This window comes from Tyto alba, unplaced genomic scaffold (assembly GCF_018691265.1).
Source record: "Tyto alba isolate M040663 unplaced genomic scaffold, T.alba_DEE_v4.0 Super-Scaffold_13, whole genome shotgun sequence".
Taxonomy (NCBI): Eukaryota; Metazoa; Chordata; class Aves; order Strigiformes; family Tytonidae; genus Tyto; species Tyto alba.
The window spans coordinates 21,833,958-21,978,136 of record NW_024881275.1 but is presented as its reverse complement, the minus strand read 5'-3'; the positions used below and the strand labels follow the sequence as shown (position 1 = coordinate 21,978,136).

Here is a 144,179-nt window from a genome sequence, read left to right as displayed (position 1 = left end):
CTGTGTCACCAGTTCTACCTTCATGTTATCATTTTCATAAATTAATGGAGGACTTGCTTGAAAACAGTAAGATTTTTTCCTCTTGCCTTTTCCACGGATTTTCCAGAATTTCACTGTGCTGACAAATAGCAATCTCTTTAATTCCAGAATAAGTGTATTTGTGAATAGTATACACCCCATTTTTCATGCACCTACATATCCTTCAGTTTATCTTTCTTATCTGCGATCAGTAATCCAGAATACATATTCTCCCCACCATAGGTCCAAATCCAGCTTGGATCTAATAGTGGTATCTATTCCTATAACTGGAATCATTGGGAAAAGGAGGGGGCCACCAGGAGCAGACTCATGGTTAAATGTGTCCTCACTGAGTGAGCTCAGACCACTAGCTTAAGAACATCATCCTGCTGGGTCTGAGCCAACCTGAAACTCCTGCTTTTGCATGACTGTCACAGGATATCTGGGTTTATGAATTGTCCTTATAACAGAGTTTGTTCAAATCTTCTGCTGTTCCTTCACCAGACAGGATTCCACTGATCTGGTTCAGAACAGGATAGTGGAGACGGGAAGGGCACTGCCAGATGGGACCATAAAGTGTGTGTTTGGTGCTGTTGAAGATCTGCTCATGCACAGGTCTGGTGAGTTACCCTGACACTCTAATCCATCACAGCTCATGGTAGCAACTCTTGGTCATTAGCAGTGCTATGTGGCTTTGAACCAGAGTTCTCCCCATGTGGAGAAACTCCCATCTCTCATTGGTTATCCAGTCCCTTGTCTGTGTTTTACAGCACTAGAAGTCAGCTTTACAGCTTTGTTTATGTACTTTTAAAGAAAAAAAAAATGCTACTATGCATGAGGCCTAAAGTACCTGAGGTAATTAAGGCTACTGTAATTTTCAGATTTTTCTTGTATTGAAAGCTAACATGTTAACAAGATTTTGGAGGGCTAATGGGGTGGAGATAAGGTCAAGCCCAGTGTTAATGTAGTATTTATTTGTTCTGGTCTCATTTTTAACCATTACTATGGCATGGACCAAAGTACTTTAAAAGAATTGCATTCTCACTGCTGAATACTATAGAAGTAACAGACAAAAAGAGTTAGATAGTATGGAAATGGAAAATGATGGTCTAACAATTTCTCTTTACCTTTCTAGACACTGAATAGTATACTACTCCATGTCCAGGGTGCATGGGGGTACGAGCACTTAAAACAATGAACTGTGTACCCATTTAATGTCCTGACGTTCAGAGTAAATGCTTGAGTTATCATGAGGTTCGGATCTGCAAATCTGTGGTAGTGTTTCAACTGACCAAAACTCTCCTTTGTCATCCTCTATATGTCTAAGACACTCACCTAATAGGTTAGAGCTACTCTGCATGCATGGTGAGTGCCTCACTATGCTTGCCTTGGTAGGATGGGTTTTTTTGTAGTCCTTAATCACCTACTTTGTAGGTTTGATGCATCCTATTACGGTAGGCTGACTATGAATATCCTCTAAACCACAAATGTATGCATTCCTGCAATCCACAAGTTCTGGGCAGTGTCCCACATCACCTGCTACAGTCCTGGCTGTCTCAGTCCCATTTTCCTCTCCTGATTTGGACTGTAGCTATATTTGCCTAGGAACCATACTTAACTGGTTTGCCATACTGAATAGTTTGTAAACTATAGGTTGCACAACTCTGGCATAATTTTTGACATGATACACACATTATTACTCTCATTTTTTTCTGTGCGGGTATGGAACCTTGACTTGTCTGGGAATGTAAATTAAATACAACCAGTATTATTGCATGTACCTTTCATTTTACAGGCTTGATCTCTGATACATGGGTGTACCTATGTCACAGGTACTATATTTTTGCTTGTGTCCATAATCCTCTCTAGCAATTACACAAGATATCTGTAATAGAACTGTCAATCAAAAAGGTGTCAAAGTAAAACACTGTCTCAGAGCAAAAGGTGGCCTTGGAACACTTTCAACAGTGTTAATTCTCTGTCCTAATGGCAACTGCAAAGCTGCTGAAACAGCTGGCGACAGGGCTTACCAGGAATTCAGTTGCCATCACTAAAAATATGTTTTCTACAGTCTCATAGGTAGGTCCTGAGAAAAACAGAAGAGTTACAGCTTCTCATATCAAGTGGCACCAAAGTATCAAGGATCTTGTTTAAATTTTGGGTACAAATCTTCATTTTAGAATGTCTGTTTAAAATTATATCTTTATGCTTAAGTAGTCTCAAAATCTTTTTCACTGAGGTCAAAAAAAATCTGCTGCATAACCTATCCAGTTGAGACCATTTGATCACAGAAGAATTGCATAGGAATTTCAGCAGTATGAATATCTGCAAAGGAACATACAGTCTTGATACATTTGTTCTACTTTTCCATTTTGATATATTCCTAAAATTAAAGGCCTTATGATTAAATAAATATCATGTCTGTAGATATGGATATCGATGTATAAATATATATATCATGTTTCTGTATATATATACATATGCGTACCCATACCCATAATTTATATGCATAAATAGATACGTAGCTTCTTTTTGTTATCTAGCTATCCTGTATGTAACAAAAGACCCTCAGAAAGAGACTACAAGAATCAGTTTCCTAAAAAAATGACACATAGATTATTTCATCATGAAACCCAGGAAACATTTCTTCCCTTTTTTCTTGAGAGTAAGAGCTCTGTGAATCTGTAAATGATGTGGAGCTCTTACTCTTATCTATCCATGCTACTAGTATTATTTCAAGGATAAAAAATATGCACTTTTATTCAGTTTTATGCAATATCATTGAAGGTAACAGTTGGCTTGAAAGTTAAGGAGAATAGAAAACATTTTATAAGCTCAATTCCTTCCAATATGGAATACACTTTTATACCCAAACACGGTCAATGGACAATTCAAGAACAGTTAGTAATAAAAGCTGATTACCATAGAGTTTGCATCACATCTCTATATGTTTTGAATCTATTAACTGGGTAGCAGCTCTGGGGAAAGAGGCCTGGGGGGTCTGGTGGACAACAGGCTCAATATGAGTGAACAGTGTGCTGCAGCGGCAAAGAACGCCAAGAGCAGTGCTGGCTTGCATCAAGAAGGGCATCACCACCAGAGATAAAGGAGTCATTATCCCACTCTACTCAGTGCTTGCCAGGCCACACCTGGAATGCTGTGCTCAGTTTTGGTCCCCGCTATACAAAAAAGGTGTGGACAGGCTGGAGAGGGTCCAGAGGAGGGCCACAAAGATGCCCAAAGGACTGGGAAACCTGCCAGGTGTGGAAAGGCTGAGAGAATTGGGTTTGTTCAGCCTTGAGAAGAGAAGGTTTAGGGGAGACCTCATCACCATGTTCTAGTATTTAAAGGGTGGCTACAAAGAAGAGATGGAGACTCTCTTTGTACAAGAAGTCACATGGAAAAGATGAGGGGTAATGTGTACAAGTTACTTCTGGGGACATTCCAATTGGATACAAGAGGAAAATTTGTCACAATGAGAACAATCAGCCACTGGAATAATCTTCCCAGGGGAGTGGTGGATTCCCCAACCTTGGACACTTTTAAGATTCTGCTGGACATGGTGCTGGGTCATCTTGTCTAGACTGTGATTTTGCCAAGGAAGGTTGGACCAGATGATCCTTGAGGTCCCTCCCAAACTATTATTCTATGATTCTATGATAACTTCTTTCAGTAAGATCAATCTTCGGGGTTAATCTCTCCCACATGAGTAATGTTAGAAGATTGCCTTCACTACAGAGCAAAAGAGAAATTGTTTAAGTAAAGGTAGAGACTGTGTAAATCATAAACCACTTTCTCAGATAAAGGCCATTAGGTAAGTCTGTGTACAAATTTGACACTTTGTTTCCTTGCCTTTGACAGCCATTTAGACAGGCTGAAATGTACAGGATCTGACTAAAGCTTTCAAAAATTAATCATGGAATATTTGTTAACCTTGTTCTCTGTGATAGCTGTAGAACAAAGATAATACTCTCCAAATGGAGATAAATTACTATCTTTCAAAAGATTATCACCCATCTTAATCGAGTTTGCTCCTACAGCTGAACAGTCAGTGACCTTGTTACTTGCACAACAAACATATCTGCTACTTTACGTTTAGAGGGAGCATGTTTAAGTCTAACCAGCCTGCTGAGAAGAGCTCCACAGGTTTGTTATGGTTCTAACTTCTGTAGATAAACTAGTGTCGTGGTTTAGGCCTGATTGGCAGCCAACCACAATGCAGCACCTCTCTCTCCCTTCCCCTCCGGCAATGAGAAGGGACAGAGAGCCAGGCTTGGGGTTCAAGATAGGACTGGGATGGGGGAAAATCCCCCTTTTATGATCACAAGCAAAAGGCAGACTCGTTAGGGGAAGGAAAAAAAAGAACATACATTTATTACAGACACTAACAACACATAATAGAGTAGGACGGTGAGAAGCATTGCCACATCTTGAGAACACCTTCCCCCCACCCCTCCCTTCTTCCCGGGCTCAGTTCTGCTCCCGATATCTCTACCTCCTCCGCCAGTGGCGCAGGGGCAGGGAATGGGGGGTGCAGTCAGTGCTGCCACTTCCTTCATGTTCGGTGAGGGGAGTGTCCAAAACTTGTTCCCCCCTGCTCCATCGTGGTCCCCCTCTCACAGGAGACAGTCCTCCACAAACTTTCTCCGACTTGAATTCCTCCCACAGGCCACAGCGTTCCCCACACTGCTCCATCATGGGTCACTAACTTCCTCCGACTGGATTCCCTCCCACGGCTGCAGCCCCTCCCGAGCTGCTCCGGCGTGGGACTCCCCCGCATGCTGCAATCCTCCCAGTGCTGAATTACAGCAGCGGGGCTACCTTTTCCCATGAGACCCCGGCCTTCTTCGGGCACAGAACCTTGATCAGCCGAGCAGGAACAACAGGCTGTAAATCAATGTCTGCTCCACCGTAGATCTTCATGGGTGGCAGGGGGGGCCGCCCTGCCGTCTCACCACAAGATACAGGGGGGGTCTCTGCTCCGGCACACCTCCCCCCTCCTTTCTTCCTCCATTCCTCCACTGACCTTGGTGTTCATGCAGCTGCAGCGACTCCTCCTCACAAGTCCCACTGCCCGTCACCACGTCCCTTCTTAAATACGTTATCGCAGAGGCGCAGCCGATTGGCTCAATTTCCCAAACAGAAGTGGAGCTGACGTGGAGCTGGGGGAGCTTCAAGAAGCTTCTCACAGGGGGCCGCCCCGATAGCCCCCTCCCCTGCCACCAAAAAACTCCACTACTCACTCAACCCAGGACAACTAGGGAATTCAGCTGGCTAGAGGGTAGTTTTTGAATTATTTAAATAGCATAATTTGTGAGACTTCGGTAAATTTCAAATGGAGCTAGTGTATACTGATCAACTGTTCAAAAGACATGCTGAATCATCAGCAGTTGTAAATCAGTGTGGCACTGGAGATTTTCAGGGTGACGTACTGCACCTACTCCTACTCCAACGGAGAGGCTGCCCAGGCACCTGGCTGCCCTTTCCTGCAGCAAAAAAGAAGATCTGAACAGATAGTGAGGGATCTTCCCATGTAACTATTTCTCTTTTCAAATGCCTTTTTTGGTTTGTTTTATTTCAGCTAAGAGTACTCCTACACCTCCTTATTTGATATAAACATTTCAGTATCCATTTTTCATATAATAACATGTTGGCTTGGCATGAACTGCACTGCAGGGACTTGGCATTCAATCCAGTTATGTCCTGGCTCTTGTTCTTTGCAGAGGTGTTGGGGTGAAGATTAGACTGTTATTAATTATCTCCTGATGGCATTAAATCCCCCACTGTATGGAGTTTTGGACTGCCCATGCCAGACCAAGTTCAGCAGAATCAGATTAAACATCATAGGCTTAATACGCAGTTTTTGCAGAGAGCGCACTTTTCTTTTTTTTTTTTTTTTTCTCCCCCATTAACAACATGACCTTTATTGGAATTGGCACCTCTTGATGTTGCACAATGGCACAGCATGGTAAAAGATGAAGCTGGGGTGAAGGAACGGCTCCTTCTTCTCTGAAGCAGCCTGTGCACTGGTGGGCAGAGCTGTCTGAGCACAGTTCAGTCAGTCCTGACATGAAAGTTAAGCCAAGGTGACTCTCAAGATAAAGAGTTTGGCATTACAGCAGGTCTATACATTGTAGCTATGAGACTTTCTCTGCTTTCTTCTCCTGTCTTTTTAGTTTAATAGCTATTGGGTTTACTAAGTATTTCTTTCATACCTTTTGGGGAAAAAAAAGCCCATTGTGAATGTTGGTGAGTACTCATCTGCCTCAATGGGAGTGGAGATCACCCAGCACCACACAGAATCAGGCCATTAGCAATGACATCCTCAGAAGCGGTGGAGGGAATGACCTTTCTTTCACATTTCCCGACATTGCAGCCAGGGAAATAGTAACATTTTGCCCTCATCATGGAATTTAGAAAAAGTTTCAAGGCCAGTAATAATAATAATAGAAAATTACTGTCATATAGCCTAAAGACAAACCTTCATAGAAAACTGCCAAATCATGTTTTGTGTATTTGATGTTCCTCTGCTCTCTTTCATGTCTGATCAGTCTCTCCTTTCTCCTGGTTTCTTATGTTTTTGTGATCGTTGAACTGTCCCTGGAACTGTTCCTTATACACTTCTACAGCAGGCTTTGGATAAAAGAAATAAGAAATCCTTCGAGGCCTTTCACTCATTTATTCACCCTGCTGCTGCATGAGTTGATTATCCCAGGAAATAGTTAATGGTGCTAAGTGTTTCTATATGCTACAGCAAACCCCAGGATTTGACTGTTGTTTCTGTAAGTGAGCTCATGTGATTTTATTTTTTTTAGGAGAGAGGAAAGGGGCTGTTTTAATCATATGGCTATGAACTGAGCTTCATTTTCTAACAAAATAGCACATGAGACTTCCTTCACAAAAGCAACAGTAGATTCAGAGGGGGATTTTTGGGGGTTTGACACAATTATTTTGCATAACCTCAAAATAATGCTTACAAGGCACAAATGTGACAAGCTAAGCAGATACTAGTATTTGTCTTTTTTTTTTTTAGCTATGCCTTTGGGTCAGCTGAGCTCTGCTTTATGGAGAGATAGTTGTGAATTAATCTCTGCATCCTCCTTCCTTTGCTTGATCTGTAAAACAGCCCAAGGCCCTTGGCAGGACTGCTGTGCTTACGGCAGTCACTGTTGCTTGACTTATTCTCGTTTGTAATTACAAGGAAACCCCACTAAATTCTCTGGGTCCGAGGATTAGACTGGATTGCGTGGCACGCACGCAGGCCCAACAGCTTCATGCCATCAAGATAGATGAAGTCATCGCATCAACCATAGGGCCCCTTGTTCAACTGCCTTCCAGAGCTCACAGCCCTATTCCCCAGGGTAGAAATCACTCACCTGCAAAACTCTGCCTCATGAACCTCAGTGGAGTTGTATGCTCAAGCAGTCCACAGCTAGCCTGCCTTTTACTTACCATTTCAGGCCAGTTTTGAGTCTCTGATGTACTACTTGAGGACTACAAAGCTGTCTTAACAGGTTTTCTTAACTTACCTTTGTTGTAGATTTCAGCTAGAAGAGTTAGTCTAGTGAGGCATGTTAACACATATGCCTGTGCAAACAGGAACTTGCAGACTGGCTAGTTAGGCTTACAAATGCAGATTTTGCATGTATCTGCAGGTGTGTACATACTTCTGTTAGGCATCCAAATCAGCTTCTCTGCTTGCTCTTTTAAATTTACACACAAATGTTTTGAGGAACTAGTACAATCTCTTCACAAGGTAAAACAGCTGAACATTTTCAGTTTTCAACTGAAACCCTCAATAGTAGCCAGGGAGAGAGACACCACATTAACAAGGAGTTGCTAAAGAAGAAGTCTTTGTTTTCTTTGCAGAGATCACTGAGAACTTCATCAGAATACCTCTGGGCACCATGACTGCACAGTGTGAATACTAGTGAATAAACTAGCAGTGAGAGCCAAAATAAACTGTGAAATCTTGCCTAGCACTGGGGCTTTTATTATGTTGCATGTCTATTGCTTGTAACACCTGATCTTCTACAATTTCCAACCAATTCATTCTCTTAATCAGTAACAATAACTCTCCCGTTGCTATACATGCCCATTTAAAAAATTCCTTGAAATGGTGGAGACTAGGCATGTCTTTGATCTCCCCCACTCTTTTCCTGTAACTCATTCTCCCTTTGTTGTTCTATATGAAAGACTTGTTAAAGCAAAGTGTTTTGGAGCTGATCATATGCATGGAGGGTGGGACTCAGTGCTCTGCTGTTCCCTGTAATCACAAAGGAGCAGGTGACAGCCCAGGTTTCATGTTCCTGCCACTTGCTGGACAAGCACTTCAGTCACCAAATACAGGCTGAGCACTTTGTTTTAGAGTCAGAAATACACTGCATATGTAAGCACATATGTTCAATAAAAGAGGCTGAGCATGTGAATTTTATATTTGCAGGTGGGGAGTTGTGCAATTGCCAGGAGACAACTGCATGTACCAAGACTGATCCACTCTCAGCTATGGTAACTCAGGAACAGGTCAGGCAAGCTACTGCATGCAAGGTTTTTTTCTGCATGACTCCACATCTGACCTCTCAAATTCAAGCCTGAAATGTCAGTGGTCACCATTTTTGTTTGTTATACGACTCTAGCTGCATAACTGTTTTTACTACTACTCTTTGTTTTTTGTTATTACTCTGTGGTTAACCCCAGGACTCTAGAGGAACTGTTGCTTGCTGTATCACACATGTTAATGTTGCTTATCATGCACATTTTTCCTTTTGCATGACTCAAAAATGGGACACAGTGAATCTGTTGCAAGTAGCCACAGTTAAGAAAGAGCCTGTGACTCTACAGAGTTGTTTGTTCACAGGACAGCCAAGACAAAAATGGTTTGCAAGCTTTTTCTTTTACATGTTTTCAGAAGCATTCTTGAAGCCTGGACTGTAATCTGTCTCATGGAGATTGCTTAGTTTCTTTTCGCTTGTTTGTTTGTTTGTTCTTTTGGCTTCCTTCTTTGCTGCTCCCTCCATCTGTTCGTCTCTTTTCCTTACTGTGTTTCTTCAGCTACTGGTGCAGGAAACACCACCCCTTCTCATTTTTTCCACTGATCCTTTCACACCAGGACATCTGGACAATGCTAGTTTTTGTCTAGCATTAAATGGTTGAATTAATAATGAGCTGGCACTCGAGGGAAGTTATGTAGAATTCTTTTAAATAGTCCCCTAAATTTGGATAATATTTATTGCAGATGTCTGTTGTCACAAGCTATTTTAGGCCTTTCATGGTGCTCCCAAAATTCCAAAATTCTTCTCTCACTAACTTTGTGGCAAAATTTGAATCTTTTTTCAGTTTTCTTCTTGAAGATTTCACCCAAAGAGCACCAAAAATAGAAAATGGTTGCATCATTATCCTCAAGGACAGGTCCTCATCTTCTATAAACATATCTAGCTAGACGCAATTTTATGTGAAAACACACCTTCAACATTGCCTAAATCCTTGCAAATGCAAATGCTAAATCATTCACCTAACCAGACAACAACATGACCGAAACCTCAAATTATATATATAACATAAGATTTCCTGTTTGATTTTCAGCATGAACAATTTATAGCAAATGCATAAATTGCATTTGGGGTAGCCTGATTGGTTATATTATATAAAGCTTCCATATGCTCAGTACAGTGGTTTACACAGTAACAGTTGTTCTTGGGAAATTATTAACATTAGGGCTTCCTTTCTTTCACCAATGTCAGCAGTGTTCATCTCTATTTGGATATGCATATATGCAACTCTTTTAAAAGTTGTAGAAGATAACAGAGTTCTTCTAATACCCAAGAGAACTTGTCTCCTACTTCTGTGCTACTGCATTATCATATTACAGTTGTTTAAGGAAAGTAATATATTACCTAAGAAATACTTTTTCAGATCTATGACTACTACACTAAGATCAACAGGTCACATATCAACAAAGTGACACCGGAAAATCAGTGGAATCTAATCCATCAAACTGGCAGGGTCCAAAGGCAGTATTCCCTATACGCGATGTTACATTTCTACATAAAGTGCCTAAACCAGGATGTGAGACTGGTTAAGTACCTGCCTCCTCAGGCAGAAGCCATTTTTGTTTGCTAATTTGATAAACAATATAGAGAAAATAACCTGCTAAAGGTATGTACTTTAATTGAAGTGGTTTTCCAAATTTTATCGTGACACCTCTGTTCCCACATTACCTAGGGCCAGGTTTTCCAAACGATTCTAGCCACAGCAGACAACTTCAAGTTACCTGGAGTCCCTGAGAGGGGTCCCTGAATGGGATGCATGGTGTCCCTATGGAGGGCTTGGTGGGAGTTAGGCAGGTCCCAACAGAGTGCAGCACAGCCAGCACAGGGAGCACTGAAGTTACCATCCTAGCAGGCCAACAGGCTCTGCAGCCTTTTTCCGAATCTCCAGTCTGAAATCTCCTCCTGCAGAAGGCTATCTGAAATCTTTCCTTTAAGGATTTTTTTCTCTCTTTTAAATACATCCAGAAGGTATAAAACTTGCACAGAAAGTCATCTCATCAGGTGCCTCTCCAGCTAGAGGGAAATAAAACCATCTCCTCCCTCTTCCTTTTCCCCACCAAAATCACCAAATGATAGGGCATTCAGGGTCTGAGGCACTCATGAGCCTTTTTGTTGAAGCTATTTTATTTCAAATAAAATAATACAAGATTATCAGGATCACAGAGAGGGAGCAGATTGTCTAAACTTTGTGCTGATTCCTGCCTCAGGTGCTGTTCATATGGGTGTGGAAAGGGCCAAAGACAGATGTGATGCATCTTATTAATCTGACAGTTCTTGTTGTATTAGTCAACAAAGGCAGAGTTAGAAGACTGTGAGAGTAGGTGAGTGCATGAAATACTGATTTTTAAAAAGATAAACATAAGCAAAGTTAATTGTAAACTGATGAGAGTACCAGGGAGCATCAGAAGGCATTTACTGAGGAAGAAAGGATGACAAGATAAAAGTAGAAAAGTGAAGGGATTACAAAAAAGCTGAAAAAGAGGATGAAATGAGCTAAAGGGAACAGGAAAAGCAATAAAAGGTTTATGAAAAATGATGAGGCCATTAGTGATTCCACTGTTAAAGCAGGATTAACTTTGTCTGGTAAAAAGAGTCTTGCATCCATTTATTAAACAAAAGAGCAAATGTGGATCATAACCAAAATCACACCACCTACTCTGTGGATAATGATTCAATTTTATCAAAAGTTACCAGAAAATTGTTGAAAGAAATTGAACAAATACCTTTGCACTCAATGATTGTTAAAACTCATCTGAAAGAATTATTCTGAAGTTTCTTTACGTCTTTGTGTCCCTTCTATATTGAAAAGGGAGGAAAATTACAACTGCAGGTCCTTAGATTGAATAGTATACATCATAGATTTAATGTACAAGACTGACATTGAAGACAGTAGAAGAAGAAATCATGCCATGAGCTTGCGTTTCTAAATAAACAGGTGAAGCGTCATCGCAAATTGTTGGATGTATTTTCAATTCTACTTTTCCTCATGAGCAAAGCATAAGAAGTTTGAAGATGGCAGATACACACAGTCAGTAATTGCTATTTTAATTGCTTGTTGTTCAAGAAGTTTCAATAACAGTCTTGCGAACAGTAACATGGAACACAGATTCAATTCTGGATGTTTTATTGCAAAAAAAAATGAAACAAATCAGCACAAAAAATCCTACTGAATTATTTGTTATCTCAAGAAATGAATCAAAGAACCACTGAGAATTTAAATGATGTTTCCAGCAGGAAAAAAAAAACACAATTATTTTATTAAATAATTTAATTATTTATAGTTAATGTACTTATATTTAAATATGTAAAATAATGATTAACATAATTAACTAATGAACCTTAAATATAGTCATGGCAATATATTAGCTGCAAATAAACAGTAAAGCAAAATATATTAGTACTTATATCAATTTTGTCTTTGTGTTATTTATTCATTGGCTTAGGGATAAGGTGAATGCCCATTGTACCTGAAAAAATCTGCCCTTCACATTCTGGGAAGCTCAGGATCCAATGGCCAGCAGGATTTTCTTGACTGATATCCAAATCCCACTTTTAAGGAGCTGCACCGAGACCACCGCTGGCCCTTACACATAAAAAATTAGTTTATTTTTCAGCAACCGTATAAGGAGTCACTGGAAAGACTTTAGCATCCTTGCTCACCACCTCTGAAGAATTTTCATACCTAGAATTATAAAAAACTAAAATAATGTCTGTTCTCATGCACATGTGCTGTTCATCTGGATACCCTACTCTTTCACAGCTTTTTCATTTTCCCCAAGACATTGCCAATTCACTGCTCCTATTTCTAATAAGTTAACATCCTCTGTTCTGAAGTATATTTGTGTTAACCACACTTCATGGTGTAAGAACTGGGCCATCATTTATTCCTGTGAACTTCTTAATATCTACAAGAGCTCCCACGGAATTCATAACAATGTTTCATGCTATTCTTTGGGAAAAACATCAATATGTGGAAATCCATTCTTGAAAGGTCATAACTGTTTATTAATTTGGACAATAACACCAGAGAAAATTAATCGCAACTTTCCTTGATGAACCACTTGTGTATTAATTTATTTAAATTGTATATTACTTTTCATGAAACAGCCTTGAATTAATACAAATCTTATGATGTATGCTGGGACACAATGTGCAGTTTTTCCCTATACACAGTTTCTTCTAAATTTACATGGCACTTTTCCTCAGCAGTTCTTCAGGTTCTCCATCCCAGAGGTAAGCATCATTCCTTTTACAACAATGAAGCTGAAGAAAAACTTTCCACATAAATATGAGAGATGTCCTTTAAACGGTAAAGACCAGCTTTTTTTTTTTTTTTTTTACTTTTTTTTTTTTTTTAAATATGTCATTTCATGCTCTAGGGAACAGCATGGCCACCCCAGATTGCTGAATCACCCTGCTGAAGAGCCAATAGCCTTTGGTGTACAAGTAAAAACAAGCAGCCAAGGACAGGTGGAGGGAAGAACTTAAGCTTGACTCACCGTCAAAGAAAACATGTAATTACAAACTGTAGTACAGACACATTACCCTATCTTTCAGTTTCAGTGAAGAAAACGTGAGACGACATGAAGCCATGACATGAAGCCCTGAAAGAAATGTTGTGACAGCAAAAGCTGGACCATTTTCTATTTTAGTCAGTATGGTGTTGATGGCAGTTTGGCCACCAACAATATGCAGGAGAGATGGCAGAGATAGATCAGTGTGAGCATATGCTGTTTATTATAATGCTTCCGGAGGTGTACTCTTAGAAGCTGCAGTTTTTTCTGTGTGATCAGAGGTAGGGAATCGCTTTGAACCACAACAGTGAGAACTAGTGCTGGTGACCAGCTGTGTTAAAGCAGATCTTGTTGGCAGTTTATGGAGATTGAGAGGTTGTTGGAAAGACATCACTGGAGATTTAGGGATTGCTATCATGGAGATTTTTGAGCATGTTTGTGGAGTCATTCTCAAGGGGGATTTTGCATCATAGTTGTTCTACAGGTTGTCATAGTCAGATAACAATCAACCTCAAAGTAATTCAGTTTGGTTTCAAGAGCAGTCTGATGATAAAAGACTTGACTTTGTCCCATGCTGTACATTCATTGCTCTTCAGGGCATGCTGCAAAGTCCTTCTTATCTTTGTAGGTATTTAGGGAGTCTGCAAGTTTGTAAGAGAAGGAGCTAAAGATTATGGGTGATTTATCTGATTTTTTATGGTGTCCTATTGTCAGGCTTCCTTTAGGGTTCTCTGAGAATCTGCTAACTGGAAAATGCATAATGGTCAATTTAATTAATAAAGATTTTTTTACTGGGAAAGGCTACATTTTCTGATTGGGTATCCAGTTTTAGAAGTTTCCAAGAAGTCTGGATAGGTACCAGAAAATAAAGTAAAATTAAATCAAATAAATAATTCCCATCAATAAGAGCTGAAGTTACAAAATGAGGGCAAGTCTGGGTTGAAATATTTAACATTGTTTAAAGAGAATTTAAAGAACTCTATCACTAATTTTTCCCTTGACAGGTTTATTCTTTTAGCAAATATTTTTTTTAAAATATTTCTTTCCATGTGGCATTACCATATGTTTCATATTGCATAGATTTACATAAACAGAGCACATACATACATTTTATAGACTATTGGTCTTTTTCCTGTTCTGAACAATGTTGATGAGAGTTTTTTCCCTGACTTCTATGTGAAAGATTTTATTATTTTTTAGCAGATTGAACTATATCATGTGCTGTTGGGGAGCTTTGTACTTTTCTAAGCTATCCCTTATCGTGACTATATAAAGACTAGGGAGTAAACTAGTATGGTTTCTTGTCTGGAGAAGTACATCCATCAGTCACCCCAAACACTCATTCCAGTAAATGACTCTACCCTGAGCTCTGCTAGAGTCTCTGAGTGGTGTCAGCCAGGACATCTCACCTCTCTGTGGCTCAGCCACATCCAGGCCTTGCTCGTCTTCTCTTCACACACTGAGGCCACCATTCCTGATGCTTTCATTTTTATCATGAGACATTTAGTAGGATGCAATTTTCTAAAAATTACATCTTTTAAGGTATGCAGTTAAGCAACCTGAATCACGGTCACTACTTTAAGAAAAAAATCCAGGTTGAAATATATCTCTGAGCAGTTATGATGCCACTGTCAGACATACTTAGCTAATTAATAGTTGCATTTTGTTTGAAATAATGTTAGTTTTCATTATAAAAAAAAAAAAAAAAGAGCCGAGGGAAGAGATCACAGAAGCATACCAGAATATTAAAGCTGTACTTGGAGGTGCACCTATGCTGTCCCTGCTGCTGGAGAAGTCTCTGTCCCCTTAGCTGCTGGCTGCTCCTTTCCAGGCTGGTGTCACCTTGCAGCCAGAGCCAGCAGAATTGTTTGTGTGCTTGTGTCGTGAGCTGGGATCAGGAAACTGATACAGCTGAAAGACAGCCCAGCACAAACGGTCTCCCTGCATTTCAGATTGATCAGTTCCCTCCGCTGATTTAGTCTCTGCTTTGCAAATGCTGCTGCTGGCATGTCAGAGGTCGGCACAACGGAGGGAAAGGGCATCATTAGCTGTGCATGGGGATGGCTGTGATTTTGGCAGTACTGTCAGATTACAGGTGCCTAAACCTGCAGCCTAAGATTTTCAATAAACGATGAGGCTTCATGGCACAAAGGCTCCATAAATACTTTCATCTTACAAATTAGACATGGCTGAAAAATTCTGTATACTCCTGGTACAGAACTTGTAAATAAACTAGAAATGGAAACAAACTGGTAATACAGACTTAGCAATAATTTACCAGTGTTGTATTTTTCTCCCTTCTGTATAATATCTGTCTCTGCACATAACATTAAGTCATTCAGTTAAATCCCTCTTTAATAAAGTAATCTCTTCTTAGTTCTACAGGATGGCCTTGTCTTATTATCTGTTTTAATGAGGGCAACAGTATGGCAGCAAGATCATTTATTGATGCAGCATCTCCTTTGTTAAGGTTATTCCAGGTAATGCAGAGGCGAGCAAGCAATATATCTGTTTGAAAGAGCAAATTATCAAGGTGTATCATGTATATTTCTAATCATTTGAAAATGTCATTGTGGTAGGGAAACATCTTCAAAAAGGGAAAACTGATGCATCCTGTCATATTCTGAAAGGGTTGTGTGTGATTTTTAGGATAATAATGAGAAAGTTAACATTTGTATTTCTTTAATTCCTCTTTCTCCACACAGACTATCTAGCTGATTATTATTGCAGGATTATTCCCTGTGGAACATTTTAACAAATGCTTTCTTTCCTGTGACCTATCTATATAACAGCAAAGTTCACTTGTATTTAAGGAAAAGGGAAATGAGCAGAATTTTCCAAAATAATACCATTCCAAACCATCCTTTTAAGGCTGTATCTTTCCCGATGATACACACCACAAAACTCCCACTTCAGACTCATTCCTCCAGCAAGTGATAGCCATTGGAAAACAAAAACAAAACAAAAAAAACCAAACCAAACCAAAACCAATTGTCAACCACTTGACTAGCATTTGCCTCCAGCAGATATGACTAAAATGGAAGAGAAAATGGTGCCAACTCTCACAACTTCAATCTTAGCCACCGTTCCCAACAGGTCAAATGTTGACATGTCTCTGGTCATGTCAAACCTGGTAGGCGTACAGCAACACAGTCCACTGAGCTGTGAACAGCTTCCACCAACTAACCAATTCCCTATTTGGTGTTCATTCAGCTTCCCCTGAATCCTCAATTTGGTTTACCTTGTTGAGGTCTAAGTTTTAGGACCTAGCCTAGAACAATGCTCTGTTTACATGTGATTTTTAAGTGTTGGCTACTGGTTGTATTGCACTTGTAGAGATCTGAACTCTATCAAAAGATCTTGAGCAAAATTTTGCATCTCTTTTCCTCTCACCATGCGCCTGTAATGTTGCAAAGAAAAAAAGAAATCTTGTTGCTTGTCACGGTTGATAAAATAAATATGTTTTTCAAGCCGTTAGTGATATAGTGCTTTCAACAGAGGAGTGAATAATACCAGGTGTTCTGTGGGATAGAGACATTGTACTCACATTTCGTTTCATAGGAAACGGTGGAATAAAGCCATGTTTGCATTCTATAGCTGGAAACAAAGAAGTGAATATTCTTTAAGTGGCTGCCTTCAGTGTGAAATGTGGAATGAGGGAGGTTTTGTTTACTGTGAGGAATGTCACTACCAAGTTCCTTAATCCTTTGTCAACACAGAGCTAATTCAGCTTTCATAAAGACAGGGTAGGGCAACGGGTAAATGGATCAGTTACATTCTTCTGCTATCACACTATATTAACGTTAGAGTTTGCAGGTTGCTCTGCTTGAAGTGCTGTCTCAGATTTATGCTTCATGGGGATTTTTTTGGTTAAATCTTTGGCAGACTATGCTTCATGAATATAAGGAAGCAGCAGAAGACGTCTGTGAAACAAACATGACGCATTTCGCAATGATCTCAGCTATGCAGTAATAGCAATTAAAAGCTACAATACCACAATGGTCACTACAATTAATGCCATTAAAGTAATTAGGACCAGCAGCTGTAGGGTCAAATAAAGACACCTCTGTAATGACAATATGGCAGAAGAAAATTACTGACATTTCCATCTAAATTATATTCCCTAAATTGTCATCTTAATACTAAATAAATAAAGTTACGATAATTCAAAGACTGATTACAGATGAAATTACTGCAACTACTTGCTCTTCAGTTGGCTAAGGTTAACATTTTAAATGTAATTAATAGCCTTTATTCACTGTATCTGGTTATACATAGTGTTTCTCATTTGCATTCCTTTGCAATATGCTGACAGCGCTAAATGTCTGAGAAGAAAGATCTCATCCACCAGAGGAAAATGGTTCTTCGTATTATAGTGCTTATAATGGACATGGTTGCTGCACTGTTCTAATAATAATGACCAGGAAAGGAATGTGGGAGAGAGAGGCTCTACGCTGTTTTCTTTTCAGTTTTGTGTTCCAAGCCTTTCCTGGAGTCAACGTGAAATGTAATTGCTCTTTTGACCTCTATCTTCTCTCTCCCCAGGTCTGAGGAAGAGCTACACTGGTTGATTATTGCAGGAATGAAAGGCACTCTGACCTTGTCGACCGAACGCCTTGCTGCTTTCAATGTTGCCCATTATGCTGAAGGCAGGCAACTCCTGGAGAGAGGCTGAAATCTACAGGAGAGCTGCTTGCCGGGCAGGCTGCCAGTAAGGGCTCCGGCAGCCGCTCACTCGGCTGACACCGCCAGGCAGCGAAGGAAGCCAGCTGGGGGAGGGAGAGGAGGGGACTATATCAAAACATTGTTAGCACAGGGTAGAAGGAGCTCTCAGATCCTGATCACAGATTGCTTCTTCATTAATAAGACTTTACATCGTCCCCCTCAAAGGAAAAGTAGCAGAGAAGCAAAGGAGAAAGAAGAGTACAGTGATAATTTTTTTTTCAGTGGAATGTGGCTGTCGTTAAATTTAATTTTTTTTTTTTTTAAAATACCACCCCAAACCCACAGTTTTCACAAGAATAGAGAGACTGTTGCTGTATAAGGATCCATTGAAAATACTCCTCCAAGGAAAACGGGTCAAATATTCAGCTGCTATAATTGTGCTAAATCGGAAAACATTCACCATAAAATCTTCCTTAGAATATTTCTGGAGCTGTAAGAGACTGGAAAACATACCACCTGGCAAACATTCTCTCTCTTTTCATGTGTGTGTGTTTTTTTATATATATATTTCAGAAAACCAAAACCTCAGAATTCACAGTCATAAGAAGACATTATTTGAAATTATTTCCTATTGCTCTGACTGTAACTTTCTTTGCTCTGAGCCAGCCACGATGACTGGCTGAACGAGGTTTCTAATTTGACCTGTGGATAATGTGGAGACTCAGGCAAAGCTGTTGAAGGACATTGATAATGTGAAGCCAGTCCATTTTAAATGAAGCCATCCAAAAAGAGATTCAAATAACATGGGCATTTCATTTAGAAACAGAGCCTATCCCAGCAGGGTCACTAGTGTTTCAATGTCATCATGACTTGAAGGCTGCCTAGTGACTCATACAAATGAATCAGTGCTCTTTATTTTTTTTTCTTTTCTTGGTCGTGTATTCCTATCACAAAAAAAAAAACAAAAAACCAAAAAAAAACAACAAACACCAAAAAAACAAAACAAAACAAAAAAACGAACAAACCACTGCTAGAACAGGGACAAGAAAACAGTTGTTTCCTGAAGCTGAAGCAAGGACTGGATGATTGCTAGTTACTCACACACTCATGGAAGCTAACGCTGCTTGCCACAGTGGGAGAGATGCAGGTTTAGGATGACAAACGTACCATGTATCACGGGTCCAGTGGTCATGTCACACATTCCCCAGCCCTACTCGATGCCCACATGTCCTGCCAGGCTATGGATGGCAATGGTGGTTGCTCTTTATGGCAGCAGGGCCAGAATACGCTGGCAAGTTGCTGCCCTGCATTGCCTCTTGCAGTTCCTCTTCTCCAGGTCTAGCAGAGAAGGCATGTACTGCATTCACAGGTACTTTCTACCCTGAGAGGATGGTTGTATCAGGCCACTGCTGCTCAGAAAGAGAAGCCCTGCCCCACACTGGTGCTGTATTGCTGCCCAAGAGGCCTGGAGCAAGAGAGACAAAGAAATTGGTTGTAGGTCATGGCCAGAATTGGACAGGGATTCCCCTCATTGCTTGGGGCAGCATGTTTGGACCAGCAATGGAGAATCCATCAAAAATCTTTACACGTGGTAAAAATAGTTAATGACCTTTATTGTTAAAAGGAATGCCTCCCATCAAGGTTGTACTGAGATGGTCCGAGTTTGTTTAAGTTTACCACCAATTAATTCTATTCAGTTAAGTCTCTGATGGAGCTCCATATCATAAAATTTCTCCTTCCTTGTAGGAATTTACAACTATGACCAATGCTCCCATTTAATGTCTCTGTGGTAAACAAAACTGACTGCACAGCCCAAAACTTTCATGGGGAGGCTTGTTGTCCTGTCTTTAAATTTCTCTTCTGATTCTTTATTTTGTGTTTTCTCCAGAACATCAATAACATGCTTGAACGCAGTGCTCCTGTACAAACCGTCCCACTGAAAAAAAAAAAAAAAAAAAAAGGCAAACAAAACAAGCAAACAAACAAACAAAAAAACAAACCAAACAAAGCAAAACCATAAAGCTGAGATTTCATCTCCTGAATCTTATTTGAGAGTCACCCAGATTTGTTATTCAGCTCACTGTTCTCAATAAGCCTCAGCTCATTTTCAGAGCTGCTGAAGTCCTCTACCCTGTAAGTAATGGCTTCTATTATTTGTTCCAGGCTGAATTGCTATATGGTATGGCTGGTTCCTTTCTCTTTCCTTTTGTTGGAAAAAGAAAAGCCACAGTGTTATGTCAAAGTGAAAGAAAGCATGTTATAAAATAACATGTGTAAAGAACCTGAGTGTGCTAATGCAGGGGATTCTTCCATGCAGTTACCACACCTCCAAGTTTTTCCATGGAACAAATACAGATTAGAGACAGGAATTGTTATATTTACACTTTACCTTATAGTGAAAGGGCATTCATATTGAATACTATTTTTAATATTATTTTTACTCATGACCTGTATGTTTCAAGAAGAAGTTAACAAGATTGGTGTTGGAAAAGGGAGAATATTGTACAGGCAGAATTGGCATAGTAATAAGAATGAAGCCAGGTGAGCAACACTCTAACACACAAACAAGAGTAAATATATTCTCCAACACACTGCAGGAGCTAAGTGGCTTTTTTCCCCATTCTTTCCAGAGTTCAGATCCCTGGCAAACAGCTTGCTGTAGCTCAAGTTATTTTGTTTGGAGAAATCTAAAAAGGTTAAGCCAACTAACACCATGAAAGAAATGGATCGGAGGTATTTGAGCTCTGGAAAGTCAAAGTATTAAATAAATTGCGAATTCATACTGTGCCAGTTCTTAGTTTTCATTGCCTTAATCTGAAGGATGAAGTAAAATAAAACTGTCGAATAAAAACAAAACAAAATAAAAAGGTATGAATAATGTGACATAACATATATAAAATAGAAAAGAATTGTTTTCACTCAATCTGCTCACATAGAACCTCAGCAAATCAGCGTATTTTTCCTGAAAGCAGTTCAAAGAACACGAGCTGACGTATGTACCATGTTTTTTGCATCTCTCCATGCTTGTTACCTGAACACTTTGTATTGTTGATACAATATAGGAGTTTGATTGTGAACCTGACAATGTATCCAGGTTTTTTGGCAGCCGCGATGGGTGCAGTTCTCTGCAGTACAAGTACTCACTTAACACAAATGGCTTATGAACACATACAACCGCATGCACTTTCAAAAACAAATATTCCTGAATGTTGAATGCACTTTGCATGCATTTGCTTGAGGTACAGATCCTTGTTTTGCCTGCAAATCAGGCCTGGTAGGTATTCAAAGAGCATAGAAATTCATATTACATAATACATTCTCCTGTCCACCTAGAACTTCACTCTATTAAATAGTAATAATAAATGTAATTTTTCTAAAACATGGTGGTATGTTCACCATGAAATCACTGGTAGATAAAGCAAAATGTTTAGAAATTACCCAGTATAGCTCCAAAAACAAGTGTAGGAGGACTTTGTCTTGACCCAAAAATGAAAACTGAATACTAGCAAAGTTGAAAAGATACAAGTAGTTTTCTAGTGGGTGTGTGTGTGCATTTTGGTGTATGGTCTATTTTGAGTTATCTTTAATCCTTATTTGGATTTTTTCTTTGGTTGGTTTGATTGGTGTTATTCTCACACAGATGACACTCCCTACTCTTAAAGCTTGGGGGGAAGGAGTTGCTAGTGAAAGATGACCAGCTAGGAAACCCTGAAAAATACTTTAAAATGTTGGTTCTTTTGCTATCTGTCCAACCCTTCAAGGTGCTGGAGTTTTACTGTTGTCATTTAAGTGACCTAGGAGAGATGATAAGCCTCTGGGAAGATCATGCACCCCTGAGGTTTGGGCTCAAGAGTGTCTATGGGTTCAGCAACTGGGATTGATGCATACATACAATCTACATTTGCTCTTTATTTTAAAGGTTGAAATGTGGCATTTCAAAAAACAGAATGTCAGATAAGTAATAAGTCTGAATGTTAAGGGTTTACTGAATATCTGATTTCACCCAAGAAAATGAGAAAGGCATAATTTCTGCAATGTTTGCTAGATTAGGGCTTTTATTTTTGTAGGAAGAGTAGATTTTGTCAGGGTGGCTGGCAGCTCCTTGTCAGCAGACGGGTAGGAGTACAAGAAGCTTCCTTGTGTTCAGTATCAGCAACTCCTGTTTAATTTGCATTTGAGGGAGTTTTTTCCATAGCGTATTCATTTGCCAGTGAGTTAATGTGTCCTTGCATAATCAGATAAGAATGGAATAGAATTACTAATGATAAGAGGAGGTGGAACAAGGGCATGCCAGTAGAGCAGCCTTTCCTTAGCCCACCTAATCTGAATAGACCATAATTTCAACAGTCTCAAGTTTGTTCATATTTCTTTTCCCAAGGTAGGAGTAGAGGTATTTTTTTCTCTCAAAACTGAGTTTAGAAAATTAAATGCTGTGGATTGCCTATGACAGCTACTACTACATTCTGTGAATCTGGAGTTAAAGAATAAAGCACTCTTGCTTGCAGCTAGGCAAACAAGTCACTTACCTTCTAAATCCAATCCAAGAGCCAATTAATTAAAGCAGAGAAAAAAATATTCTCTGTGAAGCATGAAGGGGAAAAAAAAAAAAAAAAAAAGAAAAGTTTTGCTCCCAGTACAACATACACTAAATGTGTGCAAGTCAACAGTCATAATTGCATCAGAGTAAATGCAAATGTCATAAACCTTTAGGGTTGTAATGTGCCATTCATGAGGCAGGCCTGCACGGTGAAGGAAGGACTTCCAAACAGCTTTGTCAGCTGCTATTGGGTCTCCAGGGCTCAGAAAGGGGGTTGTGAGCAGCAGTGCATGGGCTGCCCTGCCAGACTTGTTGATGCTCCAGAGGTTGGGCCCCAACCTCAGCCTAGAGGTTATGGCTGCGCTGCTGGGGTTTGTGTTGCAGCCAAGGCCCATACTTCAGGCTGTTTAGCGATGGACTTGTGGGCCCTTTTTTAACATTTGGTAAAGGGCACAGTGATGAGCAAAAGGCTGCAACATGAAGCTGCAGCATTTTAATACACTGCACAAAACCCCCATGATTTTACCACTAGTAAATTCATCCCTTCTAGTGTCTCTTGGACAAATCAACAGTACAAACTCCCTGGAGTTTTATGTTGTATTATTACTTCTAAGCTTTTGTAACTGAACATAGATTATTCCTTTTAGCTGAAAGACTTTGTAATGTAGATGAAACAACTTTGAATCAGAGGGACAGATGTTAATGGCCAAGATGCAGGAGGCCCAATTTTAAATTCCTGTATTATGTCATTTCATTTGGCTTCATTCAGCTTCTAATTTGGTTTTGTCTGAGCAAATTCTCACTTAACTCAGTGAGCTACACCCTTTAAGCATGATAGTTAATATAGAAAGTGGACACTTCATATGTTTATTAATTCTGTTTAACAAATTTCAAAGTGATTTTTACCATAAAACTGAGCATATATGCCATGACATACTGAAAGCAAATAAAGAACTATGAATATCCATAGCAGTATATATACAGTTTGAAAGGGAGAGGAGAGGAGAGGAGAGGAGAGGAGAGGAGAGGAGAGGAGAGGAGAGGAGAGGAGAGGAGAGGAGAGGAGAGGAGAGGAGAGGAGAGGAGAGGAGAGGAGAGGAGAGGAGAGGAGAGGAGAGGAGAGGAGAGGAGAGGAGAGGAGAGGAGAGGAGAGGAGAGGAGAGGAGAGGAGAGGAGAGGAGAGGAGAGGAGAGGAGAGGAGAGGAGAGGAGAGGAGAGGAGAGGAGAGGAGAGGAGAGGAGAGGAGAGGAGAGGAGAGGAGAGGAGAGGAGAGGAGAGGAGAGGGGAGGAGAGGAGAGGAGAGGAGAGGAGAGGAGAGGAGAGGAGAGGAGAGGAGAGGAGAGGAGAGGAGAGGAGAGGAGAGGAGAGGAGAGGAGAGGAGAGGAGAGGAGAGGAGAGGAGAGGAGAGGAGAGGAGAGGAGAGGAGAGGAGAGGAGAGGAGAGGAGAAGGAAAAGGGAAAAGGGAAAAGGGAAAAGGGAAAAGAGAGAAAAAAGAGAAAAAAGAGAAAAAAGAGAAAAAAGGAAAGCTCAATATACCTTCAACAGTCTTTCAACTTTTAAGTGTCTAAATATGTATTATGTGGCACATCCTAAACGGTTCCTGCAGCCTAAAGGTTTCCTGTGGATTTTGCTTTGACCCCTTAAGAATGAACATATACATTCCTGTTTGCATATCATCTGCTCAGCAGGACAGATACGACAACTATAAACTATTCTGCTTAAGTAATATAAACTGTATGACCTTGCACTGGCCTTTGCAAATTATTTGGACCAATGATGTGTTTAATTGGGAATTTAATGGGTGAAAGAGATGTTCATGTGCTTTTCCAATCTACAACAATGTTCTTCTGCTTTTACTTCCAGATAACTCTACTGACTTTGAGGAAGGCAAAGTTCTGACAAAAAAAAAAAAAAAAAAAAGTCGCCATGCAACAGTCCCACACCAACTTCACTGCTGAAAACCAACAGAATTTGCACCACCATGGATTAAGCAGATCAAGCTGTTAAAACAAAGCAGGTAACTACAGTGTCCACTGAAATTGCGTCCCCAAAAGAAGCACCAAATCCTTGAGAGATATTTCAGCCACTGTCATTGAAACTAAACTTTGTGACTGTTGAAGAGCATTGAAGAATACTTGATCCTATTGTTGAAATCACAAGCATCTTCTTCAAGCAACATAGTCCAAGAATCACCCTAAAGATTATAACATCCTACTCCTTTCTGAAGAAAGCCTATGCTTGATGCTACCAAGTTCAGCCTTTATAGTTCTCTTTCTTCTAAACTGTCTTAGAAACATGACTGAGAAAAATATATAGCTATCTAATCTGGATAGATGTTTATACTTTCTTCATCACTGTAGTGCTTGAACACTTAGTACTGTCTTGAGAACTGTAGTGGTATCTATCTACATACAAGGTTATGAGATTCCTTGTTTAGATAGGAATATGCTTCAAACGTCACCCTCAGAATTCATATTCTATCCAAAAACTCTAGCTTTGATTATCTCCAAAGTCACCCTATAATTAACAAACTATGGAGAAGATGCAATATGCAAGAAAGATGAAGGTATTGAGATCCAACCTAGCAGCAGAACACAGAGCAAGAGGGCTTCTCCTGTGGAAACTGGAGCACATCTCAGGCATTGTTTGATGCAGAGGTGCCAAGCTAAGGTCATCTAGCACCTGAGGTAGGTACTCATACAGAAGGAACAATCCAAGTAGGATGCTTATTCTTTCTAAAACAGAGAGATTCAAGGTATAGACAGTATATTCAGATCACAGAGACATCAGAAGAAAAAGATTTTTCTTCACTGGTAACCTTCTGTACAGACATTCTAGTTTTCCACTGGTTTCTGTTGGTACCATTGCACCTCACAGAACAACAAAAAAAAAAGTCATGGTCTGACTGTGCCCACACTAGAATGACAATGATTAATTTCTAACTCTTCATCCCTTCGTAGAGTTTATGTATGGTAGGCAACTGATAAAGTGAAAAGAACTACATGGTTCCGATTTTTAAATATCATTTTGTTCCCTCTGTACTGAAGATTCTTTTCAAGCACAATACATCATTCAGTGAGTCACTGAACTTACAAGATTCTCATGCCCACACAAAATTTTCGAAAAAAATAGGTGCAACTAGCTTTCTTACTTCAACTTTCCTCAGTCCTTTAAGGGATTGGTGTTGCCCTTCAGGTATGCAGGGAATGTCTGGGAATGTTTGTGATCTTCAAGATACAAAATTCCAGCTCCACTGTATTTGTATAAAAGCTAATTCTGCATTTTTCCCTAAGCCATAGAAAATGTCAAAATGTGCATGGCATAATGATGGTCAGAATTAGATTCCTTATTGTATTATTTATAGACATTAAGAAATGTCACAGCAGTTGTCCTACATAAAGAGGCCTGAGAAGCATGTATTTTTAAAATGGGTATTTACATAATAATGATTGTGAAGGAGTAGGTGTGTTCTGCTAGGCAAACCTCTGTAAGTCACTTGTTTCTGCAATTGGCAAGAGCTTTTCACAAAATGTTATAGGAATGTCTGCAAAGTTGTTGCCATCTAGCCAGGAAAAGAAAAAAAAAAAATCTGCCTTTTAAGAAGGATTTATTCATTCACATAACTAGACTCTAAAGCCATAAATGTCTGTGCCGTGCTGTATGCTTCCATTGTTCGTAAAGCTGCTGCATACATTTATTGAATTAGCCCTTTCCAGTGGTTAGTGTTGGTCAAATCTGACTTCTTTTAACTAAAAGGGGAACGATTAATTTTCTTTAAGTAGCCCCCTAAGCTACGGTCCTGAGTTCACAGGTATACAAATTTATGTTTAGGATCTATCTTATCAAGTCTCTCCTCTAAAGTCCAGCAACAATGTAAAGGCACTATTCAAGAAAGACACACAGCCTTAAAGAAAGTTATGCTGAAGCCTTTGAACAGCAGGGATTTTGATTCAGCAACCACAAAAATGAATATCCATGCCTGCCTTTTGATAAGCCACCAGAAGATTTCTTAAAAGGGTCACAGACACTAACTTTCATGGAGAAAAGCCACAGACAGACAAACTGGAGCCTCTCTAGAAACAGGATGATCTCAAATAATGGAAAGGCATGGGGTAGGGTTTCTGTGCATGTCGGGTCAGGTGGTAGGATCAGGATTCCAGCACATGGGCTACTCTGCATTGCCTGGTGAAGGTCACTGACCACGGCTGCCCAGGCAGCTTCAGGGACACCTGTGGAGCCGCAGAGCAGATTTGTCGGGAGTGTGCCATGAGCCCAACGTGCCTGGTGTTGAGCTTCCTGCAAGGGCTGTGGGAGCCTCTGTGAATGGAGACCTGCAGCTCCAGGGGCTCCTGCTCTGAGATGGCCGCAGATACTAGCAGTAAGAGTGAGAAGCACTCAGAAACAGATTCATTACCCTTGTTGATTGTTTTGGTCAATTCTCACTGAGTTGTGAAAAACAGACAAGCGATCGCCTTTATGCTTTTGAAATGTGTGTGGCAATGACACAGACATACATCCATTCCGCCAACAAAGTTTGTTTCCCTTTTTCTGCTTTAGTGCTTCACAGAAACCTACAAAAAAGTCCAGTGGGCTATAGGGAAAATAGTGGGCAGAAGAGGGAGATGGTGTTAGCAAACAGGTGTTCAAATATTTGTTCTTTTTTTCTCCAGGTTTTTGTCAAACAACTGCAAACCAAAATCACATTATTTGATTACAATGTCTTGTACATCATTCTGTATAATTGGTCCTATTGCATTCATTTAGCATCATGGAATACGTGTCAATTGCTATTTGCAGGTTTGGAGATGTACGTATTTGTTATATCTTTCCTGAAAGGCTTAAAAATAAAAGCATTTTCATTTAGCTTATTAACATTATGTAAATGGAAACATAACTAGCCTTGATTTGCTGCCACTACCTTGGAAATATTTAAACATTATTATTACTTAGCTCAACATTCCAGTTTTATCTCTGAAATTAATGCTTTTAGGCTCAATTTATGCTTGTCAACAAATAATGATCATAGATGTGAGCTGGTTCATAATCCAGAGGTACTAGGTTACAATGTGTTGCCATGGAAACTGTGTTTTATTGCATTTTCTCTACTTGATTTAAGACATTTGACAATCATAGCAACTGTTTGCCTGTCTTCCCATATCATAAAAAATTCAAAAACACAAACAACCAATAGGGGACATTCACACAGTTCTTGGACCTCACCATAAAAATAAAAAAGAAATGACAACCTTATATTTAATAGGGACCTTTTGTGAATAGTTTATCTCACAGAATGTCTAGGAGTGTTGGAAAATTCAATCAGTGGTTAGTCATCGAATGGACCTGTCTTGCCTGTGGTTCATTTTGTTTATTGCATCATATATCTTTTATGATCACTGGGACTTTAGCCTGAAACAGCATTTTCTTTAACAAGAGCTATGTTTCCTCTAACGTTGTTTATTGCATCTGAAACATTACTCTTTGAAACCACAGTACATTTTCAATTGAGCAAAGGTCTGTAACGGAATACAGCATGTCTGTGTTTATTCAGGATCCTGAGTAAAAAATATCCCAGTTCATGTAACATTAATCACTTTGCCAGTGTTCAGCTGAGGTCATTGCCACATTCCTAGCAGTATTAAGCCGAGTCAAGATTAATCACGTACATTAAACCCTGCAAGGAAAGCACGTGAAGTGGATCTGAAATTAGACATTTGGTGAAGGACTAAGAGAGCACTGTAACAAAATATGTTAGCAGTGCTGGAGCAAGCTTTCAGAATGATATGAGATTTTCCTACTATGTTGTTGTCAGCTCATCTATATTTAAGGCTTTGTTGCTGTCTCCTTCATTCAACCCATTTTTTAGAACTTTTAAATAAAATCACTAAAATCCTTTCCAGATTGTAGGAGTGATTTTGTCCCCTTTCTACTTATTTATAGATTTTAAAAATCCATTAATGTATTCTTATGTAAGTCAAACTAGGCTTCTGGGATTTTTAAAAACCATGTAATAAAATCCTGCACTATTTTAAGACAGAAAAGTTAATAATGAAAGAGTATTTAAGATCAGTTACCCTTTCATACTTTCTCTTCTTTCTGTATGTGCACATACATTAGTACCATAAAGCTTCATGTTTCATGCTGATGTCACCGCAAGTGTAAAAGATGCATTTTACACTATGCCTTTATGTTCTACGTGGTAGACTGCAACAATTCCTTTGTCCATTCTTATAAACTTCCATTAAACCTTTGTTTGTTTTTATTATGTTACTCAGTCATAAAAGGATAATTGGAGCACAAATAATTCCCACTGAAAACCCCAAGGAGAAAAACCTATGGTGACACGAGGTTTACAATCAGTTACCTCTGTCCTGAGAATAAATTGAAGTGTCAAAACCACTAGATTCATGTTTTTAAAAAATTAGGAAACTAGGCAATTCAGCAACAGGAGTGGAAACTAAACTGCTGAACTATAAAATTAAAGCAGGCAGATTAGCATTATTTTGCCATTCTACAATGGCCTAGCGATGGCCTGCAATATCAAATGCTCTCTTCTTCAGTGGTAACAGAAAGTTTTTTCATACAGCCAACATCCAAACTCTTGGCTTGCCCTAACTGTAGCTGTATAAGGTTGCGGCCCTATACTGCAGAGTCACAGAAGTAAATAAAACACTCTGTCACACAGTTGTCTCGTTGGAGCACAAAAAAGGCTCCTGGCTGGGGATGGATGGACTGAGCACTGAAGGCAATCCTTCTCTCCTGGGAAAGTCCCATACTCCCTACCTGAACTGTGTGATGTGCAGGAGGGATTATCACCACCTCAGGCTCCTCAATAGGAAAGGCTGTTTGCTATAGAAAAGGTAAGTGGCATCTCATCTGGGTAAAGACCCTGATCCTGAAAAGGACACATAGCACCAAAAACTCTACAAGCTTTAGGAAAATCATTAAATTTCTGCAAGGGTTCAGACACTATTAAGTTTTTAATTTCATTCCCTATGAACTTTCACTGAGCAAGAGTGGGCTTTCTGTAGCAGACTAGCACAGAAAGCAGTGAGAAAGCCCAATCCTTCTCTGCACTTCAAAAAGTATGTTCTTACGGATCATCAGAGGCACTGGTCACAGCTGAAGGCAGGAGATGCTTCTAGTAGCAATGAAATTTATGAGACATCTGTTTCACGCGTGTTTGCCACAGCTTTATGCCAAACTGGTGTCTGGAAACAATCTTTATTCGTATCCGATTGGCATGTACTCTTGATATTCCCTGATAGAATTAGTCTTTTTCCAGTGGTTGTCTGGGAGGTTTCTCTAACAAGTTCCCCTCTAGTGAAGAGGCTTGCAACATTGGGGCAAAAAAAGAAAGCCTGCTGCCTTCCTGGGACATACTATAGGTGTGGTTTTCGTTGCTTGGATATACATCTCATATTTGCTGTGGGACTTGGGAATGAATTCTGTGGCTTATGATGTTTCAGTAGTGTGTAGAATACATATTAATGTACTTCATAAAATACTTATTGCATGGTTTTCTGCAATGGCAGGGATTTAGACTTCTTCTACAGTGTCCTTTCCAAACCAGTACTCTGATGTTCTCTTACAAAATCGCTAGGAGTCCAGTGATTCCAACTGTACTCCTAGTTCTGCCACAGACACCATGCATGACACTTGAAATTGCACTCATCCGTACTACCTGTCTATCTAGCAGTTTGTCTGCTAGGTACCTCTGTCATATTTGGGCTTCTGCCACACATTTTGAAGGAGGTTTTATGAACACCAGTTTGAGAAATAAACCACATTTTCTTGGGTTTTTTCAACTCTTTGTGGAAAATAAGAGATAACAAAACTTAAAAAAAAAAAAAAAAAAAAAAAAGGTCTGGTCTCTCTTTTCTGTCTTTGAGAATATTTGCTTCCAAAAACTTAATTAATGCACATTTAAAGTCAACTAACAGGGCCTTGCATGCCTGCAGTATATCAAACTGCATGTGGCAACACTGCCCTCAGAAATATGAGTTTACCACTGGCTGAAGCTAAACTGTACCAGTACCTGTCCCACTGGCTTTAGGTGATGCCATAGTATTATGTTGATAGTATTACTACAGTTAAAGTTCCGCCACTGTAACAACCCAACAATGTTTTTCTGAGACCTTTTTTTTTGATTGGTTGACTGATTGGATGACTGATATCCCATGACAGATTTGGAATTAACAGTGAGTCTATGCCAGTCCTAGGAATAGGAATGCCTCTTAGATATATTTATCCATGCTTAACTTCAGAGATGAAGAGACAAAGCAAATGTGTCAAGAATGTCACTGAAAAGTTCTGGTTTTGTTAAATTCACGGTGAAGAATAAGACTGTTGAAATCCTCTGTGAAAAAAATATGAATCTGTGGCTCCATGTGTGCTAGTGAATGCATCCCAGACTGATGTACTGAAGGCCAAGAAAGATACAGCACAAAGTAGCCCCCATGGGTGAGTCTGGAATGTGATGCTTCAACAAATAAGTAGCCTGCCCAGAAGACAGGGAAGAAGCCAGCGGGCAACATGACAAGAAATCAGGTGACTTTGTATTGGGTTCCTTGTATCTGAAGGAAGTCATAAAGAGACTTACTCTGTGCTTCTACAATAGCTCAATGAATTTCAACAGAAAAATACACAGATCAAGACAAGAAACAGTACTTCTTGCAATTATTTCTTTGCTCCCTATTTCTTACCATTTTGGAACATTCTTCTGTAGTCAGTGGCCAAGACCAGAATATTCTGTGTGATTCTTCCAAACCATTTACTGCCTTCAGCCTTCAGCTCAGCTCATCATCTACTACATATGTTGATCTAACAGCCAAACTCCCATGCTCTGCTCTGCAAGCAGGTTTATTATTTCCCTTCATTTGCCTAGGATTTCCCATGCATCTGTGAGTCCCTGTTCCGGCACCTTGATTTTTTTTTTTTTTTTTTTTTCCCTAGTGAGGAAGTTACTGCATAGTATACTGTTGTGAATTTATAGCACAGTCATTCTTCTGCACTGAATCGCTCACAGTGCAGATGTTCTACGGACAGAGGCAGATCATTTCTTTTTACTGCTGCCATGCCAGAGGAAGTGGTTTCTATCCTTAGGTACCAAAAGTTTTTACCTGTTCTTCTGAATGAGGTGCTTTCATGAGTATGTCTTAGTCTGCTCCTGGCAAAATGAATGGAACTGGCTTGTGTTTAATATGTATTTTTTGGCAATTCAGCCAGCAGATCTGGTGATGGCAGCTGGGACAGCAGTCTGAAAAGAGGCAGGTCTCTGTCCTTATGGTATAGTTAGATGAAATGGCACAACCCTATTTCATGGTTTACTGCGACTAAGAGGAGCGGTCCTGCTCTGTTCAGCCCTCAATTTCCTGTCCCTCACTCATGCCTAAACTACATGCTGCCAGTGACCCCCTTAGAGGTGACACAACTGCCCCTCTGACTACAGAGAGGGCTGATTCAGCTCACTGAGCCAGCAGCAGACTAACCCCAGAAAACAGTCAACATTTTCTGTTGGCTTAACAAACTCCACTGACTCACTTAGGGGTCAAATGAGTGCCAGAGCTGTGCAATGGAGAGGATGAGACCACACAGCTTGAAGGGCTGGAGAAAAAGTGGGAAAAACAGGGCCTGAAGAATGGGACTGCCCCTTTTGGCAGCAGCAAGCTGTTAGAGCAGCTCAAGTGTCTGGCTGAGCTGCACCCTTACCACGCACAAAGGATGCCCCTATGAGAAAGAGTGCAGTAGTTAGTGTGCTGTAAAGTCACACCCCTGCATACTTTGCAGTAACTTCACTTGATCCATAAGTCTTTTGTTCTGTGTTTGTTCTCCAAATTCCCTCCCTGCAGGCAGGTAAGGGAAGTAGCTTCAGCTAATCTCCTTAGCATACCTATTGTCTGGCTAAAGTACAGTCATTATGTTCAACAAGCCTCCATTGTAACCAGTCTGGGGGAGAGAAGACACAATCCATGTGAGTTGGATACCCATTTACCAGCGCATTCAGAGGTACAGCAAACCTGCAAGCTCGCCACACCAACCAGAACTCCTAAATTTTATGCATTCACCTCCTTCGCTGCATTATGTCAGAGTTCAAATTACTAGTCGTTGATTAGGTGGGAGAAAGGTTTGCCAGAAAACTTCTGGCTGAATGCATATACATTGCACAGCAGAATATGTCGGGCCCCTTATCTAATTAATTCTGTAATTAACAGACATTGCCCAGTTTTGGAGAGATAAGCCTTTTAGTGAGCACAAGTAATGCCAGTGACTGGGACAGAAAATGTGGGTTTGAATTAAATTTTCAGTGACCAGTTGTGACCTTATTCCCTCTAGTCATTAGCAAGAATATTCTACGAGAATCAATGGCTTAACAACAATAGAGGCAGCTTCAGGATATGACTATTAGGCTGTAAACAACCACTGCAGATGAAATAGAGTTATTTTCTAAGTCTACTGTGACTTGTTTATCACTGTACTCCCATGCCTCTTCCCAGAAGTTACAACTTCACCTCTTCCAGTAACAGCCCCCTCTAACTCACTTCTGTCTAAGTGGGTTCAACTGCTTAATCAGTGGGGAAAATAGTTTTGCTAATTTGTCTCATTTTGGCTGGAATGGTCTATGGAGTCCTCAGGTCAGGGACAAGATTACGTAGTATCCCCAGGAAGATGATGGGCAGTACCTCTGATTTGCAGAGTAAAAGTCTATTTCTACTTCTCCAGTCTCCCAGGGAGATAACCAGTGATGTCTTCAAAGTAAGAAAGTTTTAAGCAGCAATTAGATATATATTGAATAAGCCATTAAAACATCATTTAATTCTAATGATTTGTATCTGCAAGAAGATGTAAATTAGTAATGGCTTATCAAACTTTACAGTTGAAGTTATTAAAAAAGACCTCTGAGTAGTAGATGATTAAAAAAATGATATATATTCATATACATGCATATACACATACTCATGCACATGCACATACTCACACTGCTGCAAGAAGAGCTAAAATCAGGGGGGTTTTGTCTCTCATAAAAGAAATGGCTCACACATGTTGTCCAGCTTGAAAGTTTCCAAGAGAACCGATTGCCAGCAATTATTTTATATTTTATGGTGCATTCTTTCACTCTATATTTGGTCTTGTTCATATGGAGTGCTCAGTGCAATACAAAGATTTGTAGAGGGCTGGAATTCCTAGATTCCTCCTGAAAGCTTGTTATTAACAGAGGCTGCTTAAAAGGACTTTCCATAGCTGCTGGCTGCTCCTGAAATGCATAACAACAAGCTTTCTTGAGGGGAAAAAAAAAAATAAATAAAAAGGAAAATCTTAAAAAGAAAAAAAAATTAGAGGACACTAATTTTCCTCATTCTGAGTAGGAGGTATAATGTCTTTATAAAGTAATAATTAAAAGAAAAACAATTACTGCTGTCTTATCTGGACCTCGCAGCTGTACTTCCTCTTTTTGCATTAGCAGTGTGTGTTCTAAGGTTATGAAAAACCATGAAAATTGCATCTTAAGAGGAGTTTTATTTTTTTTTCCTAGGATTTGATTGAAGCAGACAGCTACATTTTGTGTATATATAATTAGGCAGTAAAATGGGCTTTGAAGGCAGATTTCTGTTTAGTATGTGAGTCACACGCACAACAGTCTTTCATTCAGCAACCAAAGACTGATCTTTTTAATGCCTCAACTCGCTCAACATGTTTTCTGAATGCTACATCTTGCAGGAAAGGAAAGGAAAAAAAAAAAAAAAAAGAAGGAATAAAAAGCCCCAAACAGCTTTTAAGCCATATTTCTCTTTCTTTCTGTTTTTCCTCATTTCCCCAAATGAAAAACAATCTGAAAAGCCAATCTAGCTAGTCTGTGGTGACTTAACCTTATGACAAACTGATTTTTATCGTCTTTCTTTCCAGATTGTTGTCCAGGGCAGAACTGAATGCTGCACCAGCTCTAGGCATATCTAATCCCTCTCATAAAAGGCCATTGTGGTAGTAAAACTGAGACCAATGGCTTTTTCATTCTCCACCTCTCAGCTCTCCAAAGTACTGGCAATGGGGTCTCCTCTTCATGTTTTTCTTTTCAGATGCATAGTTTCTCCTTTTAATAAGGCTAAAATAGAGAGAAATAAAAGGAACACAATCCCATTTTCTTCAAAGCTCTTTCTATAAATACCTTCTGGAGAACTGAATTTAGGAACAATTATCTGAAATCTGAGTTGTTGTGACACTGTGTGTGAATACAGCAATGTATCTGTAGAAGTTTCTGATCACTCTGAAGGATATGAACATGTTAAAATGTTGAGCAGGTAATATCAGGGCTTCATATTTTCTACTCAGGGTCATGCTCTAGCATTCTTCCTCACCCTGAAGCCTGTGGAACTAAGTATGTGATAACACGGTCACAGTTCTCACACCTACTTCTTGCAAAGTAATCATGTAGAAGCCATTGTCCACTTATTTTGTGAACTTGCAATGCATTCTTGTCAACATTTTTTCTCCCAAAATACAAATTACAACCCAATTTTTTTTACAAAGAAGGAGAGTACACATCAAATATTCTCCTGAAAAAGAGCACTTCTTTTTTTTTTTTTTTTTTGAAAAGCCTTGACCTTGTTGCTAAAAGTTTTCATCAATAATATGCTAACATATTATATTTTGGAACTAGTTTACCATTTTGAACAGGAGTACAAGATAAAGTTGTTCTGCATTTGATTACAAATTTTTATTTGACATCAGAGGAACGCTTTTAACACATCAAAATACAGAGTGCTAGATAAAAAGATTTACAGTTAGAAATGGTTTATACAAATTCATTTTTCCAAATAAAAACAATGTGTTTGAGTACTTCTTATTAGAAGTACTTATCAATGTACTTACAGATACCTTCTAATATCACTACTAAAATTAAAACCCAGCAACACTGTTTAAAAGATAGAAAACTTTGCTTTGGACAAAATTTTAACACAAGTGTTTTAATTCAGAAGGCATGACATTTGTGCACTTATAATTACAGAAGTGTAAAATGAAAAAGTGAAATTTTGTAATAAAAAAGCCACAATTTATAAATTGTGAGAGAAAGGGAAGGAGAAGTATGTACTCTGCAAAATACTATTCTGTGGTCCAGAGTATGGAATAATTCATAAGTATCCTTGTCTTTTAAGTACAATTTGGAAATCTTCTGTTGGGCATTCTTGATGATTATGAACTGTAACACTCTCTGTGGAAGCAGTGAACCTCACAACATTTATTCCAGGTTCTCTTATAGTATTTCTGTGGGAAGAAGGTTGAAAAAAATAGCACTTCTGGCTTCAGGATGTCACAGAAAACCTTACGCTCCAGAGAGATCCCTGAGCATCCCCTAAGGATTCAAGTCTTCTCTAAGAAGAATTACAAAATGTGCACCAGGTCTTTTTTCACATCCCTATGGCTGTCCTGGGAATAAGACAAAATGTCTGCTGCCATCCCCACTTAAAGGGTTTGAAAGCATGGCGTTTACATAAGCCAGATAAAGCTGAGACCTGTGTGTGACTCTTTGGACTGTCTTTCTTTTCTCTAGTCCTAAAGAAGATAGCAGTTTCAGTCACTGGAAGGTCTGCTTTAATAGTAGCTATTTGCAATACACATGTCTAAATCTAATGCAGATGTTCTTAATCACATTACACTTGATCTCAGTATGCATAACAAACACAGTCCTCAGGGCACCCTATAAGGTAAGTAATCACTGTTACACGAAATTACAAGTGAGGAAGAAGAAGCATTGTGATGAGAAGACCCACAGGTTTCAAAGTCCAGATTGTGTAGAGGCTCACCAGCTAAAGAGATCACCTCTGCCTTGTGTCAGACACGAACAATGCCAGCTTGAGCATGTGCCACTGCTTTAAAGCAGAGACGTAAGTGATGCACTCAATTTACCTACAACCATAACTTTCTTTCCTAATAAAAAGAATGATCAGCTAGTGATCATCATGTTTGTTATTTTCTTGTATCACAGCTGTGGTGTGTAACACTAGCTAAGCTTCATGGCCCCTGCTGTGGTACAATTCCTAGATGTTGAACCAAGCAGCATAGCAAGACTATTGGAGAGTTGTACACATACCACATATTAACAGAGTAAGACATCACCAAAATTGTTTTGAATGTCATATAAAGTTTTCTGGATTCTCAGGTGATTTATTGCCTCTTATGGGAAATTCTCCCAACATTAAATTTTTCTGTGACTTGATATTCCTTACCACCAGACTTCTAAATCTATGCATTCCTCGGAGTTTTTTCTCTTGCCACTTTCTTCTTTATTTACCAGGCTTTTTCTCTTTTTCAATGAAACTTTTGCAATCATATTTACATAGAAAATGTCTAAAGGCTGGATGGGTCTTCTTCCTAAGAATGCAGTTCTGCAATATCTCAGGTAGCTCCACTGAGAATGTAAGCCCTGAAAGTAAGTAATGTCTCATCTGATCCAAGCTCCCTTTCCACTACAGAAAGATAGCTGCATTATTTTTAATTGAGTAATTAAGGACTCTTTTACATCCACACATTATTTTAGTTACCATTTCAAGGCAAGATGGCCAAGTCACAGAGAGAAGTACCATGAGCTTCCGAAGGTCACCTAATAATTGTGAGACAGCTGAGAACAGACCGTGGCAATTCCCCATCCCATGCGCCGCTGAGATCATTCTTCCCCTTCTGTATTTAAATAGTGTCCTCTTCTTTGTCTCACTCTCTTGGTCTCAGCCCCCCCTCTTCTTTTCTACTATCTCAGTCTCTGACTCCTCACACCTCTTTTCCAGCAAAATCCTTCTTGTCCAGTTGAAGGTACAAAGCCCTCTTTGCGTTTCTCTCCTCCTGCCCCAGTACAGCAGAGGAAGCAACAGGAGTGCAATAAGGACAGTCAGGAAAGCAAGAAGCCACAATTGCCTGCTCTGCTACACGCAGAGAAGTTCTTAGGGATACTCTTCACTTGTAGCTCCAGTGGCCCACATACCTCATTTGTTAAAATGCCTCTCAGCCTGATTATCAAGTTCTCAGGCATTCATCTTGTCCCAGAGCATTTATTTTCTTCTTCCACACCTCTGCAGTTTTAAAATCTACCAGACACCAACTCCCAAACACATTCTGATAATGTCTTTGGTGAGTTTTCAGGGTCATTCCTCTTCAAGCTCCTTTCTGTCAAAAATGCAGTAGCATGTTTCCTCATTCCTCCCCTGAGAATGATATACCTAACCTTGGCTTTGAAAACTTCCACAGATTCATTCCTCACTTCACCAGCCAGTACACACTGCCTCTTAGTCATCTTTATCTTACTCCTAGTATGTACTACCTGATCTTATCTCTGGCCTATTCCTTCCGCTCATCCAGCATTATGCTTCTTGCTCTCCTTTCACATTGAACAACAAATCCCTCTCACTCTCGCTTTTGCTGCAGACTCCTTTTACACCTAACTGTCTACTTCTCTGCAAGTTCCATTTAAAGACTCATCTTCCCTCTCCCTGGCCTGTGACTCCTAGTCTTCTCTCTAATAAAACAATCCCATTCCCCAAACCTCAGTTTTGCTTCCCCATGCTCATTTGTTCTCTCTGAAAATCTGAAGTATGGCAGCCAGCCACTGGCCTTTTGTACATTTTTCACCTTAGAGCTACTCTAATGTGGATGCTGCCCGACTAAAATACTGAATATGCATCCATAATTTCTATTACAAATTACAATCGACTGTGAAACATTAAGGTATTTTGTGTGAAAGTAGATGCAAAAAATACACTGTGTGATGGAGGACTAAGGCTATGACTAAAAGGCTGTAACAGATTTTAACATGTATTGACTGTTTCTCATCACATGCAGTCTATTAAGCAAGAAATACATGTTTTTAATATTATCTGAATGTTTACATAATGCACTACATAATTAATTAAACTGTTGTATAAATTACTTGAGGAGAAATTGAATATCCATACAGTGAACCAAAGGCTATATTCATGTCTGGGTAAAAGGTTTGTAGTTCAGATTCTACTGCAGGACTTCACAGAACTATTAAGTTACAAAATGGAAAAGACTTACCAGATCATTCAGTCCATTCTAATGCCAAAATGGAGTAACTCCCCATAGTATTTATATTTAGTGCTTTTCCCAGCCTAATTTTCAAGTCCTGTACAATGGGACTTAAGAACTTCCTTTGGGACATTATTTATTTCACTGATTAGCACATTTCACTGATACAGTTTTATTTTTTTAAATCTTCAACTGTTTTTTGGTTGGGTTTTTTTTGTGGGTTTTTTTGTTGTTTTCTTGTGTTTTTTTTTTTTTTTTTTTAACCCCCACTGCTCTCAGAAATATAGTTTCTATCCTGTCTACCTTTTACACTCTCTCCCTGCCCCCGAATAAATACACACACAGAGCCTTTCATAAGTCATTCTCTCTCGTTGCCAGTTGCCAGGCCATCTTTGTTACTCTTCAATAGACACCACAGCGGTACTCTGTTTCCATATATAACCTCTATTTGTGTGCTGAAACATCACAGACACTGACCTTTGGATTAGATATCAAACTGAGACTCCTTGTGATTATGCAGATAAATGTAAAAGAGTCTATGAACTCTTCTAAAGAAGAAAAAAAAAACGTTGTTAGCACTGCCTCTTTCAGAAAAAAAAAAAAGAAAAAAAGAAAAAAAAAAAAAGTAGCATCTAACATAAGTATCTGCCAAGTGTATAATGACTCCTCTGTATGTTTGTATCACCAGTTCCCACACTCCGGTCCATGGATCACTGGCAGTCTGAAATGCTGTAATAAATTATCCACAACTAATCCGCAGAGCCAGTAGTTTGTGCACATCAATTAAAAGTTTGTCCTTAAGACTGCGAGGTACGGTGTGATAAATTCGGAGGGTCGTAGGGATGTGCTAATCAATTTTCGGATCAATATGGTAATTGCCAATGTACTGCTTTCAGACCTGCTGTGAGAAACCCTTTACGTGCAGAATGTAGTATACGAGAGAAACGCCGCTCATTGTTTACCTAATTAATCTAGCAAATAAGTCCTCAAGAGCGATAGATTTTTGTCCTCTCTCTAATGCAAAGTTAAAGAAAAAAGGATGGTTTGATCTTTGCAGACCTGCTGTGGGTAACACCGAGATCGCCTGCACACAAACGCACCTCTGCTCCTGCAGCACGGAGCTCGGGAACAAAGGGTGCAGTTGGAAGAGGTCGTCTGAGGGAAGGTAATTAAGGCTCAGCTGCAAATGACGGTAGGAGTACGTGGCATTTTCAGACATTAATAAGTTTAACACCAGTGATCTTAAAGTTCGCGCTATGAGCGGGACAGGGGCACGGGCACGGACTGGAAACAGCCACCCTCCCCTCCCCCCCAACTCGTCCGTGGATCAGTTATTTGTTGTCGTCTCGGTTTTCCCACGGAAGCTCGCCTCCGGACGCAGGTGCCCCGGGCTTTCGGGGAGCGGGGCGGGGGGTGCCCCGGCCGCCCCCCCTCCGGCCCCCCCTCCCCCTCCCCCCCCCCCCCGCGGCGGGCGGGGCCGGGCGCGGGGCCGCCGGCAGCCGCACACCCCCGCCCAGCCCCAGCCAATGGGAGGCCGGGAAAGCGATTTCTGGAGCGGTGATTGGCCGCTGCCCGCTGCGCGCCGGGGGCGCCGCGGGAGGGGGAGGGGAGGGGGTGGGGGAGGGGAGGGGGTGGGGGAGGGAGGGAGGAGGGGAGGGGGAGGGGGGCGGCGGTCTGAGCGCTCGGCCGCCGGCTCCCGCCGGGCTGCTGTGGGGGGGAGGGGGGAAAAAAGAAGCGTTTCCTCATCACAAATGTGGGTTTAAGCTGTTGAGGTAAGAGCCTCGCGCTCCTTTCGCTAAAAACAGACGTTTGCCGGTAATTTTTCTTAGCGTATATGATGCATATGTCTGGCAAGGTTTAAATAAAAAAAAAAAAAAAAAAACCAAAACAACAAAAAACAAACAAAAGGGGAGGTTGGCAGGGAGGTGGGGGTCTCTTTGGGATTATTAGCGGTCTGCAGCTGCATTAATTAAAACCGGATTTCCTATTTTAGCCAAACATCACTAATTTATTGGCCTTCTGTCTGCCTTGTAAAACGTACATGAATACAAAGTTGTAATTTAATTTGGTGAGTAGGCAGGAATTAAGGCGAAAAGGCCACTAAATCACGCAGCAGACACTGGCCTCGTTTTGAAATAGGGACATTTCCAACCTGACAAGACAATGCGAGTTAAGTGGTCTTTTTGCAGCCACTCATGGGAATCGACTGCTGCAGATGCACCCACGGGCCTGAGAGTGGTCTTGCTGTAATTTCTGCACAGAAACAGATAAATAAAACCCTGCTTTGGTAATCGTGCGGTATGTTGGGCAGGCTCCTTCCCTGTATAGTCATGCACAAAAGCCAGGAGGGAGAGGGGCAAGAGGGGGAGGCCCTCCGCTGAATTTTGTGATCTAAGGAGGTTTGTGAGGATGTTTCACCCACCAATTAATTGGCAGCTGCGGTTGGAGAAACGGCTCTTCCAGTGACCGTTGCTTTCAGAAATTAAAAGGATGGTGTAATGCAGATAAAGCAGAGGCATTTTTTGCAATCTCTCCCAGTGACTGTTCCTTGGCTAGTTAACAGACCATCTATTCAGAAGCAATTTTCTTTGGGCTGAAATTATGTGCTGACCGTAGCAGATCACTTCCCATAATAGCCCTTCCCCCACCCAATGCTAAATACAAACTGTCTCCTACTCACTGTATAATAATGTGAAAATGACTGTAATTTTGCAGACGAGAAGCAGCCCAAAGTGAAACGTGTCTCAACAGAGGTCGATATTGAAAAATCAGGGCCATTACCTAAATCTGAAAAATACACACTGTAAAGAAACAGGAACAGTGATCTGCGACTAAGTAGACTGAAAAAAAAGTAGGGGTGGTGTTGCTGATCTTAAAATTTTCACTAACCACTGAGTGAAATCACCCAAAAGTTACCCTGGGGAAGCTGTGATTTTTCAGTACCTTGTGACATTGTGCATCCTCGTTCCCCCTCCCCCAATTGCAAATGCCTGGGTGAAAGTGGGCCACCCCTGGGTGGACCATCTCGGCTGCCACCCCCGTGGGACCGCGGGTGCTCCTCGCCCTCACCCCAGCGCTGCCCCAACGCCAGCGCGGGAGGGCAGGGACACGTCCACGCCGCAGCATTTCTTCTTTGCGCTATACACATGCCATGTTTTTTGTTTTTTTTTTTTTTTTTTTTTTCTCCTTTGTAATCACTTAAAAATTTAATGTGATCAAGGGCCTCATTGGCAATGAACTTATCCCTGCTAATAAACCTTTCATTATCAGCCCCTGAAGGGGAAGTGTTTCTACGCCAGGAGAAACGGAGCGGGATTTCTCAGGGAGGCTTGAAGGCCTCCCAGGGCAGCGTGTGCTGGTGACCCCAGTGCCCTCGGCGTGAGGCCGGAGGGGTGACCGGGACCGGGAGGGCGGCCGTTCCTCCTGGGGGCCCTGCTCACCGTGGCCGAGGCACGGCCGGGCACCCCCATCACAGCCGGCTCGTACCCCCCGCCCCGTCCTGCCGTCACCCTCCGCGATGCCCCCGCAGCAGCAAGCGGGTTTAGGAGGTTTCACTCCTCTGCTACCTTGCCCCTCGTCACCCCTCCGATGGGCAGCGCAGAACACGGGGATGCTGGCACCCGTAATTTGCTCAGCTGGGTGAAGTCCAAGGAGGTGTTTTGTCACCGGGCGACGGGCGCGCAGGACATCGTAAATGCCACGCTTTGACTTCTCGCCGGAAACCTTGACTTGGGCAACGCGTGCGTTTGGCAAGAAAAACATCCCCTATCGATTTTCACAGGGAGATAATTCTCAGTGAGATCAAGGGAAAAAGGAAGAAGAAAAAAAAAAAAAAAGTAAAACCGTGCATGAAGGGTATGAAAAAGGAGACGGTCCGATCCCCCGCCCGGCGGTGCCCACGGGTGACAGTGAGGGGCAGCCCCCCCAACCCCCAATCCCCCCTCCAGTGCCGGCGGGCGGCCCCCGCCCCCACCCCGCCGTCTGCGAAGGGTTAAACGCAATTTAACGCAGTGGTGTAGCATAATGGCTCCCAACCTAAACAAAGGGAATGATTAAGGGGGATATTTTCGAGCTACACAAAGCCCGATAGGGAAGATTTGTGTTACTAATTCCTGTGAAAGGATGTTCACGTGGTAGTTATACGGTTGCTGGCATTCACACTTCAGTGCGTGCAGCAGTAAATCAGCAGCCTGGAAACAAAAGGGTTATTTTCTGCTCCCTCTCCTTCCGAAAAAGAGGGGGGGAATTAAAAAAAAAAAAAAAAAAAAAAAAAAAAAAGAATAAAACCCAACGTGCCTAACTTAAGCCATATTGTAAAAATGAACACGGAATAAAATATGTGAGGAGGGGAAGAGAGTGAAGGCAAGAAAGAGGTCTGGTCCGGCAGCGCAGCAGCGCCTCGGCGTCCCCCCCGAGCAAAAGTGGGGGTGCTGCCCTGCCCCGAACCTCCTTTCAGCCTCTTCCTCCAGACACTGTTTGCTTTTCTCCTCCACTAAGCACGAAAATAATCGCACATGTGTATCAGCAGCCCTCTCTCGCTGGCTTCAAGCTGTTATAATTTTGAATGAGGGGGCATTTAAAAATTATGAGTGAGATTCTAAATTGCCTCTTTGAAACCGGCACAGAAAAATCATTCATCATCGCTTCGAAAACTGCCCTGAAATTAAATTAAAACGAAATGAGGGATTCTTCCTCCCAACGTGTGAGTCTTGGCAGAGCTCCTCTCCACCTTGGTTTTCTATTTTTTCCCCTCCTCCCTCCCTCTTTTTTTTTTTTTTTTTTTTTTTTTTTTTTTTTTTTTTTCCCTAAACCATAAATGTTCTGTAGGATAATTGAAATGGGAAGCACGACGTGGACCGGGCCGCGGCGGGCGGCTGCCGCGAGCGCGGCGCCCGGGGCCGGGCTGCAGGAGCGCGGGGCCGCGCGCCCACGCGTGCGCTCGCCCGCCCGCCCGCACAACGCGCGCGTGGGTGCGCGCGCGCGCGCGCGCGCGCGCGCGTGTGTGTGTGTGCGTGTTTCTGTCTCTCACCCTCGCCGGCAGGCAGGAGGAGCGGCGGGCCAATCAGAGGGCCCGGTTTCATAAAAGCTGGCTTCTGATTGGCCTGGAGGGAAAGGGCCTTGTGAACAAAGAAAAGTGTCTCTCAGGTAGCGCGGCGGAGCGGGCGCCCACTCCCCCGCCGCGGGGCAGCGCGCGCCGTGGGGCAGCGCCCGCCGCCCCCCCACCCCCTCCCCCACGGCGCCGAGGCAGATGCTGCCGCCTCCTCTCTCCCCCCCGTTTTTATTTTCGTTTTGGTTTTGTTTCTGGAGGGGAAGGAAGGTTCATGGTATCTGGTGCTCTCGTCTTCCAAACACAATAAATCTGTTGAAGACATTAGGTTTTTTTTTTTTTTTTTTTCCTAAAATAAAAAGCGGCTGCAACAAAAACACACTCAATGCAGTTAGAAGGAAAAGGTCAACTCGATCCAATACAGACCGTAAGTACGGTTGCGTGGTGTGTCTATAGCACTTGGAGGGGATGATTTTTTTTTTTTTTCTTCTCTACAAAGGGGAGTGTTAAAAGAGTTTTGGGTGTTGAGATAACTTAGGTTTTTTGGGGGTTTTAAAAAGGAAAGAAAAAAAAAAAACAAAATCCCACAAGCAGGGTGAGTTATTTGAGGGAAATAAGGGTGAAAGCACTTGTAGTCACACAAATCATACTTGACGGTGCACTCGGGGGGCGTTGGAGCGTGGTGCCTTTTTGGGGTTGTAACTAACTGAAGGGGAAATATAAAAGTGACAGGATTACAGACCAGCCCGCGCACGCCCCCCCTCCATCCCCGCCTCGGCCGGAGGAGCCACGGGGCGCCGGCAGGTCCCGGCGCCGCGGGAGGCGCGTCCCCGGCCACGCGGGGGGTGCGTGGGGTCGCCCGTTGGTCGCCGGGGCCTCGGTCGCTTTCCCCCCGCCTCGGTCTCCCAGACGGCCGCCGCTCGCCGTCCCCCGGCGACAGGCGGGGAGAAAGCCCCGAGGTAACGGCGCCCCACGCCGTGGGTGGGTGGGGGGTGTGGGGTGCGCGTGTAAGGTGTTTCCTCAGGAGCACCCGCGCGGCCCCGCGCCTCCCTCGGCCGCGGGAGGCCGAGCTGACGGGCTCTCCCCGCCTGCCTGTCGCTGGTGTGGTGGTTTTTTGAGTTTGGGGTTTTGTTTTTGTTTTGTTTTTTTTTTTTTCGGTTGGTTTGTGGTGTTTTTTTTTTTTTGGGTTTTTTTTTTTTTTTTTTTTTTCGTGTTAAAGACCCGACCCGCACTCGCTGGATACGCTTGTCACCCATTTTTGTTCTCACGACGACCAATGGAGCCCGCCGGCCTCACGTGACGCGGGCGGCCTGAACTGTAACGGAACCGCCGCGCTTCGGGGGTTGGCGGTTGCTGGCGCGAGCGCCCCTCCCCCCCGGCCTCCCCCTCCCCAACCCGCCACCGGCAATTCATTACGGCTTTTAGCTTCCCATCGCCGGCTAATTAAAAATACTAAGCTAAAGCTCCGAGACCGTCTGACTCGGGGAGGGGGGGAGGCGGGCGAGGGGAGGAAGGGGGATAGAAGCAGGCTGCGAGGTTTGCCGAGACAATAAGGTGGGAGCGATCTGTCCCGAAAAAAGGGCCGTCTGCTTTATCTCCTCGGACTCTAATTACTGAATTACTTACCGCGTGACTGATTAGCCCAAGCTCCCGGGTTTTTCATCATCATCATCATCATTATTATTATTATTATTATTATTATTATTATTATTATTATTATTATTATTTAATTTTTAATTTTTATTTTTTATTTCCGAGACAGCAATCTGAAATTCTGATCTGTGCCTATGATTTTTTTATTACTGTTTTTCAAAAGCGCTGATTTGAGGCGGGGGGGAGGGGGACAGACACCCCCCTCCCCGAAATCTTATCCCTGGGAAAATTTACTTCGTTTGAGAGCACGCTGCCCTTCATCCACTCCCACAAAATGTTTTGATAACCGGTTTATCAGATCAGTGATTCCCCCCTCCCGCTCCTCCTCCTCTTCCTCGCCGCCCCCCCCCCCCCCCCCCCCCCGCCTCTCCCCATCCCCCCCCCCTCCACCCCCGTTTCCCCTCAAGTTACTTCAAGAAATCAGATCTGTCAGGACGGGCGAAAAAAATGCCACTTCCCAACTAACAGGCGGAATCCAGCCCAGATTTTCAGTCCTTTCTTCTTCTTTTTTTCCTTCCTCCCTTTCACTAATTTATCCCGATGTTAGCACATTCTGTCTTGTAACACCCGGGCGCCTGTAGGTTTGTTTCATGGGATCATTACTTACTGATCAGGACGGCTCCCAGGTCCGGGGCTGAAGACGGAGTGTGAAGTTGGGGAAACATTTTTTTTTTTTTTTTTCTAATTACTGTGATGATTATTACCTCTCGGTGCTTATTCAGGAAAAGCAAACAAACAAAAATCTGGTCCTTGATGCTTCAGTTCTGAATGTGAAATATTACCTACCAGCTGGTAAAGTTGTGAGGCTCAGCATTTTTTTTTTTTTTTGTCTTTAAGCAAGGAGGAAAAAAAAAAACTAAACAAACAAAAAAAGGACTTCTGATCCGTGTGCCAAAGTAGGGGGAGATATGTTATTGACCGATTTATACTGGCTGAGATGATACTTGCTTTCTACTTTTTGATCACTTGCTCTTTAAGTAAAATGAGGCAGAGAGTTGTTGCTGAGACGAGTGGGAACAGCATTTTGATTTGCTGGTTTAATTAAAAAATGATAAAGGATTAAAGGTAAGCATTATGCATATATATGTATAAATATTTCGACAGTCGACTGTAAAAGGGAGAGATCCCTTTAAAAATCGTTTTAACTGAGCTTTGTCAAACACACACTCATTTGCGGTCACTGAGGCCACCTTGGTGCAGATCACTTAAAGTGTATGTCTTAATCAGTTTCCTGTACAGTCAGTAATACTATATTTAACAGACCTAACAATTGTGTGACCTAGGAGTACATTAGAACTGCTTTTAGAACTGTTATCTTGAGAATATTTTTTTAAAGAAAAAAGACCTTTTTATTTTTTTAATAATCTGTGGAGTTTAATATTTTCTAGTAAACATTTGTCTTTCTAGGTTGTTGATTTTTAACAGAAGCTGTATTGTGGCAAGGAAAATGAGGTTTTCCGCTTCCCCTCGTGCTTCTTTCCCCCCCACCCCCCCAAGAGATTAAGTGGAAGGGGGGTAAAAGATAATATAGGAGAGTCACAAAACTTCAAGGGTCTGGTTTAAAGCCACAAAATCCATGGAATGCAGTGGAGAGTGAAACTGTGTCCTTCCTTTTCTCCCTTTCGTGCCTAGGTGGTGGTCCAAGGGGTTAGATTACAACATGTGCTCCAACAGCTAGGCACCACTTCTAAGATTGTATTTCCTGAGCTTTGTGGATTTTAAATCATGTAGTTAATTTTTGTTTTTTTCTTTTTTTGTGGACATGACTTTTTAAGAGAGACTGTGGATGTTGGTATACAACTAGATTAAAGATGCTCACTGATAAAAGCATTACGGCCATTGCCTCCGGTTTAACAAACTTAAGAAAAAAACGTGGCAACGGTGAATGATTTCGGTGCCCCTACCTCACCCCCTTTTTGTTAATCGTATTCTATTCTGGTAACACCCAGAAAAGAAATATTCGACTTTTCCCCTCCTCACAGGACAAGTTGGACGTGGACTGCAGGTTGTGAACCTAGACACACCTGAGGGAGGAAGACAAGAAGAGTTGAATTTAAGAGAGCCCAACGGAGATAAACGAATGTCCCCACATCTTCAAAGGAAAGTTCATCGGATTTTTACTCTAGAGATCTCATCTTCAGGATGTCATTGAACACTTCCACTGCAGGAAAAGGTGTGGATCCAAACGCAGTTGACACTTACGACAGTGGCGATGATTGGGAAATCGGTGTTGGGAATTTAATAATTGATTTGGACGCCGATTTGGAGAAGGACAGACAGAAATTTGAGATGAATAATTCTACTAATACCACCAGCAGCAGCAACACCAGCTCCAAGGATTGTGGGGGTCTGGCTTCCAGTGGGGCTAATGCTACCTCAGCCTTAACTGACGGCCTAAAATTTGCTTCTGTTCAGCCCTCTGCTCCCCAGGGGAATTCCTCTCACAAAGAGACTAGCAAATCAAAAGTGAAAAGGAGTAAAACTTCTAAGGATGCTAATAAATCTCTGCCTTCTGCTGCCTTGTATGGGATTCCTGAGATCAGCAGTGCTGGCAAGAGGCAGGAAGTCCAAGGGCGCCCTGGAGAGGCAACTGGCATGAATTCAGCACTGGGTCAAAGCGTGAGCAGTAACCCAAACGGCAATAATAACAACACCAGCAACACCACCACCATTGCCTCTTGTGGGAAAAACAAAGAGGAGAAACCAGGTAAAGCCTCAGGCAGCAGAGGCTCCAAGCGGGATAAGGATGCGGGAAAATCCAGGAAGGACAAGCAGCATGACCTGCAGCAGGGCCACCCCAACGGCAGTGGGGCTGGCAGCAGCCAAGCTCCCCCTGGGCACCTCTATGGCTTCGGGGCCAAGGGAGGCGGTGGTGGAAGCAGCAGCCCCTTCCACTGCCCATCCTCTGCCATGGGGGAGGTGAGCAAAAGTACCCCGGATTCAGGGTTAATGGGGAACTCTATTTTGGTAAAGAAGGAAGAGGAGGAGGAGGAGAGCCACAGGCGAATCAAGAAATTGAAAACAGAAAAGGTAGGACAAAGCTCCTCTCCACCTCTTCTCTTCTGTGTCTCCCTGTGTCTATAATAAATGTCCCACAACTGTGTCTTTGGCTCCTGTGTCCTTCTCTCTGCTGTGTATTTGTGACATGCATCTCTTATTCCTCTTTCTCTCTCAAAAAAAAAAAAAAAAGCAACCCGAAACAACCCTGAGACCTCTTCCATAGTCAGAAGACACCACGTTTTGAGTGTGCTACTCTTCCTTATGATTTCCCCTCCCTGTCCTCAGACCTGGAGAACGTTTCTATTTTCACTGTCCCTTTTGATTGCACTCACCCAGAAGGAGAAACGCCGAGATGACCCTGTTTGAGCTGTCCCCTGGTTTTAGCAGAGAGCAGCAGCATTGGTACCAGTGGGACGGCACGTGTTTGCAGGCTGGAGGTCTGTGTGTTTGCCTAGGGGGGTGCATAGCTCAGGCTCCAGCAGCAGCAGCAGGTCTTGTATGTGCTGACTACTTTTCCACAACACCGTCAGGCATTCACAGCCATTCCTCTCCCAAAGTCTAAAGGGACCCCTCTCCATTCTCCTCTGACCCTCTGTCTGGAGTTGAGATTGTGCTTGGGAGGGAAACCTGGAGACATTTCTCAGACACCCGGGCTCTGCCGTTGCGCTCTGCGGGATGCAGGATGCTTGTACTGGGGGCTCCGGTAGTACAGCAGCCCAGAGGCCCCAGAAGCTGGTGTGGAGGATGGGAAGGAAGGAGCCAGCAGGCAGGCGGTGCCTCTTGTCTTCCTGGAAGGAGGAGGCTGTGTGGAGGGGAAGGCACCTAGTGCTGAGATGCGTGTGTGCAAAACAGCTTTCAGAACAGAGGGGAGCAGTTTGTCTCCTGTCTGAGGGAGCTTTCCTATCAGAGCCCCGCTGGCTCTTGGATGTGAACTACTCATTCCTTGAATGGTTGAAATGTATGAAAGAAATCAGATGGGGGATGTGTGTTTTTCTTCCTTTCTGTTGCATTATGAAGGATGCTTTCTGTAAGAATAGATGGCCATGACTCTATTCTTCAGGAAGGGTGGAGGGAGAGCTTGGCTTTTGTTAACTGCTGGTTCATGGGAGGTTCTGGTATTGGTGGGAATTGTTCTGTCCCTAGGGCAGAAGGCATCTTCTGAGGGACCTGGGGGTGAGCATTGGCCCGGGATTACTAGTCTGATGAATTCTACAGGTTGTGAAACAAAGATAACCTGGTCTGTCTGAAAAAATAAAGCAAACCAACACATTCCTCCCCCCCCTCCCCCCCCCCCCCCCCAAATGAACAATCTCAGGGTGTTAGATTGTGACTTTATTGTCAGATGTTGGTCTTAAATTACCTGCATTTACAACTTCCCGAGATGGATGTTCAGCAATGGGAAAACTTGCGGGTCTGTGTTAACTCTGTGGTCTGTAAGTGTCTGGGAGGGCCAAAGGTCTTGAGGAAAAGTTACGTCTTTTTACAACCCGTTACCAGGTTTTTTGTATTTCGGTCATGTTGAAGTTTTTGTAATATTTAAATTGACTGGAGGATTAGATTTGGGTGTTTGTGGCATCAGATATTTGTTAAAACTGGAAGATAATTTCAAGGGCTTCTGTTCAAGGCAAGGAACAAATTAAATTTCATGTAGTATGCATATTACTACTTTTAAGATAACATATCTACACCTGAATTTGAGTGAGGCTTGTGACCTTTTCTAAATGCAGATGAGAAAACCAGATTGCTGTAATTCATGTGTGTATGTTTGCACTTTGATTTATGAAAGTTCTGTTCGTGGCAGAAAGGTGTCCTAAAATATCATGGTCCCTTTATTAACTTAGTACAGTAGGCATTTACTTCTGTTGCCAATAGTCTTCAAATTGCAGTTCTCTAATCTGTTTTAACTATCTAGATAAATTGCCCTAATCCGGTCTTCACAATGGCTGTGGTTAAAGAGTCAGAGCCATTTGATTGGATTCAGTGGCTGCCTGGAATGTGGGAGGTACTGCCCTTTTGCAACCCCCTTAGCCTTTTAATCTCTCAGCCAAATGTTCACATTCAACAATTTTGTTTAGCTGGCAATCTGAACATTTCAGTATCTCAAAGGCTGCTGTCATGGCAACAGAGATTAGAGGGTGGTGTGGTTTCTCCCGTTTTTGTGTTCTTTTCACTCTATAGTCACACAGGAAATTGTATGAAGAATCCATATACATGGGAGTAGTCCTGTGTGCAACATAAACTGGATGGCATGCAAATTCAGAGCAAACATGGATGGAGCAATTCAGAACCAGTGGTACAGTTTGTGTTGTAGCTGTTGCTCCAGGAGGAGGTTTGGAGCTTGCATTTCCCGCAACAGCCACTGCTATTGGTACACACTGACTTTAATGTGCAAAGCCTATATTAGAGTCGTGCAGTGTTGGCCATTGTCTGGCACAATGGTGTGCTTGCTTGCTGTCTTAAATAACATCCCTTAGTGTTTCTCTTCCCAAAGAATGTTCTCTTCTAGACATAAAATAAAAATAAAACTCGTTGCTGACAGTGGTTGCAACCTTAAGACCAGCCTGTGGCACTGTTAGTGAAACTTAAGAATTGTATGTTTGTTGTTCTGGCTTTCTTTCCCAAATGTTTAATAATCATTAGAAATATTTTTTTTTTTAAAAAGCGTTTTAGATTCCCTAAGTGTTCTTGCTTTGACTACACTGGAACATAATGCTGTACTTGCACAAAGCACCTTGTGTCTGTAGATAAATATATAATTTTCAGACCTGCACGTTAAAATCAATTTCCAGTTATCTTAATGTTGTAAAATACGTCGCATGAATTTGGATGTTTTCTCTTGGATACAAATGAATTCATGCCTGCTGATTCAAAATCTACATTTTTTTTGTATGTGGTGTGGAAGATAACATTGCATTTGTTTACTATTTGTGAAAAACTTGGAGCAGGTTCCCAGGAGTTGTAGTCACTGTTTAGTTTTCACAGCATGCTTCAATGTCTATTTTTGGTCTATTTATTTTGTTTCCTTGCAGCAGAAAGTCATGTAAAACATGATAAATTGGATCTTATGAAGCCTAATTAAATCAATGACTGTGTTCTGCTGGCTCTTTTATGCAGAAACCGCAAGTATGTTGTAAAAGTCGCCACTCCCCTAATATGTGGATAAAGTCAAAGTATGCTGTAATTCTAAGATGTTTGAGCTATATTCGTGCAGCCCATTTTGTGGTTAAGCCACCAGTGACATGTCTGAATAAGTAGCTTTGACAGGTAGGCTAACCACTCCTAAGATTTTTGGTGTTAAAACCTGTCTCCATTTTCCATTTCTCATCCATACCGTTTTTAGCACAGTTACTGACTGTTAGCGTGAACTCTTCATCTGTTTTAGCTAAGTTTTTTTTGTATTTTTAACAGCTGTTACCTTGAAAAGTGTTTAGAGTATCTATGAGAATTTGCTCTCTGTGTGTTTCAGGGGGATTTGGAGATTCAAACAAATTTACTCAGATATGAGAAAATTGGTTTTGGTATGTGAAAGTCAGTATGTTTACGTGCAAATAATACAGAAGATACAAAGCTATAATCAGAGGTGTCTAGTTGCAGGTTTGAAATGAATGAGTCCAGTGATACTCCAGGATTGAATTTTTCTCTTGTATTAGCTTATTGTTTCTCATTAAGACTGCATTTCACATCTGAAAGTTGTCTTCAGCAAATTAACATGTTGGCTGGTATTGTTTATTTTATCTCCTTTTTTTTTTTTTTTTAATAGTGGGATTGAGGGTGTTTTACACTTCATCAGGAAACTGCGTGTGCATGTTACCTATTGATGTAAATCATTTAAGTACATGCTTTGATTAATGATGTTATGGAGATATGCTTTTCATGTACTTTTCTTGCCAGCCTTGGGTGTAGTTTATTCACTGTGAAATAAAAGGGCAGAGAGGTCACTTGCTGTAATTAAAGAACAAAGTCTATTGTTGTTTGACACCAAACTGTTTTGAAAGCTACATAAGGGATTTAGCTGTTAAAAACATTGATAACTATGGGTGTCTAACAATAAGCACAGCTCAAGGTTCTTAAAGCTCTGTAGTGCTGTCTAGTAGTGTGACGGTGCTTTTTGAGCGGGGTGAAGAGGTGTTGCCCTTTGGCCGAGGAAAGCTTTCCATATGAACCTGCTGACCTCTGCCAATATGTATGACCAGATCTGCTATTGAATTCCTGTGCAAAGCAAGAGTTAGTGTAGCACAATGGAGGCTGGTCTAGAACACTTACAAAATAAAGTGGGGAAGTTGATAACCTTACTTGGAACTACTGGAAAAATATTTCACTTTGGGCATTGGTAATTTTACAATTTTAATAACTTCATAAATACCCAGTAAAAAGGAAAGGATTGATTGTCCAGATGTCATGAGGTTAACCATGTTCTCCATGTTAAAGGGCTTTCCTGCAAGACTGTTTTAATTATAGCTATATAAAGACTTGTTTTTCCAAAGTAGCATTTTATAGTGCAATAAATGAAATGTATGTTAAAAGTGCTAAGCAAAATCTCCCGTAACCATAGAGGTGTTCAATAACCAGATTCACATAACATGGAAAGTACCATCTGTTCCTAGTTTTCTGCATAAAACCAGGAATTGAATAGCTGAGATTTGCTCATATTTTTTTGACTCTTTCTTTTTTTATTATTGTTATCATTATTTTAAAAAGTCACCTGGCACTTTATAGAAGCTTTCTGAAATGTAATAATACAGGAGAGACTGTGAAAACACATGTTCGTACATACAGTTAACCAGTTCCACTTTCATTTAAAGAGACTTCCAGAAGCTCAGTCATTGAAGAATTTATAATAGTGAATCACCTCCTGCAGGCAAACACAATAAGGGTCAGTTCTTCAAAGGTCTTACTATTTAGGTAGAACCTGAATTATTCTGTCAATTTTTCCCTATGAGGTAAAAGGAAGCCGTGTGTGTGTGTGTGTGTGTGTGTGTGTGTGGTGGTGAGGTGAGGGGGAGGGGGGAAGCCTCTCAAAGGATAACTTTAGCAAGCTCTTATCAGTCACCTAATTGTGTATGATAAAACCATGGACTAAAATTTTCCATGCAGAGACTTTTCTGCTGTTCAGAGAAGTGTTCTAATATTGTTGATAGGGGGAAAATTACTCTTTTAAAGATAACTTAAGTTCTGAGCTGTTAGGCAATGAGATTCTTGGCTGCAGCCTATGAGACCTGGATAAAACACCATCCGGCCTTTGTTTGAGGTCTTTTACTGAAGCTAATGACTGGTCTTGTGCCGCCCTGAGATAAATGACATTATCTCTGAGTGGTCTGACAGGAAACAGACATGTTAATGGTGAAGCTGCGGGGAGGATCTGCTGTAGCTCTGACAAAAGAGTAAAGCTTGGACCCCTGGTTGTGATCATTAACACATAATGCATTCCAGCTTCTCCTACCAGGGCCTTGATAATTGGGAAACTATTTTATTGACAACAACATAAATCATAAATCTGAAACGTGCAGTTTTTCTTGCATGCTTAAAACTCGTGTATTGTTGCCCCTTTTTTTTTTTTTTTTTTTTTTTCATAAGAAATTAACAACCTCGTTTTCCAGAGGTGTCTTCTGTAGGCTCTGCGGTACTGACATTTGTGGGAGATTCTGTGGCCTGCTTTCTGTTAATTGGACACATCTTTCGCATGTTGAATGCAAGTTCCCTTTTATTTGCCCAGTGTTATCCATGCGATTTGCATTTGGAAAAATAGGGTAAAAGAGTAAAAAAATGTGTTTCTCCACATCTTACATAGTGTTATTGGTACATATGGTACTGAGCACCTTTTACAAGCATCATCAGGAATATGGTGTCAGAAATGCTAACATTTCCGCTATCAGAAGCACCACCTTTACTTCTGTTTTCGATAAAGACATATATTTTGGATTTACATTCCCTACTCTTGAAAAAAAGGTGAAATTACTTCCGCAGCTACTTAGGCAGCTTTGTGTTGTTGCCACATGTTTTGTATTTCTCAGATACAGTAGTTGTTTTTTGAGTGGCGTGTCTGCTACATGTTCCAGATTTGTTCCATGGTATACAGTTGAGATTGTGGAGTATAACCAAGTTTTAGAGTCTGCCTTGCTCTGAGTTAAGGTACTTTGTACAGATGAGCCAACAACCAAGTTATTCTTCACATAATGTTCTTAGCAGTGTATCAGCTTTGTAGTTTATTTAGATAATGCTCTAACATACATGGTGATATGTTACTGCGTTTCCTGAAAGGCTGGATAGATTATCTGACTTCTTATTCGTGCTTTATTTCTTACAAAAGAAATACATCCTCCAATGAGTCCTCAGATAGGGTCACACCTGTGGGTCTGTGAATGCAGTGACTTCAGTTGAAGGGCTGGCCATAGTTTTGCTAAAAACTAGTGTTCAGTGTGCTTATATGTCAAGGAGTTATTTTTTATTTCTTAATAATCACAGAAAATATATTGATATTTTTAAAATTTTTGGTCTGTACATAACGTGATGTGTTGGGTGAAAAACAACAAAACAGTATTCCATGAAAATTTCTGATGATGACATAATTACAAAAGATAAATAGCTTTTTAAATTGTAGAAAGGTTTGTTTATATTTCTTCTTTTTGTTTTCCTTTCAGTTTAATGAACTTTTTTTCCTTTTCCCTTTTTGCATCAGAGGGTTGCTGCCCAGTGGAGGTCTTCCGTAGTGCAGCATTTTGCCAAAGTGAATAATAAAACAAGCTATCATTTTTTAATTTGCTTAAAAATATGTTTGAAATTAGATAATTTTAATAAAGATAATTACCAGTTTTCATAGCAGGACTTGCGGGGTTTTCTTAAAATGAGATATTATTATTATTATTATTATTATTATTATTATTATTATTATTATTATTATTATTATTATTATTATTATTATTATTATTATTATTATTATTATTATTATCGTCGTCATCATCATCATCATCATCATTAAAACCCACAATTTGCTGCAGGCTGTGAGTAGCCATTTGGGCAAATATGAAGATCAGACTATGACTTTTGGTTGAGCTGTAGCCAGGGATCCAGTAAGCACTCTCTGTTGCATTTTCTCTTTTAATTCTGACTAAGTGGTCTCAGCAATAGGAACAAAGCCTTTATGTTTGAATGAAAGGTTGTAAAACTATTCAGAATGACTTGACTGACAAGCAAGTTCTTTGTAATTTTTTTTTTTTTGCATTTTCTTGAAGATGATTAGAGAAAATTGAAAGTGGTGGGAGTAGGTAGTTTCTGCCCCTGTTTGAATGTACATGTACACATACGTAATATATATGCTTATATATAAGACTACATGATTAAGCAACTTAAGTGAGTGTGTAGGTTATGTTGCATGAAATGAAATGGGATTGATGACTGTATATATAGGTTTTCCAGCTCTAAGGTAGGTATTGTGTTGATTAAATCTTTTGAAATCTTAGGCCAACACTGCAAGCAAAAAAGTTGCATTTTAGTGACAGAAGTTTATAACATAGCCACTTTTCCTGTAAGTTGGCAAATACTGCTAAATCTCAAAATGAAGAGATCAACTTTTCTAGCATCTACCTGCAACGTCCACTGATGCTATTTAGATCAAAACCAATGGAAATTATATGTGAAGCTCTTTGTTTCAGTAATTTTGAAGTGAAGATGTGCTGTCTTGAATTGTATGTCTTTTATGATAAATCTTCCTCAACCATTTTGACTTACTGATCTTCAGAAAATATAATGAATACTGAATATTTGTTTCATTTATATTCTCCCATCTTCTTCTGCCAGTTTTTGAGTCTTCCTAGCCTAGATCTTACTCCTGGGCACAAACCCAGCTTGGCTGAGGTGTTTCTGTCTTCTGAGAATCTCCACCAGATAATAACGTCAGAAAAATGCCCTTGTGGGGAAGTCTAAAGCGTATGCCAATAGTGGCATGTGAATGCAGTTTTTGCAGTCAAAAGAGCAAACTAAAATCTATTGGTTGTGGTTACTTGGTGTTTTGAAAACACTGGTATTCTAGTTGCTGAATTGTCTTGTCACATTAACCAAGAAGCAGATGGCATTATGCCACAGAAGTGTATTTTTACTTAAAGGAACTTTAGAGGTTTTGATGTGTTTTCTTTTGCTCTTATTTCCCTGATGGCTTCTTTTTATTGAAGAGTAACATGAGGAGACCTGGTAGCAATTTTATTGCTTTCCCATAACAGTTTGAAATAATAGCTTGGTCTTTGGTTGCCAGTCAGCTTGATTCTGTTTTTTATCATGTGGCAGTGGAATATAAAAAGTATATGTTTGTAGTTTGCCCTCAGAAACTGGCTCCTTTTTTTCATGCTTCAATTAGCAACACAAGACTAAACTCCAATTGGTCACACTTTTGTAAACTCCTAGAGCTCACTTTCTTCATTGTGCTAAAAGAAAGCGCCAAGTTTAGGCTCAGTTTCCCAGGAAATTTTGAGGCATATCTGGCCTCTTTAACTGTGTGCTCTAGACAGTTTGATTTTGCACACGTTTAGTCATTTGCATTAGCCATTGAATTACTTAAGGGGTTTTGTTAAGTCCACCCCGTAAATATAAATTCACACTACTCAAATGCCACCTTTATTGATGAATTTCAGTGATGTTGAGCTGAACTGTGTTAGAATTACATCTGTCGCAGGAGTGGTACCATAGGTGTCTGTTACATAAGCACAGCTTTTATGGTTTTCACTGCTTCCCTCAACCAGTGAGAAAAGTGAGAAGCAACTTGTAATCTCCTTTCTCATAGTGTGTAGGGCCAGACCAAATTATTTTTGGATTTCCTGTCACCTCCTTGGCTGATTTCTGTGGATGGCTTATGTTAAAAGCAACAATAATGTTTGAATTGGAAGGGTTTGGTCTTTGGGTTTTCATTCTTCATGGAGAACTGTTTATTTGTGTGTGGTTTGCCACACTACATGGATAGTACTATCAAATCTGTGCTTTATTATAGGTTTATAGCAGTGGAGTAATGGCAGTAGTTGCATGTTTCGGGGTTTAATGTTCTTGCCAATTCTTCCTTTTTGAAGAAGGGAAATTGAACTAGATCTGTATGTCTGTGACAAAAGGTAATAGAAGTGAATACAATTAGAAATGGACCTCATTACTCAGTTGAACTTTGCTTTGCAGCTAGGTGTTTTAAATCTGATTTAGTAAATGTCCAGGGAGTTGTTTAGTTAGATCACACTGACAATAAGAATGTAATATTCCAGGAGTATTTCTGGATATATTGAACATATTTGACATAAAGGTTTACTGGTTAATTTTTGTTCTGTGTTTAACATTAGGCAGTGTATGCTGAATTGCACTGGAGTTCTGGAATTTGAAGGAAAAATACTGCTGCAATTTGAGAACAATGGAAGTGGTTGTTCCACACCCAGTGTTACTGAAAAACTAAATTCCTGTTCTTACCCACTTTGGTCAGCAGTAAGGTGCAGTGTCATGCAGTAGTGTTACTAGTTGCTGTTTAAGCACAGGATTGCATGTGTGTATGTATATCAATGTATTTACTTACATATATGGGGGATACATACACACACACACAAAAGAAAAAAGAGCTGCTACTGTTTTATAAATACAGCAACTGAGTTTTGGCTAATACTCGGTATTTACATTTCATGTCCAGATCCTTTAACAATCTTTCCTGTGATGCTGCACCAGATGCCAAACACTGAAGGAGAAAGCTAGCAGCTGTTTCCATTACAGCACTGGTACATTAGTCTCTACACAATTTTCATTTTTATATTCCCCTCCAACCTTTCCTAATCACTCTCTAAAAAGGATTTTTCCCTTCTGCCTCCAATTTATCTGTCTGCAGGGTTCTGTATTATTCTTAGCTTTAAAAATATAAAATCTGTGCGATTCCCCCCCCCCCTTAAGATCTTAATGCTCTGACTGTTGCTTACAGTGAGCAAGGGTTTATAGCCCTTTCTCAACTCAGGTAGTTCATTGCATTATGTCTGTGTAAGCCCTACTAGAGATGAGTCCAGGTTGCAAAACAGGGCCCAGTATGACCAATATGATTATTCTTGTAACAACTTTAGCCAGTATGATTTATATTTTTTTTTTGCACAATGCCAGAATAGTGTTCTGTTCATTCTTACTCTTGCCTTCACCATCTCTCTGAAAATAATAGTTTCATGGCTATATGCTGTTATTGCTGAGATACGACTGAAAACTGCATGCAGTACAGTGAAGCACATTCATTTTCATCTAGTACCCGTTTATTGCCTTGAGCACTGTAAATCTGTCAGCTCTTCACGATGCTTTCACCTCTTTCTTCATTTACTCCAGCTTCTAGTTTGACAATGTTCCCCTGAGGCAGAATTCTAATCTGCTTCCAATTAGTTGCAAAATGTGACTCAAATTTCCACATTATGGCTGCTGTTTTACTTGCACGCACACATCTAGAAACAAATTAATGCTCTTGAATATTTATTTTTGAGCCTTCAGATTTACTCTGAGAGGAAAAGTTGCCAACTATTTTCAAACTACCTCCAAGATTTAAATTTTTCCTCAAACTGAAATACTTATTATAGGTTTAAAATGCCTCTTACTGCTTACATTTTTATAGAACTTTTTCAGCTAAGTGATAATTATTGAAGATACATTGCATATGGATAATTCGAAAAATGAAAAATACTTATAATAATTAAGGGTAAAATTTGGTTTGTGATTGCTGTGCCAATTCAGGATATGAGGCATTTATTTTCTGCAGGGCTAGCACAACAGTTTTTTTGTTTTTTTGTTTTTTTTTCTTAACCTTTAACTAGTTTTTCAGGACGAACATACTTATCTGCCACCTGTCTGCCTGCCACCTATTATCTGCAACTTCAGAAGCTGTCATTTGGCTGGGGGGAGGGAGACAGACTTATTTGGTCTTTGGTGAGTCTTAAAAGGTACTGCTAATTCATTTGTGTATGTCCCTTTGTATGTGTGTACTTGTGTGTGCATGCATATACATGAGTACATGGGTATACCTTTAAAATATTTTATATTAATTGAGCTTTCAGAATTCTCCTATAGTGTTCATATTCCTGTGAACAGTTGCAGTAGGAATATGGCCTTTACTGTTGTATTCCTTGGCAAATAAGTGAAATTTTGAGTGGAAAGTGCAGAAATCTAGACTAAAACACAGTGTAGATGACTGGAATCTAAACATAAGTGGGAGCCTGAGCTTCAGACATTGTTAAGGCAAAACTGGCATCAGAGGCACTGTGACAATTCAGCTTTATTGCCTGTCCACCTCAATGTCTTATGTCTGTAGTTGCCGATATGGAGAAACACAGTGTATTTAATTCAAATATACCAGTAGCTAAATTTATAGGTGCAAATCTTTAGTGGAGCTTAGCACTCTGCAGCTTGGCAGATTGATGTCAGCAGCCATAATAGACTCTAAATAGGCTTGCAGAATTTCATTGAAAGTATATTGCTTAAGTTGATATTGCTAAGTACCTGTCATTTTAAAATGAGATTTACACCTGTAAATTTAGCTTTTCATTTACAATAATTCACTTATTTATAGACACATTTTAAAAAATATTTAATTGTGTTTACTGTCCCACGTTGACATTGTAGTCTGCTGGCCCCATGTTGTACATATAAACATGTGAATGAAGGTGAACACACTCACAGGCTGTGTGTTGTTTCATAGTCCCTGAGAACTTACTTTCCACCAAGAATGAAAATGTAAAAATAGAGATAAAGGAAAATGACCTTGCTGTTACTTTGTTTTCTCTTGGGTCATGAGTGGCTCTTTAACTGCAGAGATGAGAAACCTAACATGTCATTTATTTCTGTACATGTTTTGCTGACTCTAGTAGACTCCTGTGATTCACAACATTGTTTTTATAACAAAACAATATTTGCAAACATTGTAAAATGCTGCAGCAGCATGACATTTTTTTTTCTCATACAACATTAAAGTCTTTGAGGTTCAGCTCTGTACCCACAGTGAATTGCTGTTCTTGTGATTGTCAGTTGTTGAGAAAAAAGTACAGACAATTAAAATTGGAGTGAAGTTCAGTGTTTGTAGCTTACAATAACTGACTTAAATACACCCAGAATTTTTAATCAGGCCAGCACATAAAAAAACCACCCCCACACATCCACACATATGTGTACACACATGCAACCACACATTATTAATTTTTCCAGCAAAAGCCATAGTGCTTCAAAGAAGCATTAAATGCTTTTGTTGACAGCTTATAGTTTTATAAACTCTAAATGAGCTTATTGCCTTTTAACCAGCACTAAATAATAGAGAAACCTATGAGCCCCCACATTGGATGGCAGCCAAGCAGCCAAAGAAAGAAGAAAAAAAAAAAAAAAAAAAAAAAAGACCTGAATGGTTTAATTGTAGAGCAAATCATTTGTTTACAGATTAAGACCTATTTGGTAGCCAAATCCTATGGACAAGGAGGTGAAAGAATGAGGCACTAAGGTACAGGAAATGAGCTTTATATTTTGTGACTAAGTCCTGCTATTTTTGCCTCCTCCTAAAGCAGAGGAGGCAAGGAAAAAATGAATTGTTTAACAGCAAAGACTGCTGAGCAAAGTGCACATATTAAGTAGGAACAAAAGGGTGGGAGAAGGGAAGCGTTGGTGCGCTTTACACGCTGACAGGAGCCTGACAACTGGAGCTGCTTCCAGCTAGGGGGGCACCAGTCGGTGGCAAGAAGAGCTGCCCTATTTTGTTTTCCGTCTGAATGGGGTGGGGGAGAAATGCCTCTGTTAATGTGAGCAAACATAATACATTTTCTTGAAGCTCTCTTCCTTAAATGCGGTTTGGCTTGCTCACAAGACCTTTTTCCCTCTCTTTTTTTTGGTCTCTGTTTTTCTCTTCTCCTTTTTAAGAACAAGTTTTTTAAATGGGCCTTTGTTTCAGGATCATAATTAATTAGTTGACAGTTCAAATGGTTAAGAAGTGCTTGTGGTTCCTGCTTTATTGTTGTACAACATTTTTTTAAAGACCCACTTACTGGTGGCCTGAAAATTTGAAGATATCATTTTCATGCATCATTGATTTAAAGATCAAAGTCAAGAAAGCATTATAGCAGAAGTAGAGTAACCTCTACAGTAAAGGTTGTTTAAGCTTCTTCATTTGAACCTACTCTTTTTCAGTAATTTCTAGTCTTTCAAAACGTTTACCTTTGAGTTGAATTTTCTGTGACTTCTTTACTGTAATTTCCCCACCATCACCACTGTGAGAATGAATTTACGAAGTCTGAATAGGGAAAATGCATATTAGGGGAAAAAATACTTAATGGAAAATAAAGTATTTTTTTTTATTTAGAACATCTCTGCTGCCAATAACTTGGTAGCCAAAACTGCCTTGGAAAAAGTGTCATGATTGTGTGAAAATTGGCTTTGATTTGATCAGATTGTGAACCTTCTGAAGAATATGTCTGGCCTAAGTAAAACTGTCAGTGTTCTAAGTGACTGTTAAAGAACTTTATGTTCTGGTATGTTTCCACTGTATTTCCTTACCCAGTGAATGGGAGATTGTACATGGTGAGGTGCATGCAGTTTATTTCCAAGTAACAGGTTTTTCACCCATTGGTTGCTTTGAAATGAGTAGCAACATTAGCACTAACATCTCTTCAAGAAGAATGCTGCCTTGAAAGTTATGTAAGAATTAGGTCTCTTACAGGCAGTCTAATTATATGCATATTTGTGTACATTTATGTCCCTTTGTTTTCTCCCTAGGCAGTGAAAAGACTATTTCCTTTGGAACATTAAACCAGTCTGTTATCTGATACCTACTTGGTAAAATGAGTATTGACATCATATTTTAAGAGATTGAAAGCAAGTGTTTTATGTGACCCTTAAAGAACTTTACCTTATGTTCTGGTATTGTGATTTTGTTCACATTTTACTTTAGAACTTGTGTAATGTGGCTGGCAGAGCTACAAAACCAGTCTGTAATAGGAAATCTGTAACTGTAAATTTTAAGACATAGCCTCTGTGTGGTAATATTTTTTTGCATCTGTTTACAAGTATATAAACTCATTGTTGCTGCTTCTAACAGATACAAAGATGGTCTCCACACTGCAGGTTACAAATGATAGCACTGAAATAACAGGTAAAGTTTCATAAATTCTCAAGACATTTTTTTTTTTTTTTTTGCGTCTATGTGAGACTTAATTATCAATAGATTAATTCACTCCAGGGCACGTCTTCCATTTTTTGATCAATGTAGTGAAGTATATAATAGAGAGTTAAGGGTTTTCTTTATCAGTAGTATGGTATCTGAATGCTTGATAGACTTAATGAACTTCCCTGTCTCCTTGGTAGAGTTAAAAAACAGAAATTAAGCAATGTTGCCCTGAATGTGGATCTCAGTAAATTCAAAAGGAAATTTCTATTCCAAATCAACAGTGTAAGACCAAGAAATTATTTAATCTCAGGATTTTGGGAAATTTGATATACGCTTAGTTTGATTTTTGTTATTGTTATACTGGAAGAAAAAAGGGCTGGTAAAATTCTGAGAAAAAGGAAGTTGCTGGCATGTTTTTAACTCATTAAGATAAAAATAGCTCTGGATAATACTTATGGTGGCATAAGATCTCCTCTTTCTCATAATTATGTTTATAAGCTTCTAATTCTTTCAAGAGAAGCCATGCAAATATAATATTACTTTGAGAATTGACGGGAGGGTGAGTGGTTTAACCTACAGACTAACAAATTTTCAGTATCTTGCAGGAGGCAAACCTTTGGTAAATTCAATTACAGAGGTCAGAGTACATTTTTCTCTGTCGTTAGGTCTGCTTTGTATGGCCCATGGGTGTTTTTGATCTGGTCTTACCTCTGTTGCACAAAGGGGTCACTGTGTTTACTTACTTTTTGCAAATAAAAATCAGCTCCGTGGATCAGGAGTGTGACACCTTTGTTGTTAATTTTCATCCTATAAGTATTTTCAGTGGTTTGACTTAGAAAATGTCATCTGATCTGGAAACTGAAAGTCAGTATACCAGGTTTTCCAGGTAATTAGGCTAATTTGTTTTAGTCATTACTAAATTTGTAAAGCATTCACTGAGAGACCAGGCTATGAGCAGGGAGGAAATATTAGTTACTTTGAGATTGACTCCCCTTTTAAACTACAACTTAATTTAAAAATAAACTCATAGCCCACTTTAGAGTTGAATTGCTGCATTCATTGGTTTGGGGTATGACAGCAAAGCATCATTACAAGCCTTTGAGTAGGGAAACGTAATTTCTTTGGTTTTATTTAAGTCAGACTGCACTTAAAGGAACCAGTACCTTCAAGACAAACTCCTTTTAGAGCACTAGATGAATACTTTGATATCTTAATGGGTCTGCTAGTGTGGAAGTGGGCTATTTTGCTTCCTTGATTTCCAGACACAAAAGGTCACAGTTTTGCTCAGTTCTCTCACAAAAGGTTTTGCACAGCTTTCTTACAAAACAGTGTCTGCAGATGTCTTGGCTGTGCTCTAGTCGTTGCATCTGGATGTGTGGTGAAGTTGTATCTGTGAAACGGGTGTGAATGGAGCACTGCCAGGACAAAACTGGTAGCTGACTGCCAGAGCATGCCTCTGCCTGCAGGTATCTGTCGAACAGTTTTGTTATGTTTCTGAAAATGAACCTCGAGCTGTAATCCCATGTGGGGTTTTAACAGCATCTACCCAGAATAATATTAGTACTCATTGCTGATGAGTACTTTCTTATTTTCCCTCTTTGTTTTCTACAAGGTGGGCCATGCCTGAGCCTGCATCTGTCAGCAAAAAAAAAAATAAATTCAGGTGATCACGATAGATAGTGTGCTTTTCCTAACCCGGTGTCAGATTTGGCTGGGATGAAAGGTGGGATTACATGGGCAGTATGGAGGGAAAGGGAGTGATCTCCAGAATAGGCAGGGTGGGCCTGGTGATTAATAGCTGGGTTTGATATCCTCGTTTCAATTTAGTTCATTTGCAGCTGTAACAAGGTGTGCGATTCCATCTTAAATGTATGGAGTGTATCTAGGCATTTAGACTGGCATTTGCAGTCTTCTGGTTAACCAGGGCAATTTATTTAAAAAAAACCCTCAAAACAAACAAACAAACAAACAAAAACCCCAAACCCCAAAAAGGGCAAAAAACCCCCAAAACAAACAAACAAAACCCACCAAAAAAACAACGCAAATAAACCAACCCAAAAAACAACAAGATAAATGAGCACTGAAAAATCTTTTCATTTTCTTACTTTTGCTCACATTTGTGTGATACTAATCCTTTGGATTTTAATCTCACATTGTGGTTCCTTTTTAATTTTCTCCCATCTTGTGCCATATTCAGTGTTAGTAGAAGAGGTGGAATATATGGAGAAAACTTTCCTCAAGACCCTCCATTTCGTTTGGCAGATTGTATATGTAGTCAGATTTCTGGTGCATTGGTGTGCTTTGTCAGTTTCCCCTGTTGTTTCTGTGGATTTATTGACTGGTTACAGAGGAGAGAAAAGTACCTCCAAACTAATAGGAAAATCTGTTGTGAACCCACAAAAAATATATAGAAGTCTGAAGGGTAAACTGTGTCTCTGGAACAACTCTCTTGAGGCTTTCCTTTTTAAAAAAGTTTTCATTAACCTGAAGGGACAGTGCCTGTAGAAACCTGATTGCTGAAATCTTTGTCTTCTTTGCTGTCCTGTCTTGGAAGTCACCATTTAAATGACCTCTTAATCAACATTTGAAACCTCTCATCTGGCTATCTTGTGGCCAGATGCTTTGAATTTAGCAAGGAAGAATATCACAGACACCAAGTACAGGGTTTTCAGGCATAATGGTAGGAGCCAGAACTGAGTCACTTCATATGAATGAAGCTCACTTAGATAAGACCATCAGTTCTTCAGGGAAAGCTGTTGGGGGTAGAGGGAAAGATTCTGAGCAACATCTGTCTTCTGGTCATGAGGAGGGGTGTTTTTTTTTTTTTTTTCCCCCTCTGTTTCCACGATTGACACCAGGTTCTGGGAAACACATTTTTTTGAAGCTGGTGCAGGACGGGGACAGCCTTCTCTTTAGGGCACTCCTGAGTGCTAAGAAGTCTTTTGGGGATCTTTCATTGGTCCATTGTGTACCCAGTGAAATAGTTGATGGAAATTGTATGGGAATAGGTAACCATATGATTTCTTGTGCAACTGTAATTTGGTAGATCCTCTGCTTATGTGCAAATCTCTTCTGTTTAGGAAGCCAGGTAGTGACGTCACTGTAGAAATGCCATGCTGTTTCCTGCATCTAATGCACACTAGCTAGCTTCCTATAAGCTATCCCATGATGAGGAAATAGAAAAGCACCTCTTTGGAAGGGAAGAGGCATCAAGAGAGTGTAAGCCCTCAGTGAAGGAAGGATGGTTTGTTCACTGAGTCTGTGTTACCTGGTTGAGGTTGTGACACAGAGTGACTCATGAATCTTGGCTTCATTATCCTTCTGTGGCCCTAGCGAGATATTGCAAGTGCTGTGTTTAATGCTGAAATGTAGTTTCTCAGTAACCAATATAACTCAGTGAACATTTTGTATGAACTTGTGCCTCTTAGATGTGTTTTCACAGTGCAGAGGAGCCGATGTCAGTAAGTAATTACCAAAGGTTTAGTTTTGCTTCAGTATGCCAGCATTTTCATATAGATGCTTATGCTTGTAGTAGCTTGGATTTCAAGCTACTTTCATCTCGGCAAGAGAAGCCTAAGAAGCACAAGAGATGTTTATTGGCTGTTACAGTACTGGGAGCTGAAAGCAAAACATCATCTTTCCTGGTTACAGTTAACCTCTGGTTGAACTCTTGATGGCTTGAACTGGCACCAGCTCCATTTCTCTCTTCTGGAGCTGCTTCTTCCAAATTTGTACATACAGATATTGTGGGAATTATCATAATGATGACTGATGCCATTTACAGAGCTGTGGAGAGCTAGTTTGAATGGCCTGGCCTGATAAATGTGCTTTAGGCAGTTGTAGAAAGAGACAATGGTATTGAATGTATGCGACAATGAGCACAGTAATGATGAAAGAGTTTCCAGACTGTTCTACTTTGTTTAACCTAATTAAAGATCCAAAGAGTTGTATTTATAAGCCACAGATACATATTGTGCAGAGACCTACAGCTACTTCTATGTAACTGAGCTTGAAGAAGTGTGCATATTTGGAGAAAATATTTTGATGTGATAGGTACAGCTGTAAATCTTGTGCATCTAGAAAGTGGAGGCTATATTTGTGTTGTCCACAAAATATGTGACTAATTTAGTGAAAATTAACGTTGTCTTTGATTATCAAACAGTTTAAAAGTATGGTGGGATAATGTTTGTTCCCAAGCTGTTAGCTGTCTGAAAAGTCACTGTGTATCAGTTAGTTAATGGTGTTCATAGGATCAGCATGTTGTTCAATAAGCAAATTCCTCACATTAATAAAAATATGAGTTATAATTTTAAAATACAGTTATCTGACCTTTTAAAAGAATGACTTGTGTGCTGCTCCGTGCCACTGTTCTAATGAATTAGAAATAAAAATGTGATAATGAGTATATAAATGTGGAGAACTCTTCCCCGTGTGTCACTGCTATTACAATCAGTGTTGTCAGTATTAAAATTTGAAAACCACCTCCTCCTCAGTCATCATCGCTGAATAAACTTGGTTTTGATTGTAACTTTACAGATTAGCAATTCCTCACTGCTCATATTGCTCTCCAAAGCACAAGGGTAGTTTAAAATGGCTGCAGATTATGATGTATGGCTGCTCTTGTGAAGCTGCAGCTGTGAATCTCAAAGAGGATGTAACCATGCAGAATCACTCTTTTAGATGGTCATTAGCGCTGCATAAGTACAAGCCTCTTTTTCAGATAGCATTTATTCTCCACGGTTCTTCTACTAGTATGTGATGGCAATGTCATTTGCCAAGCACTGAATAACAATGAATGTTTTATTGAAGTACAGTATTCTGAACCCGTGCTTTTTTAAGCTGTTTAAGTGCTTAATTTTCGTTTGACTGCTCCTTTTCATGCAAATGTGAGTGTAGCAGAAAAAGCCAATACATCCTCCTTCCTTGTGCTCCTATGATGCATTGGACTAAGCTGAAGGCTTGTGTGTGGGAGAAGGAAACATAGCTTAATTTGTCAGTTATCCACTGGCATCCTATCCTACTCCAGTTTTAGCCGTCTTTCTACATTTTGCCTAGAACAAAAACGTGCAAAAAAAGCAGAAAGCTTTCTGTGTGATACTAAGGAAAAAGTGGGCCAAGAAACAGTCTCTTCCTTGCCCCTGAACAGATGGAAGACCAAATTCCAGATTCCTTTTATGTGAATGAAAAGAGGAATTTCAATGCATGGTTATTTCATCCTTCTTTCAAGGATCTCAAAGTACTTGTAGGTATTACAAGCTCATTTCTGAAGGGCAGATTTTTAATGTGGTTAACACTTATAACTATGCTAAGATTTTTGAACAGTCTAGCACCTACTTTTGCCATTATGAGAATCTGAGGGAAAACCATACACCGAGTGTACTTTGTTCTTTTGAACATCTGGCCTCTTGTTTTGATTTGTGAGCTATTTTGAAAATCTGGCATCAGTTCTGGGTTTTAAGTTCTAATTAAATATAGTACACAGTCTGGCCATAAGCTTCATAATACCCAGAGGGAAGGAAGGGTGGCATAAAAAAAAACCCCAAAACTATCCCCATTTTATAGTCAGTGAAATTGAGATGGCAAGATCATAGAGTTATTGAAAATTGTCACTTTATTTCCATAGTGAATAGCTCCATCAAAAGTGGCTTTTAGAGCCTAAACTCAGACCAAAAGAATTGCGTTTGTGATCTCAACATTCCTAGGTTTTAGAACCACAGAGCAGATTGCTTGCATTATGGCATGGAAATTAGTCATGCTATGCCATAAGCACTGGCTGTATCCATTCCTACATTATCATCAGACTCTAACATGATTTAGGAATGTGAAATAATATTCACTTGTTTGGGGGCAGAACAACAGATACTGTGTTCTTTCTATGGACCAGTGGAGAAGTACTCCTCAGAATTCAAGTGCCATGACACTAATTTTAATAAAACACATGATGATTCTCTTTTAATTATAAACAGAATTGAAAGCAAGTGGTCAATCTTCAGTAGATAGTCAAGCTAATCCAGTCTGGGGTATATGAAATACCTATTTCTTTGTTGTGTAAGAGTGAAGGATTTTCTATATCATTCCTATCAAGATCAAAGCAGTTTGTGTTTATCTGATTCTTTTTGCTATTTTTTCTCTATAGAAAAGCTAGGTTACAATGTAAGAATGTATATTAAGTTCTTTGCTTCTATTTCAAGATCAGTCAACTGTTGTTGTATCTCGAATGTCTCTTTGTGCTTTTTTCAGTGTTTTGTGTGTGTGTGCCTTTTCTTCTTTCTCTATCCACAACACACAAGCAGTGCATCTTCAGGTATCTTTGATCCAGTCTTTTCTGCTTGGCCATTAGTCATATTGATTCTACAGTGATAAAGGAAGCTTTGTTCTCAATGCAGTTTTAACAATACAGTATCAGGGCCTGTCACATAAACATTGTTGACATCAAGGAGACTTTGCAAAAACATGTAATTTTGCAGAAATACAAACTGAGTTGTATTTCACCTTCAGATACAAAAAGGAAAAATGACTGGGTTGGTTTTAATGGCCAAAGGGAGCAAAATTGCAGAAGCACATAAAAACAATGACAAGAAAATACAACTTATTCCTTTTTCCGTTACCTAAAATGCTAGTAATAATACAAGCAAGGTAGCTTAATTTTTAATTTGTCATTATTCCTTTAATATAATTTAGCACTGATACCATTTTATACATTTTCAGATGGAACAGCTCCCTCAAAATTGAACAACATGTATGCCATTGATTTCAGTACGTGAGAGTGGTGTTTTGAACTACTTTGTTTGCGAGTAGGCTTAGAGCTAAAATACTGTGTTACGTATTGAGAACTGTTGTCAACCAGTGCCCTTTTTATGTTTTATTGTAGTACAGTATTTGCTTTAACCCATGTAAGAGTCAGTCCAATAAGAAGGAAAGGTAGCAGAGGTGTAATAAACACTGGTTTAATTTTTACAGCACAGTACATTATAGAACTATAAAATTGTGTGATTAGCTAAGTCATTAACACTGTCTTAAAGCAAATAAGTGTTTAGAGCCTGACACTTAGTGCTGAAAACCTTTCTAATAGAGAATTTAAAAAGTAACTAATGTTGCTTGGAATAATGATTCTGCTGCTGTGCATCATCAGGAGCTCTGTATTAGGGCTATCAGCCAGTTACTATATTCTAATGCATTCCCTGTTTTGCAGCACTCGTATCTATATAGTTTTGACACTTGAGAACTGTGCCATGTAGACCCTGCAGATCATTTATACTGGATTGCCACCAAAAATAAGTAATTAACTCAAGTCCTGTCCTCTATGAAGGATTTTCTTTTCACTTGCTGGTTTATCCAAGATTTACTGGCAGTGAGTTAGGAGGCATAGTAAGAGCCAATCTAAGAGACATTAGAATCAGTTAAAATCTCCACTTTTCTAAGAGGATCCCACTGATTTGGGTGCTATGTTAGTTGTTTATGCTCTTAAATCAAAATTTTCAATTATGATTGAAGAGATCTCTAATTGCCTGGTATGAGACATCTCAAAAGTCCCAGATTTTTGTACATGGACTTCTCCATGCTTTCTGAAAATTATGCCGTTAAGTTGGAAATTTAGGAAATCTTGACCATGTTTTGACTACAGTCTAAAAATAGATAAACAGCCTCTCTTTTTAATTTGCTAGATACTGGGAGGTCACTGCTGTCAAACTTAACTCATGTCACTTGGCGCATTAAGTCCAACATTTGGTATTAGTTTGTAATGGTTCAGTCAAATTGGAAAACAATATTAGAGAACTTTTGGAAGACAAATTTCCTGTCCCAGCCAGCTGAACAAAAACCATGGCCTCTTCATTAACTTATTTTCAATCCAATTTTTTTTTTTTTTTTCATTTATCAGCTGAACTGTGGTTGAATCACTTTCTTGTTTTATGATGCACTTATTAAATTACTGCTTTGGAAGGCATCTGCCAGATAAATGTTTTCTCAGGTTATCTTTTAAGCAACTGAATCAGAAAATCACTGGTCCTCACTGAATGACAGAAAGAGAGAACACACCAAAATTAAAAACCTGAGAGATGTTTTAGGGTGGTTCTCAGCATGATGTTCTTTTTGGACATACAAGAGAAACATATCCTTTTTGGATATATATCAGAGAGAATCTTCTCTTTTAAAACAGTGGATATATTCCCCAAACATGTATAGGGTAAGATAAAAGGTATTTCTAAAATTGTGTCAGCTGTTAAGCTGCAAGTGAGATCTTTAAGGACCTGGTGTGTACCAGGCATTGCTTCCACTATCGGAAAATAAAACGCAAACCCAAGCGAGCAAAAGACTTTCACAGTATTAAGCTATCAAGCAACACTGTGCATTTAAGATGTTGTATGTCTCTGCCAGCAGTTACTGTCTCCACGGCTGTGCTAGCAGAATGATTGTGTGAGAGTTGGTTATCCCATTTGGTTCAAAGTGTACTGTGGTTCCACATCTGCAGAAACTCGTTCAAATTGAGCTGTCACTGTCACGCTTTCCCATGGACCCTGGATAACTGGCATGTCAAGATGAATCCCACCAGAATCTCACCAGTGTGAGTCAAATTGTGGGATTTTTTTTTTTTTTTGACCAGGTCCAAGTTGTCCACATGTTCAGCCGTAGGAACACAAGAAATTATACAAGACTGTACCCTTAGTTAAAATTGTCATTACAGGTGTCCCTGAAGCAGTAAAGCTGTGGAAGCTAACATTGCCATGGTTACCTGTGCAATCAGTCTGGGACTGACACCTCTTTGCTCCAGCTGTTTACTTAGTAATGGGGCAGTTATACAATATGAATCTGCTTCTTGAAACACTTCCTGCCCATGTGTTATTCCATGTGTGACTGTGACTCTCCTAGCTGTGTCAATTTGACAATATGCCATCCTCTGGTAGGATGTGTAATACTCCAGGTAAGAATGAGTTAAGGGAGTGAGTGCTTGGAAGACCACAGCAAAGTGGAAACTTAAAACTGGTTCATCTGACAAAGAATATGTATTCTGGAGCTGTGCCTAAAAGTGTAATTTTCACATTACTGTCTCTGGAGCAGCAAAGACAGTCTAAAAGGTTCCTGCTTCTTGCTCGCTCTTTGCTCAGAGGTTAATTTCTGGCAGTAACTGAGGTAGTTTACACAAAAGTAGCCCTGGAAAGTCTCCACAAATGAAATTGTCTCTTCTAGACTGCATACCCTTAAATACTGTATTGGTAGAGTTGAACGCAGGTTGTTTGCAGCGATTCTATGAGACATCTCTCTATTCATAGACCCTTGGGTAGGGACCAGACAGGGTGATTGATAACTAGACAGTGATTGGACCAAGCTTAAAGACTACCTAGTTAATATTTCTGAATTTAAAATGCCAGCAGCAGGTTGGTTGAGGTCCATCTCAATACGCTTGTTTATATTTGTACAGAGGGATAACTGGTCCTTTTGGAGGTATATTCTTGTTTTGTTACCATTCATTTATATGTAAGAGCAAACCTCTAGTCAGCCACCCTGCATAAAAGTCAGTAAGAAAGGCACAATTGTGGGATTTTTTTCCACACACTTCAAGACAGAAATGAACCTGAATATGAGTTGGTAGCATTTCTACTTCAGTTTTTCTAAGTCATTAGTGAGACAGAGTAAATGGGTGCCTTGAAGGCTGGCTAATTTGTTTATAATAGTAAATAGCTGTGGTTTTGAGGGAGAGAAAAGCCATCAAACACTTCTGTTCATGGATGTTCATTTCCAAATATCTGAATCATGATTGAGGTTGTGTGATTGATACATTCGGGAAAGGAACACATAGAAGTTGTTGCCTTTATCCACCAAATAGAGCTTTCGCAGCCTTTCACAACTTCCCATATGTTAATGAAAAACATTTTCTGAGAAATTGGCAGCTTCATGCTTTGTAGTTGATGCCAGCTTTTTTCATGGACCAGTTCAAGGCAGAGCAAAGGGAAAAATGCCTTGTTTTAGTGCATGAATTACTCTGACAGGCTTTCACACTGCCCCTCCTCTTATTAATATTCTTTTTGATGTGAGCTTGTAAAACAGAGGATTGGCTGTTAATCTCTGGGATCTCAAGGGCTTTTGGCAGTGGCCTGTAATTGATGTGCTCACATGGCTGTTGTCTGACTACTAATGATTAGACAGCGGTGTTATCTCCCAACTAAATCAGTGTTGCTTATAAATCACACTTGATGAACTGCAGTTTCATTTCTTCAGAGGATCTGTACATGTCTATATAGTTTGACAGAACTGCCGGAGCCCTTTCATGATTTCATGACAGTTTAGATTAGGTTTATTTTTTATTTAAGTTGAGCAAAATATTTGAATTTGTACCAGGTGTACAAAAATGTTTCTTTTTGTTTGATTGTCTTTCTTACAAGCTCATCATGCAGTGGATAGAAGAGAAATGATATGTGCAATTAGGACAGAGCAAAGAATAAAAGGTGCAAGTAACTGCAAAATAAAACAAACGAATAGTGGAATACTTGGACTGCTGATTTGCTTTATTTGAACAAAAAGGGAGCTTCATTTGCAGCAGGTGTTGATCATGTTGTTACACTATAAAAATAGTCTATGAGACAGTGTCAGAAAGTAAGAAGTTAAAGGTTAGATTGGCATACTGAAACACAGGGTATTTCAACAATGGTGTCTGGGATTTTCTGGTTGAAATCGGGTCCTTTGCATGCCTCCATTCTTTCTCAGCAAGACAGGAATGATAAGCCCTTGCTGAAACTCTGCAAATGTAAACTTTTGTCTGTGTTTCGGTGCTTAGAGAGCATGCTAATGAGGATCCCAAGATACTAAGGCAAAATCAATAGGGAAGAATGTCTTTGAGGTGGGGACATGAGAATCGAGATCTCAAGGTGACTTGGTTCTAAGCCACAGAAAGGACAAGATTTGGCTGTCTGTTCAGTAGCCTGTGATCAGATGACTTGGTGCTGATAGTGTAAATTCTTTCATGAATGACAATTAAGAGAACACTAAATCTGGCTTTCTCCTTTCTGCCAAAACTGAATGGCCTCAGCGCAGAAACAAGTAGGTAAGTAAATTTAGAAAAGTCTTCCCTGCTGTCTCCAGTTCTTGTATTTTGCCTTCATACTGTAAGCTTAATCCTTCAGTCTCACTGATAAGTAGTATTGGACAGTTTGTGTCAGTACCATGTTCAGTTGAGAAAGAGAAAAAATAAAAAAAAAACAACAAAACTCAAACAGTTTTGAGGGAATAGATATCATTGGTTTCCTCATCACAATGATTATTTTCCTCTTAAAAATCTTTATTGTACATGTATTATTTTCAGAATTGTTTTTAGAGCTCTTGAAAAATTATTTGAAATGCTAATTACTTTTCTCCCTGGTAAAACAAACATTACAGCCCAAATTCTGCCCATAGTTTTATGCTTCAGTGGAGCTACTCTGGATTTACACCAGAGTAAAGGTGTATACTAGTTGACAGAAAAAACTGACATAATAAATTGGCTTTCCCTAAGATGCTGTAAATACCTCAAACTGTATTTGAGAATAAGGATTTAATTTTTATTATAAACTATAGATAGTCAACAGCAGGTATGCAGGGTTAGTTAAATAGTAGTGCTTTGGCTTTTTTTTCAGTTGAACTATCATTGTGAAAAGGAAAGCTGAAAGGTCATTTTAGGAGTGTTTCCTTTAGTGATTTGCTAAATAATAATGAATGTGTATGTCATATTCTTAAAAGTAAGAACCCTGTCTTGTTCTTTAAAAACAGGACATGGTATCATACACTTGGGAGTGTTTGTAGCTGATACCATGAAGTCAGTGTAAGAAATACAGAGAAAAAAATAACTGATACAGGATCTTAAACCCTATTGAAAAGCCGAAGTGGAAGACCTAGGGCATATACATGTACATGTGCATATACGTATATAGGTAAATACTAACTGAAGATCCACCTGTTTTGCCTAAGAAGCCTAAGGGCTAGCTAAATTAAAAATTTTGGGGTCTGTAGACACTGATAAATATTAGGCCATGAAGTCAAATGATGAATTTTCAGAACATGCTAAAAGATGTCATCCATAAGAATCTAGTTAGGTAACTAAAAGTTTTTAGTATATGTAGACCATCAAGGAAGCTCAGTTCTGTTTCTGAGGATTATAGAGGTTCATTGTTGAGATTTTGGAGGAGAAATTAATAGATTAGTTGATTTTTCTCAAAAAAAAATTGAGTTGAGCAAGCAACAGTCTGAATCCTAACATACAGGACTTTGCACTTACAAAGCAGAGTAGTCTGCAAATGGGTAAAAGGCAACAAAAAACCAGTGATAGGCCATTGACATGCAGAAGGTTGAAGAGGTGCAAAGAAGCCATTTCTCTTCTGAGTCTTGTTTGTCACTGGATTATACATTGCAGATTCCTGGAAAAACTCGAAGTTATGTTTATTCTCTATATACCCTACACTCCAGAATGGCTGAAAAGGCTGTTATTCTACCAGACTGCAGTTACATCATTGAATAACTGAAGCAGTCTTTTGGAAATGGAGAACTTCTGCTGCAGTGTCATAGGGTGTGTCATGACTTGCTTGGACATGGAGAATGAAAACTTGAAATGTAACAGTTAAACGCATTCAGTCATGGTACACTTAGATTATCCATTATCTTTCTGTATTCAATTAAGAGTGGGAGAATTTTCCTTGGTCAGTTGGTGTCTTGATATGTCATAGAGCAAGCATAGCATCATTCCTGGGTCAAAGTCTCATACTAGTTAGAAATAAACATAGGCAACTTCAGGATACCATTTATTAATAATGTTGTGAGATTTCCATAACAAATGCCTTATTTTTTTTTTCAGGCTCAGAACCCTGAAAGGTTGAGTGTAGCAAAAACTTGGGAAGCCAAAGAGGCAATTGTCATCTTTAAAATGAAAAACTTTTTTTTTCTTGAAAATAAAAAGCTTCTAAAGGGTCACAGAACTTGATAAAGTAGTACCTAACCCTTACCAGCAAATATCTATGCCTTGATTTTTACCATATTCAGTCACATGATATCATCTTATGCACATTCTGTCTAAAACCAAATAGTTCAGATAAATTCCTTTCTTGACTGTTCAGAAAAATTCCGTACTTGACTGTGGAATACAGTGTACCTCTCTAGACAGCGTAGGTATCTTGAGTGAATTTCAGTGCTTGTTTATTCTGTATTAAAGTTTAGCAAAGCACCCAGGCTAGCTGATGAAAAGTTTAGAAGTACAGACTGAAGAGCTGATCAGGAGAAATCAAATTTGAGTGGATAAAGGTGTTCTAGATACCTGTGGTTAAAATTATCTAAATGAATACAGTTTTCTTGGGCTGAAGGAGGAGAAATGTCTTTACTAGAAATTTGCAGGTGGTGAACTGGGCACCCTCCCAGAACTCTGCCAAACATTAGAGTTGACATCAGTTTTTCACAGATGCAGCCTTTGGCAGAAGGATATTGCTGGCAGCTGTCAAATGCTAATCTTTCCCACAGTAAAACAGATGAATGGCTTTGGGAAATCCCAAGCATCTGAGCTAGAATGGAGGATACAAGAGAGGACCAGGATTTTTCCTTGCCTGTTGTTTAGCACCATTTCTTCTGCATTAGGCCCTACTCAGAGCTTTGAATTTTCATCATGGCCTTCACTGTTTTATTAATGCTGTCCTAAAAAAAATATTAACATTATCGTGTCTGTGGAGGTGCTGTAGATACAGTCACATAATGTCTGAGGAGGTCTGGAATAGAAAGAACATGTAACTGTCAAAAAATTATGAGTTTGCAGAACTGTGTGTGCTGGTTCAGCAGCTGATGAGAGTGGCATAGATGATCTTGAATACAGAGGGGGGGATTTTTACTTTGTTCCTTGTAGTACAAGATTAGTAGCATAGTAAGAGTCTTAAGTAGATTTTTTTGCTTAATAACAAATATTTATAATATTGAAACTATTCCAGATGTGAATGTTTTGCTGGTTTCCTGGGGAAAAAAAAAGGTGTCAGTTTCTGTTAGTGTGTCTATTTGCTTGATTCCCCCCCTCTTCCTCTCCAACTATTCAGTTGATTTGAGACATTAATTTTAAGAGTAGGAAATACTTGGAATCTCCAAGTGGATGCTACTTGAGTTACTCAGTTCAACACAATTACATGCCAGGTTGCTTGTCCATACCACAATAGTTGCAAAGTATAACCGTATTTTTTTATTATTATTCTCCAGCATAGGTTTTTCAGTCTAAAACTTGGATGAAATTTAAGCAGTTGGAATCTCCTTCATCCTTCTTTTAGATTCAGCCTCTTGTGATTTGCAACTAAGTTGACGAAAATAAGTAACTTCCTTAGTACCTCTGTCTTTCCTGTATTTTGAATGCAAGGCTTGTGATAGATGTGTCAGTCATGTGACCAAAATTATTTTCTACATCCATGACTTGTATTTCTTTCCTATTTCCCAAGTGTGTCCTTCATGACACTGACATTTTCTTCCAACAGTTTGATGTAGAACGTTTATTTACCAAAAATGCCTTTTATTAGATAGCGAACATGTTTTTTAATAAATAAAATATCTTTATGTCATGACCAGTATTTCAAAGGTACAATTAAATCCTTTTAATCTCAAAATTAATACTAGTTTGTTTATGAAAACAAAACACCAGTTCTGTTCAGTGTGGTGTTAAAATGCTTCTGAGCGGTCTCTTATATGAATTCAGATGTAAGAAATACTGAATTGAGATCAAATAAAGATTTTTTGCAGATGAAATGGAGATTCTTTGTGATGTATTTTCTGTTACCTGGTACAATATGAAGGAATAGCTTTAGGTTTTGGATATGTAAATTCTTTGTGGGGCGAGATTATTAGCAAGAAGAGATTTAAAGATCAGTGAAATGTCTAGAAATGCAGATACATACCTGAGCACACAGACGTTTTTGCCATGTCACATTCTCCCACATTTGTTTTCTTCCAAAGTAATTTCATTGACCTCCTTAGAATTGCTTCTGCTTTATGATGCTGTGAATGAGATTAGAATGAGTTTTAGAAAATTAAGGTAGCGGCAAGCATACTTTATATAAAAACAAGGTAATCTCCCTTTCATTTAAAATCTAGAGAAAGGTATTTGGAGAAAGTAAAACTTCCACATAGGAAGGGCTGAGTTACTTTATTTGCTGTTTTTTTGTTTCAGATGTAGTGATTCTGTGAAGTATTAGTTCATAACTCTGAAGAACTTTTCAATGTCATTTTTAGGGTTGGAGGTTTCTTGTTCCTTTCAGTGTTTAAGTTGGTGTCTTTAAGGATTTCGTTTTGAGAAAGGTCAGGCTTTGTTTTTTAGGTATATCCCATAATAGGATTTGGATCTTCTTTCCACATTCTTTTTACTAGGGCAGACATTACCACTGGAAATGCTTACAGTAGATTTTTTTTCTCAATTTAAAAAGCAGTGCTTTCTTGGAAGGGCTTATCCTGAGTCTTAAACCTGCTCCTCTGCCCCTCTCCAGGCTGTATGTTGGTAGATGGATTAAATGTCTTTTGGCGGGTACATTTCAAAATCATTTGGTGGGTGACACTGCAGTAGTATATGACCCCTTTTGGTTTTAGATTGGTAGGCTATGTCATCATTGCGATCTATCTTCAAAGATATACCTTCGTTAATGAGGTAAAACTACACATACATTTGTAGTTCTACATGTGATAGCACATGTTGATCAGTCACATCATGTGGCCTGGCTACATGGCAGCTGTTTTCTAGTTTGCAGTTTATGATTTACGACCGAAACATTTCACACTTAAGGTACCTTCTGAAGGCTTTCAAAGTTGAAATGAATGAAATACATAGGTACAGAATACTTCCACTTGGTAATATGATCAAAAATTATCCATTTAAATGTCCTGTGAAAAGTGATTTTATTTTGAATACTACTGTAAATCTGCTTCTGTCAGACTAGTACCATGTGAAATAGGGCTACAGGAGTTCCTGATATCACACTCTCATTCAGGTGGGTTTTCCATAGGAGTACATGAGAGTCTCTGTCCCATAAAGACTTAAAATTCTCCCATTCCTGCAGGAATGGAAGTATGATATAGCTAATTCCAATAGTATAATTTTGGGCACTCTCTGGTCTGGGAAGTCCCCTCAAATCTGTGCACCTGTGAGCTCAGCATTACGCACTGGAATCTTTCCTGGTTGTTAGGAAATTGTGTACCAAGAACATAAAATGTTCATTTTCAGACATAATTTTAGAAGCTTACACTGCATTAGGAAAATGAGTTTTGATGAGCAGAACTTAATTCCATCATGTAAACTGCCTGAGTAACTGAAGAAGAACCCTGCCTCTTAGAAACTCTTGCCTATTTCTGGTTAGGATGATACTTCTCTCTTCCATACGCTATTTCTCATACTGACTAATGTTATGCAGTTGCCAACTTTTTTTTTTTTTTTTCTCATGTTCAGATAGAGGAGTGTTCTTTGGAGCACTGACTACATTGCTTGGCAGGCATCCTTCTTTTTTTGTGAGCTTTCTACTACTAAGAGCCATAGCTCTCTGAAAGTCAAACACTTGGCAGTGGAAAGCTGCCATGAATAACGCTCCAGCTTTGTAGCCTTTGTCACTAATCAGCTCTCAAAAGCTTTTGGAATTAGGTGAATGAAGAAAATATTGCTTGAGTATTTCAGTCTTTTTTTTTAAGCCCTTTGATTATGTGTATAAAGAGAGCATCTATGTAAATAACCTTCCTCAGATTTAGATTTTCATTCTCATATTGGAATCTCTCATGTGATAAACAGCAAGGCTACTGCTCAGTATGCGCCAACACCTGGGAATAATAATGCAAAAATAACAGTGAGAAACTGCAGAGCATCTGTTCTTGACATTAACTTTCCTCAGTTTGACAGACTGCGACCACCAGATGTTAGTCTTATGTGCCTTTTTTCCACTGGAGATGGCGGCCTTCCTGCCTCTCTCTTTGCCTCTAATAGCTTACATCAGTGCCCTTTGGAGAATTCGTGAAAACAATTGTGTCACCACAGTGATTGCTGAGAACCACAGCTTTGCTGTACTGATGTTACGATTATCAAACAAGATGGGGTAATTTTAAAACAAGGAAAACTGAAGCAATATTTAAGCTTAGCTTATTATTTTCTTAGGAATAAGGTCATGTTTGTGCAACAAATGTGAACCTCAGGGACAGTAAATGTCCCCTTGATCCTTGACCAAAGGCTCAGTGTTTTTATTTACAGAGCAACAGTCCCTTTTACTGCAGTAGACACTTTTTGGCCTTATCTTGTGTAGAGTGTTTCTAGTGGAAAACATGAACATTTATTAGCAGTTCTAAATAAACCAGAACTGAGTGCAAATATTTGTAACAAAGAACTTAGTAAAGTACACTGTCAGATCTGTGCTTTCTTTAGCTTCCCCTCACTGTTTATGATATTTGGAAAATGGAAGACACATCTGCCAATTTAAACTATATTCATTTAAAACATTGGCTAATTTAGTATGATAATATCAAGCATTTTGTTTTTTCTCTGGCTTTGTGATGAGTATTCTTTATGGAAGAATGATGTTGCATGTATAGTAGGAGGTTTTGCGCAGCTTTACAAAATGCCATGTAAACGATCAAACAGGCCATTCATAAGCATTTCTTGGTTTTATAAAGGGATGTGCCTTAGCTTTTCCTAAGCACTAGGCTACATTTACCTGCCAGTTACAGATCCTGGTTCTCTTCTGGCTTGAAGTAAGATACGTTAAGAACTCTAAATTATGCCTGGGGTACATACTGACCCTGTTTCGTTGACAGAGCCCCATTGCACAGCCAGTGCCAGGGAGCAGGGCTCTGTGCCATCCAACTGTTTGCCTACACTTGGCATCAGGTAGCCAGAATCTGTATAATGTAGAATCGGTGTCCCCCTATACTAGGCATATATGCTTATGGTTTTATGTTATGCTTATGATTAGATACTGCAAGTAAGAGCTGCTGTTGGGGGTCAGTTGGTATTTGACTTGCCTGTGTGCATTCAAGTCTGCTCTGCAAAGCATTCTTGACAGTGCTTTAACTCTGCAGTTGCAATGGAAAAAAGAGAAGAATAAAGATACCATTGCTTTTATGCCACAGGAGCTCTGCTTGTGTTCTTTAGTAGTCACATTTTGCTTTAATTTTATTTAAAACAAAACAAAACAAAACAACAACTTTGTTTTATCTCTAGCCTGAATATTATTTTAGTCCCAAATAAAAAGATCCCCCCAACATTACTAAGCGCTTGGAACAGGATGTGGTTATAGGTCCCTCCTCTTTCCTCCATTCTAGGGTAACTGAGATCAGAATCCAGGCTGGTCATACAAAGATCATACAAAACATTTTTGTTAAGTGTTGAGCACAGTTAAGGCTTGTGTGCACAATTAAAAGTGTTGGTTCTCAGTTTGTATGTATGAATGATGCTCAAAGCAAAAGAATTGTTCTAAAGGCCAATTGTAACAATTGTTAAAATTTTTAAAAAAGTTCTCTTTAATTTTAGATTTCCATTTTATTTTCTCATTATGAAAAGTAGCCATGTGATGAAGTGAGCTGATCTGTGATACAAAGGATATATAATACAAAGATAATACTCTTTAGTCCTTTCTTCTCTTTGTATCCTCATCTGCCAACTTGGCTTTAAAAGAAAGCAAAGTTAACTTTGATCTACATTAAGATACATTTGAACGAAACCTAGATGACAAAGCACAGTGAGTCATTATGTCTTTTCTGTTGGGTCTTCTTACAGGGTCCACAATTAAAAACAGCATAGACGTTTGATCATCTATTTGAAAGCAGCTAGAAAGCAGCCATATTTAAAAAATCATTGGATTGAAGAATATTTTCTCAGTGTAATATCTGTGGTCCAGTGGGCCAAATAAACATGAGTCTGCCCACTCATATCCTCATTTAGCTGTCTTTTATGTGACAGAGGACCTTATGGCTACAGTAAAATACTAAGAACCCTCAGGCTAAATCTGTATACAGAAAATCTACTGGTAAATTGGAAGTTACACAGGAAAAATAACTTCTTCAGTTCGTATATAGATATTGTCTATTTGAATTGTCTGTGTATAAACTATCTGTCCAGTTGTATTCTTCCCAATGTGCATTTTGGAAAGCCTGAGAAATTAGATGGTTTGAAAAGACTCCTGTAAAAGTCTTCAACTGCTATTTCAAGTAGAAAGATGTAAACGTTATATGTAAATTGTTAGGTGGGTGATCCTAATGCATTTTAAATGATTGGATTACAAGAGATTATATTTGATGCCATATGGATATTAGAATTGTTCCAAGTGCTAATTTCTCTATGATGCACATTAAAAAATGGCATTTATGTGTCTTTGTACTGTCTTTATAAATGTTTTCTTTTAAATAGAAAATGAAGTTCCCAGTTTGCAAAATTAATTTCAATCCACAAATCGGTCTCTGTCAGCGCCAAGGAAAAAGTAGCTTTAATCCTTGTTTTTAAAATTTATTAATATTTCATACTAGCACCCTATGGCACCAGCGAATTGTCTTGTAGAAACTTAGCAATTTGCCTTGTTTAGTATGATAGTTATTTTTGTACTTAAATTTTCATGTGCAGCATTTGGGCTGATGTCAAAAAAAGTAAACTCATAAGATTGAAAATACCTGTGAAACACCAAATCCCTACATACACAAATGCAGTCTCAGCATAACTGGGCTTTCGTTTTTGAATTTGTATTTTCTTTTTTTTTTTTTTTTTTTAAATCTCACAGCACCATTATAGTAAGTTTGTCTGTTGTTTTCAGGTTGACCCCCTGTTTACAGTGCCTGCACCTCCACCTCCGATTTCCAGCAGTATCACACCTCAGATTCTGCCTTCCTACTTTTCCCCATCTTCATCCAATATTGCAGCACCAGTCGAGCAGCTTTTGGTACGGACTCGTTCAGTGGGTGTAAATACTTGCGAGGTTGGAGTAGTAACAGAACCCGAATGCCTTGGACCCTGTGAGCCTGGGACCAGCGTGAACTTGGAAGGAATTGTGTGGCATGAAACTGAAGAAGGTAAATTGTTTTTTCCACTAGGTTTGTCTGTGAGATATGTTAACAAGGAGGAAGCTTTGCTGTATCTGCCTGAGTGCTAAATGTAAGGGCTTGCTAGGGGTTGGGACACCATTATGTACAATGGCAGTCACAGCTTTATAGCTCAGCTAATAAGTTCTTATTTTAAAAACAAATGGCATTTTTTTTTATTATTTAAACAACTGTATTTTTGATATGACCTACCATGTATCCCCATTTAACAATAGATTTTTTTCCTTATTGCTATATTGAGAAAAGCTTACAAATGTGCTATTTAAATGTACATCATGAGGGGTGTATATGTGATAGGAGTGGACGTGTGAATAGTTTAAATGAAAACTTGTAAAGCTGAATATTTTGGAATTCAGACACTATGGTCAAAAATGCCACTGTTATGTAACAATAGAAGCCTCAGAGACCCAACAGAAATTCAGTTTGATGTGATTGCTGTTTGCATTTTGGTTATTTGAAACATACTTTAAGAGGAAAGCATTCTTGCTCAAAGAGAAGTGTTCCATCTGGTGAAGAAGTGCTATCTAAACCAGACTAATTTCTTTAATATCCTTTGAAGGCACTTGGCCAAGTAGGAGTGCTGGAGAACTTTTGGGAATACTAAACGTTGATTTGCTATGATTTAGAACAGAGGAAGTAGGAAGAGGATTATGCTGCGATATGCATATTTTTCCATTTTGGTTTTCAAAAGCCCATTATGAAAATACCAGCTTTCTCCTGTTAATGCTAAAAATACTGCACGTGTACATTAAACTTCTGCAATTTTTGGTTTAATAATAGTGGATTTCTCCAGTTACAGCTGTTCGAGAGTCTCCCTGTGATTGTTCTTAGGTTTGTTTTGAGGATTATTTAATTTTTAGTGATCTACCTCCCTCAACAGTGAAAACAAGATTATTTACAAAAGGATATAATGAAAGAATACAGGAGGGTATTGCTTCATGATAAATCCTGACATCCTTCAGATGTACACAGAACAGCATTTGGTCCTTTGCAGTGATATATAAGACCTCACCAAAGTGCTCTACACTGTCCTCTCAAAAATCAATAGAGAGAGTCAGATTTACTTGCTTTTATATTCTTTCATCCATCCATCTTTCTCACTGTGTATGTCTACAGCAGATTCATAAGGTAGATTGATCCTTTTAGATTGTTTTTAAAGCACAGTATAAATTCTGTTTTAAAATATCCCTGCAGAGATGACTGCCCTTAGCTCCAGTCTTCCTTGACTGGCCTGTATTAACCGTTGTTGGAATGTGTGGGCGTTAACTGTGTTGACATGAAAGAGCAGTAGCTGTTAATAGTGTTATTCTTGCTGAATAAACTAAACTTCTGACCCCCACTGAATTTAAGAAGCTTGCCTTGTTAAAGGTTTGGCACCAAAAATGAGGTATTAAAAAAAAGTGCATTTTGGTCAGGATTACATTCCGTTTACCAGTTTCTCAGCACTCTACAGGTTTAAAAACTCCTGTTAGTTAATAGAAATTAACTCCCTTAACCTTTTCCCAATTTGTCTAAAACATTTTTCTGAAACAACTCCAGAGTTCAATGACAGCATGTTTGAGTGAAATTGTTTTGAATGTGTATGTTTTCACAGCTTTACAAATACTGTTTGACGACACTACAGCTATGAGTGACTACAATAATAGATAAAATGGGATTCTAAAATACTCTAGAGATATAGCTAGAATATAGATTAAGAGACTGTGGAGAATTGATATGATTTTATATTGTATGGTCTGTACTGTGCTCTATGTGTTTTACTGTTTCAGACCCTGATGACTGAAGAAAGTAAGAAATTTTACTCTGGTTTTCCCAGTGTTCACAATCAACACTGTATTATGAAAAATGAGTTCCTAATGATTATTTTTGCATTTTAATTACATTTTGATGTTTGGGGCACACATATATGTATATATTTAGCTGTTTTCAAATTTTCTGACATGTTCATGAAAGCAGCTATATAGCAGCTTGTGTGAAGACATTTCTGCCAAATTTTAGAAAGCAGGGTGCAGATGGGTCTTCTATTTATCTTTACCAGATGAAAGATTATCAGATACTCATTTTTTCCAGTTATGATTTTGACTTTAATTAGGCCAGAACATGACCTTTCCTAAATTGGTGTAAATCCAGAATACTCCAACTGAAATCTTTATAATTGGTGACATCTAAAACCATCTTGATGTTCATAAAGACCAACTGAAAGGCAAATATGTTTTGTGATGCCCATACGTTTCTTTCATATTCACTCCTTTCACTGCTTTTCAAGACCTAGTGAAAACACACATGCAAACGGACATCTATCTAGCTGTCTATATATCCGATAGCTTTTTAATGTAAAATGATTCTAAGAAGCTAAGGTATGAAAATTTCTGACCTTGGCTTGTGTTTTGAGATATTTGAATTATAATGTATCTGATTTATCCACTCAGTAAGGTGAGCTGTGATCTGATTAGAATAGGCTTGTAGGATGTCTTTACAGCATATTGGAGCTATGAACCAAATGTGCTGCTGAGAAGCGTTCATATGCTGCAGCAACTAGTTGTGAGAATGTAAATACAGAAAGGGTGCGGTGATCACAGTTATTAGAATGGTAGAGTGAGTAGAGAAAGATGAAATCAGCTAGTTTATGTAGAACTCATAATTAAATGTAATTTATGCGTTATAGAGGAGGAGGAGTATGAGTATAATTTAGAAGTAATGTTTTGAAGGTTTTCGGTATCTGAAATAACCAGCTTTCTTTTAGGTATGTTAAACAAATTGTCACATTCTGTTGCATTTGTTCTTCAAGGTCAGAAAAAGGTTGATGTTTGGTTTTATTAGTCATACTTTTAAGATAATAACTCCAAAGGGTGGTAAAAAGCAGCACTGGATTTCAGACAAAACTGTGGCTGATCAAAGAGAATGTTGTTACTACAGCTCTTTTCATGTATTTCATGCCAATCTATTCAGCTGACTCGATCAGCAGATTTAATAAATCAGACCATTTTTCCCAGAGTGTTTCAGTCTTAAAACATGTACAAGGAAGCTGGCATCTGAAGTTTGTCACATTTTATTACAGGGCTTTGAAATTAAACATGGCTGGTTACTCATATAATTGACTGAGACTGCTGGTTATCATGTGGGCATTTCTCAGTTGCACTACTATGTTGTGTATTGTTTAATTTCTACATGTGTATGTTGTAGGTATTTTCAACTTCATAGTGACCTTGTTTGGATATGACTTGATAATGTGTCCAAAATGGTGTTAATGGCTGTAGAAAAGAATATTGAAGGTACGAGTTGAGGCTACACTGTCGTAGTGGAATGAGAAATGCTTATGGGCAAGTCAATCTGAAAGTTGGCAGCTGATGCAGATATTTGACACCAGAAACTACCACCCAATAACAGTAAAAGCCCTTCACAAAGCAGCTTGGTAGTGTTATTGGAGTATATTTTTTTTGTTTGGTTGGTTCTTCTGATAATCTGGGAAACAGCTGCCAGAAGTCTGTATTTCTACACTGAGGAGGAAGGTTTATCTAGAATCAGGTACTTTCTAAATTGTGTAATTATCTTCTGGGAAAACAGTTTTGAAGAGAGCAGTAATTGTTTCTTACTGCCTAGAGGAAATAAAAATGACCCAGAAAAAAGGGAAACCACCAACCAACTTTCTAAATTGCTTAGAGCTTGCTTTTTTTGTTTAGTTTCTCGCATGCAGTTGCCCAGGGTCATGTCCTGTTTTTGGTTCTGCATCTAGTAGTAGTTTCTGCCTTTAGATGTGGGAAGCAGTAGTTTTGTTGATGTCTTGTTTTCTTGAAAACTGTGTAGGAGACAGCCATCTGTCACCTTGATGCCTTTGTGTGCAGAACAAGCTGTCTATACGTGGCATTCTCTCATTGCTGCACTGACATTCTCCCCCTTTCTGCAGTTTGGGTACAACTTGCTGTTGTTGTTAGTAACAAACAATGGGAAAATGAGTTGTATTTTTTAAAGTGTCCTCTTATCATGGTTAGCTTGTTGATTTTTTTAACTTGAGACTAGTTGGCAGATTTGAAAAACAGGAATCTGCTGTATCTCAGAAATCTGATGGGACCATCTACACCGTATTCCAAATTTATCCTAGCATCAGTTCTGACATTATTTTGCAGAAATTGTCAGTAGAAAGGAGAACACTGAGAAGACAAAGAGGCATGCTGGTACTTGCGTATGGGTTTCTCAGCCTGCCACATTTACAACTAGTGTGCAAAGATGTTGTTTCGAAAACATACCTGTTGCACAGAGCTGATGTGGATTCCTCCCTGCCTTACTGTGTGGTGTTAGTTTTGCAAGAACTGTTTTAAAAGAACAGTCTGTTATAAATGTCTTTGGCTATATACGTATTTGTACATGTGTGTATAAATAAGGGTGTCTATAGAAATGTGTCTATAGAAATAGAATTAGAAAAATGGGAAGTAGTCTGTGTCTGTCTCTGATTCCCCTTAGCAATTCCTGTTTAAACAACACATTTTAACAACTACAAATGTGGCTTTACCAAGTTTACCAGGATACACTTGGCTCTCTGGGCTGCAAACGCACATTTCTGGGTCATGTTGAGCTTCTTGTCAACCAACACCCCTAAGTCCTTCTCCACTGGGCTGCTCTCAACCCACTTATTCACCCAGCCTGTATTTGTGCTTGGGATTGCCTTGACCCATGTGCAGGACCTTGCACTAGGCCGTGTTGAACTTCACAAGGTTTGCACAGGCCCAGCTCTCAAGCCTGTCAACGTCCCTTTGGATGTCAACCCCACCACACAGCTTGGTGTCATCAGCAAACTTGCTGAGGGTGCACTCAACCCCACTGTCTATGTCACCAGCGAAGATGTTGAACAGCACTGGTCCCAACACCAACTCCTGAGGAATGCCACTCATCACTGCTCTCCACTTGGACATTGAGCCATTGTCCGCAACTTTTGGAGTGCAACTATCCAGCCAATTCCTTATCCACCAAGTGGTCCATCCATCAAATCCATTTGTCTCCAATTTAGAGACAACGATGTCATACAGGAAGGTGTCAAATGCTTTGCACAAGCCCAGGTAGATGACATCAGTTGCTCTTCACTTATCTAACAGGTCTGTAATCCCATCGTTGAAGGCCACCAGATTTATCACACCTGATTTGCCCTTAGGGATGCCATGTTGACTGTCACTCATCACCTCCTTCTTTTCCATGTTCCTTTAGCATAGTTTCCAGGAGGATCTACTCCATGATCTTTCTGGGCAGAGAGGTGGGACTGACTGGCCTGTAGTTCCCCAGGTCTTCCTTTTTTCCCCTTTTTAAGAATGGGGGTTATGTTTCCCCTTCTTGATAAATTCTAATTTTGTCCTGTGACTGGATCTGCGGTGTTTCTTGCACACTTGTTTGAAACATATGGTGCTTGCCAGTGTTAGAGGTAAGCAGTGGGCTAGATGGACTGCTTGGTCAAAGCCAGTATGAGAGTAATTTAATTTTTCATAAATTTTACTCCTATAACTCAAAATGTTTGTGCTGAGAGAAGCAAAAAAGGGAACTGTGAATCATAGAATCATTCACGTTGGAAAAGACCTTTAAGATCATCAAATCCAACTGTAAACCTAACACTGCCAAGTCCACCATGAAACCATGTCCCTAAGTGCCACATCTGCACGTCTTTTAAATACCTCTGAGGATGGTGACTCAACCACTTCACTGGGCAGCCTGTTTTGATGCTTGATAACCTTTTAAGTGAAGAAATTTTTCCTGATAGCCAATCTAAGCTTCCCTGGCACAACTTGAGGCTGTTTCCTCTCATCCTATCACTTGTGAAAAGGGGCAGACACCCACCTCACTACAGCCTCCTCTCGGGTAGTTTTAGAGAGCGATAAGGTCTCCCCTCAGCCTCCTTTTCTCCAGACTAAACAACCCCAGTTCCCTCAGCTGCTCCTCATAAGACACTGTCACACACTACCTTCAGTTTCCTAATGAGACAGCTACTTGTAGTTTATTTGATACTGTTTTCATCTAAATTAAATTATGCAAACAGTGATTTTAGAACCAAACCCACATGTATGCAGAGAAGCCCCTTAAAGTCATTTTAAACCTTTGGGACTGGCTTTTATGAACGAGGTGTACATGGTTGAGTTGATGTGGCTTTAATGAGTTGCCATGAATCAGCAGGGCTACGATAACCAAAGCTTTGCAGGCTCTTCATTCACAGCAAACAGTGGATAAATCATGTCAGTATAAACCTTCTTAGTGAAGGAGAAATGCAAAATAGGTTATGGATGTTCACTGCTGACAGGGCTATATGTCAGATGGGAGATATTTTGGCCTCCTTGAGTTTAATTCTGAATCTTTTAGGAAGCAATACTTTTCCTAGAAATGTTCAATTACTCATTCACTTAAACCGTAATTTAAGTTTAAAGCTGTTTGTCTAGGTGATGGAAAGCATCACAGATTAGTGAAGATCTGTAACATGAAAAAAATGAGGTGAAAACAGAACCACTGCTAATTTCCAGACTTTTTTAATGCAGCAAAGTCAAGCTAATTCATCATCCTTTCCATTCCTTCCCAACACCACTGCTTCAGATTTTTGAACACTGCCCACCACCAGTGGAAGAAAAGCACTTAGGAAATTTGTGTAAAGATGCTATTAAATGGTAAATTCGGTATTTAAATGTCAGCATTCTTCCTTGAACATATTCACGGTGCAGGGTTTAACTAGAGCTAGTCCTACAAATTTGTTTAGGGAGGCTGTACATCTCTGTTGCATGGAGGGATGCATGATTTGTTTACTGCCTAGTGTTTGTTTTGTTGCTTCACCCTTACAGGTACAGATGTAATGCTAAGCAGAGCACAGCCACAGTACAGTTCTCATAACTGACCAAAAATATCTGAGGTGTCTTATTTATCCAGGGTAGTAACGACCAGCTTATCTAAAGGGACCTGGCAAATGCCACGTTTTACGGCTCAGTGTGAAGACTGGGTGCAACTCTCTTGCTACAACAAAAAGCAGAGAATGAAAAAACTTAATAAAGTCCAGACAGTGCTTACATAAAAAACTGTATATTGCCAGACTGCTACGGAGGAAGACTCCCTATGCTGCTTGTACGTACATAGAAAATTATCCCTTCTGCAAACAAGCATATGGGGCAGGGAGGGTGCATAGAAAAAGGAAAGAGGATAATTGAGATTGGAAACATTTGCTTGGAGCTATTTGAATGTGAAACTGAGCCTGCTCACGCGGTGAGGTTACGAACACTGAAGAGTTGCTCTAAGAAAAGCAACAGTTTTGAGCATTTACTGCTCAAAACCAAAATCTCAATAGCAGCAGATTGCTTAGAAGTGAGACTGATCTAGTACAAAATACTTGCAGCATGTGGTGTTTGGATTTGTAGATAGCAGGGGGGGAAGAGATGACTGCTAATGAAGAAAGTGTGTATGCGTGCAAGTGTTTTCTTACTAAATAAATACCACAGGAGTAAGGAATGAAAGCACAACTGAAATGGTGTCTTTAACTGTTGTGGTTCAGGAATTAAACCACTTATTTAAAGATGTTAAGATGTTCTCACAGTCACTCTAATTTTATACATAGTTTAATTAGTTCGGACAAGCTGTGGTCTTCCAGTTTTGTTACACTCCTAAGTATTGCTGGTCTTCTGCAGTGTTGAACAAGAGGTTCTCTCCATTGCTGGACTGTATGTTTTCACTAATAAATATTAATATCAATTTAATATTATTTCCCTCCCCCCCATGTTTCAGGCTATGTAGTGAAAAGCTGCTTTTGGCATTGGGACTAACTTGCCCATATAAGATCAGTGGCTGGTCTAACATCCAGCTTCTCATTTTTTAGAATAAGTAGAAACTTACATTTGGTCACTCCGAGGCCTATTCATAATTCTTTCCAGTTATTACTGATGTGGTAGTAACTAGCTACTAGTCTGGAACTCTTGATGACAAGAGACAATCAAAAAAACAGAAGGAAAACCTCAAATTAGAAATCTTGCAAGTGAAGAGTTCTTTGGCCTTCAGGGTTACTAAAAGATTACAGCTTATATTTTTGTTCTAAAAGAGGGAGACAGGAAAGGTAGAGGTTGAGGGTGAAGACAATATAAGAAAAAGAAAAGGTCAAGGGAAATAGCTTTCTTGATTTAGACTGAAAAACTAGGTCTAGATTTACTAAAGCTAGTATTGCAATGGAAACCACAGTTGAGGTTCATCAAGTTTATATCCCCAAGTGCCATGAGATTTAGGGGAAAAAAACCTGAAAACATCTGGTATAAAACACAAAAGGCCAGTATTAGAGCACTTTGCTTTAATTCTGGTTGGGTTTTTTTTGTTTATTTGGTTGGTTGATTTATTTTTGTTTTGGTTTGGTTTTGTTTGTTTTGGTTTTTTAAAGGAGTATCAACTAAAGCAGAAACACTTTTATGTCCATCAAAATTAACACTGGTTTGTATTTACTAACTGCAAATATAAATCTCAGAAGTATGTTAAGGGGATATAGCTATGGAAATAAAAGGCCATAGAATTAATTTTTAAGATCAGAATTTACTACCCTTGTTAAAGATTTAATCATAATAAAAAAGAATGTAAAGAATATTTAAGAACAGCCTTCTTTTTTCCCCTACCTCTTTTTTTTTTTTTTTTTTAAATACGTTTCAGTTACATGTTTAGCTTAGTTGGGAAGTTTACTAGGGCTTTGCTTGGGGCGGTATTTTAGTGTATTTAAGTCATGTTTTGTTTCGAGTTTTTTTGTTGCTATTTCTATGTGAGTGTTAACAGCAGATCAGGCCATTTGTTTTTTCTCTAGTGACTTAGCCAATAGTATAAAGAACTCCATCAATAAAATGGAACTGAAGTTAGTTGTCAGTAGATGGCAATTCTGTAGCCGGTTCCAAACACCGAGGACAAGTGTTGTGGCAAATCGGTTTCAAGCAGAGGACAGTTCCAGATCAATTTTAAGTTAATCTAGAGGTGGGTTTTTTGTTGTTGTTTGGTTTTTTTGTTGTTGTTGTTTTTTTTTTTTTTCCCCTGGTCACTTAGAACTTCTTCATTGAAGTAGGTTGAAACAAGTAATTATGTTTTACTGCCTGTTTACTTTCCCCTACAGTGACTGAACCTGTACTTCTTAACCTTCCATTCATACAGAGATGGCTTTTGTGGATCTTTTAAAGCCTGAGGCTATGTGACCCCCTCTGGTTGGGAGATTTTAGAAACAGAATAGTCTCAGGTTTCACTAAAGGAGCTGTTTTCCTTAGGGAAGAGATAAGCTGATGTCAACTTTTAGCAGAGTGTGACTTCTAATGTGTGTTACGTATTTTTTAAAAAAAGCTTACTTTTCAGGTTATTCTCTACAATTTCATTAAAGTCCTGGAAGTTACGACTGTAGATTATGTCATTTCTGATAAAGTTTTACAATGAATTAATATTTACTTCTTGACAAATTTTGTTTAAACCACTACTAGTGGCAGTGAGGCCAGTACAAGTTTGTTTACATCCAAGCTAGTTTCATCCAGAAGAACTGCTGGCTATTGGTAGAGTTCGTTTAGCTTCATAGTAAGAAGTATTACTGGTTACAAGCCTGAACAACTAAGAAAAAAACAAACCCCAAATTGCTCCTGGATTGCAACAATTCCCAGCTACAGAACTGTATTTAGAGGTGTTACAACCTGAACTAAGGTCAGTGGAAGATAGTAATGTTTGTTACTTAATGAAAATCAGATCAATTTCGTTGAATTCTGAGAGGATGACATTCCAGCCCAGACTGCATTCATCTGAAAAAGCCTTTAGTTTTCCCGTTGTTGTATAAAAGAAGGAAAAAGTTTTCCATAGTAGTCTTATAAAAATTAAGAATTCAGTATTTCTAAGCATGTCAGACCTATGTGACTCTTAAGTGGCAATATAGTTTAGTTCTTTGACAGTAGCCAATGTCTGAGCTTTTTCAACTTCACCAGTATTTTGCAATCCCCAGTTAGGCCCCATTTCTTCCAGAGTGGAGGGCTACTTAAGATGGAAGTGAAAGATACTGGTTTTGAACCATAGTGACACAGGAGTTTGTTTTTGATTAAACTGGCTAGTCAGGGTTTGTTAGAAACAGATGTAGCCAGGGAAGTGTTGGAACATTGTTCTGTGGGGGAGAGGAAAGGTGGCAGTGAAGCTGTCCTCACAAGTGCTGGTGGAAGTCTGAGAGATCTTCACAGTGCTTCTGACTTCTGCTGATCCAGCCTGTGAGAGCAGAGGAATTCACTGAGCTAGACTGGAGGAAAATTCATGTAGTTCTTTTGGAAACTTCCCACAACCAATCTTCACATTTTATTTGAGAGTCGTCTCCTAGGTTTTGTGTGTGCATGTCCCAAAAGCCGCACAGATTGGTTTCTTTGAATTTTCCTTTCCCCAGCACTTGAAGTTCTGATGGCCTCAACCACTGTGCTGTTATACTGAGGTACGACTACTTGCTGACCAGGGAAACTTCACATGCCAGCAGACTTGAAACAGATTTTGAATGACTACACCTCCCCTGCAAACACCTTACTATTGACAGTGGGAATGAAGTTGTGTAGCATTTTAGTAATTTATTTCATGATAGCCAGTCTGGAGGTACAAGAGCTGACAGGCAGTTTCTCCCCCAGATGAAGACTAAAGGTGGCACAAAAGTTCAGATTTACCAACTGATGGTGCATTTTTATGAAATGTGAACCAGAATGCTAACACCATTTCTTCTTATCTTGATTCTGCCCATGCTAGTGGCGCATGAAAGTAGTGAAAATAAGGGGGGAACAGGACACTTAAGAGGAGGGCGTAAATCTGTGCTTGGTTTTGCTTCAGGGAAGTGGTTGGTGATTGGGTTACAAATGGTTCTGTTGGTCTAGACAAGCAAGTGACAGGAAGTAATTTAGAGAAAATGTTTTTGTATCCCCAAAGCGTTATCTTCAAGGAGCACAGTTACTAATACTGTTTTGAAAAGAAACCTCCATTTGGACAAGCAGCTTGATGCAGGCAAAGCTGCTAATTTGTTTTCAGCTTCAAGGAGATTTAGAGTCTTTGCATCCTTGGCAGTAACACACAATGTAATTGTTTCCGTTCTCCTTAATCTTCAGTCTAGCTGCATTGGTTTAGTGTAGCTAGAAGAGGCTGGAATGTTGACTGAATTAGCTGCATGGGATAGCTTCTAATAGGCAAGGAGAAGTTACTCCGGGACTCCTCTGACTTTCCAGTATGTGAGGAGAACACTTGCTGTTCTTTTCATGATTATATCTAGTCGCAGAAACCCTTTTGTACAGAAGGGAAAATAAATTGCTGGGTATGAAAAGAAGGTGACAGAATTAATGTTCTTACACTGGCAATGTTACTCAGTTATTAGGGGCTCTCCGTAAATAACAGCTTTGCTCCCATCTATTTTCTGCCTCTTTCTTCCACAAAAGTAATTTTGTAACCCTACAATTTTTAAATACTTTAAAAAAACCTAACTGTGCACTGGGAGATTTGTTTGCATTCCTATTATTCAGTTTGGCAATGTTTGTGGTCAGCAGCTGCTTACATTTGGAATATGTGCCATTAACATACCACTGGTATAAACCTAGCTCAATTCACCAAAAATAAAATCTTCAGAGAAAGGATATAGCATATCATTGAGCAATTAAATTATTTAGTCAATCCAGTGGTTAAGCTTGGGTCAGCTTTGAAGGATAAATTTCATTGCGGGGATACATTCTTGGCTATGAATGAATGCATGAATAATCTTTCTTTGAACCTTAAGATGCACAATAGACACAATAACTCTTGAGTTGAACTCTTGAGAGTGGGCTGATTTATGGGCAGCTGTTGAAAGTGCTCCTAGTCAAATTATTTTTTCATCTGTGAAGTAGAAACCTGTAGTATATTAATTACTGTATACCATTGCAACAGTAAACAGACAAAGCTGTGCAAGTCTTTACTATGGGTTTTTAATTTATAGATTAAAAGCAAAAGTAATGATTCTGACATGGTACACTGCCATAGACCAGGAATCACTTGTCAGGGCTCCAGCAGACAAATAGTTGAAGGTGTTACTGACCTCAACTGCTCAGGCAGTTGATCTGTGTAAGTTACCTCCCATTTAGCAGAGGCAACAGCAGGGACTGTGTGTGCTCCCCAGTGCCAGCAAGCTCACAAACCTGTATAAGCCAGCACTAGCTTAATTTACATTAATGCTGTGATTGCAGGTGACCCAGAATCTGACACACATTTGTTTCTACTGTCCTTGCTCCAAGGGATATTGCCTCAATCAGAGGGCTGGGCTGGTTCTTTGGGAGGGAGTAGCATCACCCACTACATCAAGATTTGGCCAAGTTTATCTGCCAGAGGGCTTAGTTTTTTAAAACCATCAAGAGAGGTCTGTTTTGTGATCAGCAGTAGTGGCTTGGCACAGCTCCTTTTCATTGCTGGGTGAGGAGGGAACTGTTCCTGCCTCGATACCGTTTCTGAGCTATTGTGTCTATATTGCGCAGTGCTAGGAGGGTTACTGATTGTCGTAATGCATTCTGCGTTATTAAAATTGTGTCATGGAAGTTGTTTTTTAGGGAGTTCTTCTGAGAATTAGTTGCAGAAGGAGCAATTTGATTTTATTTTCTTTCACTTAACAGGCCAAGCAGATGGGAAAGCAGACCTGGAGTAGTTTTGCTGGCTGGCTGCCACGATTCTGTAAATTTTGATTTGTGTGGATATGTAACAGTTTTATTTTTCCCTTTTTGGAAATGTATCCCTGTAAGTCTTTGGGAAATTAATCGTTGGTTTCCTGTGAAATGTGCACTTGTAAAACAAATGTAGCAATGTGCCATGCAGACCCTATGTTGTGTCAATTAGGAAGTGTGACATCAGCAAACTCCATAGGCTGTCAAAGGCTAAAGCACTTTTCAAAGCATCATTCCTTCACAGCTCTCCAGAGAAGGGCTTAAACAATGACAGAAATTTGAACTGCAGTTCAGTACAGTTTTGTTTGCCTTTGCCACCCAAAAGGCATAGGGTTCATAATTCTACCCAAATGAGATTTTTAATGCCATTTGACCTAAAACTATTTTGTATTTGAAATTAACAAGGCATTCAAATTTGAAGAATCTGTATTAACAACTAAGCTTGAGTTGATCAGAACTTATAAATCCTAAATTCAATGATCCACAGGGAAAGATGAAAAATACAACTCAATTTTCACCCTTGGACTGTCTCCCCTTCTTGCTACTCTCTGCACCTCCACACCAGAATGACCTGCAAGAAAAGAGTTACTTAAGCATTTATTAACTGTGGTATTGATGATGACATCGCCACTAATTACATGCCAAGAGACAGTAAAAAACAGATTTAACAGTAAAAAATGCTAGAGACTTAAGCACATGACTGACAGCCTGGGTCACAGTTCTTTTTTTGTAGCTTTTTCCCTGGAAATTTAAAGAATTCAGATTCTCACTGTTCAGCATTTGAATCTTCAAGATCAAAAGGCCTTTCCTTCAAAGAGCTTCATGTTGTTATTTAAATGGTAATTGGCTCTATCCTCAGTTTGACTGTGAGCATTTTAATTTTGGTAGGTTTGGGATTTTCATTATTTTCAGTTCTGTGCTTCTAATGGAGGAGGTGATTTGGGGAATGACAAAGATTAATTGCAAATTTGGAAGCTAGTTACTAGTGACAAGAGTTGATAACTTTTGGGAAGGCACATATGCTATTTGAGCAACATGTGTTCCATAATGAATCATTTTGCTGCTGTGATAATCTGTCTCTTCTTTACTGGTAACTTTTACATCTGGAGTAGTTCCTCCCTGACAGGTGAATATTTCTGTATAGTGTGGACTGTAAAGTAGACATAAATTACAGGATTTGTTAAACTATTTGCTTGCAAACTTTTGGTTCAATACAGTACTCTCTGGAGAGTTGGTCATGGCCACGGAACTCTGATCTCTAGAGAGGCAGTGCTGGAGGAGTAGTAATCTTTGATGAATACTTTGTATTGTATTCTTCAATACTTCCGGGTGTAGAAAAAATTATGGCCTCATGATGTATTTAGGAGACAGAACCAACGTTTTGCTTTAATTCCTATTCACTCCTTGCTGAATTGCACTTCAGTTCCTACCTTGTAAAGTGTTACCTTCAGCTATCAGTATGATGAAGAAACATGAAAACTGCTATCCTTGTTATTCAAGAAAGGCTAAAATACTTTCACAAACAAATCATTGAAGTAGGTAAACCACTGTTAAAGAGTGTCAGAGATCATGATAAGACATGATTGTATTTCCTGTGCTTTGTGACTTGGTTTCCATTCTACTGCAGGGGGGACAGAGAAGGGGAAGAGAGGGATGGGGGCGGGGAAAGGAAAAAAATCCCCAAAAGACCCTGAGGTATAATTACTGATAAAGTGACTAAGCTGTATTCAGAATTAAAATGTCTTCCTGCTAAACATTAAATAAGAACCTGCAGGCCTGGGTCAGAGAAACATGAATGTGACAGTTTTCAAAATGCAGCAATTCAGTTTATATGTGTAAGGGAAAGAGGCACCTGAGGATTCTACAGAGCAGTCTTTGTATGGGTGATGTAGCACCAAGGACTGCATTAAGAACCTCTAGTTTTCTAATAATGTTAGAAGTATCTTGTTATTCACATGTTCATTTTCTGCTGGCTTTAGACCACCCAACATGACATCTAACTTGCAGCCATTTTTTCCTGCAGTGTCTTTTCTCCCCTCCCCCCAAACGTATGATGCATGTGTATTCATGTTTTTGCTTTCTGTTCACGGAGGTATCCAGCTGGGAAAATATAGTGTGTACAATACTCTCTGCCTTCAACTGACATTTCTCATAAATTGCAACAGAAACACTGCTATCAGCATCTTAATAGCAGGTAGAATACAGCTCTACATATCAGGTCTCAGCAGGACACAGAAACTATGGTTACCAAATTTCCAAAGAGAAAGGGTTAGGAGGGAAAGTTTTCATATAAGAATAACTGGGGAGGGGGGTGAGAAACATTTAAAATGGATTAATTGAAAGCTGCCTTTTTGAAAAAAGTCTTATAGGGGTTGACTCACTGGCTTCAGCAGTTGCCTTTTGCTGAATTGTTGTTTCAGAAGACCTCACAAGAGGCTTCTATTACAAGCAGTGCAAAAATAGCAACAGTCTTTCTTCTTTGGTCCTTAAAAAACCCTACTCTCCACACCCATTCCTTAAAACAGGTTTTGAAAAATACGTAATACTTAACTGCTGCTGTAGTATAAGGTGTTTACGACAGAAAGTCTGGGTCAGCCACAGTGCATTTATGCAGGAAATACAGATTTGGTGGAAATAGAGTAGTAAATAGCATTATGTTCCTAATCACGGGATTTAATAAGTTTCCATTTTGCCCCCAGCTCTATTTAAACCCAAATCTTGACTGAAGAAGGTCAGCATAGGTTAGAAAATAACCTCACAGCATACATTAGAAAATATATCACAATATTAAAATAAAATAATTTATTTAGCATTTTTTTGTTTGCTTGTTTTTTGGGGTTTTTGTTAATTTGGTTTGGGAAGGCCATTAAGTCAGACAAGATCCTCTTTACCACAGGTTGGTCTGTTCTTTGTGACCATGGCAGAAAGTACAGGAAATAATGAACTTAAATCTGGCAAGAGGTATTCAAGTGAGACACTAGAAAAGCATTTCTAACAGCAAGGATAATGAGGCTGTGAAGTAGGTTGTCTAGCAGCTTGTGGAGTCTTCCATTAGAGATAAATCTATGCATACATTTTCCAGGATAGATGCTGATACTGCTTCAGAAGTAGGGGAGGGGTGGACTGGACAACTTACTGAAGTCCTCTCAGCTCTATAGTTCAGTGTTTCTATGAGCAGGATAGTTCATAATTGATTTGGTTCATATTTTACTTCTCACACAGGGATTTCCTAAGAAATTAGGACATGATGTGTCACCTTTATTTTTTTTAGATTTAAAATTAGCTGAACAGCATTAGTGAAATATTTTAAAATGGCAGTAAAAATGAAATTTGCTGCCTAAACCAGGGCTATATATAAATTACAGCAGACAGCTATTAATCAAGGGCTCATGGGAACCGAATGTGGCACAGAGAACAACTCTCCTATGGACAGCCTAGTAATGAAGAGACCGACTGTTGAATCTGTACAGCTGAAGGAGAGTGTGCAGGTAGTCTTTGCTGGAAAGTTACCCCTGTGCTTGGTTTAAGCCTTAATTTTTCATATCAGTATCTAGCTAGTAAATATCTCATAATTTTGAAGGACACTTCTGAAGGACACTTCTCAAGTAACCTTTGCTTTTCTGTAACGTAATCTTTTAAAGCTGTCTTACAAGGAATGAGGGAAGGCAATGTTATAAACATAGTACAGCGTATTGAGATCCAAGAATACCGTTGAGTCTGAGTGTGGTACATAAATAACATTAATCTTCCTTCTGTAAGGACAGCTGTTGGTTTCAGTTTGGAGAGTAATAAAGATATACTGCTCTTCTCCTTCAGTTTTTCAGACTATATTCAGTGGAATATTTTTTCCAGCAGTAAATATGTATTAGCAGTTTTGTTTGTTTCTTTGCAGGGTGTTGGTTGTATGCTGTTTTGCTTGGAGAAAAAATAAAAAACATAAAATATCTCTTCAAGGTCTCAAAGATATGGCCAGGTATATTTTATTTATGGCATCTATAGGACAGTTGGTGGCCAGCCATAAAGAGACAGAATTTAATTATTAATCTTCCCACTTTTATCATTCTTTCCTCATTATTTCCTACCACCTATTAGTAATAGTATCTAAGATTTTCATAGTTTTGTGTTGGTTTTGCTTATGGCTGACTTTACTGTGACAGAGTAATAGCATATTGTATTAGTAATAGTAGTATTATAACCATGTTCTCTTTGATTCATCATTCATTTGGGTTCTTTCTGCAGTCCTCTCTTGCACTCCCTTGAAGTTTTATGAAGATCTCATTTTCTTAGTTGGTCAGCCATATAGTTTTGTCAAAGAGCAGTCTTAATCCATTTGACAATCTAACCATAAACCTTTTTGCTAGTGAGTTTACAAATCTCCCATTGAGAAGGCCTTGAAGAAAATAGAACTTCAGCCAGTAACAGCCTAAATTTTGTGCCTGCTACACTCTCTAGACAGGACAAGTGAAATGATAGAATCAGAAAAAATAAGTTTAAAGCAGTTTTATTTAAACACAGATTCATCCTTTATGTCTTCAGCAGCCATCGTTGTGAATATCTGAAATCCAGAGCAATTTAGAAGGTTCTGTATGCAGTGCTTTTGCTTTCAAATCCAAAGACCAAAATTTACTCAAATCTTTTGGAAGCATTCTGCCTTGACTGCCAAGGGACTGTTAATTATGTAGGTGGGAAATCCTTTGGAGAGAATAAATTATCTTTCTACTCTCTGAATGTTTCTGTCAGGTAGAGCCTCCTATCCATGGAGGTCTCTAGGCTCCTTTTCAGCAATTCCCAAGTGTACTAGAAGTGGATATATCTCGCCCCTTTTACCATTTGTCATCTGTAATACTGAGTCATGTCTTTGCACTAGTCTATAGGTGATTAAAGATAATACAAAATCTTATTGTCAGAAAAAAAGAAACTTCCTGAAAGGAATGGTTACTAAATTAATCACTATTTAGGAAATACAGACTTTCATAAATGTGCTTTTATACCTTCAACATCCTATCAGTGTAACCAAAATGTCTATATTAATAGTCTTTATGAACTCATTGGTCGAGTTAGCATTTCTGATGGACCAAATGCAGCTTTTGGTGTTCTCAGAAATAGTTCTCAGTCCCTAAGCAGTTTTTTCAAGAGAGGATAAAAGTAAAAGGTAAAATGAGTTTGCAAACCTTAAGGAAAGTTAGAATAAGTCTGTTGGGCAACAGGGAGTCTTTGTCCAAGAGGTTTTTTCACAGTGTCCCTTCAGTTTTCAAAACCTTTAAATTAAAGGGTAAAGAAGGTAGCAACTTTCTACTAGCCTACCAATCCCGTCAACTGGAAAGAGACCGCAAAAGCCTGATGTGCGTTTCCTTTGGTGTAGCTCTTCTGTATCCTCAAGCCTTCTTCCTTGGAATCTGACTCAGTTCACTAAGCAGCCTTTTTATCTGCCTATCACCAAAAGGTTTCCTACTAAAAAAAGGTTGTTTCTGATTGTGCATAGTGCATTGAACTCTGCAAAGAAAAAGAAGGCTTCTCATAAGATGCCAGCTGGATCTGGGCTGTTAGTATTATGATGAAGGGAAAAAGACCTAGCCTCTACAAATATTTTCTCTGGACATTCATTAAAAACCTAGTTTAGTCTCTTTTTTGAGTAATCTATGAGCTATTTTAGGTGGTTTCAGATCTTGTTAAGAACAATATATCAGTTCCTGTTACTGAATCTGCAGTCCTCAAATCTCTACCGCTATTCTTTTTTTCAAATGCAAGGTGTCTCCCTTCTGTGTTTTCATAGGTCACTTTAACATTTTCTCAAAACAACATTTGCAGAAGCTATTCAACCAGAATAGGAAAGGTCTTCCAGGAGAAAACATCCCCTTACCAATGGACAAAAGTGCTACTTTTGTTCAGTTCCCAAAAGAGACAGAAAGAACTCCCTGTTCTTGTGCGCCTTAACAGTTAAAATAAATGTATGGTCTTACCTTGAGCGCTGCTACTCTTTACTGTCTCTGTCACAGAGGAGGGCCCATGAGAAAGAAACCCAGCCTCTGTATTCTGAGTAACTAGTTGACTTAAGTACCCAAAGATCATTGGTAGGACTTCTAACACAGTGCAGCTGTGAGGAAAAGGTGCCACAGCCTCCACTGCCTTCTGGGTGAGGAGAGACACTCCTGCCAAAGATTTGAGAAAGGCAGCCAACTGTCATTCCTTTCACACCTTCCTGAAGTGTTACAAACTTCTTTTTGTGGCATCTGTTGTTACTGCATTTGGTTGTCTACTGCTCAGAGATGTGGTCCATCAACAGGAACCCATGGGTGCAGACATATGGAAGTCTGACCTTTTCCCCACTGGCACGCTTTCTCTGTCAGTGCTGTCACCTTTTCCTCATGAAACGCTGGGCTTCTGTGTGATTCTACTCCATCCTTCCCTCTAAGCAGCCTTAATCTGCTGGTGCATATTACACAGCAAATATAAGGGAGAGAAGAAAAATACAGTATTGTTTTGCTAATTCCTTTTATGGTTTCAGTCAGATGGTCATCTTCAGGTGATCTTGTGTCCTGAAACACAAAGACTGTTCTTTATAAGGCAGGTAGATAAGTTAAAAGATGGTAACAACTATACAAATGGTTTGGAGGACCAATAGCAAGGGAGCAGTCTTTCCATGCGGTTGTCTTACAGGCTACATGAAGGTGACTGTCCACCCCAGTGAATCCTTACAATCTCCACGGTTATAACAAAAAATGCATTGTCTAAATGGAACCACATTCACAGATTAGGTGAATTTATAGATTTTATGTGGGTTTGATACATCACACTGGTATTTCATGAAAGTGGAGGTCCATGTGAAGTATGTAGATTTTTTCATATGGTGTAATGATGGCATTGTTTCACTTGCATCCTTCCTGACAGAAACCATTAGCTGTAGTGGGTTAGCTGCTGTCTGAGTGGAAGTTGTTCTGACAAAGATGGTCATGTAAGGAGTCAGCTGTAGTTTTATATTAGGAGAGAGGTCAGGAAATTAATGCATCAGATATCTTGAAGAGAAAGAACAAAACACTCCCAGAAGCCTTGCTTTTGTGGCCTGTCAGAAGCAGCTTTCTTCATGTGGTCAGAGAGAACGTAAATGACAATAAAACATGCACTGAGGAGCTGTACTTAATCTGACTAAATATTACACATAAAATCTCTATCAGTGTTTTCTGCTCCTGCTATTGCAGGCCTGTATTTTCAGACATTTAATATATTTCCCTCTCCCTCCCTTTCACTCCTGTTCAGGTGTTGCAGAAATTTAAATTAACTGAAATTATTAGTATCATAAATAGAGGATGAAGGGTTATACTAGTATGATCTGGTGACAGTTACCCCAGTTCATACATGCCATTTCTTTCTTTCCCCCCCACCATCAGTTACACTGTATTACCAAGCACCATTCATAGTGTAGTGACAGCTGAGATCACAAACACTGTCATCACAAGGATGGGAGATTAAAATGTTCTTTGCAAAACTTTGTAAAGAAATTGTGGATGAGGAGTGGAAATCAGAATCAGGCTTTCAGGGCTTTTGGTCAGTATAAGGTGCCCTCTCTAGCACCAGTCTGTGTAACAGAATGAAGGGAGGAACTTTCCTCATTAATTCATGTGACAAGGAAGTGAAACAAACCACACAGCTTGTACTACAGAGGTTTTTATTGCTTCATAAATTTTATTGAGATAGAAATTAACCAGTTTCCTCTGTGTTTTAAACAGAGTCAGTTTGTGTTTATTGACACAGGGGAAACTCATCTGTGTTCAAGAATAGGTCTGTTTTCTGTTAGAAAAGGCTGCACTTCAGATATATTTTTAATACTGTCATGTATTAACTTGACACACCATGCTTAAGAATCTGTGGTTTGGGATTTCTTTATTTAACAACAGTTTTTCTACCTGATTGGTTTTGTGATAAGCAGTATCACATCAAGGAGTATCAGATTATAAGAAAACCACTGTGAGATGCAGCAGATGTGCCAAAGTCAAGAAATGATTTTATCCATTTCCAAAAACTTTTCAGCACTGCATCCACATTAGGGCTGCTGCCATGTTTACTGGAGCATTTGAAGTATGTTTTCCTGCTCATTTAGGGAGGAACATAAGTATGAGTGTATTATATTGCGGCAAACATATTCAAAAATGTTTTTCATTTAAGCTGTATTATTCATTAAGAGTTTGAAGCTGCCCTAAAACATATGGAACATACACAGCTTTATTTGGGTGCTTCAGTATAGACAGGTCTGTATTTGAAATGGAAGCTTAATGAGCTGTGACTATCTGAAAAATGAAAATGTATAGGCAGAGCCCTTGAAACGTCACCCATTTTTTTTTTTCCTCTATTTTTACAATAATGATTGTACAAGATGGGATTTGCATCTCTGAGCAATGAGTTAAATACGTCCAAATCTCCTTGAAATCAATTTCGTGTGATCAGGCATGCAGATTGAAAACCATGACTTTGAGATTTACGTTCTGTGAATAAAATTTACGTTCCCTGAAAAGCAAAAGAAGGCTGTCGTTTCATGCTTCCTAACCTTCATTGTCTATTTCCCTTCGGTACACACAAGCCCAGCGCGCCTGCGCACAGTTTAGAGGAACAGCTTTCTGCTCTGTCGATTTTGTTATATAAAAGCCTTTATATGTTTCCTTTATCACCTTTATCTGTTACATCTGTAAAATTTATTTTAGCAATGACAAATTTCTCTTTTGGGCCTGGAGTCTAAAAGAATGACTACTGGTAGGGTATCGGTAAAAGATTTGTTGGATATTACTGTTCATTAAATTGCAAGGAGCTGTGGGTGAGGCTAGCTGTCTGAAGCTGCTGTGAGCAGGTTGGTTATGGGCTGTACTTAGTGAATATACATCATCAGAGACACAAATGTGCTTCAGCAGCCTCTTGTTTTGTTCAACTAAAATGGGTGTTGATTTTGGAAAGCTCAGCAAAATCACTGTCGTTTTTCTAAATCAGATATCATTCATCCTACAGAGCATGCATGAAAAACAGCATCTAGGTTAAATATAGCAGCATTACTTCTCAGCTTTGTAAATTGACAAGAATAGCATTACATTTATTTCCCTTCAGAAAAATGCTCAGGCTGAATGCAGTGCCTCTGAGTGAGAGCTAATTGACAGCACTGTAAACAGGAATCCTTGTACACTGCAGGTGTACAGTACAGGGTGCTGCAGTGCTTACATTTTCACACTACTTTGACAGTTTTTCTCAGCCACATTTTATGTCGCTGTAGGGACAAGAAATTTAATGTTGCACACGTTGTTACTATTTTTAAGAAAGGAAATAAGAGAATATTCATAAGGGTAAAAACTTGAGTTACTAATACTATGACTGTTTGATTCACAGAAACTACATAAATAATTTGAAAGGCTTGCTGTATTTGTAATTTTTGTTATGCCACTCCAGCACTACCAGTGCTTAGTGCTTTTTATTCAGGTGTCCACCTAAATAACCGTGAAGTTTCATCTTCAGCAGAATCTGAAAGCAAGCTATTTGATGGACTACAAATTATGAGTTCTTCTCATTCTTCAGGGTGTAAATACGCTTTCAGCTGAAAGGAGGGAGGGAGGGGAATCCTTCATTTGAAACAAGCTTTTAGCCTGCACTTGATCTCCTCTGGTTTTGTATGAAAAGCCACATTGGACTGAATGACAGCTGAAAAGGCAAGCTGCTGTATCAGGGGATTTAGCAGAAGGAAGCTGCTGTTCTTTCAGACAGCACCTTCCCAGAAAGCTCTCTGAATTTCTTACTGGTTCAGTCCAATTGTAAAGTCAATGCACTAAAAATATGCAGATGAAACAGTTTAATTGAAGTACCTCTCACTGTCTTAGTACTGAAATTCAGGTTTAAGAAAGTAAATAAATATTCACTTATAGCTAGCAATTTCTATTTTGTAATTTAAAATGAGATTATCCTTTTCTAAAAGCTGAATTAATAATCATAGAATCATCTAAAGCTACAGCTAAGTTAATTAAAAAGAAAGGAAAAAGCCACTCTGATCTCTGGAGTTACTGCATTTGATTTCAGCTAGTTGATCACAAGTTCCATTCCTATAAAAATGAATCCTTAAAAAACTGCTTTCCTTTTTTTGTTCCAGTTTTAACTTTGATAAACAGGAAAAAAGCCATAAAAGATTTTGACAACTGTAAAATCTAGTCATGTTATGCAATATTGAAATTCTTACACAAAAAAAATGGTTTCTGCGCAGTTGGTGACAGCACATTATGACTCTTTAAATGGCCCGTTGGTGGTAGTAAGATTTATGCATACATCTGAATTGATACACAGCTGTTTAAAAATAATGGTAATAATTAAGGGTGAATGTTTTCAGAGACAAGTCAGTATTCTTCCATGTCAGACATGTAGGAGTCCTGCTTAAATGCTTTTCAGACCTCAGGAGAACGCTAGGGAGAAATAATAACATCATGATTAGTTCTGAAAGTATTATTGCATTTTGAGCACAATAGTGATATTGATCTCAAAATACTATAGAGTGACTAAAGAAGAACATATCCGTTTGTCCACAGTTAGCATAGCATGACTCCAGATGGGATATTTTTAATCAAATCTGCTTTGGTCACTGATTTTCTAACACACAAGTTATGTTATGGAACATACCAACATTTGTATGACACTTCTGTGTGACTGAAAGGTTATCGTTCTTGGTGTGCATAAAATTATTTTAGGAGTGCTTTCTGAATGTTACACCTTTCAAGAAAATCTGTGTCTAAGGGCTGATCTGTGTTACTGATGATTATTAGCAATTAGAAATGTGTTACTTTAAGGGAAGAGGGTTTGGGGCCATTGTTGTACAGCTCAGAGTCAATAAACTCTGAGCTGCTCATAATAGCCTTTCTTTCTCATTGAAGCCTTGGACTTGCCCTAACTTCATCAGAGCAGAGAAAGAAAGAATAATGTGAACAATAGGAGCCATGGAGTTTGACTTCGGCTTAATGTGAGGAGGCTGTAAAAGCTGTCAAGGAGCTTGATTGATTGGCTCTCAGGCTGCAGTCCTCAGTGCAAAGCAATAATGTTCCTGCCTCTTGTGAGAAGGCTGGATGTACCACCTGGGGTCAGAGCTTATCAGCCTCAGGGGCCAACATTTCAGATGAGGCCAAAGTGCAGTCAATAATTCATACAGAAATTTGTGTGTAGATTCTGGCATAAAGCAAGCTTTATCTTGGTATTTTTTTTTTTGTCTGACCAAGGAAAGAATTAAGTCATGTCTGAAAGTCTCTTTTTTTCCCTTTTTAGTGACATGGGAAAATAGTCTCCTAATATTGAAATATCTGTTTCTGTCATCATGTTGGTTGTACTTTAAAGAGGGAGGGCATGCCTATGATGATCCTTCAAGGGACGTTTTGTTGCCAGAAGAAATGTAGAGATTTTGAACTGATTGTATTAGGATTCCTAGAACCCTAAGATTTTACTTGCACTTTATGCAACACTGGTCTATCTTCAGTGTCTAAACAGTTTTGTTTCTAAACCAGCGAGGGTCAAAGACTGATCTGTTCTAGTGCATGAAAAAGCCAAGAGAAGCTGTAATAGCCGCAAAGATCACAGCAGGTCAGGGAAAAGTATCCAGACTCTTATTAATAAGTGGAGAAATTGGGACAGCTTGCTCAAAGGACACTTACAGGAAAATTGTGCAACCAGCTGCTGGCAAGGGAAGAGAAGCCTAGCAGAAAGAACACTGGTTACTAGTGGGAAATCAAGTTGCTGGTAGCTTGTCTTTGCATTGCATCAGTACTGATAAACAGCTGGAATAAGCCAACTGGTTAACCAGAAGTTTTACTAGTTTACCCACTTGGGACATAATTTAGAAGGGAGGAAAGAAAGTCACAGTGATCTCTGCAGAACTCTGACACCTATTGAAGTTGGTTAGTTGATAAGTAGCTCACTTTTGTTCTGTCCAACCAAAATTACTACTTTGCTTCAGTAGATGTTAACAAAAGCCCTTTTACCTTTCTTCTGCTCAAGAAGAACACTATTAGTCACAGTTCATTAGGCTTGTTTACAAAACAGAACTAGTATCTTAAGTGTGTTACTGAAATACTTGGAACGGTTTGGGGCATCTTTTTTCCCACTAAAATACAAGAATGTTATAATGGAAAGGACAGCACTGTCTACTATTCTTTAAGGAAAAGAACTAATTTGTGAGGTAAGAGCTGTAATAATTATGTAGCATCTGGTCTTGGCAATGCATAATACTGTTTTGTGGTTTTCAAATCTAGAAGGTAGAATTTCAAGCATAGTTTTGTTTTTAATCTGTTAACTATAACAACAGAAGACCTTACAATAATGTTACTCCAAATACTAAACTGAAGCAGTTGTATATGAAGAGGAGCCTCAAATGTGTAAGGTTCTTGATCTGCTTTTCCTAGATAGAGGAAAAAGTGGAATGGTGGGCCTCACCATACTAAAGTGATACCTTTTTGGTGCATGGGTGGGAAAGAGGTAGAAGGCACAGAACTCCTCATTTACAGTTGCAGTATTCATAGGCTTTTCACATACATCTCGTGCTGGACTATACACCACTTTTAGCTTTATGTATTTTGCTGTTAAGTTTCATGGTAAGGTATTACTGTATTAAGTTCTTAACAGAGTTTACCTCCACAAACATAAAAGATGTGTCCCTTCAAGTCCCACAAACTGAATGAAAGAAGAAGAGGTGCTTGTCTCCTATTAGCTGTAGTAAGAAATCCCAATTTATTTATTTTCCCCCCCCCTCACTTTTATCTTGGATGTGTCTGTCTTAGATATTTACTTACCCTTTTCCCAGGCTGAGGACAATGAAGTCTTCATAAAATAAGTGAAGTTTAATGCAGAGAGAGATGTAAAATGCTGTTCGGTAGATTTCAGTGTTTTCAGCCACTGCTTTAAATTGCTATTTTAAATTCCAGTGAGTGGAATAATAGAGAAGTTATCATGTCTAGTAACTGCAGTTGGCCTTTGTAAAGAATGGCTTGTTATGAGGCTTTATGATTTACTGAGGCCACAGCTGGCTTCCAGCGGAGCTGCAGGAATGTGTTCTCTCTTGGGCCTGGTAGCTAGAGATGAAAAGGATCCAAAGCTGGCACAAAAGCAAATAAATGCTTTGACTTTAAATAAAGCATCATAATTTATAAGAGGTTCTGCTTCTCAGTCCCAATGAGGTACATGGATCAGCAGCAGCTCTTTGAGGCTGAGCAGAATTGTCTGCCTGGCTCGACTGCAATTTTGGTATCTGCAGTCTACAGATTTGGAAACATTTTCATGGTTTGAGCTTGGAATTGTTTCTTTATCCATGCTGTTTCTTTTCCACAAATTCCCTCTCTTCTGTCTTCTATTCTGTTATGTTTCATTAGCTGCTGTAGTGTTTGATAAACAATTGTACCACTGTTTGCACCTGCCAGTTCTTTATCATGATGTAGAGCACTGGGGAACTAATCACCAAAGACACCTGAAGGTTTATAGGTGCATTTTGTCATCTGTTATTTGGTTTTTACTAAGTGAATTGTTCCTACAATAGCGGAGTTCAGAGCTGGGATGTAAACTTCTAATGAGATGTCCTAATACTCACCTTTTGGAAGAAAAACAAATACATATTAGCTCCTTAGGAGTTTTTTTTTTTTTTATAAGACAGATACACACACACATTCATACACACATATATTCATACCAGCTTCCCTATTTCTGCAGCTGTTTATCAACAGTCTGCTGATGAAAACAGTATTCCTGTGGTCTCGTGTTCTGAAATGAAGAATAGAAATGAGGCAGATAATTATTAAAGAAACTCCTGAATGCTTGTTGCGGTGAGAAAAGAATGGTTTTAGTTTTCCCTTTTTGGTCTGTCTTCTTGTATGTAAACAATAGTGCTTTCCCCTACCTTCCAGTCTTCTTTTGCTTTGCTATTTACTTGCTTTTAAGGGTGAAAGAGTTTGAGGGAGAAATAACTAGCTGAAGAGATCCTATAATTAATACAAACTGCAGGAAGCGAGTGTGACAGATGAGTTGAAAAGCCCTATGTTCTGTTGCTTATCTCAAGTGACATATGGTCCTGGAGTACAAGCAAAGGCAGTGGATTGTAGGGTTTCTTTTTTTTTGCTCTAGTGGAAGGCAGAAGAGTGTCCATGTGTTCCATGGGGCAGCAATATAGAAGCTGAAATAACACTCCTTGAGAAACGAGTAGGAAATGCAGGGGATTACAGAACAGCATTTCCTTTTTCTAAAATTGAGACTATCTGACATTTTTCAGTGTCAGGTTATGGGAATCACAGTTATGATTACTGAAGTAAGAGAGAAGAAAATCTGCTAGAAACAAAATACTTTTTTTCTGAAACAGATTTGGTTTTCTTCAGAACACACAGATGTTAAATGATTTTCAACTTGCATTTTTAGTGTCAGCTGAAATAAAGTAAGACTGCAGTTTTATTCTCAAGCTTCAGTAGAACAACAAAGTGGTTCAGTTACTCTGGCCAAAGAAAAGGTAAGGTTTGTACAAAAATAAATCTTTAGTTGTACTCCAGAGGTCAGAAACCTATGGTTAGTTTATAATAACATTAATTGCACATTTTCCTGTAAATACTGCAAACATGTGGTCTGACATTCAAGAGGTGTAACAGTAATTTATCCAAACGTTTTCCAAGTCCTGCCAAAATCTAATCACTTTGATATAAATCTGACAGGAGAAAATTATGTTGGTTGCTGTGACTTCATAGTTTTAAAAATCACCATTTTAAGTAGCTCATATTTTAGTACAACTGTTCAGCTGTGGATAAACCTACAAGCCATTTGGGATCTCATCTGATGTACTTTCTGGGGTATTACCAGTTTTCATTGAGTCTTTTATTGCTCTTTTAATGAGTGTGAAATTTAGCCTTGTATTTGATTAGGACCATTTGTTTTTCTTTCCAGTCTCCATTTGCATTTAGATTTTGCTTACTGGTTATTTGTTAGGCAGACTGTCTTTAGAAGAAACGTACACTGAAAAAAATTATAGTGGCATTGTTATTGCAGCTGATAAGGGACATAAGCTCTTTGATTAGATGCTGCCCAGTTTTGCAGAACCAACCTGCCTTTAGCATTTCTGTCATAGCTTTGTCCAGAGGCACTACCATTTCAACTCACCCTCAGCAACAAGTCTTCCTAATGTGCTGGGGTTTTTTATATTAAAGCTGGAAAAGGATAATGTTACCAGGGAGGCAAGAAAAAGAAAAGAAACCAGAGCTGCTTTTAGCTGGCCATTCAACTGAACATTGACCAACTGTCTTCATGAGAAAGAAATAGATGGTGGTGAATAAGCTAGAGTCTAGTTTTCCAAGAAGCTCAATGATTTTCCCAAATCAATACAGCTCATCAGACTTCAGAACAAAGGCTGTGGGAGACATGACAGTGATGGAAGTGACTGTGTGTTCTTTTGTGTATTAAGCACATGGGCTCATGGGGAAACAGGCCACCTTCAGTTATTTCAGTTTTTATTCTTCTATATGCTCTGGGCTAAACTTCTAAATTGAGAAAATCTATTACAGTTGTTATTAGGTGGCATAAAAAAGTTGTCTCTTTGATGGCCCAACTCCATGGCTTCAAGAGGTACTCCTCCCTCTTTTCCTCACTGAATTGCTGCTTCTTTTCTGAATGCAAATGAGAGTATGTATTGCAAGTCCAGGGAATATATTTTTTGCTAGTATATCATTAAAGGCACAACACAGTTTTTTTTTCAAGCTAGGGTGGTCATTGCTACTCTAAATATATTGTACTGATGACTTCATAATGAAGGGAGAAAGAAAGGGCATGCCAGTTGAATAAAGTATCCATGAAATTCAGGTTGACATTACTCAGAACTTGGTGGAAATCACAGAGATATGAACTAAGTTTGTTATGCTGTTGAAGACACTGCTGTTAGTTTATGTGGCTGGAGTAATGCCAGCCTGCTTTCGCCATCAGCAGGGCAACGTTAACAAAAATAGCAGGTTTTAGCCTCTCAGCCCTTTAACCTTTAAGCTTACTATGCTTTCATAAAGTACTAAATCAACACGACTAAGCGTCTTAGAGGTTTATGACTGTACCAGCAGTATTTCATTATGCTGCTTTCCCTTAATGCTATCCAATCTTCCCAGCTTCATTGCTACACAGTATTTGTTCAGATAAAGTCCAGTGTCCAGGATGACTAATTGCAGATCTGTGCTCCAGATGGTTTGATTACAGGATGTGGTTAAAGTGACTTTTTAAACATTCAGCGCAGCAGTAGGGCTCTTTAAAAACAAAACAAAACAAAAACAAAAAACCCACCAACAAAACAAAAAAAACCTCACCAGTCTTGCATTTTCAGGCCACCTGACAGTCATTACATTCTCAGGCTTGCTGATGTTGATGTCTGTTACATGTGCACCTGCTGTAAATGTAGTTAAGTTCTTGTGCCATGCTAGACAGAGAGTGTGATTAAAGTAGTAAATACATTCTATGTCTACCAGATCAGTATTCAGTGTAGAAGACTTGACTTTATATGTGAAATGTTTACTGTTAATTTTAGATTACTTTCTTGATGGAAGCAATCAGGGAGAAACAAGCCATTTGCATTGCAAGTCTAATATAAACATTGTTCTGTGTTTTTTATGCCTGGATGAATTGCAGGTGTATATGTGAATCTGGGATTGATGATGACGTGGTGGATGTTGTAAGGCAGATGAGTTACACTGCTCTTACTAAACCAATGACAATGAAAAATCTTGAGATAATACTAAGATTATGGATTTTCATTTTGTGACTTTTTGCACTTTATATACTTTAGTTACTGTTAGAACAGTGATGTCAAATAGATAGACATGGGATTAAAAAATTCACAGTGCCAGATGCAAAAGCAAATGTGTTTGATATACATTCACTGATGAGAGATACACTGTGGTTTGGATATCCCAGGCATGTCTGTATTATTTGTACTTGGCAAGGCTGAGACAAAAGGCAAATGGAATTTGGTTTGCAAACAAATTTGTGGATTCACTGATCATAAAGATACAAGAAATTGATTTTGCTGTAATGTTGCATCAAGTGATGATGTGATGCCTGCCCAATACTGAGAATTGAATCTCAACCTTGAAGAGCTGCTATGCCACAGGAATATTGCTATGAGAATTTATCATACTAAACTTTTTAAGAAATAATCTTATAAAAATTACTAAAAAGCATAGTACACTTTGGTAGATCTTCCTCTAGCATCAGCAAAAGTTGTCTTAAAATGACACTTACAGTAAAAGCAGTAGGTGGAACTGTTAACCAAATGGGAATTTTGAGCAAGTAGGATTCCACATACGTTTAAACATGACTTATGTGACTTTTTAAACATAAGTGACTTTTGGTGGCTGAAAAGCAAATGTTTCCTAGTTTTAGAAGATGATCTAAATATTCTTCAACAAATCAGTTACAGAAGTGCTCAGAAAGACTTTGTGCAGATCTGCTTTCTTGAGAATTTCCAGACACTTTTGTCCAGATTCTCTGCTAAGAACAGAGAGAACAACTCCTTTTACAAAAGTGAAGGCATACCCATTCAGATAACTGGTCTTTTGAGTTTTCTGGGAAAATAATCAACTTGAACTAAACCAGAATTTTGTAGCAGTTGCTGTGATCTGAACACAAAAGCAGCCTATGCTGTAAACATTAAGTCAGGCTTTCCAGTCTGATTAATTGAGTAATGTCTACTTATATTGGAATTTGAATGTGTTTGTTTTCTAAAGCCAGTATTTTCAAAAACTGGGGCCTGTATTTAAGATATCAATGTGATAATTTGATTCCTAACCACATGATCTCATTTTCAAAGTTTTGAATACAAAGCATAAAAGTTCTTGGCTTACGTTCCTTTCAGAAAACAGAGTCAATAAAGCAAAAGGATTAGTATCTGTTTTAGACTAGATCCTTCAGTGTTTTATTCTTTAGATGACTGAACATCTGCAAGAGTGTATCCTGTTAGATTTGAGTAGGTCCTTATAAGCTTGATGTGGCTGCTGGAAGCGCAGTGTCAAAGTAGTCAACATGAACGGTACCCTGGCTTGGTACTGAAGATGCCTTATGACTGTGATGTTTTTTATGTGAAAATAGCACATCTGCATTTCTTAGGCTGCCTTTAAAAGAGCATGGATCTTTTTTCAAATAGTGAACAACAAATGTAGGTAGTTAATTTCTAATTTGTAATGACATACTTCATTCTGTAAATGTAGTTAATACCAAATAGCCAGTTTTAGTTCTGGCCTTTGTTACAAAATCACTGAAAAGAAGGGAGGGAGGGGAAAGGAAAGAGAACAGATACATTGCATCCACAGAGCTCATAAAAAGTACTTCTTTATGTAGATTTCTGCAAATTACTTTATTGCAAATCACTTTTGTGACATGTGATGTGACCTTTCATTTCATAATAATATCCAAGAACAAATTGTCACTGTTACTTTGTACAGTTTATTACAGTATATTTATCAGAACTGTTTATGTAAAATGGTTTTGTGCATCTGTTGCTGGGTAATTTTTTTGCCATAAACACTGTGGTTATGGATGTGATGAATGAAGAAAAAAAGTTCACAATGGTACATACACTGTGAAGGAAAACACTAAAATACAGACTCTTTTCTTGCTCCTACGAGGCTAATGGCATTCCCCTTGATGTTAAAGGAGGGACTTCTTTTGACAGTGGTGGGTACTAGGCTGTACATTAAGGGTTTTGTGTATGATCCTGCTTGGTCTAATAATGGATTTCAGCAGCAAAGGTACTTACTAGTGTAGGTAAACTGTAGAACTTCTAGGTAACATCCCCATTTTCTTATGTTAAGATACCATTTCATAATTCTTACACATAACACATACACCACTTACTGTGTCTACTCCTGAAAGATTAAGTAACAGGGGTAGTACCTTTTGAAATTCTTATTTTCTTATTCTTGGCTGCTTTAATTTAGTCTATTTGACACTAAAGACTGCAGAGTATATTGCTAATTTCAGATATAATGTAACTGTGAATAGTTACATAGTTTGCAAATGGCATGATAAACTGAATTAAATCAAGAAATTTACACCCTCATTTTGGGATAGGTTTTTCTCTACTACATCCAACACTTATGAACCGTGCTCCTGAAACTGGTGAAACTCTTTAGTTGATACTCTTACTGGGTGGAGGAAACATTTGCATGTACTCAGAGTATATTCACTATTGTTTCATCCAACCTCACAAGAACAGGATTAGCTATTTGGCCAGGTTTCCTGAATTGCAATCTTAGAGTCCCAATACCTTCAGGTACACTGCATTACAAACATCTAAATTTTTCTTCCATTCTTCAGTAGTGGTTAATTTAAATAGTTTAGCCTCTCGGGCTTTTTTAAAAGTGAAAATACATCTTTGTGTTCAGACAGTGTGAAACCTGTGGGTTCCTCAGAGTGTCTCTGCATTTGCACTCTTGTCCAGGCAATGCTAAATACGACTGTTACATGATGGGTGGTCTGGTGTATAGTCTAATGTAGTAAGTTTCATTACAGGAGCTTCTTATAACTTGACACAGCCCCAGTGAGGTTTGATCCTGTATGTGATATGTTACTTCATAAGATGGGGGAGTATGTGGAGGGATATGCCCCAGCACACACACAACGCAAAAGAGGAGTTGGAACAACTTAGATGAGGGTTAGTGCATCTATCACTGCATGCCCAGTGTGCTCAGATGCAATACTTGGAGGTGAACTGGAGACTGATGTAGAACGATTTGTGTATTGCCTCTGGGACAGCGCAGAGAAGTCCCAGCAGAGGTACTTGTTTTGAGCTTGAACTCTGTACCAGAACAAGTATTTTGGATCAAAGAAACATAATAATACACCCTGACTGGGTGCAGCAAGAATAATTTCTCTTCAGTAGTGTACCTAGTATGTAGTGTGGACTACTTACCTTTCTTGTCTCCATTTTCATTTTCCAGTGCTTTGGTCTAATAAGCTTTCAGTTCCATGTTTCCATAGGGGTCAATCCTACCTCCCATGTTACTTATATTCTCTCGATCCATTTCTATGATATTCTTAGAAGATTAAATGAGCTACCTTCACAGCCGGTTCTGTGGAATCTTACCTGTGGCTGTTCATTAGGGAAAGGAAATTTATTCCTTGACACAGTTATTCTAATGCAGTATGGAGATTGTTCTTCCCTACTACTTACATACTGGGGCCTTTTGCTAAAACTAACAAACTTAATGACATGCTAAATGTAACTGACACTAAGGGAGGAACTTGTGTTTGCTTTTGAAGTATTGACTCTCTTACACTGGAAGGTCATTTGAATGTCTTCTAATAATTACTGAAATGTGTATTGATTTCAGGGGGTTTTATTATTATACCTACACCAAGCCTTCTACTTTGCCCTCCTTTCTGTTAATGGGTAACGGGCTATCTGTAGGTCTGTTACATAAATTTATGAAGAAATAAAGCACACATAAACAAGACTACAAATATTGAGGAATGTGGAGAATAAGAATGCACCTTGGTTTTAAAGAAACACAAAACCTAACAATTACATTTTAAGAATAGGATAAAGGTGAACTAGTTGGGGAAAAAATGAATGGCAGAATTAATTCTCCCGTAATACTCCATGGGGAGTCAGGAAGCCCTCCTTGTTGGTACATTTAGGAGATTGGACAAACACTGGTAAACGGAGAGGAGGGAGCAACTGTGCTGCTGCAGGGCGATGGGCAGCATGACACAATACAATTTAGCGATGTAAAAAATACCCATGATTTTCACTCGGAGCATTGTGGAGTCGCAGCTGAGAAGCTACCGAGGTGGAAGGAAAGCATCAAGGTTACCCGGGGAACACCTTTTTAGTGTCTCTCGTGTGCCAGTGCCAGGTGGGAACACTGCTTGAAGAGACCCAACTTCCACCGACAAACGCTTCCTCCGTGGATCCACTGGCCTTTCCTCCTCTTCACGTTTTTTTGCCCATACCTCTGAAGAGGCGTAGAGGCCTCAAGCCACGGAGGGATTTCAGCACGCTAGAAAAACGGCGCGGCACCTGCAGTTCCGGAGCCCACACGCTCCCTTCCACCCTGGCGCCGGCCCCGCTCCCGGGCAGGGGGCCGTTCCCCGGCGACCGGACTGCTCGGTGCCTCTCGCCTTTGCCCGCCGAGCCCCGGGCGCGGCGCGGGGCGGGACGGCGGCCGCACGAACGAGCCCCGGGGCCGGCGGACCGCCGCCGCGCCCCGCCCCTCTGGCCTCCACCACCAATGGGCTGGCGGCGGCGGGCGCCCGCCGAGCCGGGCGCGGCCAATCGGCAGCCGGCGGCGGCGAGCGCGGGCCAACGGCGGAGCGGGCCGGGGCGCCCCGCGGGGCCGCGGCGGCTGAGGCGGGCGGCCCCGGGTCCGGGTCCGAGGGGGCCGGGGTGAAATGCGGCGTGTTCCCAGGCTGCCGCGTTCGCGTAGGTCATCAAAACATCGCGTAGCGACTGAACTCGGGTCCTTCCAGGCATTCGGAGCTTGGCGCTGACCCTGCCTGCCAGAGCCGGTTATCTCTCATCCTTCAGGCCAGTTCGGCCCAGCGTACAAAATCCGAGTCGCCTTATCGTAGTGGCAGCTTAAAACCACATGGGGAATAATTTTCAAATCTGCTGCAGAGAATTTTCAAGGAAATCCCTTTTTCCCTGGTACCTCCGCTAACAACACTTCAAATGCTTCCCCGCTGTTAAAAGGCCCCTGAGGAAATAAGCGGCTGGTTGCATGTTTACTTTAGCTTGCTGCAGCAGGGAGGGATCGTTTTAGTGCAAAATTAGAAATGGCCCTGGTCAGAGAAAGCAGAAAAGACTGGCTGGAAACATTCTGGCACAATGCCATTATTATATCCGTTACAGAAACGCTACAGCTAGAACAAGGGAAGTGTAGAGGAAAAACAAGTCACAAGGCTGGCAGCTGTGAGTTAGTGTCTTAATGCCTCTCATAAATTGGAAACATTTTGCATCATGCCTTTCTTCCTAGCTAAAAGATATTTTTTATTTCAGCGTACATTATAATGAGAAGAGATAGCTGGTTCAATAATGCTACCTCGTGTTTATCTGCAGAAGTTAATGAATTAAAGGGGTCATTATGCAGGCTAGTCCATAAACATGATGATAAATTATGTGAAGGAGTGTTTGAGGTCAACCTGAAAACATTTGAATGACGCCCCCCACATTTATTTTATTGCTACTTAGGTTATCCTTTCCGTGCACACATTTTACAGGGATGATTTGAATAAACCAAAATTAGAAGTCTGCTTTAGGTGAGCAGATGCATTTACATTTAATAAAAGTCGTAAGTAGAAAACCAATTAGAGTACATTTTTTAAAGGATCCTTCTTTCTGTGGGTCTGTATTGCAGTTCCTCTCAGCTTCAAATAATACACATTTCCATCTATATCTGCTGAACAGAACTTGAAACACATACGCCTGTGTGTGTGTTTGGATATATGCAATTTCAAATAAATAGAAGCATCATTATCATATTGTTCAAAGCAAAGCAGATTCTTCTCAGTCACCTACTGATTTAAACACTGTAACTGGTGCTTAGTTTATACTGGCTGGCTGCCAAGCGATAGCAATTATGTGCAATAATAGCAAATTAAGAGGTGAGTGTTGCTGTTTTACAGCAGGACATGGCAAAACCCATTTCCTTCTGTCAGCTGTATCTTGATTACACAGTCACACAGACACACACTCTCTCTTACACACATACATGCGCACACACTCTTGTTCTTTGTCGTTTGCTGTCTTTCCTGTGGGTTTTAACTTGAGGTCACTGAAACCAGAAAAGAGGAAGAGTATAGACCACAGTGTTTGAAAGCAAATGAGAATAAAGCTCTCGCTTTGTGGGGAAGGAGAGAAGAAGGGAAAAAGAGCAAAACAAAAAGCCTATGTCAATTATTGTTCTGACAGTGATAATACTTTGTTTTTCTCCCACTGGCAGGTGTCCTAGTGGTAAATGTTACGTGGAGGAACAAGACTTATGTGGGAACACTGCTGGACTGCACAAAGCATGACTGGGCCCCTCCTAGGTAGGCAATCATTCTGACTGTTTTTTTTCTGTGCTGTATTTTCACCCCCAATCTCTGTCAAAAGACTGTACAGAGATTAATAAAAAACAACTGGTTATAATTAAAAACATGCACCAATGAAACTGGTAATTCTCTCTTCCACACTGAAATGTGGGGTGGGAGCTTTTATTTCTTTTTGTTTCGTGTTTTTGAGAGCAAAGGGGAAATACATGGGATTCAATCAGAGAGCAATTAATTTAAAAACGCATTTCAGTAAGTATGGAAAATTTTTCTCTCAATTGTGACTAGGTGGTCTTGTTCTTAACATCTTTGTCCTTTTTTAATGGCTTTCCCTTTGAGACTGTAACATTCTCATTTGGCAGAAGGACATCTTTCCTTTAACATGTATGAAAGTTCTGTTAATGGGAAGTGCTGTAATTCTGGTATTTATTCAGTTCACAACTCCTGCTGATGAAATCTACTCTTGTTTATATAGGTTTTGTGAATCGCCAACAAGTGACCTGGAAATGCGTGGAGGACGGGGCAGGGGAAAGCGGGCAAGGTCTGCTGCAGCTGCAGCTGTACCTGGAAATGATGCAAGTTTTGCAGAGTCCAGAGGACTTCAGAATAAGAATCGAGGAGGTGCCAATGGGAAGGGGAGGAGGGGCAGTCTTAACTCCAGTGGGCGCAGGACACCCCCAAACTGCGCCATGGATGAAGTCAAAGCCAGCCCCTCATCCACAAACAAGAGGAAAACTAAGCCTCCAATGGAGCTAGATTTGAACTCCAGTTCGGAGGACAATAAATCTGGAAAACGTGTTCGTACTAACTCTAGAAGCACTCCCACCACCCCACAAGGGAAACCCGAGACTACTTTTTTGGACCAAGGCTGCTCTTCTCCAGTACTGATTGACTGTCCTCACCCCAACTGCAACAAAAAGTACAAGCACATTAATGGACTACGATACCATCAGGCTCATGCACATTTAGACCCAGAAAACAAGCTGGAGTTTGAGCCTGACAGTGAAGACAAAATTTCAGACTGTGAGGAAGCATTGAGTAACGTGGCACTTGAATGCAGTGAGCCAAGCACAAATTTGCCAGGCTTTGACCCGCTAAAAGCACCAACATCTCCTTCCTCCATCACTACCCCAGGGACCCCCAAGGGAAAAAGGGAACTGACCAGCAACGGCCCCGGTTCAGTTATCAGTTCCAAAACAGGCAAGAATTCTGGCAAAAAGAAGGGTCTGAACAGTGAATTGAATAGCCTTCCAGTAATTTCTAACATGGCAGCCACACTAGATAATTGCTCGGTAGCAGATGGCAATTTGCAAACTGAAATGCCGAAGTTGGAGGCTGAAGGGTTAATTGACAAGAAGAGTTTGGGTGACAAAGGCAAGAAATCCAACAATTGTAAAGTGGATAAAAACCTTTCCAAACTGAAAACAGCCAGGCCCATTGCCCCAGCGCCAGCACCAACTCCTCCCCAGTTAATAGCTATACCTACTACAGCCTTTACAACCACCACTACAGGGACAATACCCGGGCTGCCCTCTCTAACAACTACTATTGTTCAGGCTACACCAAAGAGCCCTCCGCTAAAACCTATTCAACCAAAGCCCACAATCATGGGAGAGCCAAGCACTGTAAACCCAGCTCTCACATCACTCAAAGACAAAAAGAAAAAGGAGAAGCGAAAGCTCAAGGACAAAGAAAGCAAAGAGACAGGAAGCCCCAAGATGGATTCTAAGCTGGGAAAGCTGGAGGATTCAAAAGGGTCTGGGAAAGACCTATCTGGACATTTTTTAAAGGACCATCTCAACAAGAATGAAGTGCTAGCTAACGGACTGTCAGAGTCTCAAGAGAGCAGGATGGCAAGTATTAAGGCTGAAGCTGATAAGGTTTACACATTCACAGACAATGCGCCCAGCCCTTCCATAGGGAGTGCCTCCAGGATGGAATGCAGCACTTTGGTGAATGGACAATCTGCCATGGCGCCACTGCACGTGTTGACACAAAACGGTGCAGATAGCGCGGCCGCTAAAACCAACAGCCCTGCTTACTCAGATATTTCTGATGCGGCTGATGATGGTGGCTCTGACAGCAGGTCAGAGGGCATGAGGTCAAAGGCCAGCTCTCCGTCGGATATTATTTCTAATAAGGATGGTGTTGTAAAAGGACATTCTTCAACCACAGCACAATCGGCTCAAGCAAAAGAGTCCCATTCTCCCTATTACCATGGCTACGATCCTTATTATTCCCCAAGTTACATGCACTCTGGACAGGTCAGTGCCCCGGCAGCTGGAACAGCGGTACCCCACAGGGACTGAAGATCAAAAAAGAGGCTGAGGAAGAGGCTGAAAAGAAAGAGAAAGCAGAACCATCAGATGCTAAGAAAAGCGAAAGCACTTCCTCTAATTTGCAGCCACAACATCAGTCAGTAATAACGCAAAGACACCCTGCACTTGCTCAGTCACTTTATTATGGACAGTATGCGTATGGGCTTTATATGGACCAAAAGTCCTTAATGGCCTCTAACCCTGCTTACAGGCAGCAGTATGAAAAATACTATGAGGACCAGAGACTAGCAGAACAGAAAATGGCACAAACTGGGAGGGACTGTGAAAGGAAGAATGACCCCCCTTTGAAGGAGATTGTGAAAGATGAGAACAAGCAGAAGACTATTCCATCTGCCACTATTTCAAAGGCCCCTTCAACTCCAGAGTCCAGCAAAAATAACACTAAAATGGGGTCATCAGTCCCTAGCAAAGGTGAGGAGACAAGCAAATCACAGATCCTTTCCAATCACCAGCAACAGCTTCAGTCTGACAGTTTCAAAGCCAAACAAATGGAAAACCACCAGCTTATAAAGGAGGCTGTGGAGATGAAATCTGTTATGGACTCTATGAAGCAAACAGGAGTAGATCCAACCACAAGATTTAAACAGGTGAGATCACAGGAAATGGAACAAGAGTATCTTGATTTATCCTTAAGTCATGTGAAGTTTTGTCCCTGATTCTGCTATGTTCTTCTACCTTTGCAGCCAAACAAGTTCCGCCATCCTTTTTTCATGCTGGATAGTACTGTAATCTGCGAATAGACCAACAGACCTTTCAGTTGAGCTTTTTGAAAAGAGAAAAAAAAAATCTAGTAAGGTGGTGACAGAACCCGGGCTTAAGACCTGAATAGACTATTTAAAATTACATGCATGAATAAAATACAATTAGATTTCTCTTTTAGATGTAAATTCTTAGCAGTTCGCTTAGTTTAGAAATAAATTCAAGCAAAATAAGCAGCTTTCGTTGTGAGAGGACTTAAAGTAGATTTGAAACATGGTTTGAAGTGTTTCCTTTTTTTTGTTAAATGACAGTTGGCATTTACTAAAGATGGGTGAGCTAGTTCTTTGAAGAGTTGGCTTGAAGCTCAGCTCTTTATCTTAACCCAGGGTGACCTTTTCGAAGCAGTTAAGTTTCCCTTCTCTCCTCAGCCAACCTCAGGCCCCTACAGACCTACACAATGGTGTAGGTCTCTCCATTGAAGTCAGTGATAGTTTTGCCATTGACTTCAGTAGAACCAGAATTTCATCCAGTGGCTTTGTTCTGAGCTTCCTAGATGTCACATTGCCTTCATTCGAGGCAGCGTGACTGTCTGTGCTCTGAACTGGAGCCTCAATGCGCGATGCTTTCATGTTCTGGTGTACGGCACATCCCAAACTTCACCCTTATGGGCTGTCTTTCAAGATGCGGTGGGGTCAGGTGAGTGAGAGTTAGGGAGCTCTGGAGGAAGTGGAATGGTCAGCTCCTAGTAGGAGATTTTCGCTGGTTCAAATGTGTATTTGAACCAGATTGTCCAAGCAAGCACCTAGTTGTGTGCTTCTGTTTTTGTTGCGTGTGCCATGTATATCAATTGGAGACAATTAGCTCTTGTGTATTCTGTATTAGAAAAAGTCTTTCTCTTACTGCTCAGTACTGATTTGGTGTTGTCTTGTAAAGAACTCACTTACCTAATTCTATAACTTGTTTATAAACTGGTCTATGTCATGTATTATGCAAAAATGTATTAATGATGTCCTGTACATGCTCGTTAAACCATGTGGTCCTGATCCTGTAAATACTTATCTATGTGTAATTTTACAAACTTGAAATAAGACTGTCAGATGAAGAAATCTGTCTTAATGTCTGACTTCTACTGATTCCTGAAGGTTTGTAATATCAGAGGAACATTAGCGTCTTTCCAGATAGGTCAGTCTTTCAGGTTCATTGTTCCAGGTAATCTTAGTGCTCTGCCGTATCATTAGCCAACTTTAATTTTGTGGTTCACAGGTATTTTTTGCTCTCTAGTGGGAAAATATCTCTGTGGGCTTTAATTAAAATGTTTTATGAATATCGTGGTCTCAGAACTTTGATACAATGCATATGTATTTCATGATTAAACTAGTTAAAGGCATGAAGAAGGATATAAGATGAAGCAATTGAATTAAATTTTTATAATAGTCTCTTGCTCCTTCATGAGAATATTGGTTTGTCTTTGAGCTCAAGGCACTCTGTAGCAAGAAAACCTCTCCTTTATGTAATAGGGATATGTTATTAAAACAGCTATTAAAAATACATTAACTGAAATATGGGAAATATCAATAACAATCTTACTTCAACATCTAAGTTCAGAACAAATTTTTTTTCCTCCTTCATATTAGGATCCAGATTCACGAACATGGCATCATTATGTCTATCAGCCCAAATATCTTGATCAGCAAAAATCAGAAGAACTTGACCGTGAGAAAAAGTTAAAAGAAGACAGCCCTAGAAAAACACCTAACAAGGAAAGTTCTCTGCCTAACCTTCCTGTCTCATTAGCAAGCATTAAAGAGGAGCCTAAAGAGGTCAAGCGTTCTGATTCTCAATCAGTGGATGAGAGCAAGATAAAAAACGATGATCGAAAGACTCCCGTAAATTGGAAGGACTCTCGGGGTGCTAGAGTAGCAGTTTCCTCACCAATGAGTCAGCATCAGTCATATATCCAGTACTTGCATGCTTATCCTTATCCACAGATGTATGATCCCAACCATCCAGCCTATCGCGCAGTCTCTCCTGTCCTAATGCACAGCTATCCTGGTACGTATTCTGAAATTTGCCTTGCACACTAGTTAAGATTTACACTCTCAAACTGTAGTAAAGCCTGCATTTTAATATATCTGTTAGTAGCTAGCTTCATGGGTGACATTTGTTTTGCTTGTGCTTCCACAAGGGAAAGTTCTGTAGATGAATCTGATTTAATACAAGATGTTCCTTTTATGAACTGTCACCCAGCTACAGTTTTCTCAACCCTTGACAGTCTGCTATTGCTGTTAGACTGACAGATAGTTTATTGCCTATAAAATATTCTAAGCACTTACTGTCAGAACCATTATAGTTACTATTCCTTTCACTTAAAGAGGACCCATAAATGTCTGAAATGGCTATCAGCTCAACCCTCTTTATAACCTCCATTCATCAGGGTAAATTAGGTGAAGAAATTGAAGAGCAAAGATGCCATTTCTTAGTCACGTGGTCCGTTTTTGATGTTATCCTCTGTCCTGGCATCCCCTCCTCCCACCTTGATATAACCAAAATGTAAAACCAGTAACTTGATGTGGTATTTATTGTTTACCTGCAGGGGCCTATCTCTCTCCAGGATTTCATTATCCAGTTTATGGGAAGATGTCAGGGAGAGAAGAGGCAGAGAAAGTCAATACCAGCCCAAGCATCAATGCGAAATCAACCACTGAGTCCAAAGCACTGGATTTGCTCCAGCAGCATGCCAACCAGTATCGCAGCAAGTCCCCCGTTGTAAGGCTTCATCTGTTGTTACTGAAGAGTGGTACATATGGGGAGGGGTAAAGCACATCATTTTAAGAAGCACACAGTCTGGCATTAAGCTCTGAATGCATGATTCTTCCTTATAGTACTGCTTAAAATAAAAGCAATTTAGAGCCAGGATGTTTCCATGGCATAAACTGAAAGTGACACATACAACACAGTTCTGTGCTCAGAGTCTTCCTTTCTTAAATGAACGGATTTGTAAAGAAACATGAATTCAGAAATACCTCACGGTGCACAGTTTATTGCAGTTAAACAGGAAACTCCTGTTTGGAAACAAATAATTAAATGAGAAGTTGGGCTGTGGGATTTAATAATATCCCCTCCCTGTATTGGCCAAGAAGCCACATCTTCCAAACAGAAGATTACCAGCCCCCATTTCTGAACATTTCTACACTGGAGCAAATACTGTTATTTTACTTTTAGATAAATTCATGCTAGTTTTAATTGTGAGGAATCACTGACTCTGATTCTATTTTTAGAAGGGCTTTCTCGCTACTCAGGCAGGCTTGATCCCAGCAGTGCGTTACAGAGGGCTGAGGATTCATTTACATCAGCTTTCAGCATCTGAACTAGGTTGTTCAGGCATTAACAAGTCAGCCAAGCTTAAGGGAGCCCAAAACTATAAGTCACACTTCAAGCTGCAGTGTGTTGCCTCAAAATCTCTGTGCCTTGGAAAAGCCCAATACACCAGTTTCAGATTAGAATTGAGTGCAAATAATCCAGTAGAGCTACTTCTCCTTCAGAAAAAAATAGGCTTCATCATTTGAATTCAAAAGGTTGTTGTCAGGTAATGGCAAGCATGCTTTTCTTGTGATTCTGTCCCTTTTAATAGTTTCACATCAGTTTTCTTTCTGTTACTAGCCGGTGGAAAAATCAGCAGCTGAGCGTGAACGGGAAGCAGAAAGGGAACGAGACCGTCACTCTCCTTTTAGCCAGCGGCATCTCCATACACACCATCACACACATGTTGGAATGGGTTACCCACTTATACCCGGGCAGTATGACCCATTTCAAGGTGAGCAGAAAATTTTCAGTGGTGGATTTAGCTTGCCTCATGGAGTTGTTACTTTGACGTTCAAAATCATGACTACGTGAAGCATTTTGAATAGAGAACCCCTTGTTCAGTCATCCCTCCAGAAGTGCTTTACATTTAGGAAGAAGGCTTGAAAATTCACAGCATGAACTAACAGCAAATGAATAGCTTCAAGCCTGAGAAATACCAAATTTTGTTTTCAAAATTGGATGTTACAACATTTACAAAGATGTACCAGTTAGACTGTCATTCACGTGAATGTTTTGATTCCTACTGCAAACTGACGTTAACAGGCTGAAAGGCAGTAAAAAAACCCAAACCAAACAACCTCCTCTTTGTTTTGTATAATTAGGGTTGTGTAAGCAATAGAAGAAGTATAGCAAAGACAAAAGGTTTTTATACTGAACATATTTTATGTACAAGGCATTGCAGTCACAAGGGTTTGAGCTTGTTATAATTTGACCATCTGAAAGAGGGCTCTTTGTATTTTGGCAAATACAGTGCACAAAGTTGCAGTCAGGGAAAGAGCAGCACAGTAAGATAGAATTCATTCTCCCTAGGTTTTATACCAGTCTTTGACTGTTTTTCTCTAACCCTGGACTCCAGCTGAATTAAAAGGAGAATTCCTCCCATGCAGCAAAGTACATGCTATCGCAATTGGTGGCTAAATGACATTAATGCATTACATTCACTTGGTGTTTCAGCAGTTATTTTTCCCGTGTAAAAGTCTTGATGTTTCTCAGTTTGATTCAGTGATTCCATACGCCTTTTGGGATGCATTATGCTTGTTCAGTAGGAAAACTGTAAAAATGATAAGTTATTATGGAAGTATTGTATTCTGAGCAGCTGGCATGTCGTTTCTGTAATTTACTGTGACTTTTGATTCTTGTTGTTTCCTGGTACCTATTATTTCTACTGAGCTTCCTATTCAGGAACTCATACAAACCACTTAGCGTCATGCAGTGCAGTACTTGGAAAGGAATACAGTAAGTAGGAATGCTGTATTTTCTTGTAAAATACCTATCAAGAACAATTCAGTTTACTATACAAAGGCATATTGATCATACTGGGCAGACTGTCTTAACACTATTACCTGAAATATTTTCTATTTATATAGTGTTAAACCCCCACCATTTTCTGGTGGTGGGGTTTTTTGTCTCTTTGTCTTAGAGATTCTTCCTAACTGTTCTCTGAGCACAAAAATTCATTAAAACCAGAACTACATCAACGTTCCTTCGTTTCTTCTTTCCCTCAGGATTGACCTCTGCTGCCCTTGTTGCCACTCAGCAGGTGGCTGCACAGGCATCTGCATCTGGTATGTTTCCTGCACAAAGAAGGTAAATAGCCAGTAAATCTTAAATTACGTATCTTAATACAGTGAGGAGAAAGCAAATCATAGCTTTTATAGCCTGATGGTCTGCAGTTCTTTGTATGACACAGTTTTTAAGGATGAAGAAAAACTTGGGACTTTGGGTTAATTGCAGTTTTATTCTCTTTAAGGTAACATTTTGTCCTTATTTGTGTCCTTTAACATAGAGCATTAAGAAGGAACAAGTAGTTTGTCTTCTGAGATTTTCCATAGACTATGTTTTAAGGATTGGTATTAAGATAAAACAAGTAATTATGAAAAATAATTTAAGATCCAGATTTTTTTATAAAAGGGATTTAAAGTTCATGTTCAGTTAGATCCCTGTACTACCAGGAAGTTTTAAGATTTTATCAATTCTGCAAGTCCACCTGGTTTGCTGATCTTGCTTTCAGAGAGGTCTGCTGGGGAGTCCATTAGAGTCGATGTCGTATTTAAGTTACATATCCATTCCACGCATTTGCCTCTCAGCTATTTACGAGGTTTTCAGAGGAAACCTTCAAGAGGAAAGAGGCTCTTCTGTATTATAATGATCCCATCTCAAGTGAGAAACCCAAAGCATCCATTACATTAGGGTTTCTTTCATCACTGCCATGTTAAGCCTCAGAGTTTAATGTATTAAATAGTACTGTAACGTTTCATGGTTATGGGTGTCTTTCTGAAAGCTGACTCTGAAAACAGTTAACCTTGTAAGGCTCTAACCTGGAATTATTTGAGTGAGAAAGCTTTGTAGCCCTGAAAGAGCTGATGGATGCTAGGGTGTCAGAACCCAGAAGATAAATCCCACACGGGTTACTTGTTAGTATGTTGTTCCTGGCAGGGGAGGGACGAGGATGTGGCTTGCTGTCTTTCCTTCTTGGGATTGAGAGTACTGTGGAGATTGCATTTCATGGTGTATCCAAGGTGCAGAAAAAACCTAGGAGGAAAGGATACATCATACTAAAACATTCTTCTTTCTTTTTTCAGAGAATGATGAGTTTGGAGATGTACATTGTCATGTGACTGGATCACATGAGGAAGCGCTTTATTACAGACATCAGTTCCATGGTGTTAATTTGAAATGCCTTAATGGCAGGCAAAAACCAGTCATTTCATTTTTGTATATTGCAGATTTTATCACAGAGTAACAAATGTTGCTGTAATTAGACTTCTGTTTTTATATATATATATGCGTATATATATATATATACATATATATATAAAAATATATATATATTCTTTACTTTTTTGTATCAGTACCAAGGCTCGCACACAGGGTCTGCTGCTAAGTTGCGAACCACACAGTAAAAGGAGATATGTATTTGTCATGTTAGAAAGCGTTAACTGCAAAAGGCTGTTTGTTTCCTTTCTCTTCTTCTTTCTTTTCTTTTCTTTTTTTTTTTTCTTTTTTTTTTTTTTTCTTTCCGATTGTAAATAAATAATGTTATGTATCAGTGTGCCTGAACCTTGCATACCCTTCTGGTATTTCCCACAAGCTCTCAGAGAGGCTAACTGTGATGACACTTTGGTACAATGTAGACGTCTATTTGGTGGCTCCTATTAAGATGCATCAGTGTAAAATGTTACTGTATTCACTGTTTCATTGTAATTGTGTATTGTGAAAAATATACCTTTGGAAGGCATGGGGATTCTAGTACCACAAAAACTGTGTTGTATATAATGTAAAGATTTTAAATGGAGATAATGAGCATCTGTGAATAATGAAATGTCTTTTTTGATAATCTTGAATGGCAGATAACCTAATAGCCTGCATACCAGAAGACATCTGTGATTGTTCTATTACTTGAATAGTCCTGCAGTCTTTTTTTTAATGTTTACAATTACCCAGTTTTAGAAGAGAGACTTTAATGCCATTGCCTGGTTACTTGTTTTATGCTGTAATCTAGTTTATTTTATGTAAAATGTATATCGAATGCTTTCATTTTTATACCTGCCTTAAATAATTTGGCAATCAGAATTAAGGAAAAAAAGTGGGTTTTGTACTTTCTTGGTGTCTCTGGGCCACTTTGAAAGATGTGTCGTAGGTGTAGATGGCAGAGTCTGCAGCTGCCACAGCTACTCGTCCGCGTCCCCAGCGGTTGTCCCTGGGGCTCAGCGGCCGCCGGAGCCCCCGCGGGCAAGGCGGGCCCCAAGCCAGGCGGCAGCAGACCTCTTTCAGTTGACCTTGATAGGCTCAAAAAAGGCCCACAGTCACACCTTGGATGGTATTAGTGGAACTTAAATATCTAATACCTGTTGTAGAGCAGCCCTGTGTGCTGTGAATTATAGGCACATTTTTTCTATTATATCTGCATTGCCCCCCCTCCCCCCACAAATGAATAGATGCCTGAAAACAGGACCTCTCAATTTAAAAAAAAAAAAAAAAGTCCCTTGCTGTGCTTAACCTGCATTACCACAGAATAATCTGTGTGGTTATACCACCAGTTTTGTTACAGTGCAGTTAACACAGCACACAGTAATACGAAATCACTAATCATGACATGAAAAAAAATCAGATTTACTGGTCACGTTTTTGAGGCTTTAACTTTTGTCTTTTCCTGCATATCCCAGTTATACTGATTGTCAAAACTGTTTTTTAAAGTTTTACCATTTTTTTGTTTTTGTGTTTGCTTTTTTGACAGGGTGAATTACTACAAGTTAAAGCTTGTTCTTGAAGTTGATTCCATTTCTTCTACCTTGTGAATACTTAATACAGAAGGATGAATTAAAGATTCCCAACAGACAAGCACACTTGGACTTTTTATATTACTATGATGAATCTGCCATTAATATTGCTATAATTGTTTTATTTTTATAGGCATAAAATCAGTTCCCTTAGTGACTAGTTATAAGGTTTATTGATTTTTACTACACATCATTCATCTGTGGCTTACTCTTATTGTCTTGTTCTGAATACATTCAAAAGTCTCACAGTGGTGACATACTACAAATTAGCCTCATAAAAAATGGGAAGGAAGGGGTGTTTTCTTTTGAAAGGGGATATTGTGAATGCAGGGCTCTTGAAATAATAAATGCCTTATTACTTCTACAGTAAAGGCTCGGATGGCTTTTGTATTGAAATCTACTATTGATTTTTTTTCAGCCTACAACATTAATGCTGCTGCAGCAAAACAGATCTTATAAATTCACACTGTTGGTGATTTTGATTTAGTGTGGTTTAAGATTGAGTGTTGTAACTAGCATGAATTACTCTGATTGATACCGGGTAAGCAACTGTTAAAATTATAATTAATATTACAGCTTTATTATATCCTCGAAGACCTAAGAGGGGCTAACATCCATTGCTATTCATTGTCTTCCTCCACTTAAGGTTATTGTCTTCCCTCTACCTTTATAGCTTTCCTTTTGGTTTAACACTTGCCATGCTGACCTCCTTAAAGGCTGTGCAACGGTGAGCATGATTCCCTGGTTCAACACTCAGCAAAGCCCAAATGTACCCACCCACATGTCTGAGCATTGACATTCAGCAGCTGCTGTGGTCATTTCACCACTGTGTGAGCATCCAAACGGTGAGCGAACTGAACCAGTAATGCAAAGAAGACAATTTACAAACCTTGGAACTAAGAGCTGAAATGGCTGGTCACTGGAAAGGGGCAGCTGAAGTGGTGCGATACAGATATATTTGCACTCTCTTTTTCACAGGAAGGGCTTGTACTGTTTGTTACCTCCAGCTGACACCTCTACCACTCTGCTCTTCTAGCAGCAGCAATCAGTGACCCTGCTCCTATCTTTCACCAAGACGTTGCTGGACGTCTGTCAAAGGTGAAGCAGGGCTTATGCATTACACTTGTTTCTTTGCGTTTCTAGCCTGTCCATGAATGCAGCTAGAGAAATTAAAGGTCTGACAGTGGGAGCACATCACACAGACACCCCCCCCACACACACCAAAACAGCCAGAGAGCTGCTGCCTGTGGTGCTTGCACTGGGAAAAAATGGATGTGGACAGAGAAGGGGTTGGGTTTTTTTCGAGCAATCGTGTAGCTCTAGAGGCTGAAACGGGACAGGGGTCTGACTGAGCTGGCTGGCTACCACGGCTAGATTATAGCTGGTGAAAATAAGAGCTAGCAGAAACATTTCTCCAGTTTTGTAATTTCAGATTCCCTAGTGGCTTTAGGGAACACCTGAGAACCTACCCCCTGCTTGCTTCTGAAAGGTGCGTTGGTTGGGCTTAACCATTGAGTCATTAGTCCCACTTGTCAATCTGGTAAGTGTTGGCAGGACAAGTGTCCCCAAAGGGCATGAATTTAGAGAACCCCTGAATCCATCCTAAAACACACCAGGGATCGTTAGCACAACTGGCATAAGCAAAGAACACCACAGTGCCTTTCTGCAGCTCTCCACCCTGTCTCAGTGAAAATCATGCAGGGAATCGAGTTCGTGTTTTCTTCTGGCATCACAGTCTTGTCACTATCATAACTGACAAATGTGCTATCCTCATAGTTCCACCTCAGAACCTCATTTTAATGTTTGCTTGCCACACTCTCTCACTCCTCCTTTCTCTACTCCACTTGCCCACTAATAAGCCCTCTTACATCCATTTGGTGTCATCAAAACTCACTCTATTTGCACAGCTAAAAACCTTTGTGATCTCAGCCCCTGATTAGTTCTCTCTCTCTTTCCTTTTGTCACACTCCTTTAACCTGTGGGTTTTTTCCATATCTTATGCTGTGTTAATGTATCCCATCTCTCTTCAGCCTAAAGTGTTTGGGACAGAGAACATGTCTCACTTCAAATTCATGCATCGTAGTTCATATTTACAGTTCCCTCTGAAAAATAGCTATAGTGTCTCGTAGATGATAGCACGAGATGCCATGAGTAGCTAGAGCAGACCATTATTAACAAGGAGATTAAGATAACTGACAACATTACAGTTTTAAAAGGTGTTTTGAAACCATCTAATGCCTCAGAAATTGGGAGTGATACCAAACTCACATAGGAAGTCTGAAGCTGTATCTCCTTGTACCAGAGGGAACTAGAGACATACACTCATTACCTAATGAACCAGCTTTATTTTGTTTTAGAGAGCTCTGTTTTCTTAATTTGTTTCAGCTTTAGCCCTTTACCTAGCTTTCTGTACTAAGCACTCTATAGCATTACTGTAAACTACAGTTCTCCTTGATGTAGTTTTTTTCTCAGGTCAGTATTTCCTAAAGTCTCATAGCTTCAGCCTTCTCTGAGATTTGTTTGAGGGAATCTGACTGTTACTTTTACCAAGAAATGCAAGAGTTTTTCATTCAGGAGAGGAGACAACAGCTGAAGTTACACATGTTGCAGTGATGGGAAGGTAGACACCACTAAAACCCTTAGCCTGGGTGTTAGTAATTTTTGTGCAGCATATGCTAAATAGTGCTTTCAACCTCAGTAGCAACTCTGGAAATTCTTGTCTGGACTGATAAATTATCAAACTTAAGGATTTAGCAAAGGTAATTATTGCTTGCAGCCTGACAATATTTATCATGCAGAAAACTTGTTATTCTCCACCATAATATTAGAGAGAAGTGCTCTGGGGACTTTGAAAGCAGATTTTATTATGATTAAATGAACTACTAGCAGACCAAGCTGGTACCTGTAGTTCAGTTCCAGTAGCCTCATAGTCGTTTAAGGAGCATTCTTCAGTCATTTTGGGTAGTATAATGGTGTATGTTAATTATGTGATTTCCATCATTTGAGTTTGCTGATGGTAGAATATTGCTTACTTACTGCTTTGAGCATAATGCTACAGGATTTATTCATGAAATTGAACGGTGCAGCAGTGCCTGCTAAAAAGAGCTAGATCAGGACGCAAAGATTCTTCGAAAGCCTGTTTAAACCCTTGATAGGGGAGACTAATTTTAAAGCATCCATCTTGACAGGTAGAGTAAATGAGTGCAGTTCTCTTCATTGTTTTCAGGGCCCTGAGGGCACTACCAAGCCTTGCTGGCCCTGCCCAGCCCCTCGGGGAGCCCCCACCCCCATCTCCCCCTGCCCTGGGCCAGATCGGGGGCCTGCTCTGCTCCCCTCCCTTTCAGCTCAGCCCACCCTGTCCATCCCTGCCCCGGGCCGACCGATGCCCCCGGGGGCTGGGGCTCTACCCCAATTGTCTTGCTCCCTGCCTGGGGTGGGTGGGATGGGACCTGCCAGTCCCTGGGAGCCCCCAGTTCTGGCTGTGCTCCTCGTTGTGGACAAGGATGTGCAGTTTCTGCTCTTGCAGGACTTGGGTTTAGGCTGTTTCTAACAGTATGTTACGCAGGGAATGGGCTTCAGTAAGACTCCTACTAATATTTTCTTAATTAGACAAATGAAGGGTGAAAGAAGAAGTCTGTCTTTATATGTTTCAAATCAGACGCTTACAGTGAAAATGAGATGTGGAATAAAACACCGCATAGTTAATGGACTTCCATGAAAGAACAGTCCTTTTTTTTTTTTTCCTTATTTTTCTCCCCTTTTTCCTCAATGGTATAAACTCGTGTTTGAGAGCTTAAGTGACACTAGAAATAACTTGAGGTGACAGGGGAATTTTTTCCTCTCCCCATCCATTGTGGGTGACTGAAAGGGACAAGAATAGCTTTAAAATTAGCTGTAAAAGGAGCTGGCCCTTAATACATGTGCTCAAACCAGGCACCTTCCTTACACAGAACGGGTTTTTCCTTGATAAGCTCCCCATTCAGCAGTGGTCAGCTCTGCTGGCTGCTTCAGAAACATGACTCTGCCTCCTTTTGGGTCTCTGTGTTCCCCAGAAGAGAGTGAAAGGAACCAGATCAAGGGCTAGACGGACCTTGGGGACAGTTGAAGTTTCTGCTTTTCCATTGCTTACGTATGCCAGAGCGAGGCTTTTATAATCTCCTTTCATCCGCATCTTTCCCTAGCTCTGTCACTAAGTCAGTTTAAGTGTTTGCAGTGACAAGCTTCATCAAGCCACTGGCTTTTAAGCAGAGCTCCAGACAGAGAAGGTCATTAAAATGTCAATGACACAATATCTCTCCCCGTGCTGTACATTGGAACATAACAATTTAATACCAAGCTTTGCCACAAGTATCTGCTCTGCTAATTCATGATCTTCCTATTTGGAAAGAAGCTGGCTTCCTTTAATAGATAATTTGCCAAATCCTCAGCCTCTGTAAATGGCTTGTGGCTTTGTTGAAACCAGCTGGCCACTTTCCCTTTTATCTGCCAAAAGTCTGTGCCCATCTTTGGAGTTACTTCCCTGAAGAACCAAGGTGCAGGAGAAACTACTGTAGAAAAACAAGAGTCCACTGTTTTTTATGCTGGAACACCTCTCATTGGGCTTTGGTGGGTTCTGCTTCTGCAATCCAGATAAGGATTTGGTCCCTTGAGGCAGAGCAGTAATTGCTTTTTGGTATAGCTCCTTACTTCTTCCTTGAGTACATGCACATGTACTCACTTTGTCCTTTGTCAGAGGGTCACACATGTATGCCCGATTTGGTACTAACTTGTTTAGGGGGCTCTTTTGTAACCCACTGGCAATAAAAGCTCTCTGGGGTACTGGCTGCTCAGCTTTGGAGTTTTGTCTCTGCACTTGACACTAGGTCACAAGCTTTTAAAACCTGTCCCACTTTTAAAAGGGTTAAATCTTCTAAATTGTGGATACACTAAAATTTTGTTTTATTGAAGAAAAGCAGTATGCATATGTCAGCATATCAGCCTGGCAAATCATTCAAAATATATACAGAATGGGGAGGGAATGGTTACAGCTGGACTCGATGGGTAGGAAGGACATAAAAGTGGCCTGGCTGAAAAGTTCAGAGTCTGCCCTAAAGACTGCAGTGCTGAGCCTTGTACTGAAACAAAGGGGTTTGGAGTCATGGGTCCAGCAAGGTCACCCGAGCAGCACAAGGAACAGTGGTATTGCATATGTCACTGAGCAAGCACAGGTGAGCCCCCAAACTCTGATACTAGAGACTAGAGTGGCTGCTGGTAACGAAGCTCTGGCACCTTCTCTACGCAGCTGCCATGAAGCAAATGCCCTCGGAGCAGATCTGACTGTACTGCAGCACTTGGGTGCTTCCTACAGGCTCACATGCTGCTGACTTGTGAGCTGCCATCTCAGTATGCTCTGCTTTCTTCAGCAGGCAGGGTTTGCAGCATCAAGAGACAGGGTGTTTACAATCCAAAGAGTGGTGAAAGTTATTACAACTTACAGAAGATGAGGTACAATGAGGCATGAAGCAGCCTTAAAGCCCAAACATGGCCTTTACAAGGCACTATACCTGTCCCATTACTCGCATGCAACTCCCCTACACCAAGGGAACATGATTTAACTTGCTTCCAACTGCTACACACCAAGAACCAGACTTTTCTGTCCACCATGTGAAGATGGGAGTAGAGGAGTCTCTCTTTTACAGAGAAAGAGAACTTTATTGCAGAGCAGAAAATTATCAGCCAGGAGACCATATGCAGCAAACCAGAACTGTGTGTCTCCATTTGCACTTCCCCTCATGGCAGAAAGTGTAAACCTTTGGTCCCGTTCTCTTTCACTGCTTGTTGTCATTAAGTAGATCGATTGTTACATTCTTTTGAGGCCCATTAAATGGCAGTATTAGATTACTCGCCAACAAAACAAAGCACCCATGTCCCCTCATTATTTGGTTATTACATATTCAAGAAGCCACCTTGAGTATTTTTCTCTGTAGGAAGGATATTACCATCATGAGTCCTGATAGTTTTGTCCTTACTAGATGCTTTTGTATTGGCTGCTGTATTTTTAGACATTAGCACTTCAGCATGCATCTTAGGTAAGGTCTTGGTGGGTTGGTTATTTTTTTTTTTTTTTAAATTGTGTTCATTTGAAAGGGAAAAGAAGGCTTCCAGGATTTCGACTTTGACAGTTTTGGGGTTTTTTATCTATTCACAGATCATACAGATTCGTAGAAGCATCTGGTAGCAGATGCAAAGGAAATCAGATTTCAAAACAAGTCACTGATTTCATGGAGATGACATTTATCAATAATACAGCTACCCCTCTAACTCACACTAGAGCTCATTTGACTAGTATATAATGATCAGGATGAGAATTGAAAATTTCTCTATGTGAAACCTGTAAAGCAAACACATGACACTGATTTTAGGAGAAGGTTTAGCAGGGTAGCAGTGAGGTTTGCAGACCACTTCCCCATCTCTCTTTCACAGCCCCACACCCCTTTTTAGGTTATGCTTTGCCCCTGGCTCACTTAAATTTACTCTTCATTAGTCCCTACTGATAACATCAAGGTCGGATGCTCTACTTGAATCAACAGCTGAATTACCCCTATCTTCTGACACCATCAAAAGCAAATTGCTAGCTAATCACCAAGGAAAAGAGACTTGAAGAATAACAAATAGTTCTGTGACCAGTGCAGCTAATAAAGACCAGTTTTCAATGGCTTTATTGCCAGTTTAGACTCTCAGATGTTTAATAAATTGTGAACTCCTTTTTCCTAAATGAGGAAAATTTTTTCGTGACTTTTTCCTAGTTGAGGCAACTAACAGGCTGTCTCTCCTTTGCCTGCTTACCAATACTTGTGAAATTATAAGACTGTCTTTGGAGTATCTCGCTTAATGGCAGCTGGTCAATGGGCTCCAATGTTATGTGCAAGGGAAAGGTTATATATATGGTGTGAACACAGGAACTGTAAATGAGAGCTGTGCAAGGGTCTCCTCTGCATGGCCTTGTGTGTGTATCCTGAGCAGCCAAAAACCTTAAAGGTGGCAGTGAGCATAACGGCATCTTCTCCCCTCACAAAGTTGGGAATTACTCCAGTCTCTTGCACCATGCTCTGCACCGCAAGTAAGATGCAGAACATCTCTGGCATCATAGCTGTTGTAAAGAAAAGTAACTGGTTTATAATTTGTTAAGTTTTAGGATAAAGCTATGAACAAGGGAAACTAAAATAAGTCTAGGTCATGGCTCTTGACTCCTAAATCCATTAATAATCACAAGAATGTGTAACTTGGAAGTAGTCCATTATACTTATTTATTTAGCTGTAGGCTTTACGTGTCCCCTATTATATACACATAGGAAAAAAAAAAAGCCTGGATGTAAAAAAACCTGTGGCCATCATCTTTTTAAAATGCTTTTGGGTGCCAACAAACAACAATGATTTTTTTCTACTGTTTAATAACAAGCTAGTTAAGGTACAAAAAAGAACAAAGAGTTATTCTTGAAAGCTCTGGGCAGTAACAACGTAATGGTTTCATTATCTAAAGTTCAGTCACAAGGACAAAAAAAAGTCCCTCTTGTGTATGCTGAAGAGCTTTTCAGTTTTGAAAAAAAAATCAATACCATATTCACACTAATGTTTGCTTGCTTAAAATATTGACTGTAGTCACACTGGCAGTTTTACATAAAGACTTAAAAGCAATCTTGATCATCTGAAAGGTTCTAATTGTTTTTCCCCTTTCTTGAAAGAGTAATGAAAGGACAACTAAAAAGCAGAACTATATAGTTATTTTATAACTGGCACTAACAAATTTCACCAATTACAGAGTCCATTCTGTAAGCAATGAATGTGTGGCTCCCAATTAATCTAGTGTACCTCCAGGCAAGGTCTAAATCAGCTGGATACAGCTAAAGCAATTTGCACACAGCTAAAAGCAAATTGGAAAATAAGTGTTCCACGCTACTGCCTATCTTTCCAAGCCAAATACACAATCAGTATTCTGGCAGCAGCACTCTGTCATGTTATTTGCAGCTATCAATTTTAATTATAACAATTATTGATTAGTTGGGAAAGTGAATAATCTAATGTTCAAATGAGGTTGGCATGGCTGCTGGTGATCTTTTTTCCCTTTCATGCACATGTACATTTAGTGTTGGGAAATACCAAGCAAAGAGCATACCTGCACAACAGTGCTGAGCTCAGATAACTGTCATTGAAGTTGCAGCAGTGTCTTTGTTTGTTTGTTTGTTTACAGCAAGCATGCAGTTTTACGATTCACCAGTTTGTACAGAAAGGTTGATATGAATTGAATTAGCACACAAGGCAACTCAGTTCAGGAACACAGGCCAATACTTTCAAACTTGGGCTCCTAAAGTCAGCCTCCTATTTTCTTACTAACCACCTAAATGGATGAGCTGTACTCTATGGGGAGAGTGTTCCCATTGCTCATTGACACCAGCTATTTTGCTAACCTATTTACTTTTGGCGACAAGCTGTTTCTTCTTGTAGAACAATGCTTCTCTTGGAACAGAGAAAAAGGAAATATCCAACCCTAGCTGCACTAACAAGAGTTTTATGTGTTTCAGCTAAATAAATAGCTGGGGGGAAAGTACATCCTGACTTAAGGAGGGTTACAGCCACAAAGGCTGAACACGAACTTTCTGAATCGAGTTTTTGGTACAGACTGGTCTCCACTGCTAATCAAATGCCCTTTGTAGTGTTGCTGAAGACATGCTGTTTCCATTTGAAGTGATCCAGTAAACATTCAGCTAATAATTACTGTACCCCAAAGAAGCCCTTCAAGTGCACTGCAGACCTCCTCTGCCGAGGCTGGGAGAGCAACAGGAGAGTTTCCTCCGTATCTCCTGCTCCTCCTGAGCTGTAACCTCAGGAATCACGGGGAAGAGCGGTGGCAGTTTTAACTCCAGGGCTCCAGGATGCTGTTGGCATGTGTGTCCTGCTTGCCTCGTGGCTGAATGTGCCCTTCATGCTGGGGACAGGCACTGCGACATGACATAGAGCTGCCCCACAGGGACCCCAACGGGGAGCCTGGAGGCACAGCTGTGCTGCCTGCATGGCCTCTTCTCACATGGGCGTGGCATTTTTTTAAAAAAAAGGTAAGGAGTGCAGATGTCAGTAGCCACATCCTAAAGCTCTAAGCTACCACTGAGGTCAGATGAGCAGGATCAGACCCAGGATCACAATATTAACCATCTACCCACTTTGGAGTTTAAAGCAGTGTACTAAGTACAAAGGACAAAATCAATTTTTTGGGCAGTTCTGCAAATATTTGCCACTGGATGGCTGGCATAGTAGGTGGTGCGTTACACTATTGCTCAGAAACTGTGGATGGATGTGAAACTGGGAAGGTCAGCTGCTACAATTAATTATCAAGAGAGAATAATTTCAAGGACCTGCACAAGGATTTAGCTGTGCAACTCCCACTGTCTAAGCAAAGCCTGGGACAGCTAATCATCTGCTTTGAAAACGTGAATGAGTGCACCCTTGAATTGGTCAAGAAGATATCTCCGCCTAATCGGGAGCCAAAAAAGTGTGTTTACAGTGCCTCATACTGCAATGGAAAAAACAAAGGAAAAAAATAGCAAAGACATGGGAATGAATCCTAAATTTGCCAAACATGGGAATGCCTGTGTCTGATAACAAAACTGCTCTCTGAGAGAAAAGAATAGTGGAATGCTTAGATAAATACGCATGTGTGAGATCATCTGGAGATCAGATACACCTTCAGCACATGTACACACACAGTGAGTGTAATACTGTTGTCTGACATACCTTTTGCCTTTCTGAGCTCTTTTGTTTGGTGTTTAAATTCTTTTACCCTGTTCGCCAAAGCTTCCAGCCTGCTCAGCTGGATGGTGCACAAACACACAGACAGAGACCTGTCCCTGTAATTTTCTTTCTTCCTTTCTCTTTTGTTGTGTTGAGGAAAAAATCCTCCACATATAGCAATTTCCTGTTTAATAGTATTTACCACTATAGTATTCTTGTAATAGAGAACCATTAAAAGTTATAGACTGCAGTCCTTTAATCTGGTATGTAACAGTGTGATTCATATTTTGTTAGGCCATAAACTGATAATCTCACAGCTTCTCTATTATTTAAAACATAGTATTAATATTAAAATTGCTGTGCCTGTCCATAACTTTGGGATCAGAAATGTACCCCAAGGGATCCCACTCCATCTGCAATAAGTGCTTTTCACTTCAGATTAATATATTTTCATTTGCCCTGTCAGCCTATGCAAATGGAGCAGGCCTCAAACCACACGGGGTCAAGTAGGAGTCCAATTAGGCAAAGTTATTTTTAAGTTCTAGAGGGCACAGGGTCAGCACGCTAGAGAGGTTTAAGCACCTAAAGATGTAGATAGGTATCTTATGTATTTTCAGAAGTGCTATCGCACTGCAGTCAAGGGGAGTTAGGCATCTGGCAACTATCTTGTGAAACACATTTTGAAATTCCTGCAAAGAGCCAGAATGCTCTTGGAAATCCAGCTGCTCTTGCCATAGGAAGGTTCAGACCACATAGCAGCGGCGACCAGTGGTTTCAATTTTCCACTACCACCATCTCAGGTCTGCTGAGATTTAGCTTCATGGCCAAGATTCATGTGGCAGCTTCCGGACGTGCTTAGGTTGCTCAGGACACACGTACATCAGCCGTCCCGGTTGCTCAGAGCGCTGGGAGTCGATCAGGAGGCAGGAAAGCTGATGGCCATGGGTGAGCCAGCTGCACTCAGGCAGGGCGTGGGGATCTACTCACTCAACACTCATCTCTGGGTGAAGGAAGTCAGAGAACATAAACCCAAACACTGTCTGGCCATCTCAGTCATCAGCAGTGGCCACAAGCACATGCCTAGAGAGGAGCAAGAGTAGGGAGTGTATCTATGCTAATAATCTCCCATCTTCTGTCAGTTTTCAGCCAGGGGATTTTCTATTGTGTTTTTTCTATGCAATAATTGACAAACTTTTTTCTCCCAAAGTTCTTTCTCAATCTCCTCTTGAATTCATTATAAACTTTTTGTACCCACAGTGTGCTCCTTTGCCAAGGAGTTGCCCACATTCATTGTCCATTGCATAAAGACCCTGTGTGTGTCCTGGATGCTGTTCCTCTTACCTTCCTTTGATGACCCTGGATTCCTTTACTGGAAATAATAGCAAACAATGTCATCCCTAGTCATCTTCCCCCTCCATCTTTTGTGATTTTATATACTTTAACTTATTCCACCTTAAGTCATCTTTTTTCCACACTAAAGACTCCCAGCCTAATTTTTTTTTTTTTTTCATATATGGAACCTATTAATCATTCTTGTAATTCTTCTCTGAACCTTTTCTTTTTCTAATATATCCTTTATAGTTGTAGACACTCGTATCTGTCTTTCCACTGTAGAAGAACCCATTCATTCCTATCTTTAACTTCCTGGATTTTAGCCAGCTATTTTTCCTATAGGTCTTTTTATGCTGGTGAGTTTCTTTAAGAGGCATGGTACAGTTCCCTGTCAAAAGGCTTTTGGAAAGCCAAACAGACAATATCATAGAGGAGATCTGGTTGAATCATCCTTTTCCATATGCTTGTTGATCCCCTGACTGTCAAGAGGTTTGTAAGGTAGGAATTCCTTTGCCAGAAACAGCATATAGATGCCAAGCCTGGAAGTGTATTTTGTGTTTGTATCCATCATGAAAGGGAAGTAAAGTCACTTAGAGTTATGGGCACTTTAATATTTTAATCTAGTTTTGTTGAATTGTCTTGAGATTTTATACAGGCTTGGAATAGGGCAGATGAGACATAGTCCTTAGGAGACTTTTCGGGAAACAACTTAGGAAGATGAGAAACAAACCCTCAGCCATATTTTATTAAATCCACTTCTTTGTTTTTCTCTTAGAGTCACAGAATAACTTCTGCTGGAAGAGATCTGTGGAGGTCTATAGTCCAACATCCAGCTCAAAGGATGTGTGATTAGATGAGGTTGCTCAGGGCTATGTCCACTTGGGTTTTAAATATCTTCAAGGGTAAAAATCCTACACCTCTCTAGGCCCCTGTTTCCATATCTCACCACCTTCATGGTGAAAATCGCCTTTATTATACCTACCTGAAATTTCCCATGTTCCAGCTTGTATCTTTTGTCTTTTCTCCTACCGCTGTCTAGCTTTGGGAAGGATCTGGCTTCACTTTCTCTACATCCTCCCATTAGGTAGCTGTAGACAGCAATCAAATCTCCCTTCAGTCTTCTTTTCTCAAGGCTGAACAAACCCAGTTCTTTTTAGCCAAAAAGAGGTGATGCATTGGTTTGACCGCATCAGCAGCAGCATGTTTCAGTTCTTGTTCTTAATAATGAATGGGACAGGGCCAAGATGCAAGTGTTATCCACATGGAGTTGGAAGAAATCCTTAACATGGTTTTAAAAAAGGTTACTCAAAACTAGGTGGTTAGTTTTAAAGAATTGCACCAGAAGTCAGTGACTAATAATTCCTGAAGCATTGGCTGAATGATGTAATATGTACAGTATGTATTAGGGCAGAGAGCATGTGCTCTGCAAAGTTCAATCCTAAATAGAACGATGAACCCAGAGGGGGCCATCAAAAGCTAGTAGAAATGAAAGCAATTCATGATGCTCTAGTTTAGAATGAAGCGATTCCAATACCATGATCCATCAGAGTGGATCTGCAAAGACCAGATGAGGTTTTAGCTGGTTTGCATACTTGAGGCTTTACAGCCTCCAGCAGAGGAGTGTTGCTCTTGATATTCCTGTGGTTTGCAGCAGAAGGAATGGGGCTTCACATCAGGGAGGCAGAGAGAGCCTTCACCACAGTGCTGGGTGTTTGTTCCTCTGTCTGACAGCGTGCTAGATACTACACCACTCATTTTTCCTCTGCCATTTCGCTATTTCACATACACAAGTCTACCAGTGAGTAAAGTGGGAAGCTGAGATGAGCCTTTTGAGTCTGCTGGTGATACATGGACTCATCTCTCAGTCACTCCACAGAGCACACTGAAGTACATTTCCCAGAGTTTAAATCCAGTGCAAGATAGACAAAGGCAAATCAGCTGAAATCAGTCTGGAGAGCAGCAAAAAATCTCCAGAACAGCTGCTTTCATAAAATTACTGCTATTTTGATAGGAAATACAATTGGCAGCTCACATGAGATTCTGACCACAGCAAATCCAACACTGACTGTCTACTGCTAGATTTCAATACAGATCTGAACTCTAAAACGTTCAGAGCCAAGATTTTTATTCCAGGCTGTGTGTCCTCACATCTACAGTCCTGAAATTTATTGCTATTCTCCACCATTTCCAAAAAGTGTGTTTAGTGAGTGTCAGATGAGGAACAGCGTTGCAGACTGAAAACCAAGCTCCAGCTTTTCTTGCAGACAGATACGTGACAGCAACTCAGACTCTAGTGCTAAGTCCAGAAAACATGGTCTGCCTGAACATATAGTGATATCTAGTGCAGGAAAAGTGAGTGAGTCCTCATGTGCTTGGCATACAGTTCGATGGCCTTTACACCTCTAGGTGCTATCATCCTGTTATGGCTTGTTCACAAATTCATTTTAGCTGCTATAGAAATTCTGTAAGGCTCTTGTGCAGGCAAGTACACAGAGCTAAGTACCTGCAAATCTCCTTTAAAAGTATGTTAGTATTAATTACATGGGTGTGTGGGAAAGACATAGTTCTGCCTAAAGGGACCAACTAAGTATTTCCAATGTTAAATATAGTATTTTTTCCAAACTGCTTACACTTCTCATATGCCTTTGTTCATATATACTTCAGAGACAATAGTAAGAGTCTGGCATAATGCTTCATCTTGGCTTTCAGAGATAACAGTGTTAAAAATGCAAAACAGTATCAAGCGAATCTGGACAATGTGAAAAATAAATAATTTTAAAAAGGGCATCTGAGGCTGTCCTTGACAACATTACTGCTGATTGTGACTGAGCCTGACTAATGCATACATTTCATAAGAATCTAAGTCTCTTACAGTGGGTTTGTAAGATGATAGAGCATCTGAAAGATGTCTTTTGAAAAAGAGGAGAAAATTGGATCTGATGCAAACTTTGAGTAGATAAAGACTCATTAAAAAGCTTATAGTTAGACACATTTTCACGGTAAATTATATTTCTTCCCCTGATTTTCTTATTTTTATTGTGTGACAGTAGACCTAAGTCTACTTTTAAAATTTTGTATGTATAGATATATGTGTATACATGCACATATATATATGTAAAGCTACATTACAGATTTTCAAACAGTTAAATACATGTTATATTTTCAAAGGCAGAAGTAAGAAGAACTCATTAACTTCTTCATAGATGCAGAAGCCTGATTAAAGGCTATTTTTGAAATAAACCAGTGGGGATTAGGGATTCTCATCAGCAAATGCAGAGGCTCTGGATGTAGAAGTGTTGAGCTGCTGTTGACCGCTGGTCCAGAGTACACCCCAGCAGGTGCCGATGTCTATGGCAGATTTCCCTTCTTGCACCAGAAGAAGTAAATTCCACCACTTTCATCAGTGCAATGAGAAAAACCACCGGCCCTGGCACGTGAGGCACTGTGAGTCACTGGGGAGGAGACCAGACAGCATGTCCTGGTGGAGCGCTGTGAGGTGACTCTTTGGTTGGTTGAAGGACAACTTACAGGTTTCGGGGTGTATGTTGGGTTCTTCTCATTCATCATTATTTCTAATCTGTATTAAAAGATTTTAATGCGTGTTAGATAACCTACTGTCTTTCAGCATGTATTTAGCCAGTACTCCAGAGGGGTCCTGCGACTTTCCTTACCCCAGCAGCATCCCTTGGTATGGGGCAGTGCCAGCCAAGCGCAGGCTTTGGGGCAGCAGGGATGGGATTGTCTTTGTATGCACAGCGGCCTCTTTTGGGGCACTTTATCTCCAACCTCCCAGCCATCTGCTCATCAAGTCCATTGAGTGTACAAATCTGTTAGTGCAGTGCGTACTCTGAGAAGGTAGAAGTTACCACCACTAGTGATGTTCAAGGGGATAATAGAAATGTTATGGTGGCCAAGTTTATTTTGTTGTTTTCGTCTCTTTTTTTGCTACTTTAGCTCCACTCCCCTCTCAGCAGGTGAATTGTACAGATTTACATTCACTGTGTCAGAGATGCTGACCTCCCTAATTAATTTCAATCCACAGTGATGTCAAGGGTTTAGAGGTAATTTGGCCCAATGGATCAAATGCAGAGCAAAAAACATGCTATTCCCACAGAAATTAATGGAATTTGTTTTCACTTAAAGCAGGGCTGGCTGTGGTTCAATGACACTGAATTTCACAGATTTGCATTGATTTGCTAATGAGAAATTTACACCACCATTTACTTGCCTCTAAATTTGACCCTTTCATTTCAGCTTGAATTGATGATTACTGTGGGAACAGAAGAAACTGGATTCACTTCTCTGGAGTGAACATAATTCAGTGAGCAAACGATAAAAGAATTTGAGG

At 39.7% G+C, this 144,179-nt stretch overlaps 1 protein-coding gene across 1 annotated transcript; it reads left to right on the top strand.

Annotated features, from left to right (window-relative positions):
• The first annotated feature begins 43,506 nt into the window (after positions 1-43,506).
• Positions 43,507-126,048, top strand: ZNF608 (zinc finger protein 608). Its single transcript, XM_032984053.2, is given in 10 exon segments — positions 43,507-43,786; positions 46,995-48,042; positions 81,880-82,135; positions 117,750-117,837; positions 118,313-120,117; positions 120,120-120,763; positions 122,510-122,927; positions 123,469-123,641; positions 124,536-124,689; positions 125,963-126,048. Coding segments are annotated over 9 exon segments (4,512 nt in total). The 5' UTR covers positions 43,507-43,786; positions 46,995-47,154.
• Positions 126,049-144,179: the final 18,131 nt, after the last annotated feature.